The 131,508-nt window shown below is 45.3% G+C and overlaps 1 protein-coding gene across 1 annotated transcript; it reads left to right on the forward strand.

Moving 5' to 3' along the window:
* The first annotated feature begins 35,408 nt into the window (after positions 1-35,408).
* On the forward strand, positions 35,409-119,751 carry APPBP2 (amyloid beta precursor protein binding protein 2). The gene is made up of 13 exons (XM_075336245.1): positions 35,409-35,813; positions 66,422-66,510; positions 67,555-67,706; positions 71,961-72,084; positions 72,433-72,601; positions 78,887-78,976; positions 80,877-80,944; positions 81,039-81,144; positions 81,394-81,518; positions 81,917-82,002; positions 84,345-84,535; positions 84,773-84,938; positions 116,065-119,751. Exons 1-13 carry the CDS (start codon positions 35,676-35,678, stop codon positions 116,319-116,321), a joined length of 1,761 nt encoding a protein of 586 aa, XP_075192360.1. The 5' UTR covers positions 35,409-35,675; the 3' UTR covers positions 116,322-119,751.
* Positions 119,752-131,508: the final 11,757 nt, after the last annotated feature.

Raw genomic sequence — 131,508 nt, forward strand, 5'->3', positions numbered from 1 at the left:
CCTGGAGTCAATTCCCCTGGTGGGCACCATACACCCCAGTTTGATCCTGGGGCTATGTGGGACGGGTCTTGCATTATTATTCCACCCCAGTACGCTTGCCTGGTCTTTCTCTTCACCTTCACTGCCATTACATTTATGTTCTGCTTGTGCGCTGTAGCATCTAGAAATATTTCCGGAACTCTTCAGTAAGATGGTGTTGGAGTCAGCGCCTGTGCATATCGCTTTCTCCAGCACCATCTTATTGAAGATGCTGTCCTCCTGCTTCGGACTTCTCAGAAGCTTGTACCCTGGTTTTGCCAAAAAGAAAGGACGTGAGGGTGCATGTGCCACCCACAGCAAAAGCATCCTAGAAGTCCGAAGCAGGAGGACAGCGTCTTCACTAAGATGGCACTGGAGATAGCAGTATGCGCAGCTGCTGACTCTAACGCCATCTTAGGGATTCTTTTAAAGAAGTCGTAAAGACAGTTCCAGGTAAATCATTGGATTTGAAAACATTTTCATAAAGTAAAATTTTGCTTAGCTGTGTAATCGGTCTAGTAGTGAGAGCAGCTGTTGCCTTGTCAATCAATTGTTGATCAATTGTGTATTGTTCTGACGATTGGAGGCAGCAGGGTGCTATTCTTTACATGTATTTGTGCCGCCCCGGTGACAACCGACGGGCTACTCGGACCCGGATCAACAGTGGCTCGAGGGGTCTCCGGACCCAAGGCGGGGCTGCGCAGCCTCTCGAAATAAAAAGAGGGAGTTTTTGTGTTTTGGGATAGTGTTCGTGACGCCACTCACGGTGTGTGTTAACGTGAGGGACCACCGCTGCCGGTTTGGGGAGCCCGGGAACGCTGGTGCGTGGCAGCTGAAGTTGTTAACCCCTCCGTGGGCAGGGGAGTGGTGTCCCGAGGCCTGGTGATGGATGGCGTGGGGAACCCGTCGGGTGCAAGGGGGGTAACGTGTACTCACACAGTCCAAAGTCACTGACGCTGACACCAGGTAAACCAAACTCTTGAGCACTCTGTGGTCCTTGTACGGGCACGCTGGGTCCGTGTCCTCTTGGTGCTGCTTGTTGACCTGAAGCCTTATCCCTTGGCACTGTATGTCCTACGTGTGGATCCCTTACACTTGAAGCGTTTCGGGTCCCGCTCACCTGCGTGGCTAGCAGGGTGAGCTTGCTCTCAGGTTTCACACTTGGGATTTTCTGGACGGTTGTGGGAAGTCTTATCCCCCTCGTTGCGCTACTACCCCGATTCTGGAGCAGGTGGGGAACGGTTCCTGAAGATTCCATTCCCGTCAGGTGAATTACTGGGCTGCATGAAGCTACTTCCCAGCCTAGGGTCCGCGTACCCCGTCGTGCCCTGGTCCCTGCCCTGTTGTAGCACAAGGCAGCCGGCCTGCTCTCTGTAGCAGCACCGTGCTCCCTGCCACTACCCCCCCCCCCGACCGGGGTACCAGCTCCTTCTGGCCAGGCCAATGTCTGGCACCTGGGACGGGTACAGGAGCCCAGCTCCACAGCGTGACCTGGACTGTCACCGCTATATCTCCTTCCACCTCCACTCTCCACAACTCGCTCTCTGCACTGACACTTCTGCCCTCCTTCTACCAGCCCTCCATCTGGGTGGCCCTATTCCCCTCAGGCTGCCCAATGGGTGTTTGGTGGGTGTGGTTCAGAGTGTTCCTCAGGATTTGTGTACACCTGTTGGTAGCAACACCAAGTGACAGGACCCGTAGCCAAGGAGGAGGGGGTACCATGTAGAAGGGCAGATTGCACGGCACCCTTGTGACGACCTCATAGGCCAGGGCGTCACATATTCATTAGCTTTTTCATTAAACTTACTTATTCTACTTCTAAGTGGTGAGCACCAATTTACTTTTTGGGAATGCTACATTGCTCTTTTTTTGGGCACCATAAGTGCAGAGGCGCCGATATACCTATGAATTGAACCAATTTACTAGTTATAGTAGTGGCCATATATACTATTGGATATTGCATGTTTAAATATATATTGCCAAATCCTTCTTTCCCTCAAAGTCTGCTTTTTGGGGCACAGTTGAGCAGCTGATGTCTACCAATTTCCTTTTGGGAATGTTAATCCTTTGCTTTGCCACCTTCTGTTGTTAAAACTGCTTTTCTGAGGTTGTATAATTAACATAATGGCAACTGGGTTTTTTACATAATATTGACTGTGCACTGTGCATACGGTAGTATTGAAGGCAAGAACATTTTAGTTTTTCCTTATGTGTTATTACCAGTTCTTATAACTGAAAAGCAGGTGGCAGTAGTTCCCCACTATACAAATTCTGTAGCATGAATAGTCTATCCCTTCAAGCTTAGCAAAAAGGAGAAAGATATTGCACATGGACAAGCAAGCACAGCTTATACTGTATAATACAATAGAACCTTTATTACAATTTAAAAATATAAACAATTAAAACCAAGTCTAACAATACATTATTATAATTGTACACTATCTATATATATAATTGCCTTATTCTGTCTGTCTGTCTGTCTGTCTGTCTTGCTCCAAAATTGTGTCCTTACGGTGACACAAAGCTGATTGGCCGCTGGGCTCGCCATGGCCCCGCCACCCGCACGGATTGGCCGCTCGCCTCACCTCGGCTCCGCCCCCCACGGATTGGTCGCTCGCCTCGGCCTGGCCCCGCCCTCCGCATGGATTGGCCACTCGCCCCGGCCCTCCGCACGCATCGCCAGACATAACCTTGCACTGCTGGGATCGTGACGGAGCCAGTGAACGCTGGTAACCATTATACACATCGGGTAACTAAGGTCCCTTAGTTACCCGATGTGTATCATAGTTACCAGTGTACACCGGCTCCGTCAGGATCCCAGCAGCGCCAGACATAACCTTGCGATGCTGGGATCTTGACGGAGCCGGTGAACGCTGGTAACCATTATACACATCGGGTAACTAAGGTCCCTTAGTTACCCGATGTGTATCATAGTTACCAGTGTACACCGGCTCCGTCACGATCCCAGCAGCGCCAGACATAACCTTGCGATGCTGGGATCTTGACGGAGCCGGTGAACGCTGGTAACCATTATACACATCGGGTAACTAAGGTCCCTTAGTTACCCGATGTGTATCATAGTTACCAGCGTACACCGGCTCCCGGTACACATGTGCAGGGAGCCAGCATTATACTCCTCTCCCCCCAGGACTACTCCTCCTATTATAGTCCTCCTATTATACTCCTCTATGACTATAATAGGAGAACTATTATAGCATGGGGGAGGGAGCACGATGGGGTGCGCGGCATGGGGGATGTAGCACGATGGGGGGTGCGCAGCATGAGGGATGGAGCACAATGGGGAGTGCGCAGCATGGAGGATGGAGCACGATGGGGAGTGCACAGCATGGGGGATGGAGCACGATAGGAAGTGCGCAGCATGGGGGATGGAGCACGATGGGGGGTGCGCAGCATCGGGGATGGAGCACGATGGGGAATGCGCAGCATAAGGGATGGAGCACGATGGGGGGTGGGCAGCATGGGGGATGGAGCACGATGGGGGGTGCGCAGCATGGGGGAAGGGGCACGATGGGGGGTGCGCAGCATGGGGGATGGAGCACGATGGGAGGTGCACACCTCCCCCCAACACACACACACAACACACCACACACACACTGGGAACCACAAACACCACCATACACAGACACCCACACACACAGACAACGCCGCACACACACAACACCCAACACACAAACACCGCGGCATACATAAATATACGCACATACCGCACAACACACACATTGCACAAAACAGACCTCCCCCCAAAACACACCACACCCACACAAACCGCGCAACACACACACAACGCTACAGACACACAGCGCTCCACAAACAACGCAACACACATACAACACCGCTCTCACCCCCCGCCACACCCAGACAACACCCAGAACATGTACAGCGCCCTACACAAACACTTGGTAACTACACACAACAACATCTATATATATATAACAAAAATCATACATGAACTACACAATACGTAAATTCTAGAATACCCGATGTGTAGAATCGAGCCACCTTCTAGTATATATATATATATATATGTTACACTGCACAGAATTAACCACCAAAGGGGTACAAGATTATACAGGGGGAGTAAACCAATAACCCCCAGAAACAGGTTATGTATATAAACTGGTGGTCAAGCATAAGTTGGATAGACATATAATATGCTCCGATAAGTAGGGTGACTAAATGCACATGTGAAATAAAATAATACACAATATACCGGTACCTTGCCTTCTGCATTCAAACATGCAACAGAACAGTCACACCCATCCTAAAGAAACCTTCCCTCGATCCAACCTCTACTACCAACTATCGCCCCATATCACTGCTCCCGTTCGCTTCAAAACGTCTTGAACAGCATGTCCATGCTGAACTTTCCTCCCACCTCTCTAACTCTCTCCTTGACAACCTACAGTATGGCTTCTGTCCACATCACTCTACTGAAACTGCCCTGACTAAAACCACAAATGACTTGCTTACTGCCAAAGCTAACAGTCACTTGTCCATACTCCTCCTTCTAAACCTGTCCTCAGCCTTTGACACTGTCGACCACTCCCTCCTATTACATACCTCCCAACCGTCCCGGATTCTGCGGGACTTGCATGATTTATCAGGTCTGTCCCGCACTCCCGCAGCTCACAGCTGATGTCCCGGCTCCTCCCCTCAGTGGAGTGAATAAATTAAATTAAATTATCATCGGCTCTGGATTTTCAGGGGAGCCGGGACTCGAACTCGTGGAACTGTGAGTTCATTGTTTCAAAGGCAGCAGCTTTACCACTGAGCTACTGCCTGTATTGAAAGTAATAGGAAGATTTTGTTATCTTGACCTCTATACTGCAGGTGAGACACCAGAAGCAGATTATTCAGCTGCAAAGATGGATGGAGGGATGAATGGAGGGATAGAGGGAGGGATGGATGGATGATAGAGGGATGAATGGAGGGATAGAGGGAGGCATGAATGGAGGGATAGAGGCAGGGATGGATGGATGATAGAGGGATGAATGGAGGGATGAATGGAAGGATAGAGGGAGGGATGGATGGATGATAGAGGGATGAATGGAGGGATGAATGGAGGGATAGAAGGAGGGATGAATGGAGGGATAGAGGGAGGGATAGAGGGATGATAGAGGGATGAATGGAGGGATAGAGGGAGGGATGAATGGAGGGATAGAAGGAGGGATGAATGGAGGGATGAATGGAGGGATAGAGGGATGAATGGAGGGATGAATGGAGGGATAGAGGGAGGGATGGATGATAGAGGGATGAATGGAGGGATGAATGGAGGGATAGAGGGAGGGATGAATGGAGGGATAGAGGCAGGGATGGATGGATAATAGAGGGATGAATGGAGGGATGAATGCAGGGATAGAGGGAGGGATGGATGGATGATAGAGGGATGAATGGAGGGATAGAGGGATGAATGGAGGGATGAATGGAGGGATAGAGGGATGGATGGATGATAGAGGGATGAATGGAGGGATAGATGGAGGGATGGATGATAGAGGGATGAATGGAGGGATGAATGGAGGGATAGAGGGAGGGATGGATGCATGGATGATAGAGGGATAGAGGGAGGGATGGATGGATGATAGAGGGATGAATAAAGGGATGAATGGAGGGATAGAGGGGGGATGAATGGAGGGATAGAGGGATGAATGGAGGGATAGAGGCAGGGATGGATGGATGATAGAGGGATGAATTGAGGGATGAATGGAGGGATAGAGGGAGGGATGGATGGATGATAGAGGGATGAATGGAGGGATGAATGGAGGGATGAATGAAGGGATAGAGGGATGAAAGGAGGGATAGAGGGATGGATGGATGATAGAGGGATGAATGGAGGGATGGATGGAGGGATAGAGGGAGGGATGAATGGAGGGATGAATGGAGGGATAGAGGGATGAATGGAGGGATGAATGGAGGGATAGAGGGAGGGATGGATGATAGAGGGATGAATGGAGGGATGAATGGAGGGATAGAGGGATGAATGGAGGGATAGAGGCAGGGATGGATGGATGGATAATAGAGGGATGAATGGAGGGATAGAAGGAGGGATGAATGGAGGGATAGAGGGATGAATGGAGGGATAGAGGGAGGGATGGATGGATGATAGAGGGATGAATGGAGGGATGAATGGAGGGATGAATGGAGGGATGAATGGAGGGATAGAGGGAGGGATAGAGGGAGGGATGGATGGATGATAGAGGGATGAATGGAGGGATAGAGGGAGGGATAGAGGGAGGGATGGATGGATAGATGATAGAGGGATGAATGGAGGGATAAATGGAGGGATAGAGGGATGAATGGAGGGATGAATGCAGGGATAGAGGGATGAATGGAGGGATGAATGGAGAGATAGAGGGATGAATGGAGGGATAGAGGGAGGGATGGATGATATAGGGATGAATGGAGGGATGAATGGAGGGATAGAGGGAGGGATGGATGCATGGATGATAGAGGGATGAATGGAGGGATAGAGAGATGGATGGATGATAGAGGGATGAATGGAGGGATGAATGGAGGGATAGAGGGAGGGATAGATGGATGATAGTGGGATGGATGGATGATAGAGGGATGGATGATAGAGGGATATATAGATACACGACAGATAATAGATAGATAGAGATAGAATCATAGATAGATAGAGAGATAGAATCATAGATAGAATCATAGATAGATGGATAGATAGAATCATAGATAGAGAGATAGAATCATAGTTAGATAGAATCATAGATAGATAGAATCATAGATAGATAGAGGGATAGAGATAGATAGATAGATAGATATTGAATCTCAATGTTGGTGAAAGAGTCAGATTCATTTGTTCCCATAAAACTACTATAAAGAAATGAGGAAAAAAATACAAATACAATTTTTTTTCATCTTCACCACCTTGGATTCAAACCAGCAACGTTCAAAACTTGTGTCCAGCAACCTCCTGGCATTCCTAGCCGCTCTAGCTGTTGAGCCACTAGGATTGATGATGTCAGAGGGAGGATTTCACATAAATGAACCTACAATGCAGCCTCTTACACAGCAGATTACACAGGACACAGCTCCATTGTACAGAGCAGCATCTCTATGTCCTGTATTCTAGAGGGAGAGGAAAAGAGGATTTTTTTTCTTCTAATAAAGTTACTAAAAATAATTAAAAAAAATAGAATAATGTAATTTTATTGCACTTTTTTTTATAAAATAATAAACATTACAAATCAGCAAATAACATGGACATATTTGGTGTCCCTGTAATCGTAATGACCTGAACAACACAGCGATCAGATTATTTATGGGGACCGGTAAATGGCGGGAAAAAAAGGCGCAATTTATTATTTTTCTTTATTAAAACCCATAAAAAATGTAATAAAAATGGATTACTGAGGCCGTGTTCACACATAGCGTAAATGCTGCATTTTTTCTGCAGGTGTCCGCGCCACGAGTGCAATAACAATGTTCTCTGATTATTGCGTGTTTGCGGTATTTTTTATACATTGTCCCCCTTATTTGATACATGTTTGTTGCTGATGTGAATCCTGAAGCTTATAAAGAAAAAAACACCAAATCCGCACAGTTCAGCGGCGTCTTTCCACGCACCAGGAGCGGAGATTTCAGGACATCTCATCCACTTTGCTTGGACAATTAGTCCATATTCACATGTAGTGTAAATGCTGAATTTTTTTCTGCTGTTTCTTTGCACATTTATTCTGCTGTGTTTAATTGTCCAAGTAAAGTGGATGTGATTCCATGAAAAGACGCCGCTGAATTCTGCGGTTCTGCGGGGGGGGGGGGGTTCTCTGGAGGTTTCTATGTGGAGCTTAAAAAAATGCAGGAAAAAGCTTCTCTGTACATAAAAACACTTAAAAACGCAGATTCACATGTGAACCAAAAACACATTAAATAATGGAGAAAATGCAGCAAAAATGGAAAAAACAGAGAAGATTGTTATTGTGTAGTTTGGTGCAGACAGAAACAAAAAGAAACAGAATTTATGCAACGTGTGAACACGGATTGATAGGCACAAATAAGCAACATGTCATATAGTGACACATAGAAATATAAAAAAATTCTGACTGCTAAAAATATGAATGAACAGTCCGGGGCATCTGCTGAATGACCCTTACTGCTAAATGGGTGTGGCTAGGGGTGTGGCTAGGGGCGTGGTCAAAATTTGCCGCGGCGCTGCACGCGCCGCATACTTTGTCCCTCTTTCCTTTCTTGAAAAGTTGGGAGGTATGCTATTACAGACCTTCTCTTGTCATGGAGTCAGAGTGTGGCACCCCAGGGTTGCCACAGTAACAACACAAAGGGTTAACTCCCCACACACAACACCAAGACCTCCTGCCCAGAAGGGGGAGACCAAGCTGCTTCCCTGTATATTCTGGTGGGAAGAGGAAATGGTCAGTAGTTTTCAGTTTGTGAGTTCAGTGCAGAGCACTGAGGAGAAAGGATCTCTGCAGGTTGGAAGCTGGCTTTAGCTCACCTCAGGATCCACTGACCAATTCCAGGCCTAGCTGAGGGTCTGAGGGAAGGAGACAGATTACACAGAGAACATTCCTGGGAGGAAGAGCATTGCAGAGCTCATCCCAGTGAAGCACACAGAACGGATGCTGGATCCGAGACTGCAGGTTACATACTGTACAGTTACCACCAGAGAAGTGAGGATTCCACATTCTCGATCTGTACCACAGACACAAGCAACATAGGAGAGTTCAGGAACATACTAGGAAGGACTCGAGTTGCCTGTCAGGTCGGTACCTAGGAGCAGAGCAGAGCCGGCTGCATAGTTCACACAGCAGCAGGGCCACAGACACAAAGTGCAGGCAAGGAAGCCAAAACGGCCCGGCTGGGTGGGAGAAACCCTGAACCCCTCACAGACTCCGTGGACAGTACTCTGCTGAATACCATCATCAGTAAAGGACAAAGAAACTGCAAAACCGTGAGTCTGCCTGTTTATTGTGCTCGTGTCCTGCACTCCCCCCATAGACTAACACACTGCCCCGGGGAAAAGGCTCTACCCGTGGGGAGCCGTCCCATCTCAAGCTGCCTTCCATCACCCCCAGAGGTTCTGCAGCAGCGGAGGTCATCTCTGATCACATTCCACGGGTGGCGTCACGAACATAACCCCCCTTTTTATTGTGGAACCAGGGAGCACGGACCGGGTCATGACACCGTGATCCCCTTTCCAGAAGCAACCCCTTGGCCCGATCTGGGTATCCCCTTAACCCCTGGCGACACAAGAGACCTTGCCCTCTCTTGGATCTCTTCTTATCTTTCCAACTGCACTTTTAGGCTAGGTTCGCACACTGCGTCTTTTTGACGCTGCGTTTTTGTGCGCTTTTGGCCACTAAAAACACACAAAAACGCACCTGCGTCGAAAAAACGCATCCAAAAACGCACGCGTTTTTACCGTGATTTGGTGCGTTTTTGATCTCTGCGTTTTTCTGCGTTTTTCAAATGCATTGCATGGGCGGAAAATGCAGAAAAACGCAGGAAAGAACTGACATGTCCATTTTTTTTTTTAACTCAGAAACGCAGGTAAAAAAACCAGATGTGTGCGGACAGCAAAAATGAAAACTCATAGACTTTGCTGGGGAAGCAAAGTCCTGCAGTTTTGAGGCCAAAAACGCACCCGAAAAACGCGCAAAAACGCACTGTGCGCACATAGCCTTAGTGTCTCCCACTCCCACACAACCTCTTCATCCCGCCCGCTCTCTGTTGGAGTACTCAAAGCTCAGTCCTGGGACGCTTAAGCTGGGTTCACACACAACGACAGCGACAACGACGTCGCTGTTACGTCACCATTTCCAGTGACGTAACAGCGACCTTAGATGATCGCTAGTAAGCTGTCAAACATGTGATTTTAAGCAGCGACGGAGCAGCAATCATAGCGACCTCGACGGTCGTTGTGCGGTGTCACACGCGTCGCTATGCGACGACTCAGACCTTGATAGAGGCGTGGTGTTTACCCCTAGACATGTTTTGCGTTGCCTCTTTTCACGCCCCTCTGTTCCGATTGGTGATCGCTACAGTGCCTTTGTGTTGCCTTTTTTCACGCCCCTCTATTCCGATTGGTGATCACTACAGCGGCGCCTGATTCGGTGACCGTGCCAAACAAAGGAAGACGCAGTAGTGCTTTCATTCATTCTACCTGAGCTTTTTCAACACGCAGTTTGAATCTACTACGTGGAACAAAGAAAGGAACTTAAAGAATGAAATCACTGTAACGCCTTCGGCAAGGTACCGAATCGGAACGCTGTTGTAACCACCAATCGAAGTCGTAGGGGCGTTGCAAAATACACCGCAAAAACATGCCCTTGTCCTGCCTTCAGTCATACGTCACTGCCTTCAGCGTCGTCGCGACCATCGCTGCTGCGGTGTCAAACACAAGGATGCTGAGCTTATCATCATGGCGCAGCGGGATAGCAGCGATCAAAAAATGACCTGGATTATTCAGGAGCGAGCAGCGATTTCACAGAAGGGGTCTGATCGTTGTTATGTGTCACACACAGCAACGTCGCTGTTGAGGTCGTTGCTACGTCACAGAAAATGGCGACTTAGAAGCGATTTCGTTGTCGTCGTCGCTGTGTGTGACACCACCTTTACTCTACTCCATCTATACATTTGGCCTAGGACAACTCCTAAAGTCCCATGGCTTCCAGTAGCAACTATATGCTGATGACACTCAGATCTACCTCTCTGGCCCAGACGTCATATCTCTGCTGTCCAGAATCCCGGAGTGTCTATTGGCCATATCCTCCTTCTTCACCTCTCGCTTCCTAAAGCTCAATGTAGCAAACACTTAAATGATCATCTTTCCTCCATCTCACCTATACTTCCTACCTGATCTATCTATTACAATAAATAACATCATGCTCTCCCCAGTACCCAAAGTTCGGTGCCTTGGAGTGACCTTTGACTCTGCCTTGTCCTTCATACCACACATCCAAACCCTCACCACCTCCTGCCGTCTTCAACTCAAAAATATTTCCAGAATCCGTCTTTCCTCAATTCTCATTCTACAAAAATGCCAGTGCAGCCCTCATAATCTCCCGCCTCGATTACTGCAACATCCTCCTCTGTGGCCCCCCTGCTAACACTCTCGCCCCTCTCCAGTCCATCCTTAACTCTACTGCCCGACTAATCCACCTCTCTCCTCAATACCATCCCACTTCTGCCCACTGCAAATCCCTCCATTGGCTCCCTATCCTCCATCGTATCCAATTCAAACTACTAACTCTGACCTACAAAGCCGTCCATAATCTGTCTCCAACGTATATCTCCAAACTAATCTCCTGCTACACTCCAACACGTAATCTCCATTCCTCCCAACTTCTCCTTCTCTCCTCCTCACTCATTCACTCCTCATGCAACTGCCTCCAAGACTTCTCATGATCATCCTCTGTCTATTGGAATTCACTGCTTTAACATGTCAGATTATCTGCTACACTTTCAATTTTCAAACGTAACTTGAAAACACATCTGTTCAGAAATGCCTATAATCTCCAATGACCTCACTGCCCTACCACCACCGGAGCTGCTGCCTCACCACCGTGCAGGAGCTGCTGCCTCACCAACGTTCCAGAGCTGCTGCCTCACCATCGTGCCGGAGCTGCTGCTTCACCATCATGGTGGAACTGCTGCCTCACCACGGTGCCGGAACTGCCGCCTGATCAACACCCCACCTATTGTCTCCTCCCCAATAGCCTATAGAATGTAAGCCTGGAAGGGCAGGGTCCTTTTCCCTCTGTACCAGTCTGTCTATTGTAACTTGTACAGTTAGGTCCAGAAATATTTGGACAGTGACACAATTTTCGCGAGTTGGGCTCTGCATGCCACCACATTGGATTTGAAATGAAACCTCTACAACAGAATTCAAGTGCAGATTGTAACGTTTAATTTGAAGGTTTGAACAAAAATATCTGATAGAAATTGTAGGAATTGTACACATTTCTTTACAAACACTCCACATTTTAGGAGGTCAAAAGTAATTGGACAAATAAACCAAACCCAAACAAAATATTTTTATTTTCAATATTTTGTTGCGAATCCTTTGGAGGCAATCACTGCCTTAAGTCTGGAACCCATGGACATCACCAAACGCTGGGTTTCCTCCTTCTTAATGCTTTGCCAGGCCTTTACAGCCGCAGCCTTCAGGTCTTGCTTGTTTGTGGGTCTTTCCGTCTTAAGTCTGGATTTGAGCAAGTGAAATGCATGCTCAATTGGGTTAAGATCTGGTGATTGACTTGGCCATTGCAGAATGTTCCACTTTTTTGCACTCATGAACTCCTGGGTAGCTTTGGCTGTATGCTTGGGGTCATTGTCCATCTGTACTATGAAGCGCCGTCCGATCAACTTTGCGGCATTTGGCTGAATCTGGGCTGAAAGTATATCCCGGTACACTTCAGAATTCATCCGGCTACTCTTGTCTGCTGTTATGTCATCAATAAACACAAGTGACCCAGTGCCATTGAAAGCCATGCATGCCCATGCCATCACGTTGCCTCCACCATGTTTTACAGAGGATGTGGTGTGCCCTGGATCATGTGCCGTTCCCTTTCTTCTCCAAACTTTTTTCTTCCCATCATTCTGGTACAGGTTGATCTTGGTCTCATCTGTCCATAGAATACTTTTCCAGAACTGAGCTGGCTTCATGAGGTGTTTTTCAGCAAATTTAACTCTGGCCTGTCTATTTTTGGAATTGATGAATGGTTTGCATCTAGATGTGAACCCTTTGTATTTACTTTCATGGAGTCTTCTCTTTACTGTTGACTTAGAGACAGATACACCTACTTCACTGAGAGTGTTCTGGACTTCAGTTGATGTTGTGAACGGGTTCTTCTTCACCAAAGAAAGTATGCGGCGATCATCCACCACTGTTGTCATCCGTGGACACCCAGGCCTTTTTGAGTTCCCAAGCTCACCAGTCAATTCCTTTTTTCTCAGAATGTACCCGACTGTTGATTTTGCTACTCCAAGCATGTCTGCTATCTCTCTGATGGATTTTTTCTTTTTTTCAGCCTCAGGATGTTCTGCTTCACCTCAATTGAGAGTTCCTTAGACCGCATGTTGTCTGGTCACAGCAACAGCTTCCAAATGCAAAACCACACACCTGTAATCAACCCCAGACCTTTTAACTACTTCTTTGATTACAGGTTAACGAGGGAGATGCCTTCAGAGTTAATTGCAGCCCTTAAAGTCCCTTGTCCAATTACTTTTGGTCCCTTGAAAAAGAGGAGGCTATGCATTACAGAGCTATGATTCCTAAACCCTTTCTCCGATTTGGATGTGAAAACTCTCATATTGCAGCTGGGAGTGTGCACATTCAGCCCATATTATATATATAATTGTATTTCTGAACATGTTTTTGTAAACAGCTAAAATAACAAAACTTGTGTCACTGTCCAAATATTTCTGGACCTAACTGTATATGTATTTTGTATGTAACCCCTTCTCATGTACAGCACCATGGAATCAATGGTGCTCTATAAATAAATATTATTAATAATAATAATAATATAATGTGAACTCACAGAGCAACCAAGCGTCCGCTGAGTAAACCAAGCCTGCAGTACAAGGTGAATCAATGGCCAGCCATGGGCAATTGAATGAGAGCCGCTGATTAGAATGGCAACGGTATACACCAATTGTAGATGCAATTACCGAACAAGGCAGAGAGTAAGGGAACGAGTCCTATGGAGGGGAGAGGAGGAGGGGGGCCATACAATGAGAGACCCACGCGTATCGCCGTTAAGATGGCTTCATCAGGGAAAGTGGGGATAATATGTAACAAAGGTACTTATATACATAAACAATGAAGGCGACATAATAATCATCTGTGTGGAAAAGCACTGGCGCGGTCCGGACCATAGGAGCTGTGATTACAAGCGCACGCGCAAGCACAGAGTGGTAAGGATGGCAAGCCAAAAGGTACAAGCAAAAATGTAAAGGATAATACAAGCGCGCATGCGAAAAAGCAGATACTACCAGCAGTAAGAGAACGGAGTGCGCAAGCGTGAAAACATGAGGCCGAAACAACAGACCATGGTGTGTGGCCTGATAACGCTGCAGTACAAAGAGGAAAAATGAATAATAGATGAGCCAAAATGTATGAAAAGAGAAAGAGAAGACGGGATGCTTAATAAGAGGAACAAAAAGGAGATATAATTATAAAAAAGACAAAAGATAAATGATAAAAGCAGAGGTAGGGAAAGAAGGGAAAACAGGGATTTAATTAGTGAATATATACTAATAAATAAATACCAAGATGAATTACAATAAGATGAAAATGGTAAAACAGGGTAATGAGGGTAAAGAAAAAGAGGGAGAAAAGAGAGCATAATAGGGAGAGAACAAGGAAACAAATGAGAACTCAAGCCAATAAGGAAAGCTATTATGCAAGTAGCCCTATGTGGAGCAAGAATAAAAGTAAATTTAAATATAAACATACAATAAAGAAGGATACTAAAGGTGCAATAGAGCCATATGGGGTAGAAAAAAAGCGGGGACTGGGGCAGAGAAGGAAAGAAGTAGGGGAGGAGGGAAAAAGTGGGCAATAGCTAATAAGAACAGAGTGATTTAATGATGAATTATATGTACTGCCCCCGCTCGCAGCAGCCGAGCTGTTCGGATCCAGACCTTCTGTGGGTGGCTCGAGGGTCTCCGGACCCGGGGGTCTCGTGGTCACTTCGATCAAAAAAGGGGGGTTATAGTGGTGGTGGATGTAGGACGTATATGTAGGGGCTGAGCCTTATTAAGTTCATGACGCCACCCACGGTATGTGGTGAGATTGGACACCACCGCTGCAGTTACGGGGCACCCGGGGGCAGATGTTATGCAGCAAGTTGTTAACCCCTTTGTGAGCAGGGATGGTGGCCCCGAGACCCGTTGGCGTTTTTGGTGCAGGGAGATGGGCGACTGCAGGGTGCTGGTGTACTCACTATTGAAGGAAACACACGAGTCTCTAGTAAACCAAGGTGATGGTGGTCGGTCCCCGCAGCCGGCTGCGTTCTGGTCACCCACCCATCTGATGGTCTCTGTCTTTCTCCTGCACCTTTGTAAGATGGTGGACTGCCTGTGCTTGCAACTTCAGGAGTCCGCTCCCGGCTGGATGTGGCCTAAGGAGCCCTTGCCCCCAGACGCTGGCCCGTAGGATCTCTGAGCCCTGGCAGTGGCCTTCTATCCCCCTCGGTGGGCTGTTGTCTTCTAATAGGGACTTTGGGTGGGACAGGACCTCTAGTCCTGGCCTCAATCGGTAAATTAACTGGTTCCAGTCACTTCTGGTTCCAGCCTCAGGGTCCGAGTACCCCCCTGTGTGCTCCGGTTTCCGAGTCGGTTCCCCGGGTCGGTACCGGCGGGCCACTACCCTGTCCCGGTCCACCTCGGTTCCACCAAGCCGTCTTCCCGACTCCTGCAGACGGAGACCGCCGTCTGCCTCCTAGCCACTGGCACCAGGACTCCCACCCTGGCGCCGTTCAATTTGGGGTATTCGCCTCTGCTGGAGCTGCACCCAGCTCCAGCCCACACTCCTCTCCAACTTGAACTCTAACACTGTACTGTTTACTTTCCCGCCCTCCGGCTGTCTAGACTCCTCGGTGGGCGTCTTCAAACCACCTGGTTCCGCCCCCTGGTGTGTTTACCCAGCCCTGAGAGGGGTGACTAGGGTTTTGAAGGTTGGCTGATGTCACCTGTGAGGGAAAGGTGTAGTGCAGGGGCCTATCTGTGACTACCTGGCCCGGCCAGGGCGTCACATATATACTAATGAATAAGTAATGGAATGATAGAGATAGTTAAACAAAAAATGAGGGTGGAGAAGAAAAAGGAGGGGGTAAGAGAACAGAGAAAAGGGAAAATTACAATGAAAATTGACAAGAAGTAAAACCAATAAGCAAAGAGGTAGAGCAAGAGCCCCTATGATGGGCACGAGTAAAAGTCAGTCTAAACATACAATAAAACAGGGTAATGAAGGTGCAATAGAACTATTTGGAGTAGGGAATGGCCAGGGATGGGGGGAAAGAAGGCGAAAGAAAAGGAGGGGGAAGTGAGGGAAAAAGGGAGGGAAATTATTGGTAAGAACAATAATGAATGTGTAAAAGCAATATTGAAACAAAACAAGTGCCCACATGAAGGTCATGGAAAATGGACATAAGAAACCAGAGTAGTTAGTGAGCAGATGATAGAATAATATACATAATACAATAACAGTAATAAATTACATTTGTACTCCTGTATTGTTATTCATTATTCATTTATTACTCTTTTTTTTACCCTCTACAAAAAACACATGGATAACTTGTAGACGTGTGCATGTGTTTGGTCAGGGAAACTGAAGAAGCACAATTATCACAGTTACAAAAATTGTATAAATACAAAAAGGGCAATGAAATATTACTAGGAGCAAGGAATACAAGGTCCAGGGGGACCAGGTAATGGGGGACATATAGTACAACCAATGCGCTGGACCCAAGAGGTGATAAACAAGATCATGAAAACAAGAGATAGAAGATCCATTCAAAGGTAGAGTGACTTGAACCATCCAACGCAAGGACTAGCAGACAGGTACCACATTCCGCCGTGAAACCAAGCATAGACCTGAGGGGTATTCTATGAAGTCCTGGAAAAAATAAATAAATATATATTACCGTGCGTAGATTAAAAATCCACCTGGTTTCATTTTGTAGTAACCACTTGTGGCACGTGTCACCCCTACCATTGCCAATATACTTCTGCAAGCAGAAGACCTGAATGTGACGTGTAGTTCCTTGATGAGGTGTCAAAAAATGGGCAGCAACCGGGGTGATGGATTTACCTTTCTGGAGATCCGATGCTGCCAAATTGATGGTTGAGAGGTGCTTTTGTATTCTTTTACAAAGCTCCTGTGTAGTTTGTCCTACATACACTTTATTACATGGACAGACCAGGCAATTAATCACATTTTTTGTTTTGCAGTTTATATACAATGTGATGGTATAGTCTTTGGAATCCTGGGGATTGTGGAAACTGTTAGGTGTGGAACGCATAAAGCAACAAATGCTGCAGTCACCACAAAGGAAAGAGCCTCTCATGAAAACCTCCCCGGTAATGGGTTTTGCAAAATTACTTCTGGTAATAAGATCCCTCAAATTGGGGGCCCTATGTGCTGTAAGTTGGAGATGTTGGCCCACTATACCCGATGTTTGTACATCCATGGTCAAAACTGACCAAGATACTTATACCCTTCCCCATTGATCGTTAAAGGTGGTGATGAATCTCACCTTCTGGTCACTCATCTTGGAGGTGGCGGCAGTAAAAGACGATTGCGTTTCAGAAGAGGCCCATTGGTATGCCTTAGAAAGAATAGTCTGTTACGGGGGGACTGGCGGATTAGGAAGAGGTAGTAAATCTCCCAATCGCCAGTTGGGGTCCACCGTGCAGTGATGGTAAACTACTGCTGGCAACCCTAAGGTCAGGTGGATAATGCAGAGCTAGGTGACTCCGAAATAAAGCCTGACCAGAGTTAAAAGTCACTCGGATCAGGATAACTGTGAACCCTGTTAACTCCACAGGGCCCACACACACCAAGACCAGGACTCCTCCTGTTAGCAGCACAGAGGGTCCTGGTAATGACTGTCCGTGCACGTAGGGGGCAGACCTGGACAGTCAGCGCAGCAGATGCAGCCCATTTAACACCACTGGGCTGCTACGGCAGGACTGCAATGGTAGGAGTAGAAGCGGGATGACTAGCCCTACCGTGCCTCACCGTGGATCTTGGCGCGATGGGCACCAAACGTCTAACCCTACCTACCACTTCCAGTAGTAAGGCTATAGCCACAAAGTGGCTCACAAGTTCTGCTGTGGCTACAGAGCTATGCATATATGCATGAATGAAGACTGCGCCCCGTGGTGCGCTCTCCAGGCCCTTTTAACAACTAGGGTCCGCCCCAAACCTAGTGCAAACCACAATGGCGTCTCCAGGGTCCAATAGCGGAGTGCCATATCATCTGTGACGTCACCAGCAACCTATCTGGAACTGCCACGTCACTGATGACATAAGCGCAGCACCGCCTCAAACACCCTACCAGTCATCGTCTGATGACCAATGATGGGGTGCCAGGTCATAGGGGTGGGCCTCCGTGAGACAGTCCGGAGTGGTCACATCATCAGGACACCTGTCGCTGACTGGCCTATCAGGTCCTGCCACCTCCAGGACATGCCCAGTGAATTTCTCACCGGACTTAGCCTCAGATGATGCACTAAGTGCCTGAGCATGCTCAGTAGCCTGAACAGACTTAGCCTCAGAAATAAGAAATCAGGCTGAGCATGCTCAGTAGGCACAACACAGTAGTTGGACACAGCACAAAGTCCAAGCACCTGTGCAAAGAGGCTTCTCGCACTAAGTGTGTGAGCATGCTCAGTAGCTTGAGCTGAGGACTTGGCCTCAGGAATGGAACTAACAGGCTGAGCATGCTCACTTGGCGAAACACTGGACTTAGCCTCAGACTGGGGCAAATCGGCATGCGCATGCGCCCTAACCACCTCTCCACACTTGGACCCGGAGGAAGAAGCAGCCAGCTGGACGGCCCAAAGCACTGCCAAAAACGGCGGACGGTGTCTGGGTGTTGCAAGAACCGCAGCAGGCTGCTTGTGGTGATGGTGGCAATGATTTGTAACACAGTTTTTGTGTAGCCACAAGCACGAAATCTGTTGGTGAGAAGCTTGGCCTATTGGTGAAAGTCATGATCCTCTGTGCAATTACACCTGATTCTCAGGAACCGACCTGTGGGCACCTCATGCTTCATATGCTGTGGATCCCTTCAAGCTAAGCACAGTAGGAAGATTTGTAATTGTGTTCTATGAAACAATAGATAGTGTGACCAACAGATTTTCTGTTTAACTCCCACCTTTAAAATCACTTTAAAGGATGGTTTTACTATCTTACCTAGACTTTTTGTTAGTTTTTCATGATGTAATTACTGTAGGATTATTTTATTTTGCACAGCATTTGAGATAAATCATTTAAAATGGCGTGTCTACCATAGCTGGCTTCTTATTCTCAGTCAAAAGTAAAAGATCTGACAATAAAAATTTTGAGTTGGCTCTTGTTTCTCTGATATCAAAGAGTTTTCCTTTTACATATAATTATTGCATAAAAGTTTCAGTACTTTAAAAGGAATAAAAGATTTGGTACTGTAAGGCCCAGGAGGACGGGTAGGCCCAGGAGGTGGATCCACTGGACTGAGCACCCCACCGAGGGCAGGGTACCCGGTAGCTGGAGCACTACGGGTAGCAGGACAGTCTGTTCAGAGGACCGGAGTAAAGAAGTCCCTGGGACCACAGAGTCTCTGAAGGTAGTCCGGGTGGCGAGGCTCAGGTTCGGAGGCTGGGATGATGTCAGGCAGAATCCGGAACCAGCTGAGCGAGGGGGTCGGTCACCACACGGATCCAGGGATCGGAGACGGTAGGGACTGAAGAGATGGCGGACAGTCACCGTCCGGAGTTCTGGAACCGTCAGGACCGGTTGGCGAGGCAGGAGCAGCTCTACGAGACAGATAAGTCAGTACTGGACAAGGCACAGGGGGACCTGACTCCTAGCTTACTAAACATGAAGAACAGGCCCCGCCTACTTGGAAAAGAAATCCCTTTATACCCTGTACCTGTGTGTTCAATATCCTGTCAGTGGACGCTTGCCCTTTAAGAGAGGGTCAATGACCGCGCGCGCCCTAACGCGCATGCGCAAGGCCCGGGTGCCAGAAGCCAGGGCAGGAAGCGGTGCACAAGAGGCAGGAGTGCCCGGCAGAAGGCTCAGTGTCGCGGAAGGGTGCCGGGAGCGGGGACCAGGACGCCTGGAGGACGCAGGTGAGGGAGAGGGAGCAAGGAGGCTGTGGAGCGGAGGACCGGGGAGCGTGGCACGGGAAGCGCGGCACGGGAGCCGGGGAGTGTGGCACGGGAGCCGGGGAGCGCGGCACGGGAGCCGGGGAGCGCGGCACGGGAGCCGGGAAGCGTGGCACGGGAGCCGGGGAGCGTGACAGGTACCGTGTTAGCCAATAGAAAAAAGGATTGCTCACAGTGGGAGAAATAAAATAATAATCCTGAAGTGATGATATCTTTTAGTGGCGAACAAAAATAAAATAAATGTTATAAAGCAAGCTTTCGAGACTGCTTGGGACCTAAGCAGTCTGTAAAGCTTGCTTTGTAAAATAATTTATTTTTTTCTTAGCCATTAAAAGGTATCATAACTTGAATATTATTATTTTGTTTCTCCCACTGAAAGCAATCTATCTTTTTTCAGTACTTTGAAACATTATATTTTTGCAAATATAAAGTTGTAGAATATTTTGTCATGACAATTTTTTAATATTTATTTAGAGGAAACTTCAACAACAACAATTCAAGTAACTAAAATATTTGTAAACACTATTGCGAATTATAAAGTTACAGAAATTGCACTACAAAATTTGGTCTTCATTCAGTGACAACTCTTTTTTGCTCGTCTCTTGTACTCCCGCATTGATTCATCTCTTACAATTGTCCAGCAGTAATCTGCAGTCATTGATGGATTCCATTTTCCTTGATATCTTTTTTCCATAGCCGCAATTTCTTGGTGAAATCTCTCACCGTCCTCAATGCTTCACAGTTTGGAGGAAAAAAGTGTAGATATGCAGATGGAATTTTTGGATACTGTAAAGGCCACATCTTCTTCTCTGAAACTCATTTCCTAATGGGGGCATCATGCAGAAATAGCAATTGGTATGATAGGATGGCTCTCTCCAGATCATTGGGACTACAAACACTGGGTAAGATGTCATGCACATCCATCGCATCATGTGGTGAGCCCAACTCTTGTCCTGATCTATTCTGCAGCCAAAATACAGGTTGTAGGCTTTCCTTATCATAGTAGTCAAGTTTCACCTTTTATTTACGCAAAAGTGACTTCTCTGCATATGTAGCAAAAACTATAGACTTTGTTCATGCAAGAACAACACATCTGAAAAAAAAACATATAGAAATGTCAATATGATAAGAAACTAAGGTACTAAATCCTAAAATGTATACCTTACACAGAGAGCATTTATAAAAGTAGGTGATGCAACTGTAATTAGTATTACTCATTGGAGCTGAGTTGGTGTTTATTGATTGGTCACCCTAAGATGATAGAATACTGAAGGCTCAATAGACTAAATAGATGATGCAATAGACTAGCTAGTAACAATGAAATAATAATGAAAAAAATAAATCAGTTTTTCTATAAGCCTGTATGAAAGGTATCATAAGTAATTTTAACCTTCTCTGGATCTTGAAAATTACAGCCAATCAGCAAATGTAAGCATCATATTCGTATTCGGCACCACAAAATTAGTTGAGTTAAACTGTATTCATCTCAGAACCAGTTTGGCTGTAGAACAGTGTTAATGCTGCAAAACGTAAGGGGGGACACACTAGTTGTGAAACCACATCTGACAGGTACCACACCCCCTAAGGCCTGTGACACACATCCGTGCCGCCGGCACGTGTTTGTCATTTTTTACACGTACCGGCGGCACGGAGACACGTTAAGCAATGCTACCCTATTGTAGCAGGCACACACACGTAAAACCACACGGAACGTGTGTGCGTTTGTACGTGTGTGCGTTTTTCAAAGCGCTGACATGTCAGTGTTTTCTCCCGCAGCACGGGTGTCACACGGCTCGCACCTGTACCACACGGGTGTAGTGTGGATGCGGTCCCGTGTGACACGCACCGGAGAAAACACTCGTGTCAGTGAAAAAAAAACAAAACATTTACTCACCTTCTCCTGCCCTCCTGTCTCTGCCGCTGCTGCCTCTTGCTGCTGACCGCCGCTCATTATTCTCATTGAATATTCACTTCACTGCCTGGCAGCAGCAGCAGCGGGGAGACGGGAGGGCTGGAGCCGAAGATCAGCACCACAGACAGCAGCGCGGACAGCAGGAAGGACCAGGTGAGTATGTTAATTACCGGTTCTACGTGTGCTATCGCGGATAGCACACGTAGAACACAGGTGTCCCGCACGTACCAGAGACACGTACTTACCTGCACGCAACATGCAGGGGAAATACGTGTCTCTCGGCACGTGCGTGATTTTCACGTGAATGTGGCAGAGGCCTAACAAAGTGTATAAAAAGTATGAGTTCTCTCCAACCTTTCCTCCCTCCTCACAGTGCCCCTATATTACCAGACTGTTGTGTGAGATTCTTACCTAGTCTGCATTTTATATGGTTTGATATTTAAAATGTTTTGATATTCCTATTTTTTTTAATTGGCATCCCTTTGTAATTCTGATACAATTATTGTGTTATCGTATCCCCCATTATTCTCAGGTTAATGGTTATATTATGTATATGGCCAAAACTCTGTGTTATTCACAGCGTATAATATTATTCACAGCATATAATTGCTTTTGATTGTGTATATTATGTACAGTATATGGCCAATAATGCTATTATTCATACCCATGGTGATATCAAATACTTATACATTTCAATAGCCTATTATGTACAGTATATAGTCAATAGTACTATTATCCACCCCATGTTATTACCCATCTCTTATAACTCCCAAGTCTAAAGTCTGTGTTTTATACTGTTTATAAAAATGAAAGACACAATTTTGTAAAATTTAAAGAGTTTATTAAAACACAGATCAAACATACTAAATTTTAATGTGAAATACTAAGCTCTCTTTCAGAGGATCTACCTGGTTTCCCCTAAAATATGACACTGTCTTATAATTTAGCTTATTTTTGGGGTAGGGCTTATTCTCGGGAAAACACTGTTGGGGAAAGTTTACCCCCAAAAAATGCAGATCCTCTTTCCAGGAAAATCATACCTACCAGACCCCAGGTGTCTGCGTCACTCCCAGGTCCTCCTGTGATCTTCACTGCCTCCTCTTTTGGCCATCTTCATCCTCCTTCTGAAGCCTATGTGCATGACGCGCTTGCCGGTCCCGCGCAGGCGCACTGCAATACTTTGATCTGCCCTGCTTAGGGCAGATCAAAGTGCGCCTGCGCAGGATCTCAATGCCGGTGAATATGTATGATGTAGGACGCGTCATGCACCCCAGCTTCAGAAGAAAAAAGACAATGATGGCCGAAAGATGAGGCGCTGGCACCGGAGAACGGAGACGCCCATATGACCCAACTCCACCGCAGCGACCGTTTAGGTAAGTATTATAAAGTGATTTTTATGTTCTATACAGCGGCCTGGGATCTTATATACAGCATGTTAAAATGTTGTATATAAGAGCCCACTGGTGGTGGCCGCAGCTTATAGGCCCCAAAACTGGTGACAGGTTCCCTTTAAGCACTTAAAAACCCCATACAATCAGGGGAAAGTTACATACTGGTGTCCAGGTGCATAGCCATCAGACAGGAAGAGGAAGTGATGTAAACTCAATGCATCACTGTTATCATGGGAGCTGAGAATGTCCAGAACATTATCAATACACAGGTACAGGCCATTACCATGGGAGCAAAAGACACTGCAAAAAGTGATTGTGTGCACAGACACCCAGCAAAGCCAGTCAGTGTGTGGCGCCCCTGAGGCTTCAGTCGCCACAGAGTATTGCACCTAACTTTAGGTGCGTTATTCGCCTCGGGGAAGGAGGGTTAATCACCGGTGTTCCTCATTCAAACCTTACATAAAGCTTAGGAACCTTCTCACTGGGGAGCTGGACTAGGGTAGGCAGGGGGTTGGCCAACACAAAGCTTGGGACTGTCCTGGTCACTAGGACAACCACCTGGGGGGCAGGTTCCACTTGGGGTAGAAATAGGTGCAAACTCACACAATGACTAGTCAGTCTACCCGGGACATCATTTGTGGGACTTGACATCATCACCACCAGTGGCGTAACTAGAGTTCAATGGGCCCAGGTGCAAACAAAATTTTGACCTGGCCCCCCCCATCTCCTCTCACCTCCCCCCAGCTCGGATTACAGGATAATTATGCTGACACTTAGATCTTTCCCTCAGCACCCTGCCTTCCCATGGTCTTCTATACATATTTTTCTCAGCACCCAGTTTTCCCATGCTCTGATATCCCTCTTTCCTTTAGCACCCAGCTTTCACATGTTTTGCTATACATCTTTCCTTTAGCACCCAGCTTTCCCATGTTTTGCTATACATCTTTCCCAAAGCACCCAGCTTTCCGATATTCTGCTATGCATCTTTACCTCAGCACCCAACTTGCCCTTGATATCAGAGCATGGGAAAGCTAGGTACTGAAGGAAAGATGTATAGCAGAGCATGGGAGAGCTGCATGCTGAGGTAAAGATGTGTTAGAGAACATGAGAAAGCTGGGTGTTGAGGGAAAGATGTTTAGTAGAGCATGGGAAAGTGGGGTTCAGGCACAAATGTATAGCAAAGCATGCATAAGCTGGGTCCCGAGGGAAAGAGCCTTATTCCCTCAGCATCCAGTTTTCCCATCCCATGCTTGTATCTTTGTCCCCCATCCTCATTTATGTTCCCGTCCTTGTATATGGCCCCATTCACCTTTTTTTCTGTACATATTTGTGCTAAAAATAACATTATAGATTTATTCATTTTGCATATAAAAATGGTAGTTGTTTTTTTAATGGTACACGAGTTTTGCCATTTTTAAGCGTTTTTTTGGTGCTTTTAGTATTATTTACGCTTTTTAATGTATGAATTTTATCACTAAAATGTCGCATGTACACAGTCACTTCTTCACACAAATGCAGACATACACACTATATTTGTTATATATTTATGTTATATACTGTATATGTCTGCATTTTTAAACACACTATACACAAAGAAATAAGAAAGTTGGATGTCTGGCAGCAAACCATGAAGATGAGGAGGCTGGGCCACCATCACAGGACAGCAATGAGGCATCATCAGCTACAAGGGAGTGGGGGAGGAGGCAGGTGCATGCAGCTGTGGGAGGTAAATAGGAGGATAGGTGAAGGAGAGAAGAGGGGAGTGGGGAAGGGGCAAGAATGCGTCTGTGAAGGGCAAATAGGAGGAAAGGTGAAGGAGAGAAGTGGGGAGTGGGGAGGGGGCAAGAGAGTGCATCTGTGAGGGGAAAATAGAAGGATAGGTGAAGGAGAGAAGAGGGGAGTGGGGAGGGGGCAAGAGAGTGCATCTGTGAGGGGCAAATAGGAGGATAGGTGAAGGAGAGAAGAGCAGAGTGGGGGATGGACAAGAATGAGTCTATGAAGTGCAAATAGGAGGATAGGTGAAGGAGAAAAGAAGGGAGTGGGGAGGGGGCAAGAGATTGGATCTGTGAGGGACAAATATGAGGATAGGTGAAGGAGAGAAGAGGGGAGTGGGGAGGGGGCAAGAGTGCATCTGTAACGGGCAAATAGGAGGATAGGTGAAGGAGAGAAGAGGGGAGTGGGGAGGGGGCAGGATGGTGCATCTGTGAGGGGCAAATAGGAAGATAGGTGAAGGAGAGAAGAGGGGAGGGGGCAAAAAAGTGTATCTGTGAGGGGCAAATAGGAGGATAGGTGAAGGAGGGAAGAGGGGAGTGGGGAGGGGGCAAGAAAGGGCATCTGTGAGGGCAAATTGGAGGATAGAAGAGGGTAGTGAAGCTAGAGACATCATTCAGGGAGCTTCAGTACTCACTTCAGGTCACATTGTGTTCCTCTGGAGCCTCTGCTCCGGCTAGTGCTAGTGCCGACTACAGAGCGATGACATGCAGGAGGGAGGGATACAATCTCCTCAGAAGTGTCATCTATTTCTGCAGCACTCACCGCACAAGCCTGAAACACCGTGCCGGTGGGCGGGGCTTACTGCTGTGGCAGGGGCTGGCTGTGCTGAGGAGGCAATGATCAGCTTTGTCCCCTCTTCTGATGGATGGGAGGGGCGGAACTTACATGGAACATACAGTGTCTGTGCTGTATAGTGGAGGAGAGGCTGTCAGGGGCCCGGCGGGGTATCCACTGAATTCCAGGTGGGCAGGAGAGCAGTGAAATCGCTCTCTTTAATAGCAGCAGACAATCGCCCAGCAGATACACAAAGCTGGGGGCCGGGTGATCACTGTGCTGCTATTACTGCTCTCCCCGCCCATAATCCCGCCCACCTCTCAGCACCGGATTCACTGGGAAGAGGTGGGTGGGACTATTGTATGGAGAGAGATGTGCATATGCATTTTTTAAGTAGCCGGGACATGTGTTACCCCAGAGCGGCTGCAGTGACAATGTTCCGCCACAGTTTGCAGCACAGGGTCCAGACTAGGCTCAGTGCTGCAATACATTTCAGCTGGATGTGGTACTCGTTTTCACATCCATCTGAACCAAGCGCTGAGGTCCAGGACGGGCCCTTCTAACCCCCGGGCCATGTCGCAGCGGCGACACCTACGACCACGATCATTACGCCCCTGGTCACCACTTTCTTCTCTTCTCTGGACGGGGCCTGAGGCTTGGAGCAGAGAGCTCAGCGAGGTTCTTGACGGCAGGAAGGGCAACTCTGAAAAAGGACTTTCTTTTTCTTTCAAACACCAGTGACTTCTAACTTATCCGGGGTCGATGAAGCCCCATCACAGTGGGTGACCAGTACTATCCGGGCGAGCGGCACAGCACAAAGAGTGAGTAAAAACACCTGGAACCGCAGCCACTGACTCAGACTCTTATTATTGGCACCGCCGCCCCGCGCCTCGGCGCCAAACGTCATCACTACTCTTCTCATCATCCTCCCTGGGGCCCACTCCATCCTGTAGGGAGCGATACCATCACTGTCTGCTACTACCATCCGCCCCGGAGGACAGCGACAGCAGCTAAATCCCTGACCGCATACCACAGGTGGCGTCACGACATTCATCCTACTACTACCCCCACCATCTTCCCTCCTTATTGGTGTACACCTTGGGGCACGAATCCGGGCAGGCCACCGCAACATCCCAGATCATCACACCAGTCCGGTGACGAGTAACTCAGGTACGAGATTCCCTGTGCCTGACAACCCCTGCCCCCTGGGTGCTACAAGTGCACAGCCATAATCATAGATTTTGTACAACATAGGATGTAATATGGCAGAGCACAACATAGAAAAGCCCAAGATATATAAGGGCAATACAAATAAGAGGATTGAGTGGTTATAATACCTACTGTGGATGTTGGAAGAGGTATATAGCAATATTATATGAGTTTAGCTTATCACCTATACTGACAACATAAAAAGTGGTTTAAATAACATCCTCCATTTACAGTATGCAGTAGCTTATCACCTATATCAGTGATGGCAAACCTATGGCACGCGTAACACCAGGGGCACGCAGAGCCCATTCTGCTGGCACGCGTGCTGTCACCTGATCCTGCCGCTTTGATCTGCTGGTGTGGTGGCGCCGGCAGATCAAAGCTGTGTTGGAGCGGAGGAGACATTTCTCCTCGCTCTGACACTCCTCCTCCCCCAGGCTGCAGGTGTGTTGCCTAGGAGATGGAGGAGCGTCAGTGAACGGCGCCGGCGTAATGAGGTCTTCTGGCCGCGTGGGAACTGAGGACCCAGCGGCACACAGCGGGGGAGTGTGTCCAGGAAGGCGAGCTGTATGTTGTGGTTTTTTTTTTATATATAACTCGTGTGCGGCTGTGCCAAGGTGGGGATGGGGGAGGCAGTGCCAGCGCCAGCATGGGGTGGGAGAGAACACACATGCCAGCATGGGGGGGGAGGAACACACATGCCACCATGGGGGGGGCACATGCCAGCATGGGGTGGGGGAGAAACACACATGCCAGCATGATGGGGAAACATGCATGCCAGCATGGGGGGGAAGAACACACATGCCAGCATGGGGGGGAGGGATGCATGCCAGCATGGGGGGGAAATATACATGCCAGGATGGGGAACAATGCATGCCAGGATGGGGAAAATATACATGCCAGGATGGGGAAAACATACATGCCAAGATGGAGGAAACATGCATGGCAGGATGGAGAAAACATACAAGCCAAGATGGAGGAAACATGCATGCCAGGATGGGGAAAACATACATGCCAAGATGGAGGAAACATGCATGCCAAGATGGAGGAAACATACATGCCAGGATGGGGAAACATGCATGCCAATATGGAGGAAACATGCATGCCAGGATGGAGGAAACATGCATGCTAAGATGGAGGAAACATGCATGCCAGGATGGGGAAACATGCATGCCAAGATGGAGGAAACATGCATGCCAGGATGGAGGAAACATGCATGCCAGGATGGGGAAACATGCATGCCAAGATGGAGGAAACATGCATGCCAGGATGGAGGAAACATGCATGCTAAGATGGAGGAAACATGCATGCTAAGATGGAGGAAACATGCATGCCAGGATGGGGAAACATGCATGCCAAGATGGAGGAAACATGCATGCCAGGATGGAGGAACCATGCATGCCAAGTTCGAGGAAACATGCATGCCAAGATGGAGGAAACATGCATGGCAGGATGGGGAAACATGCATCGCAGGATGGGGATAACATGGATGGCAGAATGGGGAAAACATGCATGGCAGGATGGAGGAAACATGCATGGCAGGATGGGGAAAACATGCATGCCAGGATGGGGAAACATGCATGCCAGGATGGGCAAAAGATACATGCCAAGATGGAGGAAACATGCATGCCAGGATGGGGAAACATACATGCCAGGATGGAGGAAACATGCATGCCAAGATGGAGGAAACATGCATGCCAGGATGGAGGAAACATGCATGGCAGGATGGAGGAAACATGCATGGCAGGATGGGGAAAACATGCATGCCAGGATGGGGAAACATGCATGCCAGGATGGGCAAAACATACATGCCAAGATGGAGGAAACATGCATGCCAAGATGGAGGAAACATGCATGCCAGGATGGAGGAAACATACATGCCAGGATGGAGGAAACATACATGCCAGGATGGAGGAAACATGCCACGATAGGGTACCTTTACCAGGAAGGGGAGCATGCCAGGAACGTGGACATTTACCAGGATGGGGGTACATGCTAGGAAGGGTGACATTTACCTGGATGGGGATACATTTACATGGATGGGGGTAAATTAACCAGGATTGGGAACATTTACCAGGATGGAGGACATTTACCAGGAATGGGGTACATGCCGGGATGGGGGAACATTTACAAGGATGGGCAATATGTCAGGATGGGGTACATTTACCAGCATGGGGGAATATGCCAGAATGGGGTACATTTACCAGGATGGAGGACATTTACCAGGATGAGGTATATTTACCAGGATGGGGCCATGATGGGGACAAATATACCAGAATGTAGGAAATATATATTAGGATGGGGGACATGTTTACCAGGAAGTGGCCCAGGAAGGGGGACATAACTACACAATGAAAGGGGAGGGGAGCAATTCATACGTCTTTATGGGATTTCAAGATGTTCAGACTTTGAAATGTAGATGTGGATTACAGGGTGACATCTGATTGCATTCCATGCTAAAATCTCTGTATAATATGCTGTAATTTTCTCCAGAAAGATCAATCCAACTGCTGTGTCTGGAAAGGGCAGGGGCTCAGCTTCAATGTGTGGTAAACATGCATGAGGGTGATGCCCCCTGCTGAAGAGAAGACTGCAAAGGCAAGGTTACAATCAATTATTTACATTATAGGATTTGTTGGCACTTCGGAAAAAAAAATTGGGTTTAGGGATACAGTTTGGGCACTCAGCCTGTGAAAGGTTCGCCATGACTGACCTATATTGACAACATAAAAAGTAGCTAAAATAACCTAACACTATCTACAGCAGTGATGTAGCATTTTTTATATAAAAAAACAACCTGTTTCGTGACGTGTTTGGCGGCATGGTTTTTAGAATAATTTTCTACAGGAGTTTTTCAAATCCTAAAGAAAAGCACAAGTGAAAATTGCCCTCCAAAAACTCCCTTTGTGAAGCCAGCCTGCTGCTATTTGAAAGATGCTACAACTCCAAATTCTTCACCAAACTCACCCATATAAGTAAAGATACTACTAGTGTCAAAGGGTGACTGAATATATAAGTGTATCAAGTTTACTAAAGGGAGCATACGACACGTAACGCTGTGCGCATTTGACATTTTTCTCCTTTCACCTCCTGCTTGCTGTACAGTTGCACTGATATTTCTGATATTTGGCACCAAAAAGGTGCATATCTGGAATAAACTCCTCATAGTTACACCTACATCTTCCAACTGTTCTAGATTCAGTGGGACAGTCCCAAATTGTATTTGCATCCTCAGGACACAGAAAGAGTTGAATACAGAAGTGGAGCAATGAACTATCAGATCTCTACTCGACCATTTGGTCTATGAAGAGACTTCCCGAGGTCATGTGAATGGCAGCGGAGACAGGGTGCAGGGCACACAGGCAAAATGTGTGTTTTGTTTGGGCTTTATGCCATGTGTGGGCATTAAGCTATATGTAAGGGCTGTTGAGGGCATTATACTGTGTATCTTGGCTATGGAGGGTATCATTCAATGTGGGAGCATCATAGTGTGTGTGGAACATTATCCTGTGCATACGGGGGAAGCATCATACTGTGTGTTTGAGCTGTGTGGGGCATCATACTTTGTGTGTGTGGGGCTGTGGAGGACATCATTCTGTGTATTGGGGAGCATGTGTGGCACTATTGCAGCATTATAATGTGTTTGGGGGGTTGTAATGACATCACACTGTGATGGGGGAACTGCGGAAGGCATAATATTGTACATGGGAGGCTGTGGAGAGCATGATACTGTGTGAGGAAATCTGTGGGGGTATCATACTATGTGGGGAGGGCATTAGACTGTGTGTGAACTGTGGAGGACATCATATTGTGTGTGGAGTAATGTACTGTGATGGTATTGTACTTTAAGGTGGCCCAGTGGGGGCATTATGCCATGTCCAGGGACTGTGGTGGCATCATACTGTATGAGAAGGAGTCTACTGTGGTGACATCATTTATTCGAGGTACTGTGAGGGTATCATACGGTGTGTGTTGGTGGGACGTCGTGGGTCAGCATATTCTGTGGGAAGGAATCTTTCCTCTGTGAGGGCTTTATAGTGTGTGTGGAAAGCTGTGGGAGCATCTTGCTGTTTGCGGGGGAACGTAATGGGGGGGGGCTTCATAATGAATGAAAACACCATACTGTATGTGGGGGCAATAAAATTGGTATGAAGCTGTGAAAACATCATTCTGTTTGGGGGGGAATGTATTATGAAGGAATAATAATATGCACATTATACTGTGAGGTGGGGTCAACATACGGAGTGTGGTGGGCACTGTGGGGGCCATGAATGAGTATCAGTCATACTATGTGTGAACTCCATTGGGCTGCTTCACAACGAGAATATTTCTGTGCAGGCACATATAAAGGACTTGGCGAGGTTAGGTAACTGGCTTAGCATGTAATAAAAATTGCCACGGATGCAATGCAGGATGGGCCAGATTCATCAAAGCTAGTGATGTGCGAAGCCGAACTGTAAAGTACTGGGTCTGTACTGGATACCTAGGGTCCATGCACAGACTCCGAATAAGGACTTCACAGGGAAATCTGTGAACTGTTTGCATTCGGCCACCTGGATAATGATAGAATTTTATAATAAAAAAAAAAAATAAAAAAAGGAATAAAGCAGGACCGTAATACTTACCGACCTTCCCCGCGGCTGTAACACTACTTCCACATCTCATATATATTCACTGCTTCCCCTGCACACCTTCAGTCCCTCCATCTTTGATAGGTTGCAGGCAGACGCCCCAACCCTGTGCGACAGCATCTGTGATTTGTAGGAATCACACGCTGTCTGCATCCCTAAAAATTAATGAATAAATTAAAAAATTGCAAGTTGTGATACCAAGCACAGATAAAGCATACAGCTACAAGCTGCATCCTCAAGTTGTGTGTTTATCTTGGCTCTGTATCAAAATAAGAGGGACCCTATGCGGCTTGATTTAAAATTTATATAATTTAAAAAAACGGTTTGTGATCCCCCCAAGTTTGATACGCAGCTATGATAAAGTTGACAGCTGGGGGCTTGTAATCTCAGGCTGGGGAGGACCATGGTTATTGCCCCCCCAAGCCTAAAAATAGCAGCCTGCAGCCACCCAAAATTGTTGCATCCATTAGATGCAACAATCCTGGCACTTTACCCAGCTCATCCTGATTGCCCTGGTGCAGTGGCAATTGGGGTAACATAAGGGGTTCATAACAGCTCACAGCTGCCCCTAAGCTCTAGATTAGTAATGGGTAGGATCTATGAGATCCCCCAGTACTAATACTGTAAGTGAAAAGAAATAAATACAAACACTGAAAAAAATGTTTATTTGACATAAAATACAAAAAAACCCCATTCTTTCTCCAATTTATTAACCCACCAAACACCCCGGCCTGACGTAATACACACGAGGTCCCATGACTATCCCAGCTCTGCTACATCCTGAAGTTGCACGGGTCTAGCACATTACAGAACATGACCGCCCGCTGCGGCTTCAGGCAAACACTGACTGAGCCGCAGCTGTGATGTCACCAAGTTTACCTGTGGTCACAGCTGGAGGTTCCCACGGAACCCCACCTGTGACCACAGGTAAACTCACCCCAGGTGAACTAGTTGGACTCAGTGACCTCACCTCAGGTGAACTGAGTTCAATCAGACCTGCATCTCCTGGTATAAAAACGCATTTTTTTTTTTGCCAAGAAATACAGATTTGGTGCTGAAATTTATACACCAAATTACTACTCTGATACTGCATCCTCTGACAGATTTATTTTGCCAGGAGACGTAGATTTGGTGTTGAAATGTTTGCACCAGATTTCTGCACCAAATTTCCATCTTCTGGCAGAAAACTGCTTTGTTTTCTTTTTTTTTTGCCAAGAGATGCAGATTTGGTGCTGTAATTTATATACCAAATTCCTACACCAAATCTGCATCTCATGGCCAAAAAAATGGCATCAATAACGCATCAAGACCACATCTTGTGTTGATGCATTTTTTTGCCAGAAGATACAGATTTGGTGCAGGAATTTGGTGTATAAATTTCAGCACTAAATCTGCCTCTCTTAGTAAAAAAATACACTTTTCTGTCAGGAGATGCAGGTCTGATTGAACTCAGTTCACCTGAGGTGAGTTTACCTGCGGTCACAGGTGGGGTACTGTGGGAACCTCCAGCTGTAACCGCAGATAAATTCAGTGATGTCACCGCTTACAGTGGTGGCTCACTCAGTGTCTGCCTGAAGCCGCACCGGGCGGTCATGTTCTGTAATGTATTCGCGTGCTGCAACTTCAGGCCCCACCTGACAGCTATGTCTTGGCTGCGTATCAAAATTGTGTGGGGACTGCACGCCAGCTTTTTTATTTAAATAATTAAAAAAAGGCTGCATAGGGTCCCTGTTATTTTGATACACAGCCAAGCACACAGCTGGGGGCTGCAGCCTGTAGCTATCTGCTTTATCTGTGCTGGGTATCATAATATGGGTGACCCTAAGCCAATTTTTGCATTTATTTATTTTTACACCACTATAGGGTATAGCTTGTGTGATTCCAACCAATCACAGATGTCAGGACTGCCAGTGGGCGGGGGAAGCAGTGAATATGTATGAGGGTTAATGAGTGGACCAAGAAGCAGTGTTCCAGCTGTCGGGAGAGTTGGTAAGTATAACTGTCCTGCTCTAATCCCCCTAGCCTTTTCTACCACTATTTTACAACCAATGTTTGGATCCCCATAGACCTATATGGGGTTCGGTTCGGGTTTGAGTCCGGTGGTGAACCGGATTGTTTTTGTAAGTCCAGCGACACCTACTGAACTCGAACATCTGCGGGGTCGCCCATCACTAATCAATGCCAGTATTCTGAATTAAAACTCATCGAAAAATCACATCATTTTGGTGCAACTAGAGACTGCGCTAAAATTTGATGACTTTTGTTGTTCTCATGCACTTTTCGTTTCGCCCTTTCCTGACAAAATGGGCGAAGCTTGAACAGGGCGTGCTAACATTTTCTTCACAGGTTTCTCCATTTAACCCCTTCACGACCCGATCTATCCGTCATGGATGGTGTGACGTTAAGCCCCACACCCTGCCGCGGGCAGGTTGCGGCGATCGGCGCACATATCAGTTGTTTTCAACAGCTAACATGTGTGCCTGCATGTTACAAGTGGAATCGCTTCCACTCGCAACATTTAACCCCTTACATCTCGTTGCCAAAGTCTGGCAGTGAGATGTATATGCGCGCGGCCATGATTTTCACTTACCGCTGCCCCCACCGGAAGTCACGTGCGTGATCACGTGATTTTCGGTGGTTGCCATGGTAGCACAGGGTCATGTAATGATGCCTGTAGCTATCATGAGTCACTTTCGTTTTCACTCAGCCCGGAGCCGAATGAATTAGGAAGTGATCATATCTGCTATTTACAGCTGTATAGCTGTGATCAGCAGATAGGGCAGAGCGATCGGATTGCTGATCGCTATAGCCCCCTAGGGGGACTAGTAAAATAAAATAAAAAAGTAAAAAAAAGTTTTAAAAAATAAAAAAAACCCTAAAAGTTCAAATCACCCCCCTTTCACCCCATTGAAAATTAAAGGGTTAAAAAAATAAATATACACATATTTGGTATCACCGCGTTCAGAAATGCCCGATCTATCAAAATATAAAATCAATGAATCTGATTGGTAAACGATGTAGTGGCAAAAAAATTCCAAACGCCAAAATTACGTTTTTTGTTCGCCGCAAGTTTTACGCAAAATGCAATAACAGGCGATCAAAACGTAGAATCTGCGCAAAAATGGTACCATTAGAAACGAAAGCTCGAGACGCAAAAAATAAGCCATCACTGAGCCATAGATCCCAAAAAATGAGAACGCTACGGGTTTCGGAAAATGGCGCAAAACGTGCGCCACTTTTATTGGACAAACTTGTGAATTTTTTTAACCCCTTAGATACAAGTAAACCTATACATGTTTGGTGTCTACAAACTGGCATCGACCTCAGGCATCATACCCACACATCAGTTTTACCATATAGTGAACACGGTGAATCCCAAAAACTATTGTGCGATCACACTTGTTTTGCAGTTTTTCCACACTTGGAATTTTTTTGCTGTTTTCCAGTACACTATATGGTAAAACTTATGGTTCCATTTAAAAGTACAACTTGTCCCGCAAAAAAACAAGCCCTCATATGGCAAGATTGACAGAAAAATAAAAAAAGTTACAGCTCTCGGAAGAAGGGGAGCAAAAAACAACGCAAAAACGGAAACTGCCCGGGGGCTGAAGGGGTTAAGGTATAAATGACGGTTTCCCGATATGAGGACCCGGAAAATTCCCGCACAGATGGAGCCGCACACCGAGTACACAGACCCCACACCGGGTACAGCCGCAGGCAGCTGTTTACTGTTCCTCAGCACAGGCAGCGGCGTCACAGCACGTGACCGGCTGTCACCAAACTCATCTTAGACCCTCCTCTCACGCTACTGGCCGGTGCGTGATGACGTCACGGCCGTGACTGCTCACGTTCTGCGATGAGGGCGATATAGAAAGCTAAATGTTCGGCTATAACAATAAATAAGAGCGGCGCTGCTGTATGACAGTGCCGGGGAGGAGCGGCCGGGAACCGGGGAGGTATAGTGTCCACAACGGGGCGGCAGCTGGCGGAAATTACATCCAGAGTTTACAAGGAAGGGCTGAGCTCCCGGGCCCGTTGCTCTAACCGGGGAGAAGGGGCAGCGGTGAGCTCTGCCCGGGGGCACCGGGAAACATGGCGGCGGTGGAGCTTGAGTGGATCCCGGAGACGCTGTACAACACGGCTATTTCCGCAGTGGTGGATAACTACAGCCGAGCCCGGAGGGACATCCGCAGCCTGCCCGAGAACATCCAGTTCGACGTGTACTACAAGGTGACTGCAGTGTATGTGTGTGAGCTATGGAAATGCAGTGTGTGTGCTCTATGAAAGTGCAGTGTGTGTCTATACTGCAGTGTGTGGTGTGAGATCTATGGAAGTACAGTGTCTGTACTGTAGTGTGAGATCTATGGACGTACAGTGTGTGCAGTGTGAGATCTATGGACGTACAGTGTGTGCAGTGTGAGATCTATGGACGTACAGCGTGTGCAGCGTGAGATCGATGGACGTACAGCGTGTGCAGCGTGAGATCGATGGACGTACAGCGTGTGCAGCGTGAGATCGATGGACGTACAGCGTGTGCAGCGTGAGATCGATGGACGTACAGCGTGTGCAGCGTGAGATCGATGGACGTACAGCGTGTGCAGCGTGAGATCGATGGACGTACAGCGTGTGCAGCGTGAGATCGATGGACGTACAGCGTGTGCAGCGTGAGATCGATGGACGTACAGCGTGTGCAGCGTGAGATCGATGGACGTACAGCGTGTGCAGCGTGAGATCGATGGACGTACAGCGTGTGCAGCGTGAGATCGATGGACGTACAGCGTGTGCAGCGTGAGATCGATGGACGTACAGCGTGTGCAGCGTGAGATCGATGGACGTACAGCGTGTGCAGCGTGAGATCGATGGACGTACAGCGTGTGCAGCGTGAGATCGATGGACGTACAGCGTGTGCAGCGTGAGATCGATGGACGTACAGCGTGTGCAGCGTGAGATCGATGGACGTACAGCGTGTGCAGCGTGAGATCGATGGACGTACAGCGTGTGCAGCGTGAGATCGATGGACGTACAGCGTGTGCAGCGTGAGATCGATGGACGTACAGCGTGTGCAGCGTGAGATCGATGGACGTACAGCGTGTGCAGCGTGAGATCGATGGACGTACAGCGTGTGCAGCGTGAGATCGATGGACGTACAGCGTGTGCAGCGTGAGATCGATGGACGTACAGCGTGTGCAGCGTGAGATCGATGGACGTACAGCGTGTGCAGCGTGAGATCGATGGACGTACAGCGTGTGCAGCGTGAGATCGATGGACGTACAGCGTGTGCAGCGTGAGATCGATGGACGTACAGCGTGAGATCGATGGACGTACAGCGTGAGATCGATGGACGTACAGCGTGTGCAGCGTGAGATCGATGGACGCGCAGCGTGTGCAGCGTGAGATCGATGGACGCGCAGCGTGAGATCGATGGACGCGCAGCGTGAGATCGATGGACGCGCAGCGTGAGATCGATGGACGCGCAGCGTGAGATCGATGGACGCGCAGCGTGAGATCGATGGACGCGCAGCGTGAGATCGATGGACGTACAGCGTGAGATCGATGGACGTACAGCGTGTGCAGCGTGAGATCGATGGACGCGCAGCGTGTGCAGCGTGAGATCGATGGACGCGCAGCGTGTGCAGCGTGAGATCGATGGACGCGCAGCGTGTGCAGCGTGAGATCGATGGACGCGCAGCGTGTGCAGCGTGAGATCGATGGACGCGCAGCGTGTGCAGCGTGAGATCGATGGACGCGCAGCGTGAGATCGATGGACGCGCAGCGTGAGATCGATGGACGCGCAGCGTGAGATCGATGGACGCGCAGCGTGAGATCGATGGACGCGCAGCGTGAGATCGATGGACGCGCAGCGTGAGATCGATGGACGCGCAGCGTGAGATCGATGGACGCGCAGCGTGAGATCGATGGACGCGCAGCGTGAGATCGATGGACGCGCAGCGTGAGATCGATGGACGCGCAGCGTGAGATCGATGGACGCGCAGCGTGAGATCGATGGACGCGCAGCGTGAGATCGATGGACGCGCAGCGTGAGATCGATGGACGCGCAGCGTGAGATCGATGGACGCGCAGCGTGAGATCGATGGACGCGCAGCGTGAGATCGATGGACGCGCAGCGTGAGATCGATGGACGCGCAGCGTGAGATCGATGGACGCGCAGCGTGAGATCGATGGACGCGCAGCGTGAGATCGATGGACGCGCAGCGTGAGATCGATGGACGCGCAGCGTGAGATCGATGGACGCGCAGCGTGAGATCGATGGACGCGCAGCGTGAGATCGATGGACGCGCAGCGTGAGATCGATGGACGCGCAGCGTGAGATCGATGGACGCGCAGCGTGAGATCGATGGACGCGCAGCGTGAGATCGATGGACGCGCAGCGTGAGATCGATGGACGCGCAGCGTGAGATCGATGGACGCGCAGCGTGAGATCGATGGACGCGCAGCGTGAGATCGATGGACGCGCAGCGTGAGATCGATGGACGCGCAGCGTGAGATCGATGGACGCGCAGCGTGAGATCGATGGACGCGCAGCGTGAGATCGATGGACGCGCAGCGTGAGATCGATGGACGCGCAGCGTGAGATCGATGGACGCGCAGCGTGAGATCGATGGACGCGCAGCGTGAGATCGATGGACGCGCAGCGTGAGATCGATGGACGCGCAGCGTGAGATCGATGGACGCGCAGCGTGAGATCGATGGACGCGCAGCGTGAGATCGATGGACGCGCAGCGTGAGATCGATGGACGCGCAGCGTGAGATCGATGGACGCGCAGCGTGAGATCGATGGACGCGCAGCGTGAGATCGATGGACGCGCAGCGTGAGATCGATGGACGCGCAGCGTGAGATCGATGGACGCGCAGCGTGAGATCGATGGACGCGCAGCGTGAGATCGATGGACGCGCAGCGTGAGATCGATGGACGCGCAGCGTGAGATCGATGGACGCGCAGCGTGAGATCGATGGACGCGCAGCGTGAGATCGATGGACGCGCAGCGTGAGATCGATGGACGCGCAGCGTGAGATCGATGGACGCGCAGCGTGAGATCGATGGACGCGCAGCGTGAGATCGATGGACGCGCAGCGTGAGATCGATGGACGCGCAGCGTGAGATCGATGGACGCGCAGCGTGAGATCGATGGACGCGCAGCGTGAGATCGATGGACGCGCAGCGTGAGATCGATGGACGCGCAGCGTGAGATCGATGGACGCGCAGCGTGAGATCGATGGACGCGCAGCGTGAGATCGATGGACGCGCAGCGTGAGATCGATGGACGCGCAGCGTGAGATCGATGGACGCGCAGCGTGAGATCGATGGACGCGCAGCGTGAGATCGATGGACGCGCAGCGTGTGATCGATGGACGCGCAGCGTGTGATCGATGGACGCGCAGCGTGAGATCGATGGACGCGCAGCGTGTGATCGATGGACGCGCAGCGTGTGATCGATGGACGCGCAGCGTGTGATCGATGGACGCGCAGCGTGTGCAGCGTGAGATCGATGGACGCGCAGCGTGTGCAGGGTGAGATCGATGGACGCGCAGCGTGTGCAGGGTGAGATCGATGGACGCGCAGCGTGTGCAGCGTGAGATCGATGGACGCGCAGCGTGTGCAGCGTGAGATCGATGGACGCGCAGCGTGAGATCGATGGACGCGCAGCGTGTGCAGGGTGAGATCGATGGACGCGCAGCGTGTGCAGGGTGAGATCGATGGACGCGCAGCGTGTGCAGGGTGAGATCGATGGACGCGCAGCGTGTGCAGGGTGAGATCGATGGACGCGCAGCGTGTGCAGGGTGAGATCGATGGACGCGCAGCGTGTGCAGCGTGAGATCGATGGACGCGCAGCGTGAGATCGATGGACGCGCAGCGTGTGTGTATGCATGCGCGCGATCTCTGGAAGTGCAGCGTGTATGGCAGTACAGTGTGTGTGTGTGTGTGTGTGTGTGTGTGCGCGCGGTGTATGGAAGTACGCGTGTGATCTCTGGAAGTGTGTGTGTGTGCGCACGCGCGATCTCGTGAAGTGCAGTGTGTGTGTGTGTGTGTGTGTGTGTGTGTGTGTGCGCGCGATCTATGGAAGTACAGCGTGTATGGAAGTACAGTGTGTGTGATCTATGGAAGTACAGTGTGTGTGTGTGTGTGTGTGTGTGTGTGTGTGTGCGCGATCTATGGAAGTACAGCACGTGTGTGCGTGATCTATGGAAGTACGCGTGTGATCTATGGAAGTACGCGTGTGATCTCTGGAAGTGTGTGTGTGTGTGCGCACGCGCGATCTCGTGAAGTGCAGTGTGTGTGTGTGCGCGATCTATGGAAGTACAGCGTGTATGGAAGTACAGTGTGTGTGTGATCTATGGAAGTACAGCGTGTATGGAAGTACAGTGTGTGTGATCTATGGAAGTACAGTGTGTGTGTGTGTGCGCGATCTTTGGAAGTACAGCACGTGTGTGCGTGATCTATGGAAGTGCGCGTGTGATCTATGGAAGTGCGCGTGTGATCTATGGAAGTGCGCGTGTGATCTATGGAAGTGCGCGTGTGATCTATGGAAGTGCGCGTGTGATCTATGGAAGTGCGCGTGTGATCTATGGAAGTGCGCGTGTGATCTATGGAAGTGCGCGTGTGATCTATGGAAGTGCAGTGTGTGATCTATGGAAGTGCAGTGTGTGATCTATGGAAGTGCAGTGTGTGTGTGTGGAAGTACAGTGTGTGATCTATGGAAGTGCAGTGTGTGTGTGTGTGATCTATGGAAGTGCAGCGTGTATGGAAGTATAGCGCGTGTGTGCGCGATCTATGGAAGTACAGCGCGTGTGTGTGTGTGTGCGCGATCTATGGAAGTACAGCGTGTAGTGCAGTGTGAGAGATCTATTGGAAGTGCTGTGTGTGTGTGTGTGTGTGTATATATACAGTGCAGTGGCGATTTTATGGATATATACACTGTATGTATGTATGTATGTATGTATGTATGTATGTGTGTGTGTGTGTGTGTGTGTGTATATATACGAGGGGCTGTAAGTCTTTGGCTTTACCCAGAAAGAAATGAGATAGGATGATGAAACTTTACATTTATTCCACATACTCTCCACTGATGTCAACACACTTCTTATATCGGTATTCCAAGTTTTGTATGCCTAGCAAAAAGAAGGATTTCGGTTGTGCCTCAAACCAGGCATCCATAGCAGCCATGGCATCAGAAATGTGTGAAATTTGCTACCCTTGAGGTGTCTCTTCAGGTTTGGAAACAGATGATAGTTGGAAGGAGTTAGATCTGGTGAATAAGGCGGGTGGTCAACCAGCTGGAAGACCAGCTCTGCCAGTTTTGCCGTGGTTGCGTGTGCTGTGTAAGTGGAGGCATTGTCTTGCAGGAACAAGATTTCTTTGGACAGCTTAACGGCACTTTTTGGCCTTCAGAGCTGCCTTCAATTGGTCCAAAGTTCAATGTAATACCTTGCATTGATGGTGGAACCCTTTTAAAGGAAGTCCACTAGCAGCATGCCCTCCTTATCCTGGAACACAGACACAATCACCTCAGTGGCTAATTTTTATACCCTAACCCTTAACTTCTTTGTATGAGGAGAACCACTGTGCCTGTACTCCCTTTTTTTTTTAATTCTTTATTATTTAGAAACCATCATTACAACAAAATACAGGTCCATGGACCTAACGGCCCGTCTGCAATTATCACAGTATGCTCGAAATAGAAAGTACATTGAGACCAATCATAGGCAAAACTAGGTAAGGTATAAAAAATGTACGCCCCATCCCGAACATATACATATGCAAGGTTCCTGTAAGGTTTTCCTTTATTTATCTAAATGAAAAAGCACATTGCGCCTTAAGGTATTAAGAAACGCATGTTTGAAGAAAAAGAAAAGAAAACAAGATGGAAAAAGGAAGAGAATATAAAAGAAGCATAAGAGGATGACCAGGGAAAATAGAGGGGGGGGGGGAAGAGTAGGCGGACATTCAGACTCGCTGTTTATCAGCACACTTACAGAATTGCGGATTCGTTGGTTCCCGTGCCGTGTCCCACCAGCTCTCTATAATCCCCTGTTTGTTGGAAGTCCATTCACCCCCGCCAGGTGGCCCAGCATTTCACACAGGAGTCATGCAGTGAGGAGGTCAGATCCGCCATATGCATTAGGTCATTGACCTTAATGATCCACTGTGCCACCGTGGGGGGGGGGATTGAGATCTCCATCTCTCCAGAATACATAATCTCGCTGCCATTATGAGGAACTTTCTCATGGATGTTTTGCTTGGTTTTTAGTGTGGTCTCGCAGTGATGCAGTAGGAAGATGGCTGGACCCATTTCCTCAGTGGTTACTGTAACCAGCCAGATGATATCAGACACCCCTTTCCAAAATGGTTGGATCGCCTCGCATTCCCAAAACACGTGGAGGAGAGTCACATCTCCATCAAGTAGGATCCACCCCTGTAAAAATGGCATGAATTCTAGATGGCACCCTGTACCATCTGGACAGCAATTTGTAACTGGCCTCCTGGAATCTCGAGCTAATGGATGAATTGTGTGCAAGAAGACATACGTTCCCACTGGTCAGAGGAGAGACTTAGGGTACCTTCACACTTAGCGATGCAGCAGCGATCCGACCAGCGATCTGACCTGGTCAGGATCGCTGCTGCATCGCTACATGGTCGCTGGTGAGCTGTCAAACAGGCAGATCTCACCAGCGACCAGTGAACAGCCTCCAGCCAGCAGCGACGTGCAAGCGACGCTGCGCTTGCACGGAGCCGCCGTCTGGAAGCTGCGGAGACTGGTAACTAAGGTAAACATCGGGTATGGTTACCCGATGTTTACATTAGTTACCAGCGCACACCGCTTAGCTGTGTGTGCAGGGAGCAGGGAGCCGCGCACACTGAGCGCTGGCTCCTTGCTCTCCTAGCTACAGTACACATCGGGTTAATTAACCCGATGTGTACAGCAGCTACATGTGCAGAGAGCCGGAGCCGGCAGCACAGGCAGCGTGAGAGCTGCGGAGGCTGGTAACTAAGGTAAATATCGGGTAACCACCTTGGTTACCCGATGTTTATCTTGGATACAGCTTACCTCAGCTGTCAGACGCCGGCTCCTGCTCCCTGCTTGCTTCATTTGTCGCTCTCTCGCCGTCACACACAGCGATCTGTGTGTCACAGCGGGAGAGCGGCTTTGAAGAAAACGAACCAGGGCTGTGTGTAACGAGCAGCGATCTCGCAGCAGGGGCCAGATCGCTGCTCATTGTCACACACAGCGAGATCGCTAATGAGGTCACTGCTGCGTCACAAAAAGCGTGACTCAGCAGCGATCTCGGCAGCGAGCTCGCTGTGTGTGAAGCACCCCTTACGCTGTGCCTCCACTCTTTTGACCTTGTTTTCAGGGTCATACAAATAAATCCAGGTCTCATCCATAGTGACCAGTCGATCCAGGAAGTTCTTATCAGTCCAGAAACGCTGACAAATGGACTAGGAAGTTTTTACTTGAATGCTTCTCTGATCTGTTGTCAAACATTTGGGGACCCACTTTGCAGATAGCTTCCTCATGTCCAAATGTTCATGGATAATGACAGAAACACATTCACCGTAAATGCCCATGTCGTCAGCTATTGCTTTACCTGAAATTCATTGATTCTCCAGTATGAGGTTGTGCACAGCATCGACGATCTCTGGAACAAAAAACATTCTCGGTCGTCGAGGACATTCCTCATCATTGGTGCTGAAGTGGCCCGCTTTATATTTGGCAACCCAGTACTTAACTGTGGAATATGAAGGACATTGATCCCCCAATGTCTGCGACATATAACCATGAGTATCCTTCAAGGACTTTCCTTTCAGAAACAAGAATTTTATCACTCCTCTGATCTCAGTTGCTGTGAATATTGCATTAGACTACGCCATTTTGTTTTCCCGCATGCATATAACACTGTTGCCATAAGCATGGAAACAAAAAATAATAAATCAAAAAGCCAAAGACATATAGTGTGTGTGTGTGTGTGTGTGTGTGTGTGTGTCAAGATCTACTTATTTACTCTCATGGTCAAAAGTTTTGAGTTTGACCCAAAGTTTGGTTTCAGAAAGTGTGCTGCTTCATTATTATCAGTGAGATGTTTCTATGGTTACTGAAGTACAATTATAATTTAGAAGGTTTTTTACACTTTTATTGACAAATACATAAAGTTGATGCAAAGACTCAATATTTACAGCGTTGACCCTTTTTTTTTTTTTTTAATTTTTCAAGACTTGTACAATTTGTCCTGTCAGTGGGGCATCAGCTTCTGGGCCAAATCCTGACCGATATCCACACATTTTACGACTAAAGGCTACTTTACACACTGCGATATCGGTCCCGATATCGCTAGTGTGGGTACCCGCCCCCATCTGTTGCGCGACACGGGCAAATCACTGCCCGTGCCGCACAACATCGCCCAGACCCGTCACACATACTTACCTGCCCGGCGACGTCGCTGTGACCGGCGAACCGCCTCCTTTCTAAGGGGGCGGTCCGTGCGGCGTCACAGCGACGTCACTGAGCGGCCGCCCAATAGCAGCGGAGGGGCGGAGATGAGCGGGACGTAACTTCCCACCCACCTCCTTCCTTCCTCATAGCGGCCAGGAGGCAGCTAAGGAGAGCTTCCTCGTTCCTGCGGTGTCACACGGAGCGATGTGTGCTGCCGCAGGAGCGACGAACTACATCGTTACTGCTGCAGTAACGATAATCGAGAATGGACCCCCATGTCACCGATGAGCGATTTTGCACGTTTTTGCAACGATGCAAAATCGCTCATCGGGGTCACACGCAGCAACATCGCTAATGCGGCCGGATGTGCGTCACAAATTCCGTGACCCCAACGACTCCGCATTAGCGGTGTCGTAGCGTGTAAAGCCCCCTTAAGAATAGTTCTATGTCCTAAATGTGTTTTGATTTTTGCTTTAAAATGCAACATTTTTAATGTACCTGGAACCTTTTTAAACTGTACTAAAAATTGATGATTTATAACCAAACGGCTGGATCCCTTAATTTACTTTGTCAGCAACCCATTCTTCTCTAAACAGTGCTTGGAGTTTAAAACAAATTTCAGTGGTTGTTTGCTCACCCGCCTTTTAAGAATAGACCATAGGTTCTCAATGGGATTCAGGTCTGTGAAGATTCCTAGTCATTGACCTAAAATTTCGATGTTTTGTTCACTGAGCCACATCAATTACTTTTCCTTTGTGACATTTTGCTCCATCATCCTGGAAAAAGCATTGATCATCATCATGTTGCTCTTGGAGGATATCTAGATTCCATTCTTTATTCATGGCTGTGTTCTTACCGCTGATGATTGCGGTCACCTTTCCGAACAATCACTGTTTCATGTCCCAAACAGTCTGAAGAGGGCTTAAAATCACTTTGCCCTAGTCCTCTGTAGTCCAATCCATGTAGTTCCTAGCAAATGTCAGACTGCAGGAACTACAAGGAGATTGGACTACAGAGAGCTGGAAGAATGATTACCTGGAGAAGAAAAGGTGAGCTCTACCATGAGTCTTGTCATGCCAACATTAAAGCATCCTGAGACCATTCAGGTGGGGGGATGGAGTGGGCTCACTCACAATTTTGCCAAAGAACATTGCCATGAATAAAGAACGGGATCTAAATATCCTCCAACAGCAACTTCTTCCAACGGTCAAGGAGAAATTTGGTGAGAATATTTTTTTTTTTTTTTTTTTTTTTTTTAGCATATTGGAGACTGTCACACAAGGCAAAAGTGATAACCAAGAGGCTCCGTGAACAACACGTGACCAGATATCACATTCATCTAAGGGCATTAACACAAAGGGTGCATTCAGACCTCCATCCAAATCAGTTCAAGATCTGACCACAGTGCATGGGTCTCCCGATCAGTGTGACCGCGTCATGTATTTCTATGTGGATGTTACGCTTGCATCAGGAGACCCGCAGCCCCTCAGTGCACTGCGGTCAGATTTGTATGGACGTCTGAATGTGACCAAATTGTGATAAGCTATCACTGATTAGGCAAAAATCGTCTGTCGTCAGTTCGGATTTGGCCCAGAAGGTGATATTGAGCATGCCAGGGTGCGTGTCTTGAAAAATAAGACCATACAGTACATATTGAGTCTTTGCTTAAACATTAAAGGGAACCTATCAGGTCCCATATGCGTTCTAATCTCTAAGCAGGGTCATGTGTGGCCTAGTAGCCCCTTCCTACCCATCCCCGTGTTGTAATATTGCGTAATACGAATGTATAAAAAGACGTTTTATTACTTGCATGTTCCCTATGTAAATAGGGCAGGGTCTAGTCCATTGGGCGTTTCTCCCACCTTCCCCCTTGGGTGTTTGCATATTTTCTGTGGTTTACCACGGATTTACAAGAGCTATGTTACCGTCGGCTCCTGGTGATCCCGCACGTCTGTACTTGCCGGCTTCACAAGCGCACTGCACATGATCAGAGGACTCCTGCGGTTGCAACCATGCGACGAGTGCACCTAAAGCCGACATGTAAACACCTGGATATGAAGGCTGCTGGAATGGCAAGCGCGCAGGCTCTCCAGGAGCCGATGGTGACATACCTCTTGTAAATCCATGGTATCACACCCACAGGGGCGTGATACCATGGAAAGCTCCATGACATCCTGCGCGTGCGCGCTTGTTTTTCGCGCGGGTGTTGTGTGTGGTGTTTTTTTTTTTTTTTTTTTTTTTTTTTTTATAAAATCATATTACACAATATTACAACAAAGGGATGGGTAGGAAGGGGTTTCTAGGCCACACATCACCCTGCTTGTAGGTCAGGACGCATATGGGACCTGACAGGTTCCCTTTAAGTATCTGTCAATAAAAGTGTAAAAACTAATGAAATATTTAGAATTGTACTTCAGCAACCATAAACATTCGAGTTTAGGCTAAGGACACATGGTGAGTAAAATGGAGCTAGTGGAATTCCATAAAAAAAATCTCATTCCACTTGGACCCATGTTACTCTATGGGGTCGCTCACATGAGCGATTTTTATTTATTTATTTATTTTTTTCTCTCAGCCCTAATCGAACTGAGAAAACAGTTGCAGCATGCTGCGGGTGGAATCATTCGTTTTCACTTGCACCCATTCAAGTCTATGGGTGGGAGTGAAATATCGCACTGCACTCGCATGACATCGGAGTGCAGTGTGATAATCGCATCAGCTGATAATGGAGGAGATGGGGGGAGTAATCCCTCCCTCTCCTCCGCAGCTGTGCTCCGATCGCATTACAGTATAATGACGCTCTACTCCGATGCTAAATACCTGTGTCCTTGACCTAAAAGCTACACTGAAGCAGCAAACTTTGTGACACAAATTTTGGTTTTCAATCTCAAAAGTTTTGGTCACTACTCTACTGTGTGTGTGTATATAGTGACGTTTAATATAAGGATGTATACACTTTAGTTTTCGGATGGGCACAGCATGTATATGGTGCAGGGTGTGTAGTGTCATCTGTGTATGTGCGCACAGTGTGTGATCTGTGGATGTATACATAGTGCACTACGTGCTTGAGTACTCTCAGCTTGCCAGTTTTTCCAGGACAATGCTCTGTTTTTTTGACTCTCCATGTCTAGAATGGTTGGCATGTTATATCACCCTCTCGTCTATGGCTCAGCAATCTGTGAGCTGTCTGCGACTTGTATACGTCTCCTAGTTTTTCCACAATGCTAACTTTTCATGGTCTCAGGGTCTTCACTATCGATGGCCATTAGATTGTGGTGGGTATTCTGTGCACAAGACATGATTTGTGCTCTCCAGTGGCATCTCCCACCATACCTAGTAATGATTTTTCAGCCGTTGGGAGGTGATAACAGCTGTATAGGTAGCACACCATTGATGTGTAGACCTTCTCGTGCGTGTGGTTTTGTGCTGAATTTTTCTCTTCTGTAGTCCAATAATGTGGCATCATCCAGCTCTGTCTATATAGCTCACAGACTGGTCACCTGTCAGTACTGCTGGAACATTGCTACTGTCATGGTCAAACATACTCTATTCTGTGTGATTAAAGAGGTTGTCCACTACTCAAACATTAATGGCCACTGCTGATACCGAGACCAGCTGATCGGTGGAGGTGCTGGGCCCGGCTGATCAAATATTGCTGACCTAGCCTAAGGAGAGGTCGGCAATGCTAAATAGATAACCTTTAAAGCCAGTGAGAGGGAAAGTATTTCCAACCTAGCACACATTGCGACAAAAAAACTTTTTCAAAGGTTAAAGTGCGTGCGTGTGTGTGTGGTAAAAAAAAAAAAAAAATATATATAATTAATTATAAAAAATTATATATATAAAAAATGAAATATATAATATATATATATATATATTAATAATTTTTTATATATATATATATATATATATATATATATATATATATATATATATATATATATATATATATATATATATGTACAGTTAGGTCCAGAAATATTTGGACAGTGACACAATTTTCGCGAGTTGGGCTCTGCATGCCACCACATTGGATTTGAAATGAAACCTCTACAACAGATTTCAAGTGCAGATTGTAACGTTTAATTTGAAGGTTTGAACAAAAATATCTGATAGAAATTGTAGGAATTGTACACATTTCTTTACAAACACTCCACATTTTAGGAGGTCAAAAGTAATTGGACAAATAAACCAAACCCAGACAAAATATTTTTATTTTCAATATTTTGTTGCGAATCCTTTGGAGGTAATCACTGCCTTAAGTCTGGAACCCATGGACATCACCAAACGCTGGGTTTCCTCCTTCTTAATGCTTTGCCAGGCCTTTACAGCCGCAGCCTTCAGGTCTTGCTTGTTTGTGGGTCTTTCCGTCTTAAGTCTGGATTTGAGCAAGTGAAATGCATGCTCAATTGGGTTAAGATCTGGTGATTGACTTGGCCATTGCAGAATGTTCCACTTTTTTGCACTCATGAACTCCTGGGTAGCTTTGGCTGTATGCTTGGGGTCATTGTCCATCTGTACTATGAAGCACCGTCCGATCAACTTTGCGGCATTTGGCTGAATCTGGGCTGAAAGTATATCCCGGTACACTTCAGAATTCATCCGGCTACTCTTGTCTGCTGTTATGTCATCAATAAGCACAAGTGACCCAGTGCCATTGAAAGCCATGCATGCCCATGCCATCACGTTGCCTCCACCATGTTTTACAGAGGATGTGGTGTGCCTTGGGTCATGTGCCGTTCCCTTTCTTCTCCAAACTTTTTTTCTTCCCATCATTCTGGTACAGGTTGATCTTTGTCTCATCTGTCCATAGAATACTTTTCCAGAACTGAGCTGGCTTCATGAGGTGTTTTTCAGCAAATTTAACTCTGGCCTGTCTATTTTTGGAATTGATGAATGGTTTGCATCTAGATGTGAACCCTTTGTATTTACTTTCATGGAGTCTTCTCTTTACTGTGGACTTAGAGACAGATACACCTACTTCACTGAGAGTGTTCTGGACTTCAGTTGATGTTGTGAACGGGTTCTTCTTCACCAAAGAAAGTATGCGGCGATCATCCACCACTGTTGTCATCCGTGGACGCCCAGGCCTTTTTGAGTTCCCAAGCTCACCAGTCAATTCCTTTTTTTTCTCAGAATGTACCCGACTGTTGATTTTGCTACTCCAAGCATGTCTGCTATCTCTCTGATGGATTTTTTTCTTTTTTTTTTTTTCAGCCTCAGGATGTTCTGCTTCACCTCAATTGAGAGTTCCTTAGACCGCATGTTGTCTGGTCACAGCAACAGTTTCCAAATGCAAAACCACACACCTGTAATCAACCCCAGACCTTTTAACTACTTCATCGATTACAGGTTAACGAGGGAGACGCCTTCAGAGTAAATTGCAGCCCTTAGGCTGTGTGCGCACTTACCGGATTTTGCCGCGGATTTTCCGCGGATTTGCTGCATGTTTCGCTGCAGAAAATGTTCATAACATCTCTGCAGTGAATCACCAGCAAATCCTATGGAGAAAAAAAATCCTGTGCGCACTGGGCGGAATTTGACAGCTGCATGTTTTGCTGCGGGAATCCCGCAGCAAAAACAAGTGCATGTCACTTCTTTTCCGAACATCGCTGCGGGATTTCACTCCATTGACTCCAATGTTAATCATGAAATCCCGCAGGGAATAACGCAGGCAGCAAATTCTGTGCAGTTCACTGCGTTTTGCTGCGTTATTCCCTGCAGTATTTCGCGGTTTACCTCCGGTAATGTACATCGCTTGTCTGCGGTTTTGCAGGGAAGTGATGTCATTACAGGAAGAGGAAGCCGTGCAGAGAGTAAACACGCACATCACAGACATAGAACACATAGACACAGACACATAGAACACACATAGAAAGAAAACGGAAATATAGAAAACAAAGAACGTGGGCTCCGCTGCATATTTACCTTCCAGCCGAGGTAAGCACACAGCGGCGGCCCGGTATTCTCAGGCTGGGGAGGGAGAGGGGAAGGGTTAATGTCCCCCGCCTCACTCCCCCTCCGGCAGCCGAGAATATCAGCCGCAGCTGCCCCGGCACTGTCGCATGCATTATGCGGCACTACCGGAGTGTCCTCGGCTCTTCTTGCCACCGTGTAGCAGTGGCAGCAAGGTAATACAAGGGGTTAATGGTGGTGGGGGACCACCGCCATTAACTCCAGGCTTGATCATGGCAGCGTCTATGTAACAGCTGACATGATCAACCCGTAAGTAAAGTGAAAAAAACACACACACCGAAAAATCCTTTATTTTAAATAAAACAAACAAGCCTCGTTCACCATTTTATTAACCCCCCCGAAACAAAGCTCCGGCGTAATCCACAGGTCCGACGTCCTGCGCTGCTTCCATCCAGCCGCGACTGTCACAGACACAGCGCTGAATGAATGCAGCAGACAGCAGAGGTAATTACCGGTCATTTCCCACGGCCGGTAATGTGAACTCACTGCCGACCGTGGGAAATGCAGCGATCTGTCATCTATCTATCTATCCCTCTATCTGTCTGTCTATCTATCTATTCTTCTGTCTATCTACTATCTCAGGATTAAATAATTTTTTTTTTTTCAATGTGCTTTATTGCATTGAATGCAATAAAGCACATCCCAACCTGCACACGGCAAAACCGCGGCAAACCGCATGCGGTTTTCGGGTGCGGTTTCCCGCGGTTTTTTACCGCGGGTGCGGTAATCTTTGAAAGCATGCAGAATTTTCTTAAGAAAATTCCATTTCCCAGTGCGCACATAGCCTTAGTCCCTTGTCCAATTACTTTTGGTCCCTTGAAAAAGAGGAGGCTATGCATTACAGAGCTATGATTCCTAAACCCTTTCTCCGATTTGGATGTGAAAACTCTCATATTGCAGCTGGGAGTGTGCACTTTCAGCCCATATTATATATATATATAATTGTATTTCTGAACATGTTTTTGTAAACCGCTAAAATAACAAAACTTGTGTCACTGTCCAAATATTTCTGGACCTAACTGTATGTATGTATATGTGTGTATATATATATATGTAATATATATATATATATTATATATTATACTTTTTTGCGTTTGCGTGGCCACTGTATAAAAAAAATGCTTTCTCAGAGTTTAGGAGAAAGGTGTAAAAGCACTTTCCTGCCCAGCAGATGCCAGTAGGATGCAGCTTTTAATGCTTTGGGCCTGCAGTATGTTGGGGTGCATATGCTGAACAGACTTGCTTATGTCCCCTTTGGAGGGAAATGCTGTGGCATTTGCCGTCAAAATCCGAATACAGCACCTGCCATGCTGATGATGAGTGAACAGATCTCATACACACAGGGCAGAATAGTTCAGCAGCTGGAATCTGTGAAGGAAAATCCACGCCAATATTGGCATAAGCCAAAAACCAAACCACCCCAATATAAATGTGAACAGAGGACTAGTTCTCTTCTGCCAAGTTGTATGAACAGTCTCTGATTGCTCATCAGTTCTAGTAGTTAGTGATACATGGCTTAATGTCATACTATGATGTAATGGCCCGTACTGCTGATCAGAGGTCTGTGACCACTCCTGTAGGAATTGTAATGGTGGAAATATTGCTTGTCATCCAGATTTTGCTGTAATCATGCCGATGTGTACACACTTGATCATACACTTGCCATGAGTAACCAAGATTTCCAAGTCTTTCATCATGATAAATTGTAGCATTAGGCAAGTTTAGTTTCTAAATGGAATCTGTCAGCACAATTTTGCTATGTATGATTCCAATGGTGTAATTTACTGGGCTATATATTGTTTTTTTTTCAATAAAATCAGTGTTTTATCAACATGTGATTATTACTTGAGGACTAGTTGTCTGGTGCCATGTAGTTGTCCTGCTTTGTGTAACCCCACCTCCGTCACTTATCTGGCAACAGTCTGCCAATCAGTGATGTGGTCGGAGTATACAGAGCTCAGCATTCAGAGAACTGATAGAGCTGCAGCAGAGAAAATCATTGATTTTATCAAAACTGCAGTCTAGTAAGTGGTGCATCACTGGAATCTGGGTCTCTGCACCTACATCATGCTGCTCATGGATTAGATAGAAAATATCTGGTGACTTGCTCCCTTTTTAAGAACGTTAAGTCTTCAAAGATGTTGTCTCTGCTTTTCATGTGTATCTTGTGTTATCCTTTCCTATCATTTTGACTAAGCGTTTTTAGTTTTTATTTTTGACTCTTCTCTAAAATTCTATCAATGGCATATGAGCTGAGCTGTATTTGTCTACAAAGGCCACCACCCAGTGAACCGAGCCATGCCGGATGTTCACTGTGACCACCCCTCATAGGTGGGATACCAGCTGTTTGACCCTCACTGATGTGATATTGATGACATCCACTGGCAAAGTCTTCAATATCATGAGGCTTGTTTCCTCTCATACACCAAAGACACACTGATAGACAATTGGATTGTGAGTCCCCATGGGGACAGTGATGCTGATAATATAAAGAGCTGCACAAATACAAGTCCATACAACCCCTGCTGCTGATTTGTGAACTGTTTGTATAGCTGTTCACACAGTGCAATGTTCCCATGCTGTATCCGGAGAGCTATAGTGTTGCTGTTGTGGGGTTTTTTTTTTATGCTGATTGAGCTGGATGGCGACTTGTTTTTGCAGGACAATGTGTAGTTGTCACCATTTTTTATGTATATATGGGTTTTTGATCGTGTTTTATTGTTAGCTGAGTGATGAACAGACTGTTTACATTGCTATTTTTTATTTTTTTTTCTTTGTGTGTGTGTGTCCCTCAAAATAAGACAGTCTTAGATTAATTTTTGCTCCCAGAGATGCGCTAGGTCTTATTTTCTTGGGATGTCTTATTTTTCCATGAAGAAAAATTCATATTTATTGTTCAATAGAAAAAAATGAGCCTTTATTATATACTGTACAGTAGTTGTTGTCACCAAACAGCATAAACAAACTGTGAATTCTATCAAGAATTTCTTGCTACTACCATTATTTCCATGTACAACATGCCCTGGTGTTCTGTTCGGCGGACATGCGTCCAAACAAAATTCAGCAAAACCTCTACTAGGTCTTATTTTCAGAGTATATAGGTATTGCTATAGGAACAAAATAAATTGTTAGTATAAGAAGCTTATGTGTGAGGTAATATGATATCTGTGGGGAGACGGATGCAGACAGACAGACCGGGCGATAGAGACAGACAGAGACTGGGAGAGACAGAAAGACAGTTCCTATCCCGGCCTTTGTTAGTGTATTGTAAGTTAGTGCTGTACTTGTGCTAATCTAATTTATCCCTCCTTGGTCAACTTTCCCTGAATTGCTTCCAGAGGAGAATGTGCCAAGCATCAGGTCACTGGGTCTTGTATAAGATCCAATGGTGCGATGCAGCTTGCCGATCACAGTAATGCCAGAAGCCAACATAACTACTTCATTACGGAGTATGACAGGCAATCCCTGCATGTTGATTTGCGGCTTTTAGAAACTGTATGTGGGGTGGGGACTCGAGCATGGTGCTTGAGCACCCGGATGCTGGAGGAGCGCACCCGGATGCTGGAGGAGCGCACCCGGATGCTGGAGGAGCGCACCCCGATGCTCAATCGAGCAGTGGCAAGTGTACTCATTCATTACTAGTTGTCAGGTCATAAAAAATATCTGAACTTTGATAACTTTATTATAAAGTTTGTGTAACCTGTATTTCTATATAATTGCATCACTATGGTTTTCTTCTCTGAATAATCAGTTGTAGAGCTGGTTGGATGCTCAATGTACCTTTTTGTACACTGTGTGTGTGTGTGTGTGTGTGTGTGTGTGTGTGTGTGTGTGTGTGGTGGTTTTTTTTTTTTTTTTTTTTTCTTTCTCCTCCCCTTGATGTCATGGGTGCCACCCGAGCTGTGATTAAGACATTATATGGCCTTGTCTGGAAGTTCCCATGCTGCAGCAATTTGTGAATGTCCTGCATGAACCTTGATTACAACATTTCTTTGTCAGCATGTATGACCTAAAGCTGTTTCTTTTCGAGAGACTTTTCCATACAGTTCTCCGTTTTGTCATGGGCTAATAGTTACCGTAGTAGGTGCTAGAGAGCAGTAATACAATGTGCCAGTCAGGGTCACATGTAGATGGTGACGAGGGGACAGACTTCTCAATGCTATGCAGGACTAGCTGTGGCACTAGGGCCTAGGCAAAAGAGAACATTGATTCCATCTGTATCTGAAGAATTTCTGCACACCTAGGCACATTTTTCGTACCAATAAAATTTAAAGTTTTGATTTGGGGAAAATGCATAGCCTCACAGAAACCCTCCTATCCCCCTATTTTAGCTCTTGGTACCAGCTGGGCCTTATTCTACAGTACGTTTGTAGAAACTTTGTTCCTATGTTTAGGATTTATGACCTCTTAACAACATACATACAGTGCCTTGCGAAAGTATTCGGCTCCCTTGAATTTTTCAACCTTTTCCCACATTTCAGGCTTCAAACATAAAGATAAAAAATTTAATGTTATGGTGAAGAATCAACAACAAGTGGGACACAATTGTGAAGTTGACCGAAATGTATTGCTTATTTTTAAAAAAAAAAAAGAAAAAAAATCTGAAAATTGGCGCATGCAATATTAATCGTCCCCTTTACTTTCAGTGAGGCAAACTTAGGGTATGTGCGCACGTTGCTTTTTACCTGCTTTTTACCTGCTTTTTTGCTGCTTTTTCTTCTGCGCTGTTTAATGCCAAAATGGATGTGTTCTTCTATTCAAGCAAAGTCTATGGGAATTTGGGTTTCTTGTTCACACTATTGTTGTTCAAAATGCTGCCTTTTTGTGGCAGAACTTTGGTCAAAAACTCAGCTTTGCAGTGCAAAACCCAAATGGCAAAAACAATTGACATGTTGCTTCTTTGAAAAGCTGAGTTTTTGACCAAAGTTCTGCCACAAAAAGGCAGCATTTTGAACAACATAGTGTGAACAAGAAACCCAAATTCCCATAGACTTTGCTTGAATAGAAGAACACAACCATTTTGGCATTAAACAGCGCAGAAGAAAAAGCAGCAAAAAAGCAACGTGCGCACATACCCTTACTCCAGAAGTTCATTGAGGATCTCTGAATGATCCAATGTTGTCCTAAATGACTGATAATGATAAATATAATCCACCTGTGTGTAATCTAGTCTCTGTATAAATGCACCTGCTCTGTGATAGTCTGTGTTCTGTTTAAAGCACAGAGAGCATCATGAAGACCAGGGAACACAACAGGCAGGTCCGTGATAATGTTGTGGAGAAGTTTAAAGCCGGTTTTGGCTACAAAAAGATTTCCACAACTTTAAATATCCCGAGGAGCACTGTGCAGGCGATTTATATTGAAATGGCAAGAGTATCATACCACTACAAATCTACCAAGCCTGGCCGTCCATCCAAACTTTCATGCCAAACAAGAACACTGATCAGAGATAATAATAATAATAATAATCTTTATTTCTATAGCGCCAACATATTCCGCAGCGCTTTACAATTCAGGAGGATCATATACAAACAAGTAACAGTTACAGAAAAAACAATATTTAGAGGGGAAAAAAAAAGGAAAAGAAAAACAACCGTGCTCGTGAGAGCTTACAATCTACAATGAGAAATGGGGGGGTAGAGGGTTCCAGAGGGTTGGTGCAGCTCGGAAGAAGTCTTGGATCCGGGAGTGGGAGGTTCGAATTAGTGTGGATGTTAGTCGAAAGTTGTTTGCAGAGCGTAGAGAACAGGTGGGGTGTAGACAGAGAGGAGGGTGGAGATGTAGAGATGCAGCCAAGAGGCCCATAATCACTCTGGATGAACTGCAGAGATCTTCAGCTGAGGTGGGAGAGTCTGTCCATAGGACAACAATCAGTCGTACACTGCACAAATCTGGCCTTTATGGAAGAGTGGCAAGAAGAAAGCCATTTCTCAAAGTTATCCATAAAAGTGTCGTTTAAAGTTTGCCACAAGCCACCTGGGAGACACACCAAACATGTGGAAGAAGGTGCTCTGGTCTGATGAAACCAAAATCGAACTTTTTGGGCACAATGCCAAACGATATGTCTGGCGTAAAAGCAACACAGCTAATCGCCCTAAAGACACCATCCCCACTGTCAAACATGGTGGTGTCAACATCATGGTTTAGGCCTGTTATTTTTCAGCAGGGACAGGGAAGATGGTTAAAATTGATGGGAAGATGGATGGAGCCAAATACAGGACCATTCTTGAAGGAAACCTGTTGGTGTCTGCAAAAGACCTGAGACTGGGACGGAGATTTGTCTTCCAACAAGACAATGATCCTAAACATAAAGCAAAATCTACAATGGAATGGTTCACAAATAAATGTATCCAGGTGTTAGAATGGCCAAGTCAAAGTCCAGACCTGAATCCAATCGAGAATCTGTGGAAAGAGCTGAAAACTGCTGTTCACAAATGCTCTCCATCCAACCTCACTCAGCTCGAGCTGTTTGTAAAGGAAGAATGGGCCAGAATTTCAGTCTCTCGATTTGCAAAACTGATAGAGACATACCCCAAGCGACTTGCAGCTGTAATCGCAGCAAAAGGTGGCGCTACAAAGTATTAACTTAAAAGGGATGAATAATATTGCACGCCCCCAATTTTCAATTATCATGTTTTATAAAAGTTTAAAATAAGCAATAAATTTCATTCAACTTCACAATTGTGTCCCACATGTTGATTCTTCACCATAACGTTACATTTTTATATTTATGTTTGAAGCCTGAAATGTGGGAAAAGGTTGCAAAATTCCAGGGGGGCGAATACTTTCACAAGACACTGTAAATGTACATCATGCGTGAGTGCTAGTTTCCTCAGTGACATGCATATTTTGTAAAGTGGGGACAGGACTGTGCCAACATGATTGCCATGGATCTCACCGATTGCTATGATTGCTCAGTTGCAAGATCACTGACTAATTTATAGCTAGTGCGGAGAGTCCTACTGATAGGAGAGAACTCAAACTCTGAACTTACTCCTCTCAGTGAGATCTGAGATGACACATGCTTTCACTTTTTTTTTTTTTTTTTTATAGATCCTAAATTTAAAAAAAAAAAAAAAAAAATTGTTAGGGTTAGTGATGAGCCAGTGTAATCGTTACTATTTGCTACTTGCACAGATAGGAGAGAGGCTTGCATTTCACACGCTATTCGCAACAAATACGCAAATATTACAAAGTACTTTTTACGAGTATAGCAATTCCGAGTATTCCAGTACTCACTGATCTCTACTTGGGGTGTGTGTGTGTGTGTGTGTGTGTGTGTGTGTGTGTGTACCTACCTATTCAGTGGTTGGAATAATTATTGAACAAGTCACCAATTTTCTAAGTAAATTGTATTTCTAAAGGTGCTATTAACATGAGTTTCTCACCAGATGACTGCAACAACACATCCAATCCACCCAGGCAATGAAATCAAACCATAGATGTCCGTAAATGTAGTAATTTGTAATAATGAGAAATGATGCTGGGAAAATTATTGAACACACTTACTGAAATGTATTTAAAACTTTGTACAAAAGCCTTTGTTCTTGATGACCTCTTCAACACCTGTCCTGTATAAAGAAACTAGTGACTTGCATTGCTCGGGGTTTTTTTTTTTTTTTTTGTTTTTTTTTTGCACCTATTCTTACACACACTCTTCAAGTCCTGAAAGTTCTATGGACTCGCTATATTGGTTACTTCCATAAATTTTCTATTGGATTCAGGTCAGGTGATTGGCTGGTCTATTCTAGCATCTTTAATAGGTTTCTGAGAAAGAAAAATAAAGTTTCCTTGGCTGTGTGTTTGGGATCAGTGTCTTACTGAAATGTTCACACTCATTTCATCGTCATCATCCTGGTAGATGGCAACACATTTTTTTATTAAGAATGCCTAGATACATTCGTCCCTTAATTCTTACTTCAAATTTGAAGTTTGCCAGTGCCATATGCTGAAAACAGCCCCCACACCATGATGTTCCCACCTCCAAACTTCACTGCTGGTATGGTGTTTTTGGAGTGATATGCAATGCCTTTTGGCAATCAAGCATGGTGTGTATTGACATCCAAAGAGATAAAAAAAAAAAAAAATTAAAAAAAAATTAAAAAAATTCTCATCTGACCAGACTGTATTGTCCAGTATTTCACAGGATTGTGTAAAAGTTGAGCAAACTTTAAAAGTGCTTGCACATGCTTCTTGTTCAGAAATGGAGTCTTGGCTGGTGAGCGTACATACATGTCATGAAGGATGAGTGCATTACTTATTGTGTTCTTTGAAATAATTGTACCTACTGATTTCAGGTCTTTCTGTAGCTCTCCACAGGTGGTCCTTTTCTCTTTGACAATTCTTCTGATAAATCTTTTCACTCTGTCTGAAGTCTTGCATTGAGCACCTGGTCGTGGCCGGTTTATGGTGAAATGATGTGCTTTCCACTTCTGGATTATAGATGTCCCTTCTGAGTCCAGACCTATGGAAGACACATTAATTTCGGCTGTCAATCACTCTGTCGATTTCTGATCAGCCTTCGGACCCGACTTCTCAGTCGGCAATTAAGCGAGCCAAGAAGCCTCCTAAGTCCTTTGCCCAGGATCCGATTTTTCATCAAATCATATCTAAACGGTGGGATCACCCTGATAGGAGGTTTAATAAAAAATCCTCCTTCATTCACTTATCCCTTTCCATCGGAACTGGTTAAGCTCTGGTCAGTACCCCCCGTTGTGGATCCGCCAGTATCCAGGCTGGCTAAACACACGGTTATGTCTGTCTCAGACACCGCGTCTCTCAAGGACTCGTCCGACCGAGCAGTTGTTGCTGCGGTCAAATCTATTTTCCAGGCTTCGGGCTCCTCTCTGCGCCCCCTGTTTGCCTTGACATGGGTGGCGAGAGCTAGGAGTGTGTGGAGTAGGAACTTGCGCAAGTTGCTTCGCTCTTGCAATATTCCTTCAGAGGCTCTTGAGATCCTTGATTTGATCTCCCTAGCCTCTAATTATTTTCTTCACGGCTCCCTAGATGCAGCTAGTTTGTCAGCCCTAATGGCAGCCAACGCTGTTTTTGCCCGCAGAGTCCTGTGGCTAAAGATATGGAACGCGGACAGTGCCTCCAAGAAGTCCCTGTCCACACTCCCCTTTCAGGGTCTACCTCTGTTTGGAGAATCCCTGGACAAGCTTATATCTGAGACAACGGGTGGTAAAAGTACCATTCTACCACAAAAGCGGCCTGTATCCAAAAATTTTAAAAAGTCTTCTTGGCGCAGGCAGTCCTTTCGGCCCGCCCCCCAAAAACCATAACAGGGGTCGTCGCAACGCTCAGATCGGGGATCCAGTCACTCAAGGGACTCTTCCTGGTGTTCCCACTCCAGGCAATCTAAACCCAAGGGACCTCGCCCCGCGAAAGCCCCTTCAGCATGACGCCGGGTACCCCTCAGAGCCAACTCCTGTTGGAGGGCGGCTTCTGCTTTTTCGGGATATCTGGTTAGACCATACTCAAGATGCTTGGGTTCGAGAAATCGTCACCTTAGGTTACAAGATCGATTTCCATTCCCTACCGGCCAACAGGTTTCTCCGTTCTCGGCTTCCAAAGTCCACAACGCAAAGACAGGCCTTATGTCAGGCCATAACCTCTGTGCAAAAGGCAAACATTATCATTCCAGTGCCCCTGGAACAGCGAGGCAAAGGTTTCTATTCAAACGTCTGTCGTCCCCAAAAAAGATGGCTCTGTCTGTCCTATCCTGGACCTCAAAAGGCTAAACGGGTCCGTACGGATTCGGACCTTCCGAATGGAATCATTGCGAGTTGTACTAGCTGCTATGGAACCGGGAGAATTCCTAGCTTCCATGGACATTCAAGATGCTTATTTACACATTCCCATATGTGTATCGCATCAACGGTTCCTTCGTTTTGCCGCAGGACACCATCATTTCCAATTCAGGGCCCTTCCCTTTGGACTGGCTACTGCGCCTCGGGTCTTCACAAAGGTCATGGCAGCCGTCATGTCCATTTTACAGAGGCGTCCTGGTCGTTTCCTATTTGGACGACCTACTTATCAAAGGGAGCTCTCTTCAAGTTTGCTCAGAAAGCGTGCAAATTTGCCCCGACACGCTCTCAAGGCTACGGTGACTTCTCAACTTCAACAAGTCATCCCTCATTCCTCATCAGCGCATCACCTTTTTAGGTATGCTGATAGGCCCGGGGTTTTTCTTCCAGAAGACAAGAGGTCTTCCCTGATCCGGGCCGCCCAATCCCTCCGCTCCCGCCGTTACACATCCCTCCAGAGTGGGATGAGAGTGTTGGACAAGATGGTAGCAGTCATGGAAGCCGTGTCGTTTGCCCAATTCCATTTGCGCCCTCTGCAATTGGATCTTCTGTTCTCTTCGGTCTAGAGACGCTGGATTCTTGTCCCGTCAGTCCGCTTACCTCAGCTCCCTCGTCTGGTGGACTCAGGTCTCATCCCTATCTCAGGGGAAGTCCTTCCGCCCTGTCCACTGGCACGTAGTCACGACAGATGCCAGCCTGTTAGGCTGGGGGCGGTGTTTCTCCACCACACTGCTCACGGACGCTGGTCTCACCCTGAGCGATCCCTTCATATCAACGTTCTGGAGATCAGGGCCATATTTCTGGCCCTTCAGACCTTTCAACCTTTTGCTTCTGGGCCTCCCGGTTCGGATCCAGTCAGACAATGCCACGGCTGTGGCTTACGTCAACAGTCAGGGAGGAACTCGCAGCAAGGCAGCGATGAAAGAAGTCTCCAGGATTCTTCTTTGGGCAGAGATGCACATTCCCATTATTTCAGCTGTCCATATTCCGGGGATAAACAACTGGGCCGCAGACTTTCTCAGCAGGCAAGGTCTAGCGGCAGGGGAATGGTCCCTCGACGATGAGGTGTTCCATCAGATCACTCTTCGTTGGGGGCTCCCAGATGTGGACCTCATGGCGTCTCGGCTAAACGCCAAAGTACATCCCTTCGTATCCCGGTCGAGAGACCCCCCCTAGCGCTCGGCTCTGACGTTCTAGTCCTCCCGTGGTCGCAGTTTCGCCTCCCATACGTTTTTCCTTCCGTTCCCTCTCATTCCGAGAGTAATCAAGAAAATCAAAGCGGAGGGAATCCCGGTGATCCTCGTGGCCCCGGACTGGCTCAGAAGAGCCTGGTTTCCAGAGCTCCTCCACCTTCTCGGTGACACTCCCTGGCGTCTTCCCGACCGCCCGGATCTTCTGTCGCAAGGTCCAATATTCCACCAGAATACAGCACAGCTGCATTTGATGGCTTGGCGCTTGAATCCTTGATTCTAGCCAAGTCGCGTCTTTCTTCCAGGGTAGTTCATACCATGCTTAATGCTCGCAAGCCTTCCTCCGCCAGCATTTCACTGGACCTGGAAGATCTATCTGTCCTGGTGTGACCGTCATAATCTGTCGCCCCTTACCTTTTCAATCCCTGATGTGCTTGCCTTTTTGCAAGACTGTATGGACTCTGTCTTGCTCTCAATACCCTTAAAGGACAAGTTTCTGCCTTTGTCAATTTTTTTTCCAGAAGCAGCTGGCTTCTCGCCCTTAGGTCCGTACCTTTCTTCAAGGGTTGGCGCATTTGGTCCCCCCCTTATCGTCACCCCTTAGATCCCTGGGATCTGAATTTTGGTTCTCGGAGCTCTTCAGCTTCCTCCTTTCGAACCATTGAGAGAAATCTCTCTCCAACGGCTGTCTTGGAAAGTTGCCTTTTTAGTCGCTATTACCTCTATCAGGCGAGTGTCCGAACTGGCAGCTCTGTCCTGTCGCTCGCCTTACCTGATATTCCATCATAAGGTGGTCCTTCGGCCTTCCCCCGCCTTCCTTTCGAAGGTCGTATCCTCTTTCCACCTGAACGAGGACATTGTGTTGCCGTCATTCTGCCCGGCCCCGGTCCACTCCTTTTTGAGAAAGCCCTTCACAATCTCGATCTTGTCAGGGCTCTGCGGATCTACATCTCCAGAACAGCGCCGTTGCGCGAGTCCGATGCCCTTTTCGTCCTCTCAGGACGACACAAAAAGGGCGACCGGGCTTCTAAATCCACGATTTCTCGATGGATCAGGACTGCCATCTGTGAAACATACAAAGCACGAGTTTCTGTTCCCCCTCAATCTGTGCGGGCCCACTCTACGCGAGCAGTGGGTGCCTCCTGGGCTATTCGCCATCAGGCTTCGGCGGCCCAACTTTGCAAGGCCGCTACCTGGTCCAGTGTGCACACGTTTACAAAATTCTACAGAGTGCATATGCATGCATCCGCGGATGCTGCTCTTGGAAGACAAGTCCTTCAGGCAGCAGTGGCCCATTTATAAGTGGCCACTGCTCGGTTCTTGACAGTGTTTTGCTAGGAGTTCACTGCAGTTGCAGTCGTTAGTCAGCTCTTAGTCTGATGTTATACACTGTTAATAGTTCAGCTCCCACCCAGGGACTGCTTTGGGACGTCCCACGGTCTGTGTCCCACAATGAAAAGGCAAGAAAGGAAAGGACATTTTTGTGTACTCACCGTAAAATGTCTTTCTTGGAGCCTTTCATTGGGGGACACAGCTCCCGCCCTTGTGGTTTTGGTTGTCCTTCTACTGGTTTTACAACAAACTGGGCTAGTTTCCTGCCTAGCTAGGGTATATGCTGTGGAAGGAGGCGCTAACACTTTTTTCAAACCTAGTGTCAAGCCTCTCCTGGAGACAACATATAACCCACGGTCTGTGTCCCCCAATGAAAGGCTCCAAGAAAGACATTTTACGGTGAATACACAATGTTCTTTTTCAGCTGCAAAAGCAACGCATCACCTGAAAGGTTTCTGGGCTCAGAAATCATGTTTTCCATAGCAAAAGCAGATTAGAAAAACGCCACAAACTGACATGCTCATTCTTTGTGAGGATCCCTTTTTGAGCCCTTCTTGAATGTGGTTTTGAGTAGTTTGAGGGGTGCATTTATTTTTAGAATGGTGTCCCTTTTGGACCACATAAGCCTCTTTTAACCCCTTCAGCCCCGGGGCACTTTCCGTTTTTGAGTTTTTGTTTTTTGCTCCCCTTCTTCCGAGAGCCGTAACTTTTTTATTTTTCCGTCAATCTTGCCATATGAGGGCTTGTTTTTTGCGGGACAAGTTGTACTTTTAAATGAAATCATAAGTTTTACCATATGGTGTACTGGAAAGCAGCAAAAAAATTCCAAGTGTGGAAAAATTGCAAAAAAAGTGTGATGGCACAATAGTTTTTGGGATGTTTTATTCACGGTGTTCACTATATGGTAAACCTGATGTGTGGGTATGATACCTGAGGTCGGTGCGAGTTTGTAGACACCAAACATGTATAGGTTTACTTGTATCTAAGGGGTTAAAAAAAATTCACAAGTTTGTCCAATAAAAGTGGCGCACGTTTTGCGCCATTTTCCAAAACACGTAGCGTTCTTATTTTTTGGGATCTATGGCTCAGTGACGGCTTATTTTTTGCATCTCGAGCTGATGTTTCTAATGGTAGCATTTTTGCGCAGATGCTACGTTTTGATCGCCTGTTATTGCATTTTGCGTAAAACTTGCGGCGACCAAAAAACGTAATTTTGGCGTTTGGAATTTTTTTGCCACTACGCCGTTTACCAATCAGATTAATTGATTTTATATTTTGATAGATCGGGCATTTCTGAACGCGGCGATACCAAATATGTGTATATTTATTTATTTTTTAACCCTTTAATTTTCAATGGGGGGAAAGGGGGATGATTTGAACTTTTAGGTTTTTTGTTTTTTTTTTAATTTTTTAAAACTTTTTTTTTACTTTTTTTATTTTATTTTACTAGTCCCCCTAGGGGGCTATAGCAATCAGCATTCCGATTGCTGATCGCTATCTGCTGATCACAGCTATACCGCTGTAATCAGCAGATTCAGTCACTTTCTTTCTTCCTCTGCTCCGTGCCGAGGAAGAATGAAAGTGAAACTTCGTAGCACCAGGCGTCATCACATGACCCTGTGCTACGATGGCAACCACCGAACGTCACGTGACGTCCGGAGGGGGCGGCGGTAAGTAAAAAAGATGGCCGCGCGCATGTAGATCTCGCTGCCAGACTTTGGCAGCGAGATCTAAGGGGTTAATGTTCCGGGTGGAATGCGATTCCACTCGGAACATGTAGGCACACATGTCAGCTGTTGAAAACAGCTGATATGTGTACCGATCCACGCCGCCTGCCCGCGGCAGGGGGCGGGGCTTACCGGGACACGATCCATGACGGAAAGATCCGTCCATGGTCGTGAAGGGGTTAAAGTCACTGCATATGTGATGTGGTCCCAAAAAAAAAAAGAAAAATAGGTTTTAAAAATGTTGTTGGTAAAATGAGAAATTGCTGATCATTTAACCCTTACAACTCCCTAATAAAATTAAAATAAAAATGGTGCTGATGTAAAGTAGACGTGGGCCTTATTTTGTGACACAACTGTTTTTTGGTTTAACCTGTTCTCGACACAGGACGTGTACAGATGCATTCTTTGCCGTCTGTCCCCTTTTTTTTTTAAATGTGGGTTTGTGCCCACATTAAACCTTGACATGTTTGGTGTCGGTTTTACTGTATAGTGAACATGGTAAATAAAATTTAGGGCAGAATGAAGGGTGTTCTCCCGCAAGAAAGCAAGTCCCTCATATGGTTGTATTGATGGGAAAAATAAATGTGACTTAGAAGAAGGGAAGGAAAAGTGGAAAATTGCTTTGGGGTGAAAGGGTTAAGGGTATAAAAATTCAGTTTGAAAATTGTGAAACTTTTTTTTTTTTTTTTTTTTTTTTAAATTTTAATCAAGCTTTTTCTATATTTTCATTTAAATACAAATCATGTCGACCAAAATATACCTCTAACATAAAGTACAATATCGTGAAAAAACAATCTCCGAATCCCTGGGATCCATTGAAGCGTTTGAGTTATTACCACAAATTTTCACCTGGGCAGGAAGGTAAAAACAGGCTTTGAGACAACGGGGCTAACCCCCAACTGCCAGAAGAAATCATTAACTGCATAAATGAATGTCAGAAGGGGGATTCTCTTTTGGTTTATTCTGAAAAATCTGGTCAGTTTAGACGGATGGAAAACATGTTGTCCTGGCTCCTTTCCAGGTCATACACAGGAATGGCTTCTCCTTGGTCTCGCTCCCAGCTGAGTTCAGCCCTTTATGGACAGGTTCAGCGTGGCTGCACAGGAAATATTGCTGAGCAAATCTTGGTTTCTTTTTCATAGCCTTTTATTTCTAGCAGTGCCTAACATGTTATTAACGTTGTAGCAGCAATCTAATAAGCTTGTAAAGGTTGTCATTCTGTTATCAGGAATATTTATGGCTAGCTCTTTCTATCTCCTTAGTTTTGCCAGTAATTGACAATATTTAGGAGGATTTAATGGGGGGGGAAATGGGTGTTGCACTACTGAACACTTTCTGATGCTTTTTCTTAGACCGATTTGGAAAGAAATTGTTTTCATCTTGCTACACATTAACCCTTTGCATGTGAAGGATACATCAGCATTATCTGACATGCATCTGATGATAAAATATTTGGAAATCAAATAAAAAAAAAAAATCCCCAAAACATTCCAAACAGCTGAAGATACCGTATCCATTACGAGAACTTGTTCTAGATGCGCAGAAAGCCGGCTGAGCTCGCAGTTCTGAGCGTTGGAATATCCAGCTACTTGTGCCTGTCCTCAGCCCTTTCTTGAGATTTGAGGCTTATGAATACTAAGAAGCCTTCTCCAATACATATTGTGATCTTATTCCCATGAACTTTGCTTCCTTGAGATAAGGAATGAATCCTTCTTGCATGCACTGGATTTCTAAAAGGACAGATGTTGTATAGATTCTTCTGCCTAGAAACTAATTAATATATATATTATATTTATATTATATATTTTTTTATTTTTCCCTTCAGCAAAAAATGGCCCATTTTCATCCAAATGCCATCCATGTATCATCCACGTGTCTGTTACTTTTTACATCCATAGGACATGCGTGTGCCATCTGTTTTTATATATTATCATTTATCGATATTTAGAAGGATAAATGCAATTTCAATACTTGAAATGTATTCATACACTTATATGGATCATCCATATTGTGTGTGTGTGTGTGTGTGTGTGTATGTTTTTTGTTTTTTTTTTCCTCCATATCCATAGTCTTGACTAGTCAGATCTCAGTCCAGAAAAACCCAGAAGACACTTGCATGTTGCAATTTATCTTATCTGAAGGGTCCTGCTCCATAACTGTTCCACTTTCTATCCAATGTCCCAGGCGGCACTAATACCCTTGTCCGAAGAGTCTTTAGAGCTCTATAGTTGCATTCAGATTGTAGTACCCTTGGTTTCATTATTTGAATACTTCAACGTGGCATACTATACTGAAATACTGTTTAAATTTCTTAAATCTTATTCTTCCTAAATCTGCATTTTTGTTTTATTTTAGCTGTATCAGCAAGGAAGACTTTGCCAGCTTGGCAGTGAGTTCTGTGAATTGGAAGTTTTTGCAAAAGTATTACGTGCCCTAGATAAAAGGTAGGTAGTCCAGCAGTTCTTTGTGCTCCTCTCCTTTCACAATTAGGACTGTATGTATATTCCTGCCCCATTGGTTATGAAGTGGTCTTCCAACTTTCTCATTGTGGTTACTTGTAAGTTCTGGCAAACTTGAGCCATTCATGTATTAAAGAGAAACAACCAGCAGGATTTTGCTATATGAAGTAAAGGCAGTGCTATAAGGCAGTAAGATGCTGAATCCAGGCATACCTGCAATCTCCAGCGCCGTTTTATTGAAGACACTGTGGTGAAGACCATGAGCGGCAGAGGCGCGTGCGCAGATATAACAAACCCCCCCCCCCCCCCCAAAAAAAACTGTGCATGCACCGATGCCTCTCCTAGTATTCACCGCAGTATCTTCATTAAAATGGCGCTGGAGATCGCAATATGCGCATGTGTGGACTCTGGCGCCTTTTTAATGAAGACAGAATTACTGTGTCAATGCACATTCAATATTCAAATAAAAGGTGGCACATCATGGAGGACGCTGGAGGAGGACTTTACAGCAAGGACCCGACCCACAAAGGCCCACCCCCATTGCACCCATCAATCAAAGTGCCGTGCATTTCTGCAACTTTGGTTAAAGATAATGCTACAACCAAACATCGGATCTTTCTACAACAGGTAGATTCAGCATCCAGGTGCCAGTATGGCACTGCCTTTACCTCATCTAGCAAAATACTGGTGGTTGGTCCTCTTTAAAGTGACTGCCATTCACCTGAACTGCAGCCAGTTACTATCACTGCAGGGAAAATGCCTGTCCTGCTATGTGTTACCCTGGCAAAACGGTCTGCTTATTGGGGATTCTGGCAGTAACACCCGCAGTAATCGCCGGTGTGATGACAGGTTGCTCATTGTATGACACAATTACTATAAATATAAATTCTTCAGATTTGTTCATTAGGGATTGACCATTTTAAGACCATTTTTATAATTTTGTGTATAGGTTTTTGCTGAAAATTATTTTATATATATTTATTTATTATATTTTTCTCTAAACTTGTCTATTCCATTGTTTCTCTACAGACATTTACTGCATCACTGTTTTCAGGCGTTAATGGACCATGGCGTTAAAGTAGCCTCTGTGTTGGCGTATTCTTTTAGCCGACGTTGCTCCTATATAGCAGAGTCTGATGCTCATGTTAAAGAAAAGGCCATTCAGATCGGCTTTGTTCTTGGTAAGCAGTCTTGCATTGTTTTCTACGTTAATCACATATTTATTGGGGTTTTCTTCCCTTTTCTTCAGGAGTGCAGTCTTCCTCGCCTCTAAGCTTGCTGGTGTGCGCTGCACTCCTGATCATTCAGTGGTTTGGACCAGCAGTATGGTTGAGACTCTGGCCCAATCTGTGCACTCTGAAGCTACAGTCAGCTTTTCTTCTTCATGATCAGAGGAGCGCAGATGTAATGAAGCCAGTCAGATCCATCGTCCTGCCAGCTTTAGAGCAGCATTTACTAGCTCTGTAATTCTATGCTCTTGTTTCCTTGGAAACTAGCCCCTGCTGATAGACTGAAGTGGTGGCTGGTAACCTAGGTAATGAGTAGTAAAGAGTAAAACTAAAATCCCCTGCCTTCTTGAGAATAGAGGACTTTTAATATAAAGCAGATGGCAAAGTAGATTGTTTGTTTTTACAGTTACTTTTACAATTTTACCCATTTAAGTAGGTGACCAAACCCCTTTTAACTATTATGCTATAATGTAGACATTGCTGAAATGGATTAATTTGTTGTTTTTGCACTTGGGTTGCACCTCAGTTTATTGTTGGCATTCTGAAGCTCCCAACCTCACGGGTGATGGATAGAATCTTGTTTTAACTTAAGACTTAAAGGTGTTGTCCGGTCTAAAATGATATCTGCAGTCACTCTATGATTTCAGACTTTCGAATCTGCATGCACTGTCCGGATTCTCTGGTGTCCGGGATGGAAATGGCATCACATTGCTGTAAGTATTTAACATGCATAGTCCCAGCCAGAATCCGACTAGATGGGCCCAGCCTCACTCCATACACTTGACTCAAACGAGGCCGCTCCCATTTAGTTGCATTCTGAGCAGGACTATGCAGATCGCATTCTTGTGACCGCCGTTCCCAACTGTAACACCAAAGAATCCTCACTGCACAGAGCACGTGGTGTGAGGATTCAGAAGTCTGAAAACCGTGACTGCAGGCTTGTCATTTTAGACCGAACAACAACCCCTCTTAAATGATCCCTTTGCATAGTCTTCTTGTTGTAGCCTATATTGCCAGGCAGTTAATTTTTTATAGCTTGCCAATATATAACATTAATGTATGAAAAGTGGCCTGTTATGCTCGAACACTTGTAGTGCAGTAGATAGACATGGTGTGACACCTGCTTAGTTATTACCTGTCTTCCTCATTCAGAGACAAAGCGGCCTTTTAGACTCCATTATTGCAAAATGAAACCCCCCAAAAAATGCCACAAAGGCACATGTAAATTCGTATTTACAGCAATGTTACCAGGAAAATAATTAGTTTTGGTTTATGTGCTGAACTAGTCTTATGTACAGTTAGGTCCAGAAATATTTGGACAGTGACACAATTTTCGCGAGTTGGGCTCTGCATGCCGCCACATTGGATTTGAAATGAAACCTCTACAACAGAATTCAAGTGCTGATTGTAACGTTTAATTTGAAGGTTTGAACAAAAATATCTGATAGCAATTGTAGGGATTGTACACATTTCTTTACAAACACTCCACATTTTAGGAGGTAAAAGTAATTGGACAAATAAACCAAACTCAAACAAAATATTTTTATTTTCAATATTTTGTTGCGAATCCTTTGGAGGCAATCACTGCCTTAAGTCTGGAACCCATGGACATCACCAAACGCTGGGTTTCCTCCTTCTTAATGCTCTGCCAGGCCTTTACAGCCGCAGCCTTCAGGTCTTGCTTGTTTGTGGGTCTTTCCGTCTTAAGTCTGGATTTGAGCAAGTGAAATGCATGCTCAATTGGGTTAAGATCTGGTGATTGACTTGGCCATTGCAGAATGTTCCACTTTTTTGCACTCATGAACTCCTGGGTAGCTTTGGCTGTATGCTTGGGGTCATTGTCCATCTGTACTATGAAGCGCCGTCCGATCAACTTTGCGGCATTTGGCTGAATCTGGGCTGAAAGTATATCCCGGTACACTTCAGAATTCATCCGGCTACTCTTGTCTGCTGTTATGTCATCAATAAACACAAGCGACCCAGTGCCATTGAAAGCCATGCATGCCCATGCCATCACGTTGCTACCACCATGTTTTACAGAGGATGTGGTGTGCCTTGGATCATGTGCCGTTCCCTTTCTTCTCCAAACTTTTTTCTTCCCATCATTCTGGTACAGGTTGATCTTTGTCTCATCTGTCCATAGAGTACTTTTCCAGAACTGAGCTGGCTTCATGAGGTGTTTTTCAGCAAATTTAACTCTGGCCTGTCTATTTTTGGAATTGATGAATGGTTTTCATCTAGATGTGAACCCTTTGTATTTACTTTCATGGAGTCTTCTCTTTACTGTGGACTTAGAGACAGATACACCTACTTCACTGAGAGTGTTCTGGACTTCAGTTGATGTTGTGAACGGGTTCTTCTTCACCAAAGAAAGTATGCGGCGATCATCCACCACTGTTGTCATCCGTGGACGCCCAGGCCTTTTTGAGTTCCCAAGCTCACCAGTCAATTCCTTTTTTCTCAGAATGTACCCGACTGTTGATTTTGCTACTCCAAGCATGTCTGCTATCTCTCTGATGGATTTTTTCTTTTTTTTCCAGCCTCAGGATGTTCTGCTTCACCTCAATTGAGAGTTCCTTAGACCGCATGTTGTCTGGTCACAGCAACAGCTTCCAAATGCAAAACCACACACCTGTAATCAACCCCAGACCTTTTAACTACTTCATTGATTACAGGTTAACGAGGGAGACGCCTTCAGAGTTAATTGCAGCCCTTAGAGTCCCTTGTCCAATTACTTTTGGTCCCTTGAAAAAGAGGAGGCTATGCATTACAGAGCTATGATTCCTAAACCCTTTCTCCGATTTGGATGTGAAAACTCTCATATTGCAGCTGGGAGTGTGCACTTTCAACCCATATTATATATATATATAATTGTATTTCTGAACATGTTTTTGTAAACAGCTAAAATAACAAAACTTGTGTCACTGTCCAAATATTTCTGGACCTAACTGTATGTGAACCCCCTGAGTAAGCTGAGATACGTGTGGGACCATCACTGTACCTGGTGTTGATTTTTTTTTTTTTTTTTTTTTTTTTTTTAATTTTTCGTGTGTGTGTGTGTGTGTGTGTGTATATATGTATGTGTGTGTGTGTGTGTGTGTGTATATATATACATACATACATACATACATACATACATACATACATACATACATACATACATACTCCCCCCAAATATTGTTACCAGTCTTTTCTCTATACAGTCCTTATTATTTTTATGGTGGTGAACATTGAGGGTTTTTTTGTCTCTGGGAACGTGCGCACGGCGTCTTTTTCAGGTGGATTCCACCAGTAGAAGTGCTGTAAGAGCGCCCCATAAAATGAACATAATGCACAGCAATGTCAAAATAACATTGCAGTCTACATGTTCTGTCTTGTCTTTTCTTTTACCACTTAAGGTTTCGGAAACCCTTAAGGCTATGTGCCCACGTTGCGTCCTGTCCCTGCAGAAATTTCTGCAGCGATTTGAACAGCACACATACGCTTCAAATCGCTGCAGAAACAGTCTGTAATGAAAAGCCGATTTCATGCGCTCTGGATGCAGCCCCTCCCATAGACAGAGCGGGGGCTGCATCCAAAGCGCATCAAAGTGACATGTTGCTTTTTAGAATGCAGAGCTTCGGCAGCAGCCGAAGCGCTGCGTTCTAATACGCCACGTGGGCATGGATTAGGCACCATCTTCATAGATTGTGCTGGGGATGCATGCAGTTACGCTGTAGTGCAGAACGCAGCGTAACTGCATGAAAATACGCTACGTGGGCACATAGCCTAATAGTTTAAAATTAGCGCCAAGCTCATTGTTTGAGTGGCTTCTGCCAGGAGGCCACCATCTCTCCATACTTTGTGGTGGATCTGCTGCAAGAACAATGCCTAGATTATCGTGAAACCGCTTTTGTCTGGGAAAACTGCTGCTGCACCAGTGTCAAAAGATGCCTGTATGCATATAACCTTCAATACAGTTTTTATAGGGACTAGGAATATTTAAGGGTTTTTTTTGTGCAGTGTCTGCAATGATCCTTATTGTGCGCCCCTACCCTCCACTCCTTCTCATAGGGCATACAGATTTTACAGTGCAAAATGTTAAGTTGTACAAAAACTTCCAATATCTATTTTTATAGTTTCTAAAGATTTTATCTATTGCTTTTCCACATTTTTGGTCTGGAAATGAAATGTATAACACTATTGCATGTTTGTATTCCTTTGCAGGAGGGTTTCTTTCTGACGCTGGCTGGTATAGCGATGCTGAAAAGGTGTTTCTGTCCTGCCTACAGCTCTGTACTCTCCATAATGAAATGCTCCATTGGTTTCGGGCGGTGGAGTGCTGTGTCAGGTATATTACATTGATCTTTTCATCTACAGTGACCAAAGTTACTAAGTCAGAGTATTACAAATTCTGTGAAAGAAAAAAGTAATCTGAGCTTCCAATTCCGACCTTTCATTAGCGCATCTTCCAGACTCCTTAATAAATAATTCCTGAAAGCGCTGCATGCTAGGCAGTGTCGTAATAAGCTTAGGTGACTGCCAGGGAACAGGCATGCTTCACCAGCCTCTCTTCATATTACAGTCCTAATGGTAACAGTTTGTATGTAGAAGACCTCCATAGTGCACCGATTTTCATTGTAGCATTTTACAATGCTGGTGTATATTACATTCCTATATGTTTTTATTTGCTTGCTAGGTTGCTGCATGTTAGAAACGGGAACTGCAAATACCACCTGGGAGAAGAAACCTTCAAACTTGCTCAAAGTTACATGGAGAAGCTAGCCAAGCATGGGCAGCATGCAAACAAAGCTGCTTTGTATGGAGAGCTGTGTGCCCTGCTCTTTGCCAAGAGCCATTATGACGAGGTAGAGCCTTCATCTTGAATGCAATCTAAACTAACTCCATTTGGTGGATTTATAGCTCTGGTTCAATGTACCAGTTTACTTGACGGTCTAATCTGCTGGGATACCTTAATCCATAGTGCTCTAGGGTGCATTCAGAGTGATGTGCCAGAGTTCAGTACAACATATGCTGGAGGCTTAAGTTTTTTCACATTAGTCCAGCAAGGGTCTAATGGCAGGTTACAATTCCTTGTGCCAACAAGACACAATGTCATTTTGGGTCAGTCCTGCATATATAAAGCAAAACTGCCCAGTGATATCTGTAGTGCGGTAATATGTAAAGTGCTCGTTGCTCCGTAAAGCTTCTACCTTCTCATTAGTTCATTCAAACAAATTGTAATAAGTATCTATCAGTCAATCCAAGAAGCACTTTTTTTCCAGCAGGAAGTATTAACACATTAGTATCCAAGCGTCGTAACTAGTGTTGCGCGAGTAGTTAACTATTTATACTTGCTATGCTGTTAGCGAGTACTGTCCACTACTCGCATATTCATTAGGAGTAGCAGGCGCAATGTAAGTCAAAGGGAAATACTCACTAAGTAGCGAGTAACACGAAAGCCATGCTACTCGCACAAAAAGTACGGCTTTCAGGTTATTAGCTACTTAGCGAGTATTTCCCATTGACTTACATTGCGCCCGCTACTCCTAAAGAATATGCGAGTAGTGGAGAGTACTCACGAACAGCATAGCGAGTATGAATAGTCATCTTACTCAGTAGCTCAACACTAGTAATAACCTTTTATTTCTTCATAAACTGGTGTTTGGTCTTGTATTATGACATGACCTACCGGTATATCAAATTATCTTGTAGGAACTAGTCTTAGCTTTTGATATAGCTGTTGGAGCTCAGCCATAATACCCAACCAGACCCCCATGACAACTGATCGAAATTGCCACAGATTTCATCTTTTATACATCTGTCTAAAGCATTATGGCTCTTTTGAAATATAGCAAGAAAAATAAAAATGATTTGGTGATTTACAGTGCCTTGCAAAAGTATTCGACCCCCCCCCCCCCCTGAATTTTTCAACCTTTTCCCACATTTCAGGCTTCAAATATAAAGATAAAAATTTTAATGTTATGGTGAACGAAATTTATTGCTTATTTTAAACTTTTATAAAAAAATTGAAAATTGTGGCATGCAATTTTATTTGTCCCTTTTAATTTAATACATTGGAACGCCGCCTTTTTGCTGTGATTACAGCTGCAAGTCGCTTGGGGTATATCTCTATCAGTTTTTTGCTCATCGAGAGACTGAAATTCTTGCCCATTCTTCCTTTGCAAACAGCTCGAGCTGAGTGAGGTTGGATGGAGAGCGTTTGTTAACAGCAGTTTTCAGCTCTTTCCAGATTCTCGATTGGATTCGGGTCTGGACTTTGACTTGGCCATTCTAACACCTGGATACGTTTTATTTGTGAACCATTCCATTGTAGATTTTGCTTTGTTTGGGATCATTGTCTTGTTGGAAGACTAATCTCCATCCCAGTCTCAGGTCTTTTGCAGACTCCAACAGGTTTTCTTCCAAAATGGTCCTGTATCTGGCTCCATCCATCATCCCATCAATTTTTACCATCTTTCCTGTCCGTGCTGAAGTAAAGCAGGCCCACACCATGATGCTGCCACCACCATGTTTGACAGTGGGGATGGTGTTTTCAGGGTCATGAGCTGTGTTGCTTTTACGCCAAACATATCTTTTGGCATTGTGCTCAAAAAGTTCGTTTTTTTTTTTTTTTTTGTTTCATCTGACCAGAGCACCTTCTTTCACATGTTTGGTGTGTCTCCCAGGTGGCTTGTGGCAAACTTTAAATGACACTTTTATGGATAACTTTGATAAATGGCTTTCTTCTTTCCACTCTTCCATAAAGGCCAGATTTGTGCAGTGTACAACTACCTCTGCTGTGATCTCTGCAGTTCATCCAGAATGATCATGGGCCTCTTGGCTGCATCTCTGATTAGTCTTGTCCTTGTTTGACATAAAATGTTTGAGGGACGGCCGGGTCTTGGTAGATTTGCAGTGGTATGATACTCCTTCCATTTCAATATTATCGCTTGCACAGTGCTCCTTGGGATGTTTAAAGTTTTGGAAATCTTTTTGCAACCAAATCCGGCTTTAAACTTCTCCACAACAGTATCCTGGACCTGCCTGTTGTGTTCCTTGGTCTTCATAATGCTCTCTGTCCTTTAGGCCCCCTTCACACGTCCGTGAAAAACACGCACGTGTGTTACGGGCCTTTTTTCGGGTCCGTGTCCCGTTTTTGTGTCCGTTTTTATGGTCCGTGTGGCACCTGTGTGAATTGCGTATGCTACCCGTGTTTGTGTGTAGAACGTCCGTGTATGTGTACGTGGAATGTCCGTGTGGAATGTCCGTGTGTGTGATGCACAATGTCGTTTATAAATGTCGGCTGACAGCAGACAGAGTTGCGCGATGAGAATGAACTCGGGTGAACTTCACCCGACTTCATCCTCATACCGCGGCTCTGTCTGTGTCGAGTACTGATTAGTGGTCACCTGTGAAGGATTCACCGGTGACCGCTAATCCCACGAGTGACTGAAGTTTCCCCCCCTCTCTCATACTCACCGTTCCTCGATCCCCGGCGCCGCGCTGCACGCATTCACACTGCTGCGGCGGCTTTTACTATTTTGAAAAAGCCGGCTGCTCATTAAACAATCTCCTATTCCCTGCTTTCCCCGCCCACCGGCGCCTATGATTGGTTGCAGTGAGACACGCCCCCACACTGAGTGACAGGTGCCTCACTGCACCCAATCACAGCAGCCGGTGGGCGTGTCTATACTGTGCAGTAAAATAAATAAATAATTAAAAAAAAAAAAACGGCGTGCGGTCCCCCCCCAATTTTAATGCCAGCCAGATAAAGCCATACGGCTGAAAGCTGGTATTCTCAGGATGGGGAGCTCCACGTTATGGGGAGCCCCCCACCCTAACAATATCAGTTAGCAGCCGCCCAGAATTGCCGCATACATTATATGCGACAGTTCTGGGGCTGTACCCGGCTCTTCCCGATTTGCCCTGGTGCTTTGGCAAATCTGGGTAATAAGGAGTTAATGGCAGCCCATAGCTGCCACTAAATCCTAGATTAATCATGTCAGGCGTCTCCCCGAGATTCCTTTCATGATTAATCTGTAAATTACAGTAAATAAACACACACACACACACCAGAAAAAAATCCTTTATTAAGCTGGGTTTACACACTGCAACATCGCAAAGGACATCGCTGTAACGTCACCGGTTTGGTGACGCAATAGCGACCTCCCTAAGTTTCTGCTAAGTCTCTGGTGAGCGTTCAAACAGGCAAACCTGGCCAACAACTCAACAGCGATCCGGACCTGCAGAGCGACCTAGCTGGTTGTTTGGGGACGTTGATAAGCAGCCTTTTGAAAGGGAAGTTGCTAACAAAGTCGCTGCAAAGTCTTCACACACTGAAACTTCATGCTGCACAGCGGGAAACAAAGGACCTAGGAATGGTCCTGAACGATTTGTAACGATTACAACTTCACAGCAGGGGCCGGGTCGCTCATAGGTTTCACACACTGCAACATCGCAAACCACATCGCTATTGCGTCACAAAACCGGTGACGTTACAGCGATGTCGTTTGAGATGTTGCAGTGTGTAAACCCAGCTTAAGAAATAAAAAACACACACATATACCCTGGTTCAACAATTTAATCAGCCCGAAAAAGCCCTCCATGTCCGGTGTCATCCAGGATGGTCCAGCGTCGCATCCAGCTCTGCTGCATGGAGGTGACAGGAGCTGTAGAAGACACCGCCGCTCCGGTCACCTCCACGCAGCAACTGAGGTGAGAAGCGCGATCAGCTGAGCTGTCACTGAGGTTACCCGCTGTCACTGGATCCAAAAAATATAAGACAGTGTCTTATTTTTGGAAAAACACGGTAACATGAATCACTTTCTCTCAGTGCCGGCATACTTCCGGCATTGAGAGTAAAGCAAGCGTATCTGCAGTTCTCAGCACTGTAGCAGAGAGCTACAGATCTGGCAGAGCGATCAGATTGCTGGTCCATATACTCACCTAGGGGGACTAGTAAAATAAAAAAAAAAAAGTGAAAAAAAAAAAAATTTAAACGCCACTCCCCTTCCCCCCCCCCCCCCCCCAAAAAAAGTAAAAGTTCAAATCACCCCTTTGAAAAATTAAAGGGTTAGAAAAAAAAATAGACATATTTGGTATTGCCGCTTTCAGAAATGGACGATCTATCAAAATGCAAAATTAATCTGATTGGTAAACTGTGTAGCGGCAAAAAAATTCCAAATGCCAAAATTACGTTTTTTGGTCTCCGCAAGTTTTGCGCAAAATTCAATAACAGGCGATCAAAACATAGTATCTGCGCAAAAATGGTAACCTTAGAATCATCAGCTCAAGACACAAAAAATAAGCCATCATTGAGCCATAAAATGAGAATGCTATGGGTTTTGGAAAATGGTGCAAAACGTACACCACTTTTATTGCACAAGCTTGTGAATTTTTTTTTAACTCCTTAGATACAAGTAAACCTATACATGTTTGGTGTCTACAAACTCGCACCGACCTCAGGCATCACAAAAACACATCAGGTTTACCATATAGTGAACACTGTGAATAAAATAACCCAAAAACTATTGTGCGATCACACTTTTTTTTGCAGTTTTTCCACACTTGGATTTTTTTTGCTATTTTCCAGTACACCATATGGTAAAACGTATGGTTTCATTTAAAATACAACTCGTCCCGCAAAAAACAAGCCCTCATATGGCAAGATTGACAGAAAAATAAAACAGTTACAGCTCTCGGAAGAAGGGGAGCAAAAAACAAAACTGAAAACGCTCTGGGGCTGAAGGGGTTAAAGGGTTATCCCTTTTATAAATAGGATAGCAGATAACTTGCTGGCACTGCAACAGCAGAGGTGCTAATCCTACCTAATCTATTCATTCATTGTCTAATGGTGGTGTCACACATAGCGACGCAGCAGCGATCTGACCTTATCAGGATCGCTGCTGCGTCGTTACATGGTCGCTGGTGAGCTGTCAGGCAGATCTCACCAGCGACCAGTGACCAGCCCCCAGCCAGCAGCGACGCATGGAAGCGTAACTAAGGTAAATATCGGGTAATCAAGGAAAGCACTTCTCTTGGTTATCCGATATTTACCTTAGTTACTAGCGTCCGCCGCTCTCACGCTGCCAGTGCCTGCTCCCTGTTCCCTTCACTCCTAGCCAGAGTACACATCGGGTTAATTACCTGATGTGTACTCCAGCTACGTATGCAGGGAGCCGGCACTGGCAGCGTGAGAGCGGCGGACGCTAGTAACTAAGGTAAATATCGGGTAACCAAGGAAAGGGCTTCTTGGTTACCTGATGTTTACCTTGGTTACAGCTTACCGTAGGCTGCCAGATGACAGCTCCCTGCTCGCTTCAGTTCGTCGCTCTCTCGCTGTCACACACACAGCGATGTGTGCTTCACAGCGGGAGAGCAACGTCCAAAAAATGAAGCAGGACATTCAGCAACGAGCAGCGACCTCACAGCAGGGGCCAAGTCGATCCTGGATGTCGCATACAGCTACGTCACAGAAAATGGTGACTTAGCAGCGACGTTGTCGTTATGTGTGACACCACCTTAAGGGCCTGCCAGAAATGGCTAGGCACTGTGCTCTGCAGAGCCAGAGACAATGTATGGAGTGTAGGCAGAGCAATGCACACCTCGGCTCCATTCAGATCATTGCTATGGAGCTCCTTTTTTTTTTTTTTTTTTTTTTAGGATCTCTCCATCCATTCACTGTGTAGCAGACAGAGCTCTAAATTTTGCACTGACTGTGCCTGGTATTGCAGCTCACTGCTCATCGGGGGCTTTCAAATTACAGATCTGCAATACCAGGCATAGCAACTACTTAAGCGCCATCTACTAAATTGTTTTATATTTAACATAGGCCCATAGGGGTATTTAAACAAACAAACAAAAATTACTCTAATGGAAGAAGCTAGGAGATCAGCTGACGAAAGGGACCATTTTTAGTGCAAAGGAAATGAAAATGCAGCGGTCAACCCCGTTAATGTACAGAGCAGTAATAGTGCCTGGTAACCGAACAAAATCACCCAATTACTGATGTGTGCTGGAAACTGATCTGATATTAATGGCACCGTTGGCCCCAGAAACCAGTATGTATACGTGAGCCTGCGTTTTATAGAGATCTGTTTTGTTTTTATTATGACATGAATGAAACATTCCCTGTTTTGTATTATTACTAGGCTTATAAATGGTGTATAGAAGCCATGAAAGAAATTACCAGTGGCCTTCCTGTGAAGGTGATAGTAGACGTTTTGAGGCAGGCATCGAAGGTATGTGTGAGCTTTACATACTACAATGGACATGTAACGTGCACCTGTAATGTTCTAAGGCATGGCCGAACACTGTTTAAGAGATGATATACCGTGTCTTGTATAACACCTTACCTTTTCCATCAAAGCAATTCTGAGAGAAGGGGAAACCCAAAAAAATCATTGTTTGTAGCATACTGATATGTAAAGTGTTATATTGTGGGTTCTGCTCTGAAAGCATATACATTTCTATATACAGACCAAACCTATTCAGACTCTTAGAAAACAGCAAGTGCAGTAATGTATTCATTTAGTACATTAAATGACTCCCATCTGAAAACTGTAATGTAGTTGTTCTTGTATACAAAATACGGCACTGATGGTATGGTGAGGTGCCCGGATAGGATCCAACTCCGTAGTACAAACAAAACAAAGAATCCGGCACTCAAATTTTGCACAAGTAAGTCAATAATTTTAATGTGGCAAAAAATGGTGTACAACAATGCAGTGTTTCGGTTTGAGGAAAGTTTCTTTGAAACCGAAACGTCACGGTGTTGTGCACCATTTATTGCTACCTGAAAATTGACTCACTCATGCAAAATTTGAGTGCCAGATTCTTTTTTTGTTTGTAGATGTTTTTATTTATACTCTTTTTTTTTTTTTTTTTTTTTTTTTTTTTTTTTTTTTTTTTTAGCGCATTTTTTATAATTCTGATTTTTAATTCAGGGTTGCACGACCTGTGACTCCGCAGCTACCTGAAGCCCAGAATACTTTTCTGTGTGGCCCTCAACCATCTAGTCACAGTCAGGCTTTGCAGTGTCTGATAGGTGCTCACATGTGTTTTGCATGTCCGGGAGAAGAGGAGTGGTGGGTAGCTACAAAGGGAATGGTACCAATGTTGGTGTGTGGTCATCTCTGGGACCTCCATATTTCGGCAAAATTGAGCCAATTTCTCCCTGTTCTAAAATAGGGTGGCAGGTCAAATGCCCGGCCAAGGCTCCATTCATTCTTCTGCGAGTCTGCTGGAAAAAGCAGAGTACAACACTCTGCAGCCCAATGAAAAATGAATGGCGCAGCGGTTAAGCAGGTGCCCTGCCAGTCGGTATGGGCCTAGCAGTCAGCTCCCACAATTAACAAGTTATCACCTATCCTGTAGATAAGTGCTAACTTGTGTTCACTAGGCAACCCCTCCATCTCCGCGAGCATAAATTGATATGCTGTGACTTGGGAAGCCACGCTGCATGTCAATTTACACTGCAGAAAAAAGCACAGTGGGCAGGAGATTTCTAGAAATCCCATCCACTGTGCTTGTACTGTACAACGCAGCATTTTGGACACCATGATAACACATTGCCTCCAAAAAGCTGGTAACACTGATTGTGGGCACACAGCCTTAGGATCTATGCTACAAAAGGATTACAAGCCAATCTAGTTTTTGTGTTTGCCCATAGGAATGTATGTAGTGTGGCCCCACAAAAAGGAAGAAAGGCAAAGTACACCATATAGTGTTTTTTTTAATTTTATTAGCTGTTCTGGACACCCTAGATTTTGTAGGGCAGTATGTTGTCTTGTTGTGGGGCATAATTCAACTATCAGACATTAACGTTGACCAAACCCAACCTGAACAGATAGAAAATGTTTGAGATGTCTGACTATTTGAATCTGGCGGCATGGGAAGAAAATAACATCCAATAACAGATTACACTTGTCAGATTTTGTTTGCTTTGGTACAAGAGAACTTTGAGTCCAAAATGTGTTTAATATTAGTTATTCTTTTTCAAGACACATGATTGAATGACTTCTCCGTTATAACGGTGGGCACCAGTCCCATGGATAACGGACTTCTAAATTCTATTTCTTTTTAAAACTTTTGAAAAATGACATGACCGTTTTATTTAATGGATCTTAATGCTCATTTTAGGCTTGTGTAGTGAAGCGAGAGTTCAAGAAAGCTGAACAGTTAATAAAGCATGCAGTATACCTTGCCAGGTAAGTTGTGTTCTGAAGCCTTTACTGTTTGGAAAGGATTTTTTTTTTTTTTCCCCATATTTAATATTATTTTTGTATTTTTCTTATCGTTTAGGGAAAATTTTGGGCCCAAGCATCCCAAATATTCTGATACTTTACTAGATTATGGATTTTACCTTCTGAATGTTGACAACATATGCCAGTCTGTTGCAATATATCAGGTACATGGTTAATTTTCCTACTCACTGCTGACCATTTAGAGTCAGAACCGTTTCAAATTGTATATTCTATAGTCCAAGCATCTAAAGAAGAAAAAGGTGACATTTTATTCGCAGTATGCCATCCCAAAAGTTTGAAAAATGTGTTACTCAAAAAGCACAATCATCTTACTTTAGCGTGCCATATATAACTCATAGCTCTACTAAAATATTTTTTTTGATCCTAAAAAAAATTCCTCTGACTGATTTTAGACTGCCCTTGACATCAGACAGTCAGTATTTGGAGGAAAAAATATCCACGTGGCAACAGCTCATGAAGACTTGGCCTACTCCTCTTATGTTCATCAGTACAGTTCAGGGAAATTTGATAATGCTTTGTGAGTATTCCCCATCATTTTTCGTAGTTGTCATGAATAAAGCTTCCTTTTATGTAATTGTATAATGCACTACTCATGAGAAAAATCTAGTTTTTTTTTTTTTTTTTTTTTGATTGCACTGCTATAGGCTAGGTAGAAGTATTGTCTTTTTTTTTTCCCTTTCCTTTCCTTGGGGTTTGGGGCACTGGAATACTGTTTAAGTGATGGAATTTCTTAGCAATCATGTCTCTTAACACCAGAAGTCCGAGGAATTTCGAGCTCCATAGGGTTCCAATGGTAGAAATGTTAAATGACCCCTCTCTGGGACTTCTAGTGTTAATTAGTAAAATGCATCTGGGTTTATTACCCATTCTTCTTAATGTACGTTTTGATCTGACACAATTTACGTTTTGTTAAAGATTTCATGCTGAACGTGCCATAGATATCATCACTCATATACTCCCAGAAGACCATCTTTTATTAGCTTCTTCAAAAAGAGTTAAAGGTATGCACAATGTCCAGATTTGTAACTTTGTTTTCTTCTCTTACTCTATTTGCTGGAAAAATGGTATGTTAATAATCCTAATAACATTTAAGGCCTCTTCATGCAATAAAACTAGCTTTTTTGGCAAAAGGGCTCTATGTACAGGTAGGGCTTCAGTTAGGCCACATGCACACAGTTGAGTATTTGGTGAGGTTTTTTTTATCTCCAGTATTTAAGTCCATGTGCATACATTCAGTATTTGGTGAGTTTCTTACCTCAGTATATGTAAGGCCATGTGCATACATTCAGTATTTGGTGAGTTTCTTACCTCAGTATATGTAAGGCCATGTGCATACATTCAGTATTTGGTGAGTTTCTTACCTCAGTATATGTAAGGCCATGTGCATACATTCAATATTTGGTGAGTTTCTTACCTCAGTATATGTAAGGCCATGTGCATACATTCAGTATTTGGTGAGTTTATTACCTCAGTATATGTAAGGCCATGTGCATACATTTAGTATTTTGTGAGTTTATTACCTCAGTATATGTAAGGCCATGTGCATACATTTAGTATTTGGTGAGTTTATTACCTCAGTATATGTAAGGCCATGTGCATACATTTAGTATTTGGTGAGTTTCTTACCTCAGTATATGGAAGGCCATGTGCATACATTTAGTATTTGGTGAGTTTCTTACCTCAGTATATGGAAGGCCATGTGCATACATTCAATATTTGGTGAGTTTCTTACCTCAGTATATGTAAGGCCATGTGCATACATTCAGTATTTGGTGAGTTTATTACCTCAGTATATGTAAGGCCATGTGCATACATTCAGTATTTGGTGAGTTTATTACCTCAGTATATGTAAGGCCATGTGCATACATTCAGTATTTGGTGAGTTTATTACCTCAGTATATGTAAGGCCATGTGCATACATTCAGTATTTGGTGAGTTTCTTACCTCAGTATATGTAAGGCCATGTGCATACATTCAGTATTTGGTGAGTTTCTTACCTCAGTATATGCAAGGCCATGTGCTTACATTCAGTATTTGGTGAGTTGTTTTTTTTACCTCAGTATATGTAGGGCCACGTGCACATGTACAGTATTTGGTAAGTTTTTACCTCAGTATTTGTAAGGCCACGTGCACACGCTGAATATTTGAGTTTTTCTTATTTCCGTATTTGTAAGGTCTTGTGCATGTTGAGTATTTGAGTTTTTACCTCCATTATTTGTAAGCTAAAAGCAGGAGTGGGTAAAAAAAAAATAAAGAAATGGAGCATGTGTATTTTTTCTTTTATACTTTTCTACTGATTTGTTCCATTCCTGGTTTTAGCTTAAAAATACTAAGGTAAATTACTGACCAAGTAATGAATGTCTGCATATGGCTGAAGATGAAGACCATGGTATTATGCAGTTTGCTACAGTTTTTGGCGTGGCTTCAATGTTTCCTTGAATAATTGTCGCAAGGTTGCAGAAGGAAACATTCAATTGTCACATTTTTGCAGCTATTTTAGGGGCAATTATATATTATGAAGCCTTTATCTAGAACAGAGGCAAAATGAATAGCAGCATGCTTTAAGTAAATGTAAAACGTTCTGTCACACTGTATGAAGGGAGGTGCTCAAGCTACAAGCAGTGTAGCTTCAGAGTGCAGTTAGCAGGCCAGACGGGAGTAGAGTAGTCAGTAAACCAGGTCAGCAACAGGAGGTCTCATCACAATAGCACAGGGATAATCAAATTGTGGTCAGGTGATAGCCAAGGGTAGGAAGGCGGGAAGTCACGTATGCAACAGAGGGGAGTGATGGATCCAAAGTTAGGAACGAGGATACAGGTCAGATGCCGGGAAGTCAAAGTACAAATAAGGGAGGACGACAGCTCGGGACCGGAATAAGACAGACAGGGATGGGTACACAGTGGACAGGAGCGGGTAGTCATTGACCGGTACAGACGGATGAACGGAGGAGAGTACGGGTCAGAACAATCAACTCACCAGAGCCAATAACACACGCTGCAGAGCATAAACTATCACTGGCACTGATCCGGAGGTGCAATACCAGGATATAGTGTCTGAGAAACTGGAGTGAGGCAGGGAGGAGTTAACCCCTGACATGACCAGGCTGGAGCTAGGTGAAATAATCAAACCACAGCAGCTGACGCAGACCTGGATCATGATACGTTCACTGAAAGCTGTGGTTAGGCGCCTCAACAATCTGAGTTTTAGCCGTTTACACTAGACTGTGTGTGTATATAGATATAGATAGATATTAGTATTTTCACACATTTTATTTTTTGCTATGGCTTGGTTAATATTTCTGTTTTAATATATGTAACATTCTCTCCTGTTCTGCACCCTAAAGCACTAATCTTAGAAGAGATAGCTATAGATTGTCATAACAAGGAGACTGAACAAAAACTTCTTCAAGAAGCTCATGATCTTCACCTTTCTTCACTACAACTTGCTAAAAAGGCCTTCGGTGAGTTCAATGTACAGACCGCAAAACACTACGGAAATCTTGGCAGGCTGTATCAGTCCATGAGAAAGTTTAAGGTGAGCATAAGCTTTCAGACTCCTTTATTTTGTCCCTTCTGACAATTCCCATAGGGTAATGTTTTTTTTTCTCTCATTTTAAAGATTTATTCTGTAATGTAAAGTGTGTATATGCTACTCCAATCCCACCATCGCCTGTTGTGATTGGTGGATTCTGGGTTATATATTAGTTGTATTTACATAAAATGATGCTTCTAGTCTCTTACATAATTGTCCACTTTGTAACTTGCCACTTAGGAGGCTGAGGAAATGCACATCAAGGCAATTCAAATTAAGGAGCAACTACTTGGCCAAGAAGACTATGAAGTAGCGCTATCGGTAGGACATCTGGCCTCTCTGTATAATTATGACATGAACCTGTATGAAAATGCCGAGAAGCTCTACCTTCGGTCTATAGCAATTGGTATGTACAGCTTCCATTCTAATGCCTTTTAGGCCTCGTTCAAACATGTTTTTCACATTCATGGTTTTCACAAATAAAACATATCCATTATAATCTATTTAACTATTCAAATGTTTGGTTCTTTTTTTTTTTTTTTTTTTTTTTTTTTTCCTTACCGTTTTTTTAAACGGTAACTCCACCAATGTTAAAGGAGGGCTCCTCCAATGATAAAGGGGAACTCGTGATATTAATGTCGTCTTTGACTATAAATAATGAGTATCCAATACTAAATGACACCTTAGCAATTCTTGTTCCTATGAGACAAAACTATATAATAAAGATTTTCTTTATCGTTCCTATGGGAGTCCCAGACACTGGGTGTATAGCTTCTGCCTCCGGAGGACACACAAAGTACTACACTAAAAAGTGTAGCTCCTCCCTCTGAGCCTATACACCCCCTGGAGAACCAGATCTAGCCAGTTCATTGCTTTGTGTTCATGAGGCATACATTCACACATGCATTCTCAGGACTGGCCCAGGAAAGTGACTCAGATGTTAGTGATTTGATTGCGTCCATTAATTCAGTACTGGACCTCAATCCGCCAGTATCAGAGGAGCAACCCTCTCTGGCAGAAAAGCACCAGTTTACCTTGCCTAAGAGGACAAGGAGTGTGTTCTTTAACCACTCCAGTTTTCAGGCCACTGTGACCCAAGCCTAGGGCCTGTCCTGACAAACGCTTCCCAAAGCGTGGTTCTGATGACCGTTTTCCCTTTCCACCTGAGGTGGTCAAGGAGTGGGCTCATTCACCAAAGGTAGACCCTCCAGTGTCTAGACTCTCAGCCCGGACCGTTGTATCAGTGGCTGATGGCACCTCTCTTAAGGATTCCACTGACCGCCAGGTTGACCTTCTGGCCAAATCTGTATATGAGGCGGCAGGGGCCTCGTTCTCCCCATCTTTTGCAGCAGTGTGGGCTCTCAAAGCCATCTCTGCTTCTCTAGAGGAGATGCATTCCCTCACCAGGGAATCTATGCCCGAAATGGTTGCCTTAACTTCCCAAGCTTCAGCTTTTTCATCCTATGCCATGTCTGCCATGCTGGAGGCTTCTCACCGTACTGCGGTGGCTTCGGCTAATTCCCTCGCTATCCGCAGGATCTTGTGGCTTCGAGAGTGGAAGGCAGATGCTTCTTCAAAGAAGTACCTTGCTGGGCTCCCTTTTTCTTGGTCCAGGCTATTTGGTGAACAACTGGATGAAATTATTAAGGAAGCTACTGGCGGGAAGAGTACTTCCATGCCACAAACCAAAACCAGGAAACCTGTCCAGGGTAGGAACCAGTCGAGGTTTCGTTCCTTTCGTTCCTCCAACTGGTCGTCCTCTAAGCCCTCGGCCTCGTCCACTAACTCAGCCAAGGACCAGAAATCCAACTGGCGCCCAAAAGCGCGTCCACAGAAGACCGCAGGAGCTGCTGCCACTAAGGCAGCCTCCTCTTGACTATCTGTCCGCGCCAGCAACGTCCTTAGTCGGTGGCAGGCTCTCCCACTTTGGCGACGTGTGGTTTCAATACGTCTCCGATCAGTGGGTCCGGGATATCATCTCCCACGGCTACCGGATAGAATTCTCTTCCAGCCCGCCAAACAGATTTTTTCTGTCAACTCCCCCCTGCTCCAAGGCCGCCGCCTTCTCTCAGGCCGTGGCATCCTTGCAGGCCAACGGAGTAATTGTACCGGTTCCCGCCCGGGAACGGTTCAGAGGTTTCTACTCAAATCTCTTCCTAGTCCCCAAAAAGGACGGTTCCTTCCGGCCCATCCTGGATCTCAAGATTCTCAACAAGCATGTTCAGGTGCGGCATTTTCGCATGGAGTCTCTGCGATCAGTCATTGCCTCAATGACCCAAGGGGATTTCCTGGCATCCATCGACATCAGAGATGCCTATCTGCATGTGCCAATTGCAGTTTCACACCAGCGTTGGCTACGTTTTGCAATCGGAGAGGATCATTTCCAATTCGTGGCTCTCCCCTTCGGGTTAGCCACGGCCCCTTGGGTGTTCACCAAGGTCATGGCAGCAGTGGTTGCGGTTCTGCACCTCCAGGGGTTGGCAGTGATTCCTTACCTGGACGACCTTCTAGTCAAGGCTTCATCCAGCGCAGACTGTCAGCGGAGTGTCTCGCTCACTCTCGCCACTCTAGCCCAATTCGGGTGGCTTGTCAATCTGCCCAAATCCACTCTGACTCCGACCCAAAGGCTCACGTACCTAGGGATGCAGTTCGAGACTCTGCCGGCACTTGTGAAGCTGCCCTTAGTCAAACAGCAGTCCCTCCAACTGGCGGTGCGCTCTCTGCTGAGGCCCCGCCGTCATTCCATCAGGCACCTAATGCAGGTGCTGGGTCAGATGGTGGCATCGATGGAGGCTGTTCCCTTTGCCCAGTTCCATCTGCGTCCTCTGCAGCTGGACATTCTCCGCTGTTGGGACAAGCGGACTTCCTCCTTGCACAGGCTAGTGGCTCTGTCGCCACAGACCAGGAGCTCTCTTCAGTGGTGGCTTCGGCCCCTCTCTCTGTCTCAGGGGTGCTCCTTCCTGGCCCCGTCCTGGGTGATCCTCACCACGGATGCCAGTCTATCCGGCTGGGGAGCGGTATGTCTCCACCACCGAGCGCAGGGCACTTGGACTCCGTCTGAGTCAGCCCTCTCGATCAATGTGCTGGAAACCAGAGCTGTGCTTCTAGCTCTCCTAGCCTTTCACCACCTGTTGGCGGGCAAGTACATCCGAGTACAGTCAGACAACGCGACAGCGGTTGCCTACATCAATCACCAAGGCGGGACACGCAGCCGCCTGGCAATGTTGGAGGTTCAACGCATCCTTCAATGGACGGAGGACTCAAAGTCCACCATATCCGCAGTCCACATCCCAGGTGTGGAAAACTGGGAAGCAGATTATCTGAGCCGTCAAACCGTGGACAGTGGCGAGTGGTCCCTGCATCCGGCAGTGTTTCAGTCAATCTGCCGCAAGTGGGGCACTCCGGAAGTGGACCTAATGGCATCCCGTCACAACAACAAGGTTCCGGTTTACGTGGCTCGCTCCCACAATCCTCAGGCCTTTGCAGCGGACGCTCTGGTTCAAGACTGGTCCCAGTTTCGTCTGTCCTACGTGTTTCCCCCTCTAGCTCTCTTGCCCAGAGTTCTGCGCAAGATCAGAATGGAGGGCCGTCGGGTCATCCTCATTGCTCCGGACTGGCCCAGGCGAGCTTGGTACCCAGACCTGCTCAATCTGTCCGTAGAGGTGCAGTGGCATCTTCCGGACCGTCCAGACCTTCTCTCACAAGGTCCGTTTTTCCGCCAGAATTCTGCGGCTCTCAGATTGACGGCGTGGCTCTTGAGTCCTGGATCTTGACGGCTTCTGGTATTCCTCCTGAAGTCATCTCCACTATGACTCGGGCCCGGAAGTCTTCCTCGGCCAAAATCTATCACAGGACTTGGAGAATTTTCCTGTCCTGGTGTCGCTCTTCCGGCCATGCTCCTTGGACTTTTTCCTTGCCGACCCTTCTGTCCTTTCTACAGTCCGGTCTGCAGCTAGGACTATCCCTCAATTCCCTCAAGGGACAAGTCTCGGCTCTGTCAGTACTGTTCCAGCGGCGTATCGCCCGGCTTGCTCAAGTGCGCACCTTCATGCAGGGCGCGTCTCAAATCATTCCGCCTTACCAGCGGCCCTTGGATCCCTGGGACCTCAATTTGGTCCTCACGGCCTTGCAGAAACCCCCCTTTGAGCCTCTTAGGGAGGTTTCTTTGTTTCGTCTTTCACAGAAAGTGGTCTTTCTAGTGGCCATAACTTCCCTCAGGAGAGTCTCTGATTTTGGCTGCGCTCTCTTCGGAGTCACCTTTTTTGGTTTTTCATCAAGACAAGGTGGTTCTCCGTCCGACTCCGGACTTTCTCCCAAAGGTGGTTTCTCCTTTCCACCTTAACCAGGACATTTCCCTGCCTTCATTTTGTCCGGCTCCTGTTCATCGCTTTGAAAAAGCGTTGCATACTCTGGATCTGGTGCGGGCGCTCCGGATCTAGGTGTCTCGCACCGCTGCTCTTAGGCGGTGCACCTCTCTTTTTGTGCTAACCACAGGTCGGCGTAAGGGCCTCTCTGCTTCTAAGCCGACCTTAGCTCGTTGGATTAGGTCGACCGTTTCCGATGCCTACCAGTGTTCTCAGGTGCTTCCCCCGCCGGGGATCAAGGCACACTCGACCAGAGCTGTCGGTGCCTCTTGGGCTTTCAGGCACCAGGTTACGGCTCAGCAAGTCTGTCAGGCTGCCACTTGGACTAGCCTGCATACCTTTTCAAAGCACTACCAAGTGCATGCTCATGCTTCGGCAGATGCAAGCTTGGGCAGACGCATCCTTCAGGCGGCTGTCGCCCATTTGTGAAGTTAGGCTCTGCCTACTTCTCAGTTTTTCTGTTTATTCCCACCCATGGACTGCTTTGAGACGTCCCAATGTCTGGGTCTCCCATAGGAACGATAAAGAAAAAGAGAATTTTGTTTACTTACCGTAAATTCTTTTTATAGTTCCATATTGGGAGACCCAGCACCCTCCCTGTTGCCTGTTGGCAGTTTCTTGTTCCGCGTGTTATCACCGGCTGTTGTCGTGGACAGAGTCTCCGGTTGTTCCGGTTCTTGCTCTGTCTTTACTTGTGGGTGGCTATTCTCCTTCAGCTTTTGCACTAAACTGGCTAGATCTGGTTCTCCAGGGGGTGTATATGCTCAGAGGGAGGAGCTACACTTTTTTAGTGTAGTACTTTGTGTGTCCTCCGGAGGCAGAAGCTATACACCCAATGTCTGGGTCTCCCAATACGGAACTATAAGAAAAAGAATTTACGGTAAGTAAACAAAATTCTCTTTTTTTCATTATACACACCAAAACGTTTACAGCTTATAATACTACTAGTTACAAAAACACAGTAGCACCAAATACCATGATAGCACGCAATAAAACCCACAAATGTCTAATATTTCCCACCCACGTTAACTAAAACACACACAATAGCAGCCTGCCTAACACAAAGTATCTCTAGATGAAGATCAAGGTGTTAATAGTGGTAGCAACAAGCGTTAAGGATTAGGGGGTTTATGCAGAGGTTCCAGTGTGCAGGGGGTTAATTAAGGGGGTGATTACATCCCTTGCCCTATCACCACGCTGCCTCTTGCACCCTGAGTTGGCAGCGCTCAAGCCTCTTGAATCTACCATCGGCCCAGGAGCCACACCAAAAAGTGTCCCCTCTCCCTCTCTTGGTTCTCAACCCCTAGCTCTCTCTCTCTCTGCCCACAATTAAGTGTTCCCTCCCTTTATGCAAGCAACCCTTCTTGGTCCCTCAGACCACCATTATGCAGCCTTCCTCTCTTCCCCTGGGCTTTTTGGGGCTGATTTAAATTGGTGATGAGGGAATTTGTTTGTGTTTTTTATTTCTAATAAATTATTTTTTCGGGTGTGTGTGTTTACTGTAATTTACAGATCATGGAAGGTATCTCGGGAAGACGCTTGACATGATTAATCTAGGACTTATTGGCAGCTATGGGCTGCCAATAACTCCTTATTACCCCGATTTGCCAACGCACCAGGGCAAATCGGGAAGAGCCGGGTACAGTCCCAGAACTGTCGCATATAATGTATGCTGCAATTCTGGGCGGCTGCTGACTGATATTGTTAGGCTGGGGGGCTCCCCATAACGTGGGGCTCCCCATCCTGAGAATACCAGCCGTATGGCTTTATCTGGCTGGTATTAAAATTGTGTGTGGGGGGGGGGGACCGCACGCCGGTTTTTTAAATTATTTAATTATTTATTTCACTGCACAGTATAGACCCGCCCACCGGCTGCTGTGATTGGGTGCAGTGAGACACCTGTCACTCAGCGTGGGGGCGTGTCTCACTGCAACCAATCATAGGCGCCTGTGGGCAGGGAAAATAGGGAATACGAAATTGTTTAATGAGCGGCCGGCTTTTTCAAAATGGTAAAAGCCGCTGTAGCAGTGTGAATGCCGTGCAGCGCCGCACCGGAGATCGGTGAGTATGAGAGAGGAGGGGAAAATGACCGACAGACTGTGAGAGAGGGACAGAGATAGTGACAGACCGACAGAGAGAATAGAGACCGAGAGGGAGAGACCGACTGACAGAGAATAGTGATTGACAGATATTGTGACACATCACTCGTTTCCAGTGTTTTAAGTCCCCTTTACACACTGAAACTTTCTAGCGATCATGCTGCACAGCGGGAAATAAAGGAAAAAAGAATGGTCCTGAACGATTTGTAGCGATCAGCAACTTCACAGCAGGGGCCAGGTCGCTGATGTGTTTCACACACTGCAATGTCGCTGGGGAGGTCGCTATTACGTCACAAAACCGGTGACGTTACAGCGATGTCGTTTTGCGATGTTGCAGTGTGTAAAGCCACCTTACTTCCAAATTGTCAGTTTTTCTGATTTTTCTCTTCATATGTATATTTTTGAGTAAAATGTAAATGGTTCTTTTTTTGTTCTATAAACTACTGACATGTCTCCGAATTTCCAAGCAAAAAAATGTGTAAATATTGTCTGAAAATGATAAATGGTCAAAATAAAAAAAAAAAAAAATGCATTGCTTTCAAACCTCAGATAATGCAAAGAAAACAGGTTCATAATCCTTTAGAAACAAAATTATTAACAATGTTTTAACTGGGAAGAGTTCATAAATCAATCTTTTGTGGAATAACCATTATTTTTAATCACCGCTTTCATGTATCTCTGCTTTTGGGTGACCTTATGCCACTCGTGGCCAGTTGAATGAGGTGCACTCTGGTTGGAATTCAAGTGACACTGGAATCGACATGTAGAGAAGCTGCCACTGGGCAGTGGTCTCTTAATTTTTGCCAGAGCTGTATATGGGGCACCATTAGAGGGGACATATCATTATACATGAGGGAATACCAGAGGGGCCATATATTTTATTTGTGGACCATTTACATTTACATTATTCAGCGGCTATCAACTTCCCCCTCCCCCAATTCCCATCACACCAGGGCAATCGGGAAGGTGCAGATTCTGGGGAGGCTATATAGACCCATTGACGCAAAGCTGGCTGCCAATCATCGTAATGTCAATAGCCAATATGGCTACGGCATTATCGTATATGGCAGACATTCACCGCATGTTGATTGTCTAACAGCTTCAATACAAGGCGGGGCGGGGACTCTATCATATGGCGCTCGAGCATCTGCAATACTTTTATCGAGTACAAAGCATATCTGAGCACCCCAATGCATGATCGAATATCGAACAGTAGCGAGCACGCTTAATCATCACTACTCCAGACCTTAACCATATTGAGCATCTGTGGGGCATCCTCAGATGGAACGTAGATGAATGCAAGATCTCCACCAGCTCTGTGATGTTGTTATGGAGGAGGATGCCAGTGGCAACCTGTAAAGCTCTAGTGAACGCAATGCAATGCTTGAAAATAATGGTGGCCTTACAAAACGTTCACACTTTTATGCAGAATTTGAACATTTTTCACTTGGGGTGTACTCACTTTTGTTGCCAGTAGTTTTTACCATTAATGGCGGTGTGTTATGTAGAGGACACACCAAAATGACTCTTCTACAAGCTGTACACTGACTACTTTACAATGTATCAAAGTGACATCTTCAGTATTGTCCCATGAAAAGATATAAAATATTTATAGAAATGTGAGGGATATTCTCACTTTGTGATATTCTGTATATATAAATGTGCATGAATTGGCACACATTCCAATATATCTCTATATACACCTACATTTTGGAGCACTTTTCCTTGTAATCCCCCTATTGTTAAGAACGCAACAATGCAATTTGAGGGAAGCCTTGTGCTGGGATATATTTGCCTACTCAACCCCATACATAACTTGTAGCAGTTCAGGATGGAATGAAGTTTAATACTGCACTAAGTTCTATATCACCGATTGTGGCCAACACCTTTTCCGTTCCCCTCACCATAATTATCCCAATGTCTCCTTCCTCACAGTCTTTATCTTTCCAGATCTTTCTTGGTAACACAATTAAGGTCTTTGTTGTGTTTTTTTTTTTCTCTGCTGTCATGTCGTTGCCAATCTTAAGGTATCCGCCTATCTCAAAGTCATCTCTTTCCAAGTTTGACTCTGGAATGGCTTCACCCTTAAGGCCCCGTCACACTAAGCAACATCGCTAGCAACATCGCTGCTAACGAACAGCTTTTGTGACGTAGCAGCGATGTTGCTAGTGATGTCGCTGTGTGTGACATCCAGCAACAATCTGGCCCCTGCTGTGAGGTCGTTGGTTGTTGCTGAATGTCCTGGGCCATTTTTTAGTTGTTGCTGTCCTGCTGTGAAGCACACATCGCTGTGTGTGACAGCGAGACAGAAACAACTAAATGTGCAGGCAGCAGGAGCCGGCTTCTGCGGACGCTGGTAACCACAGTAAACATCGGGTAACCAAGAAGCCCTGTCCTTGGTTACCCCATATTTACCTTTACCAGCCTCCGCCGCTCTCACTGTCAGTGCCGGCTCCTGCTCTGTGCACATGTAGCTGCAGGACACATCGGGTTAATTAACCCGATATGTGCTGTAGCTAGGAGAGCAGGGAGCCAGCACTAAGGATTGTGCGCTGCTCCCTGCAATGTGCACATTTAGCTGCAGTACACATCGGGTAATTAACCCGATGTGTGCGGTAACTAGGAGAGCAAGGAGCCAGCGCTAAGCGGTGTGCGCTGCTCCCTGCTCTATGCAGCTGCACACTGTACTCTAAACCCTATATATGTACCCTGTGCAGCTGCACCCGGTGTGCGCTGCTCCCTGCTCTGTGCACATTTAGCTGCAGCACACATCGGGTAATTAACCCAATGTGTGCTGTAACTAGGAGAGCAGGGAGCCAGCGCTCAGTGTGCGCTGCTCCCTGCTCTCTGCATGTGTAGCTGCGTGCGCTTGGTAACCAAGGTAAATATCGGGTTGGTTACCCGATATTTACCTTAGTTACCAAGCGCAGCATCTTCCACGTGGCGCTGGGGGCTGGTCACTGGTTGCTGGTGAGCTCACCAGCAACTCGTGTAGCAACGCTCCAGCGATCCCTGCCAGGTCAGGTTGCTGGTGGGATCGCTGGAGCGTCGCAGTGTGACATCTCACCAGCAACCTCCTAGCAACTTACCAGCGATCCCTATCGTTGTTGGGATCGCTGGTAAGTTGTTTAGTGTGACTGGACCTTTAGTCAATAGGTCAGCCAGCACCATTATCCTGGGAACACACGTTATCTTGTCAGTCTTACGATTCCTCTCCTGCAGCTTGCTTTTGCAGGGTTTTGAGTACATCTGTCGTGATCGGACTGCCGCATCTCACAACCTGTAGTTTGGTATTACTATTGAGTTTCTTTGAGCACCTCCTTCTTTTTGGGGAAGATGGAATGGTAGTCTTATAGCAGAGGTATGACTTTTCATCAGCCACTTCTCTTGTATTCTTGATTGATGTATAGATTGTTATTGAGGTTCTTCCATGGATAAATACATAGGTCTTTACTAGGAAGGTCAGAATTTCTTGAGTAGGGAATGATGTTGCCATACCCAAGTTGACTGCGGGAAGAAATACAGTTTAACTCTAACCGACATTCAATACATTCCTTTACGAACTTTACCAATGCAAGGATTGAATGGCCAATACCTTTTGAAAATGAGGGGGCCTGTCCCTAGGTGACCTTTTTTCTTTTTCCCATTCACGCAAAACAAGTCTGTATCCCTCTCATATCCTACACACCTAAGCCAATGGTAAAATAAACAATAATCACAAGGTTGCAGGACTTTTGGTTGCTTCTGTACCTTCTTCAGCGGTTAGATTCATACAGTTCTGCTTGATTCTCTTGTATCTGGTCAGTAAGTCTTTTTACCCTCCAGTAAACTAAGTACATAACGATAACTAGAATCAGAAGAACTATCAACAGATTGATAATGAGGTTGAAAAATGAGGTGGCTTTCAGGGCTGTAGTCAAACAAATGTTCCCACCAGGACACCTTATTGAGTCTTTAGGCCACGTCTCACTAAGCGACATCGCTGCTGAGTCACGGTTTTTGTGACGCAACAGCGATCTTGCTAGCAATGTCGCTGTGTGTGATATCCAGCAACGACCTGGCCCCTGCTGTGAGGTTGCCGGTCGTTGCTGAATGTCCTGGACCATTTTTCCCTTTCGCCCATGACAGCACCACCTGAGAGGTTCCGTCCACATCGGGACAGGAAATCCATTGATAAAAAGGCGGTACCTCTCCTCCGCATCAGTTTTTTTGGTTTCCTGTCCTGATGGGACAACCCACGGAATCTCCCAGGTCTGACCCGGTGTGGAAGTTTGGTTTCTTACCAAAAGCCAGCATTCGTGCCTGGATGCACCTCCCCAGGGCTTCAGCTGTCTGCGGTGGTGGTGCGCGGGCCTGGAGCGGGAGCTCTGCGTCGCCCCAGGCGATGTGATCCTCACACGGAGCCCGTGAGACGGGCGCCCTGCTGAGGGAACGCCGGGGTGAAGAGGAAGTGATGCGGCACCCGGAAGTTCATCACCTGTGCATGTGGAAGGTGTTCCAAGATGGCGGCGCCCAGTGAACGGATTTTGGGCGGGAAATTTGAACCAGGGAGGTATGAGGAGTCACCTTCGCTGCATTCTGGTGAGTATGACTTCTCCCCTATTCAGGATGGAAGACAACTCTCCTCCAGAGCAGGATGTGCTGAAACAGCATACAGATTCCCAGGGTAGCAAGGGGAGTGCTCCGGCAGGGCTAGTCCCTCCAGTCCGGCAAGTCGACATTCCAGGGGATCTGAGAAATCCAAATCTGGAAGTCATAAACTGCCTCCGAAACCGGTACCAGATCCGCCATCTTGGGGGGTGAGTGTCTCCTGCAGCATTTCATTGTTTAAAAGTCCCCCGTATGTTCCCTTCTTTCTTCAGGCGGTACGTCTAAGAGGAATCATAGGAATTGTGGGGTTTGCATGGACAGTCTATCCTCAGATTACCAAGGGGGCCTTGTCCCACCTGTATCAAAGAGCTTTTCTGTTTTATTTAGATCATAATGTTGAAATTGCATACAAAATTAAAAAACATGACCAAATCCTGACATGTTTCGGACATTAGAACAGGGTCCTTATTCTTAGGTAACATGGACAAATATGTATGCTGAATTTATAAGAGGAAACATGAACGTGTCTCAGTGAATCAGTGTCCAAGTGAAAACATCTGTTGTAGACTGTTCATTTAAGACAAGACAGGGAGCAAAAAAAAAAAAAAAAAGAGGCTGCTGAGTGTTTTGGTGCACCTGTAACCCTGGCTATATTGGGAGGCTTGGACTGTTGTATCACTTGTGAGTCTCAGTTCTGGTCCAGATTGTGCTATGTGGATCAGGTGGTTACTGTCCTCTGATGACTGAGGAAGGGTGGTGCCTGGCCAAAAAATCCCAAAGCAAATCAAAGCACTGTTAAAAAAACAAAAAAAAAAAAAAACACACCATGTTACCACAAGAAGCTTAATATACCATTTTGACACTCTAGGTGTGATCAAAGATACATAGTTTTATAATATCATTCCAGATGTTGTCATGTGTAAACAAGCGAATCTCTCAGCACCAGAAAGACTGCTTCTATTGTTCTCTGTTGTCAGCCATTATACACAACTGTTATTGGTATAGAGAGGCTGCAACTATTATCCCTTGTTGTCAATCTTACAAGTCATAGAATTACTGTTATAATGTGGGAGAACTACTGCTTTTATTCTCTGTTGTCAGCTATTACTAACCAAGAATAGGCTGTTATAATATGGGGGAACCACATCCACTATTCTCTATTGTCATCCTTAACAGGCTAGGTAAGAAACTATTGTAATATGGAAACGAACGTCTATTTTTCTCTGTTCTCAGCCATACAAGCTGGGAAAAAAAAAACAAAACAAAAAAAACGGGGTAATCTTAGTAGAAGGAAACTGCATCTCTTACTCTTTTGGTTTTGGCTTATGTATGGAAGCACCAAGCCTCAAGGCTGAGTTGAGAGCTATTAGTCGTGCTGAAGTCAGGGAAATGCATAAATAATCCACTAGGAATGATGGGGGAAACTTCAGATAAATCAGGCGGCTCTGAACGGGGTTCCACAAAATTTTCACCTGCCTCTTCCTCAGCCTTGGACTCCTCATCTTCCTCAGACGTGGTCGGCAGACTATGCTTCCCATCCTCTGAGGTGACACCCCTAATGGAAGCTGTCCACTCCACTATGGGGCTGGTGGATGATAAAGATCCTGAATCCACACAAGACCTCATGTTGGAGGCCTGGATTGCAGGTTCATGGTACCTGGAAGGCTGCAGCAGGAGCTCTTCGCCCGGCAGTGGCACGTACATGTGTAACAAGGTCCATAATGGTCTGGGTCCAACAATTAGAAGACTAACTTAAAGGTACCGTGTCTAGTAAGGACGTTATTTCCTCAATTCCACGTATACAGGGGGCGTCAGACTTCTAGCGGATGCATCCATCGACTCACTCAAATTATCTGCAAAGGTAGCAGCTCTTTCCAATTCAGCCAGAAGGGCCCTCTAGTTGAAATGCTGGAAGGGAGACGTACAGTCCAGGAACAGACTATGCAGGATACCTTGTGAAGGAGACTTTTTGTTTGGATCACAACTGGATGACCTTCTGTCCAAAGCGGCAAACAATAAACAAGGATTTCCAGCTGTAGGAACTCCATTCCCTCGTAGCCGTCCGTTTCGGAGGAAGCAATTTTCCATAAGGAGCCTCCCAGAGACCAGAACTCCTGGAAGGATAGACGGAAGGGGTCCTCAGGATTATGTTTGATCCATTATCCTCTACCAAGCCACAAGACCCTCAATGACTCCACCATCCCAGTGGGGGGGAGGCTCCCCTCTTCCTTGACACTGTTTCCTCCAGCCCCTGGATTCTACAGATCATTGCAAAAGGGCTGACATTACAATTGAAGTCGCCCCCTCGGGGGTATTTTATTGTAACATCTATATGACAGGGAGAGAAAAGAATAGTGATCTCCATCCTTGAGCACTTAGGGTGGATCATAAATCAGGATAAATCTAGAACACAAACCTCAACAGTGTCGGTCTTTCTCGGGGCTGATCCTGGATTCAGTCGCTCAGAAGTCTTTTCTCCTGGAGGAGCAGATACTAAAGTCACAATCCCTGGTCACCTTGGCAATTGAAAAACCAGTCATGACCATCAGACAGGCTATATCTCTTGTGGGGACCCTCACATCCTGCATCCCCATGGTTCCTTGGGCTCAGATAGATATGAGATCTTTTCAGATGGAGGTCCTGGTCTGACAGCAACAGTCAGGAGGCTTCTTGGATATGAGAATCCGCTTGGATCCAAAGGTGTTGCTTTCTCTGTCCTGGTGGCAGGACTTAACTCTATTGTCCGCAGGGGTGTCCGGGTGTCCCAACATCACGGATATCATCCCAACAGATGCAGGTCACTTAGACTGGGCAACTTACCTGAGAACTCACCTGTTACAAGGACTATGGGATGATCATGTGAGGACTCAGTCCTCAAGCTTCAGTGAACTAACTGCAATAAAATCAGCCGGTGATAATCCCATGACAATAGATGCAATGCCGATCCCCTGTTCACAGGGTCTTATATACCCCTGGTTCTTCTTCCGGCGGTGCTCAGGAAGATTCAGGAAGACAAGGCCCTCATTATCCTCATAGCTCACTTCTGGCCAAAAAGAGCTTGGTTCTGTTGGCTCCAAAGACTGGCAATATCAGACCCTTGGATACTGCCAGATTGGACAGACTTACTAGTCCAGGGACCCATGTGCCAACCCAAGGCTCCTACCCTCCACTTGACAGCGTGGCATTTGAAAGGCGGCTGCTCCTAGCACAGGGATTCTCCTGAGAATTTAGTAAAACTCTCCTTTAAAAGTAGGAAGCCAGTCGCCACTGGTATTTAGGGAAGGGTCTGGTGAAAAATCCAGCAAGTTTCCTGGGCAGAGATCGAGGGTCCCCCTCTCTTACCGGCCATCCTGGAAATCCTTCAGTAAGTGTTGGATTGAACTTATCCACTAGCACCTTGAAGGTACAAGTTTTGGCCCTAGGAGCCCTCTATAAACATAACCTCAGAGAATAGATGGATTAGCAGGTTCATTAAATCCTGTGCTAGAACGACTCCTGTCCCTTCTCCTCGCATGCCTCCCTGGGATTAAATCTTGTCCTTGATGCCCTTATAGACTCCCCATTGAGCCCCTTTCAGATGTTCCCTCCAAGACCCTGAAGGTGGTACGACTCATTGCTTGACGTCCGCTAGACGGGTGGGTGACCTACAGGCGCTCTCCATTGTCCATCCATATACCCAAATTTTGGTCGATAAGGTGGTATTGCGTACAGATCCCTCATAGCCTAAAGTGGTCAAGCCCTTCACAGGTCCCAGGAATTCATACTGCCTTCCATTGTGACCCTCCTTCCAATGACAAAGTGGACAGGCTCCATAGCTTGGATGTATGACTTGCCCTTATAACCTACTTAGATAGGACCAGGGAATTGCGAGAATCTCAGGCCTTGTTTTTGTTACGTTCTAGGGAAAATCCGGGGGCTGTAAAGTATCTACAAGCACCTTGGCTAGGTGGGCCCGGGATGCTATGTCGCTGACCTACTCAGCTAAGGGGGTGCCAGTTCCCCTGCAGATTAGGGCCTTTCCACTGGGTCACTTTCTACTACTTGGGCTGAGCGGGCAGAGGTGTCTATTGATCATATATGCAGGGCCGTCACTTGGTCCTCTTCCTCTACCTTTTTCTGTCACTATAGCCCTGACTTGTCCTCCACGGCCAACCCTTCTTGGTAGACGGGTATTACAGGCGGTGGTCCCTCCCTAAGGTGATTGGTCTCTAGAATCTCTCAGGTGGTGCTGTCATGGGCGAAAGGGAAAAATCTTAATTACTTACCGGTAATGGGATTTTCAGAAGCCCATGACAGCACCCTTAGTTTTCCCCCCTATTCACTGGTTATGGGCACCCTTCGGGGAGTGTTAGTTAATGGTGTATTCCTTTGGTGGTGGTGTGATTTAACATTTTTGTTTGCGTTTTGTTGGTCCTCTCTGGCTCTGTAAACCTACTGATGTGGAGGAGAGGTACCGCCTTTTTATCAGTGGGTTTCCTGTCCTGATGTGGGCGGAACCTATCTCTCAGGTGGTGCTGTCATGGGCTTCTGAAAATCCCATTACCGGTAAGTAATTAAGATTTTTTTTGTTGTTGCTCTCCCGCTGTGAAGCACACATCGCTCTGTTTGACAGCGAGAGAGAAACGATCTGAATGTGCAGGGAGCCTGCTTCTGCGGATGCTGGTAACCAAGGTACACATCGGGTAACCAAGCAAAGGCTTTTCTGGGTTACCCGATATTTACCTTGGTTACCAGCGTCTGCAGCTTCTTGAAGCCGGCTCTCTGCTCCCTGCACACGTAGCCAAGGTACACATCGGGTAACTATAAGCAAAGCACTTTGCTTAGTAACCGGATGTGTACCATGGTTACCAAACACCGCGTCGTTACACGGGTCGCTGGTGGCTGATCTCTGATCGCTGTGGAGATCTGGCTGTTTGACAGCTCACCAACGACCATGTAGGGACGCTCCAGCGATCCTTGCCAGGTCAGATCGCTGGTGGGATCGCTGGAGCGTCGCTAAGTGTGAAGGTACCGTTTGTCTAAAACATTTGTAATCCTTGTGATCTTGGTCTTGTCCTGCTCATGCTGGATAGTGGTTTGATTCTCAGCCTCTTGAAGATTTCTCTCGTTTTCACTGAAATGTAACATGCTTGAGCGTGCAACCAAAACCAAGAGGAATCTTCTGTAGTCTCACCGGAGTAGAGAATTGACAACCTTCCTGATACAGCTGTGTTATTGGGGTTCTTCCCTGTTGTTCTGCAACGTCTAGACCTAAAACAGTACTAAGGGTACAATATGCTCCTGGGAGCAGTTTTCCTCATTCGGTGCAATTAGTTATATATTGTATGTCCTATTTTTCCCTTAGTAACAACACCAAGACCCTTGACCAAAGGCTTTTGGGCAGGAAAAGGTATTGGTTTAGCCTACATCCCACAGTACCCCTCGAAGTTACAACATTGGTTTCTAAGCACCTGATCTTAACTATTGTGGGAGATTAAGGCATCCCCTCTCCTCCAACATCTCTGTATCAAACAGATAAGCTTTTCACGTAGAGTTGAACATTGAGAGATAGTGGCAGCCATGTGTGAATCCCAGTGGTCTACTCTGAAGTAATGTATTGAAATTCACCAGGTGTATAGAAGGAATTTTGTTCCAGTGATGATCTTCCATGGGGATGACAATTGAGCTATGGGATCTGCCAGTTGATGGGTACAAAACGTTGCAAGAGTCCAGGTGCTGGTTGATTGGACACCTTCGGCTTTGTACAGGACTCTTACCACTATCACACATGCTTGACCTGTACAACTGTTCAAATCCCATATTTTTCAGGGTTATGACAGTTCCGTTCCCATTAAGGACCATGTCTCTTCGTGTGTCCGTATTTCAAATCGTATCGAATGCCCCCTGTCTTTTTCAATGGCAGAGCCGTGGGAAGAAAAGCCAACTTAGTTTTAGCACTGTGTACACGTTCATCTTGCTATTTTACTTGTACCGGCACATGCTCCCTTACTTTAACAGACTTTTTTGTGTAGTAGATCTTGTCTATGCTGCTCAATAATCTTGGCCACAAAAGTGAGAGATTTGTTGTCTCATTGTGCTCCACTTGATTGCTTTGTCAAGGTATGGAAAGTTTTCCAGAAACATGCGGATAATGCCTTGCGGATTTCCAATACGTTGATCCATTGTGACTTTCTTGTGCAAAGCTGCAAACCAGCTACATGAGTAAGGAAAGGTGTTCTTCCTTATGAAACTTCCCATTCCTGGGTTCCGTTTTACCCGTTGCCTGAGACCTTTTTTTTAAAATGTGTAGGCAACCACAAATTGAATAACTAAATATGATATTCTGGGGCCACAGAATATTTATTGCAAGGAGCCTAAAAGATATTGCATGAAGCAAACAGATCTACGTTTGGGGGATTGTATTTCAGGATTTCCTTGCAGATCTGTAAAAGGAAATCTTATCCTATCCATGCTGTTATGGTTAGGAGGTTAGGATAAAATTCTTCAGGACTCTCTGGACTATTTGGTGTATTTAAAGTGGTGTGATCAGTTTTCCTTCTTCCATATCCCCAATTGTCGTCCTGACCCTGAAAGCAGCTGCTACTGCTACTGTACTTCCGTCAGTGTTTGAGTGAGCTGTAGTGACCCACCTTTCCCCTGGTGTCTATAGCCTCAGATCTCTTTTTTTTTTCCATGGCTGAAGTGGACTCTGTTTCTGTCTCTTCCTGTGACGTTCCCAAAACGCAAACCTGTTTTGTGGGCAAAGGCTATTCATTCCAGGCTGTGAAAGATTACAGATGACCTGTTGCAAATTCACAGTGGTTTGTGTCTTTGCAGCTAGATCTTCTCTAAGTCTAGTATCCAGTGCATCCGTGGATGTGGCTCTTTCTAAATTAATCTGTGTTCAGTCAGAGGAACCCTTTGTCCATGTTGGAATAATAGGTCTCTTTCTCAGAGTGATTCCAACACACCGATTTCCCTGCCCCTCTTGGCTGTGTACACTGTGCCCTTTCTTAGCTGTATTTCAAGTGTGTGTATTTGTTTGATGTTCTCCACACAACAATGGCAGTGGAAGCTATCCGTCGTGGAAACTTTCTCTGCCTTTCTTGTGTTGGCAAGTGTTTCTACGTGTTCTGGCCTGCAAATGCTTTCTTCATTGTATACACCAATTTTGACAGCATTTGTGTTATGTAAAATGCCTATACTGATATAATTTGTCATTTGCACATGCCTGGTTGAGCAAAGTGGACTAGAGCATCTCTGTTGATTTTTATGTGGGGCAGGAAGTATGGGGTTAAACGTGTGCTCTTTTTACAAAGGTGTTTTAGTATGGAAAGTTCATACTCGTTTCGGCGGCCATCTCACTTGCTCTAGTCTGTTCCTCCATCCGTCTTGTGCTGTTTGGGCAATGGTCCTTCTCTCCAGAACGCATTTTCCCTTACCCACCGGATCGTAGATCAACCCAAACATCGTTTGACTTCGAACAACATTATGCGGCGACTTTCCGCATCATTCTCCGTGCACTTTTCAGGGAGTGTGCAAAGGAATCAGAAAATAATTAAAAAACCTGAATAAGCAAAAGAATGGGTTCTCTATTATAGACTGTCCCATGTCTAGCTCGGGTTGAAAAACTGCGTCACTTGTCTGAACTATGAAGGCACTGAATACACAGAATAACGTAACACTGACCCATGTATCAAGGTTATCTGTGCACTGCCCTCCTGCCTGATAAGTTCACAAAGGATGACAGATATTCACCAACCAAAACATAAAAAAATTCTCAGTAGTGGGGCTGGACTCCCCAATGTTAAGGGGGAACTCCGCCAATGAAAATAGGGAACAACGATAGTACTGTAGTTGTCAAGTTTGACAATAACTAATAACCAATACTAAATTACACCTCAAAGTTTCCTGTTCATATGCTATATATGTACTATAGTACTGTACATGTAAGAACGATGACTGAGACAAAACCGTATAATAAAGAATATTACGGTATACATACACCAAAAAGTCTACAGTTTATTATACCACTAGTTACAAATACAGTAACAAGAAATACTGTAATAGCATGCAATAAAAGCCATAACTACCTATTTCCCACCGCCTTAACTAAATCACAATAACAGCTCATGGAACACTATCTATCTCTTAATGTAGATAAATCAAGCGTTTAATATTGGTGTAACAACCATGGTCAAGTATTAAAGGGGGTAATTCAGGGGTTCCAGTGATTACATGGCTGTGAAGGTCTGGACCCCTGTAGGTGGTTTGTTGCTGCCAGAACAAAGGATCTCTTGGATCCTTTGATTTTTGCAGCCTGTAGTTCTCTCCTGACATGGTAATTAACTGTCAGCAGATGGGCTGTTATTAGCAAACTGTCAGTTGCCATTCTGCTTTGAAACACCCAGACATTCCTGTCCAGAGCATATCTACAGTGCCTTGCGAAAGTATTCGTTCCCTTTTGAATTTTTCAACTTTTTCCCACATTTCAGGCTTCAAACATAAAAAATAATGTTATGGTGGAGAATAAACAACCAGTGGGACACCATTTTGAAGTTGAACGAAATTTATTGCTTATTTTAAACTTTTATAAAAATAATAAACTGAAATTGGGGCGTGCAATATTATTCGTCCCCTTTCAGTTAATACTTTGTAACTCCACCTTTTTGCTGCGATTACAGCTGCAAGTCGCTTGGGGTATGTCTATCAGTTTTGCACATACAGAGACTGAAATTCTTGCCTATTCTTCCTTTGCAAACCGCTCGAGCTGAGTGAGGTTGGATGGAGAGCATTTGTGAACAGCAGTTTTCAGCTCTTTCCACAGATTCTCAATTGGATTCAGGTCTGATCTTTGACGTGGCCATTTTAACACCTGGATACGTTTTATTTGTGAATCATTCCATTTGTAGATTTTTCTTTGTTTTGGATCATTGTCTTGTTGAAAGACAAATCTCTGTCCCAGTCTTGGGTCTTCTGCAGACTCCAACAGGTTTCCTTCAAGAATGGTCCTGTATTTGGCTCCATCCATCTTCCCATCAATTTTAACCATCTTCCCTGTCCCTGCTGAAGAAAAGCAGGCCCAAACCATGATGCTGCCACCACCATGTTTGACAGTGGGTAGTTATGAGAAGGAAGAAATGCAGGGCACTACTCCGAATGGTCGGAGGAGGTTCACAGTAAACGTTTCACCATTTTAAATTACTGCTGGTCGTGCATATAGATGATATGCTGCCAGGAACCACACAGCTACGTGGTGCTCATGTACAAAGTCCACAAAAATCCAAGCATCCAAAGGTAAGAAAAACATGGGCACTCACCGCTTGCTGCTGTGTAGAAAAAATGCTTTTATTCAAGCTTCAGAATTACATGCTGTGCTGAGGGGGAGTGAGAGGGGGCGGACAGCACGTTAGACCTTGCCGTCCGCTCCCTCTCACTCCCCCTCAGCACAGCATGTAACTCTGAATCTTGAATAAAAGTATTTTTTCTACACAGCAGCAAGCGGTGAGTGCCCATGTTTTTCTTACCTTTTTGGATGTTTGACAGTGGGGATGGTGTGTTCAGGGTGAAGAGCTGTGTTGCTTTTATGCCAAACATATCGTTTGGCATTGTGCCCAAATAGGTACATTTTAATTTCATCTGACCACAGCATCTTATTCCAAATATTTGGTGTGTCTCCCAGGTGTCTTGTGGCAAACTTTAAATGACACTTTTTATGGATATCTTTGAGTTATTATTATTGTTGTTGTTGTTGTTATTTATTATAGCGCCATTTATTCCATGGTGCTTTACAATTGAAAGAGGGTATACGTACAATAATCATTAACAATACAAAATAGACTGGTATAGGAGGACAGAGGACCCTGCCCGTGAGGGCTCACAGTCTACAGAGAATGGGTGATGGTACAATAGGTGAGGACAGAGCTGGTTGCGCAGTGCTGTGTAGGACTAAGGGTTATTGTAGGTTGTCTGCTTGTTGGAAGAGGTGGGTCTTCTTGACACTCTTCCATAAAGGTCAGATTTGTGCAGTGTATGACTGATTGTTGTCCTATGGACAGACTCTCCCACCTCAGCTGTAGATCTCTGCAGTTCATCCAGAGTGATACTGGGCCTCTTGGCTGCATCTCTGATCAGTCTTCTCCTTGTTTTGAGATGAAATTTTTGAGGGACGGCTGGGTGTTGGTAGATTTGCAGTGGTATGATCCTTTTCCATTTCAATATGATCGCTTGCACAGTGCTTCTTGAGATGTTTAAAATTGTGGAAATCTTTTTCTATCCGAATCCGGCTTTAAACTTCTCCACAACAGTATCCTGGACCTGCCTGTTGTGTTCCTTGGTCTTCATGATGCTCTCTGTGCTTTAAACAGAACACTGAGACTATCACAGAGCAGGTGCATTTATACGGCGACTAGATTACACACAGGTGGCTTATATTTATCATCCTCAGACATTTAGGACAACAGTGGATCATTCAGAGATCCTCAATGTACTTCTGGAGTGAGTTTGCTGCACTGAAAGTAAAAGGGGCTGAATAATATTGCACGCCCCAATTTTCAGTTTATTCTTTTTTACAAAAGTTTAAAATAAGCAATACATTTCGTTCATCACAATTGTGTCCCACTTGTTGTTGATTATTCACCATAACGTTTAAAATTTTTATCTTTGTTTGAAGCCTGAAATGTGGGAAAAGGTTGAAAATGTAAGGGGGCCGAATAATTTTGAAAGGTACTGTATTCAGTGGGGGAATAATACTTGTGGGGGAACATATACCATATATTCCGGCGTATAAGACTACTTTTTAACCTCTGAAAATCTCGAAAGTCTGGGTCGTCTGATATGCAGGGTGTCATCTTATACCATAGTGCTGCATGAGTCCATTGTTTAGTAATGCCCTCCTACTGGTCCCCTTCTTACACACAACCATTATTCTCACCTCTCCTCAGTTTCTGTGGTGCCTTCAGCTTCTTCTGGCAGAATGCAGGCCCATAGACCTTTTTTCAGATAGCGTCCTGTACACGAGGCTGCTCCCGTCATGGCTTTACTGCAGTTGAATGCTTTACGGTGCTGTAAAGCATTCAACTGCAGTAAAGCGCTGACAGCAGCTGCGGCCCCGTGTACAGGACGCGATCATGGAGGGGTCTATGGGCCTGCGGTCCGCAAGAAGCACTCCTCCATGATCGCATCCCATACATGGGGTTGCTGCTGTAAGCGCTTTACTACAGTTGAATGCTTTACGGCACTGCAAAGCATTAAACTGCAGTAAAGCCATGACTGCAGACAGCAGCCCTGTGCATCGGACGCTATTACGGAGGGGTCTATGTACCTTGAGGTCTACAAGAAGCAGCTGAGGTCACCGCAGAAACGAAGGAGAGGTGAGAATAATGTTTATTGTGTGTAAACAACGGCATAATAGGGGACATGAAGGGACCGGTAGGAGGGCATTACTAAACAATGGGTTTATTACTACAAGGGTGGGTTCGTTACTAAACAATGGAATCATTATTGCAGGGGATATTGCTAAACAATAGGCACATTACTTGGGTTGGCTTATACGATCTATACCAAACTATATTTTAACTGGAAAAGTTGGGGGTCGTCTTATACGCCGGAAAATACGGTACTTGTATCTGACATTATACATGTTGGGACACTAGAGGGGGGTGCATAGACCTAGATAGATGGGCACACATACCAATATAAACTGTTCAAAAATTATAAACAACGCTTTTTTTGTTTTTTGATCACATTTTTCATGAGCTGGACTCTTGAGATCTAAGAATATCTATGCACACAAAAGACTGATTTCTCTGGTCTGTGGTTGGGAGGCTGTTTGAATGTACTGCAAAATTCTCAAATTCCTTTTGGAGATGCCTTTATTGTAGATAAATGAACGTTCAATTCACAGGTAACCGTTCTGGTGGATATTCTTGTAATCAGCATATTTCCTCAAAACGTGCGATATCAGTGGCATTGTGCTGTGTGATAAAACGGCACATTATAGAGTGGCCTTTTATTGTGACCAGCCTAAGGCTACTTTCACACTTGCGTTGGACGGCTTCCGTTGTTATCCGCAGCCTTGAGGAATTACGGTAACCGTTGCAGGAAACCGTTCTATTCCTCATAGACTTCTATTAGCTACGGATAGCAACGGATGGTCTTGCGTTGCATTCGCTGCACAACGCAACTTCGTTATTTTGACGCTGCATCGGGCGGAAGGAACGCTGCATGTAGCGCTTTTTGTCATTAAAATAGCGCACCTTGACAGATTCCATTGGAATCCGCCACGATGTCTGATTGTCTGTCTATGATGGCGGATTCCGCCGCTATGCGCTAAGTGGCGGAATCCGCTGACGGATTTCGTCACGTTCTACTGCGCATGTTCAACATGTCCAGCAGAACAATCAAAATCGTTTAAAATCACTCCTGGTCTCTCTCCCCCCTCTCTCATACTCAATGATCATGGGCGCGACGCTGCACAGTTGTCACAAAGCTCCGGCGGCTTTTCCTCTTTTGAAAAACCCGGCCGCTCATTATTCCACCTAGTATTCACTGCGTCCCCCGCCCACCGGCGCCTATGATTGGTTGCAGTCAGACCCGCCCCCATGCTGAGTGACAGCTGTCTCACTGCAACCAATCACAGCCGCCGATGGGCGGGTCAATATCGTGCAGTACAATAAATAAATAATAATAAAAAAAAACGGCGTGCGGTCCCCCCCCCCCCAATTTTGATACCAGCCAAGATAAAGCCACACGGCTGAAGGCAGGTATTCTCAGGATGGGGATCCCCACGTTATGGGAAGCCCCCCAGCCTAAAAATATCAGCCAGCAGCCGCCCGGAATTGCCACATCCATTAGATGCGACAGTTTCGGAACTCTACCCGCTTCATCCCGAATTGCCCTGATGCGGTAGCAATCGAGGTAATAAGGAGTTAATGGCAGCAGCCCATAGCTGCCACTAAGACCTAGGTTAATCATGGCAGGCATCTGAGACACATTCCATGATTAACCTATAAGTGAAAGTAAATAAACACATACACGTGAAAAAATCCTTTTTCTTTGTCGCTCTATTGGGAGACCCAGACAATTGGGTGTATAGGCTATGCCTCCGGAGGCCGCACAAAGTATTACACTCAAAAGTGTTAAGCCCCTCCCCTTCTGCCTATACACCCCCCGTGCTCCCACGGGCTCCTCAGTTTTTTGCTTTGTGCAAAGGAGGTCAGACACGCACGCACAGCTCCATAGATGGGTCAGCAGCAGCTGCTGACCATGTCGGATGGAAGAAAAGTGGGCCCATGTAGGGCCCCCAGCATGCTCCCTTCTCACCCCACTCTTGTCGGCGGTGTTGTTAAGGTTGAGGTATCCATTGCGGGTACGGAGGCTGGAGCCCACATGCTGTTTTCCTTCCCCATCCCCCTCAGGGCTCTGGGTGAAGTGGGATCTTACCGGTCTCCAGGCACTGAGACCGTGCTCCATCCACAGCTCCTAAGACTCTGCTGGATAGGAGCCGGGTATCGTTCAGGGACATGGCCCTGCTACTTGAAGGTACTCTGTGTCCCTGTGGGGACCGCGCACAGCAACACTCCAGCATTGCTGGGTGTGCTAGTGCACCGGGGACCGCGGCGCTGACCGGGTTAATGTGCCATTACACACTCAGCGTCGCTGAGTGTGTTTATGTAGGGGGACTACCGTACTACCGCCGCCGCCATGTTTTTAACACTGAGGCGCGGCTGGGACTTGTAGTGCGCCGGGGACTTCCGCGCGGCCGCGCTTTTATGGCAGCCGCGCTCATTACTTGAGTCCCCGGCTTGTACGGCCTAGTGTTTCCTCCTCCCGCCCACAGCCCTGACAGGCAGGGGAAGGGCGGGACGCTTTACAGACGAGCTGCAGTGAGGGCTGGAGCATGCTTTGCATACTCCACTCCCCTCACTGCACTGTGAGGCACCAGTTCCCGCACTTTCTAAGGGTCACGCCCACGGCTTCCTCCTCTCTCAGGACGCCGGCAGCCGTGCCATTACACACACAGCATCGCTGAGTGTGTTTATGTAGGGAGACTACCGCGCTGACCGCCGCCGCCATGTTTTGACACTGAGGCGCGGCTGGGACTTGTAGTGCGCCGGGGACTTCCGCGCGGCCGCGCTTTTACGGCGGCCGCGTTTATTACTCGAGTCCCCGGCTTTTGCGGCCTAGTCTTTCTTCCTCCCGCCCACAGCCCTGACAAGCAGGGGAAGGGCGGGACGCTGCACAGGATGAGCAGCACTGAGGGCTGGAGCATGCTTTGCATACTCCACCCCCCTCACTGTCCTCTCCTCAGAAGCCGGCAGCCATTCCTGTCAGCTCCTTGAATGCTGCAGAGGGGGACAAATTCTGACAGACCCAGGCAGGGACCCTGGTGGCCTCACAACCGCTTTATGCGGGGGGTATGCAGCATCTGTGGTGCTAGCCACATTTGTGCAGGAGTGTAATTTTAAATCATATGTTTATGAGATATGCTTTACACTGTATGGTGCACAGTTGATTCTGTATATATATTGTGTTGCTCAGGGAAGTCAACAGCATGGCGCCCATAAAAGGCAGGAGCGCCAAACCACAGGCTTACTATGCTGCCTGCGCCGCATGTACGACCCCTCTGCCGGCAGGATCCACTGAGCAATCCAGACCGGTATCTCAGCACAGGGGCACTGTTGAATCATTGCTCCCTGGCCCACCTCAGTTGGACCAGAGGTCTCCCCGGGGTGTCTCATAGATCCCAGAGTGAGGTCTCTGATACAGACCCCAGCCCCTGACCGTCTAAGCGAGCTCGCTGGGAAATTCCCTCGACATCTTCATATTGGTCAGGGTCTCAGCGGGGGGAATCCCTGGATGATGAAGCGGAGACAGCTGATCAGGATTCTGATCCTGAGGCCGCTCTCAATCTTGATACGCCTGACGGGGACGCCATAGTGAACGATCTTATAGCGTCTATCAATCAAAGATGCCACTCACAGGCAGATGGAGCTCTGGTTGAAATCCATCTATGAAGCTATCAGCGCTTCTTTTACACCAGCATTTGCAGCCGTATGGGTGCTACAAGCTATCTCAGCAGGTCAAGCGCAAATTGACGCAGCCACACAGACGTCGGCATTTGCGTCTTACGCTATTAATGCTGTCCTGGACTCTGCGAGCCGTATGGCGGTTGCTTCCGCCAATTCGGTGGTACTCTGCAGGGCCTTGTGGCTACGGAACTGGAAGGCAGATTCTGCTTCCAAAAAAGCGTTTAACCAGTTTGCCAATTTCTGGCGACCGACTGTTTGGCGAACGTTTGGATGAAATCATCAAACAATACAAGGGAAAGGATACATCTTTACCCCAGCCCAAACCGAACATACCCCAACAGAGGATGGGGCAGTCGAGGTTTCGGTTCTTTCGGGGCGCGGGCAGGTCCCAATTCTCCTCGTCCAAAAGGCCTCTGAATAGATCAAGGGCTCTCCGATTCATGGCGGTCTAAGTCAAAAAGACCACCGGAGGTGCCGCTACCAAAGCGGCTTCTTGATGGCTTTCGGTCTCCTCAATCCGCATCCTCGGTTGGTGGTAGGCTTTCCCGCCTTTGCGACTCCTGGCTGCCAAGGGTAAAAGACCGTTGGGCGAGAGACATTCTGTCTCACGGTTACAAGTTAGAGTTCGCCTCTCGTCCCCCGACTCGATTCTTCAGGTTATCCCCGCCTCCCGAGCGAGCCGAGGCTCTTCTGCAGGCGCTGGGCACCCTGAGGGCAGAAGAAGTGGTGGTCCCTGTTCCTCTTCAGCAACAGGGTCACGGGTTTTTCTCCAACCTGTTTGTGGTTACAAAGAAGGACGGGTCTTTCCGTCCTGTCCTGGACCCATAACTGCTCAACAAACACGTATAGACCAGACGGTTCCGGATGGAAACCCTCCGCTCCGTCATCGACTCAATGTCCCCAGAAGATTTCCTTGCATCGATCGATATCAAAGATGCTTTTCTCCACGTACCGGTGGCTCCAGAGCACCAACGCTTCTTGCGCTTCACCATAGGAGACGAACACCTGCAGTTCGTGGCACTGCAGTTCGGCCTGGCTACAGCCCCACGGGTTTTCACCAAGGTCAGGGCTACAGTAGTTGCGGTCCTCCACTCTCAGGGTCACTCGGTGATCCCTTACTTGGACGATCTGCTGATCAAGGCACCCTCTCAAGAGGCATGCCAACACAGCCCCGACGCTTCTCTGGGGGCTCTCCAGAGTTTCGGGTGGATCATCAATTTTCCAAAGTCAAATCTGACACCAGCCCAATCGCTGACATATCTTGGCATGGAATTTCATACCCTATCGGCGATAGTGAAGCTTCCGCTGATCAACAAGCGTTCACTACAGAAAGGGGTGCAATCTCTCCTTCAAGGTCAAGCACACCCCTTGAAGGGCCTCATGCACTTCCTGGGGAAGATGGTGGCAGCAATGGAGGCAGTTCCTTTCGCGCAGTTTCACCTGCGTCCTCTTCATTGGGACATCCTACGCAAATAGGACAGGAAACCGACGTCCCTCGACAGGAACGTCTCCCTCTCTCAGGCAACCAAAGCTTCCCTTAGGGGGTGGCTTTCTTCCCACTTCATTATCGCATGGGAAATCCTTCCTACCCCCATCCTGGGAGGTGGTCACGACGGACGCGAGTCTGTCAGGGTGGGGAGCAGTCTTTCTCCACCACAGGGCTCAGGGTACGTGGACTCAGCAAGAGTCCTCGCTTCAGATCAATGTTCTGAAGATCAGGGCAGTGTATCTTGCCCTAAAAAGTGTTCCAGCAGTGGCTGGAAGGCAAGCAGATCCGAATTCAGTCGGACAACTCCACAGTGGTGGCTTACATCAACCACCAAGGCGGAACACGCAGTCGGCAAGCCTTCCAGGAAGTCCGGCGGATTTTGATGTGGGTGGAAGCCACGGCCTCCACCATCTCCGCAGTTCACATCCCGGGCGTCGAAAACTGGGAAGCAGACTTTCTCAGTCGCCAGGGCATGGACGCAGGGGAATGGTCTCTTCACCCGGGCGTGTTTCAGGAGCTCTGTTGCCGCTGAGGGAGGCCGGACGTCGACCTAATGGCGTCCCGGCACAACAACAAGGTCACGGCATTCATGGCACGCTCTCACGATCACAGAGCTATGGCGGCAGACGCCTTAGTTCGGAATTGGTCGCAGTTTCAACTCCCTTATGTGTTTCCTCCGCTGGCACTGTTGCCCAGAGTGTTACGCACGATCAGGGCCGACTGCCGCCGCGCCATCCTCGTCACTCCAGACTTGCCGAGGAGGTCGTGGTACCCGGATCTGTGGCATCTCACGGTAGGCCAAACGTGGGCACTACCAGTCCGTCCAGACTTGCTGTCTCAAGGGCCGTTTTTCCATTTGAATTCTGCGGCCCTCAACCTGACACTGTGGCCATTGAGTCCTAGATCTAGCGTCTTCAGGATTATCTCAAGAGGTCATTGCCACTATGAGACAGGTTAGGAAACCAACGTCCGCCAAGATCTACCACAGGACGTGGAAAAATTTCCTGTCGTGGTGCTCTGCTCGGGGTTTTTCTCCCTGGCCTTTTGCCTTGCCCATTTTTCTGTCCTTCCTTCAATCTGGACTGGAAAAGGGTTTGTCGCTCGGCTCCCTTAAGGGACAAGTCTCAGCGCTCTCTGTGTTTTTTCCAGTAGCGCCTAGCCAGACTTCCACAGGTATGCACGTTCCTGCAGGGGGTTGTCACATCGTTCATCCTTACAAGCGGCCGTTAGAACCCTGGGATCTGAACGGGGTGCTGATGGTTCTTCAGAAACCACCATTCGATCCAATAAGGGATATTTCTTTCTCACGCCTTTCGCAGAAAGTGATTTTCCTAGTAGCAGTCACTTCACTTCGGAGAGTGTCTGAGCTAGCAATGTTGTGGTGCAAAGCCCCTTTCCTGGTGTTCACCAGGACAAGGTGGTTCTGCGTCCGGTTCTGGAATTTCTCCCAAGGGTGGTACCCCCCTTTCATCTCAATCAGGATATCTCCTTACCCTCTTTTTGTCATCATCCAGTTCACCAATGTGAAAAGGATTTGCACTGGTTAGATCTGGTGAGAGCACTCAGGCTCTACATTTCTCGTACGGCGCCCCTGCGCCGCTCGGATGCACTCTTTGTCCTTGTCGCTGGCCAGCGTAAAGGGTCACAGGCTTCCAAATCAACCCTGGCCCGGTGGATCAAGGAACCAATTCTCGAAGCTTACCGGGCTGCCGGTTCCCTCAGGGCTCTAGGCCCATTCTACCAGAGCCGGGGGCGCGTCCTGGGCTTTGAGGCACCAGGCTACGGGTCAGCAGGTGTGTCAGGCGGCTACCTGGTCGAGCCTGCACACTTTCACGAAACACTATCAGGTGCATGCCTATGCTTCGGCGGATGCCAGCCTAGGTAGACGAGTCCTTCAGGCGGCGGTTGCCCACCTGTAGGAAGAGGCCGTTTTACGGCTCTCTTACGAGGTATTATTTTACCCACCCAGGGATTGCTTTTGGACATCCCAATTGTCTGGGTCTCCCAATAGAGCGACAAAGAAGAAGGGAATTTTGTTTACTTACCGTAAATTCCTTTTCTTCTAGCTCTAATTGGGAGACCCAGCACCCGCCCCTGTTTTTTTGTGTACACATGTTGTTCATGTTGTTTGGTTTCAGTTCTCCGATATTCCTTCGGATTGAATCTACTTTACACCAGTTTATAATCTTTTCCTCCTTCTTGCTTTTGCACCAAAACTGAGGAGCCCGTGGGAGCACTGGGGGTGTATAGGCAGAAGGGGAGGGGCTTAACACTTTTAAGTGTAATACTTTGTGCGGCCTCCGGAGGCATAGCCTATACACCCAATTGTCTGGGTCTCCCAATTAGAGCTAGAAGAAAAGGAATTTACGGTAAGTAAACAAAATTCCCTTCATTTGGAGTAAAAGACAAAAAAAACCCCACCCTCTTTCACCACTTTATTAAAATCCCCATATACCCCTCCAGGTCCGGCTTAATCCAGAGGTCCCGCGACGCATCCAGCTCTGCTACATGAAGCTCACAGGATCGGCAGTAGAACACAACCGCTCCTGTGAGCTCCACTCAGCAACTGAAGGGACTGTCAGCGGGAACGTCACTGAGGTAATGCCTGTGTGTGTGTGTGTGCAGTGATGATGAGTGCGGTCGTGCGTGCGTGCGATGATGTAGGCGGTAGTGCTGGGGTTTGTGCGGTGATGATATGGGCTGTAGTGCCGGGGTGTGTGCGCTGAAGATGAGGGCTGTAGTGTTGGGATGTGTGTGGTGATGATGTGGGCTGTAGTGTCGGGATGTGTGCGGTGATGATGTGGGCTGTAGTGTCGGGATGTGTGCGGTGATGATGAGGGCTGTAGTGTCGGGATGTGTGCAGTGAAGATGAGGGCTCTAGGCTAAAGAAAACTTAACGCAATGCGTTATTTCACTGGAATCCGTTGCCTTTATGATCACACTTTTTGCAAGACATCTGTCACATGCGTTACACAACGCATTGTGATGGATGCCGTTCAACGCAAGTGTGAAAGTAGCCTAAGGCACACCTGTGCACTAATCATACTGGCTAATCAGCATCTTGATATGCCGCAACTGTGAGGTGGTTAGATCTCAGCAAAGAAGTGCCCATTAATACAGATTTGGACACATTTGTGAACAATATTTGAGAGAGAGAGAGAGAGAGAGAGAGAGAGAGGCCTTTTGTGTACATAGAGGAAGTCTTAGATCTTTGAGTTCAGCTCATGAAAAATGGGAGCAAAAAACAAGTGTTGCGTTTTTTATATTTTTGTTCAGTGTATATGTATATAAAAGTACATTTTTGGGGCACTTCCCTCAACACTTACACACCGTATAAATAAATAAATCATTTAGTCATGTTGAATTTTGGGCCCGGTTACAGATCAAAATTACCCCTAGAAGTCTATGGGTCCAAGTCTATGTACAAACAGTGCACAGATCATCCGTGTGCTGTCTGGCCTTTCACACCATTTGACTAGAGAAGCTTTGCAGTTTTTGGTTTGGTGTTTTTTTCCTGTTTTGAGAAAATCATTGATGGTAAAAATCGACTGATGGAAATCAGATCTAAAAAAATGTTTTGTTTGGTTTCTTGTGAGAAAAATGCCAGATTGTCTGTCTAAATGAGGCCTTACTCTGCTTTTAACACATGGTCTACATAAACATGTATGGCTTGTTGTCTGACGGGCAGAATAGTGCCATTTGCAGGGATTTTTTTGTATTTCAGTGAAAATGATTGATACCTCGATGAGATGCCGACAGGCCTCATAGATCTGAGCAGTCTTTGGTTGTCCATCATATGACTTTTAGCAGTGCTTTGTTTTGTTTAAATACAGAATCGTCGAATGAACAGCACCCTGTACTGACAAATACACTACGGCGGGGTAATTTTTAACCTGATCAGCCTATGGCTTCACTTGAATGTTATTTGCAATCAATTTCTGAATTGTGACCTTTTTTTCTTTCATGGTTTTTATTTCAGGTAAGAAATTGTTTGGCGAGGGTTACAGTGGACTAGAATATGACTACAGGGGTCTAATTAAACTGTATAACTCTGTGGGTAATTTCGAGAAAGTGTTTGAATACCATAATATATTGGCAAACTGGAACCGATTGCGAGATCGTCAATTTTCAGTCACCGATGCCCTTGAGGATGTAAATGCCAGCCCCTTATCTACAGAAGAAGTTGTACAATCCTTTCTCATGTCACAGACCACCACGGAAGGACCGACTTGTTAATTAAAGAAAAATATAGAACTCTTCAGCTCTGCCAGCTGGTTTTCTCCACGTACCGGGAAAAAAAAATCATACTGTGAAAGTATAAACAGATAAGAATCTGGTTTTGTCCTATGGAAATCTGGCCAAGATAAGAGTCGCACATCTGCTCATGGCTTGCTCACATCTATATCCACAGGACCCAAAACTAGTGTTTCCATTTTTTTCTTTTTGCAGCTCCGACAAGAAGATGCAAATAAAGACTGTAAGATGTTTTCCCTGTTTCATTGGGGCACGGTGTTACATGGATCTAATATACAAATAGTGCACTCCACCAATTAATTCACGGGAACTCCGTTTTTCAAAAAAATGGCTCACTCAAGTCAATGTTTTTCTATGTCTTGTAAATGCCAGATGTTGAAGGTAAAATAGTGTTCATTGACAAACCTGTAAGGTAATCGTCCGATATCCCTTTGGCTGCTTCCTCTGCTCATTACGCATGATCTGTAATCGATTACTGCTTTTATGTAATCCGATTTTATTGGCTTGGCATGCTGTCGGTTCTGCTCATTAACTTTCTCTACCCAGACAACACACATAATGATGGTACCATTCTCCATACAGCAATAAATCTCACTCTATCTTCTGGTCTGAAAGAAATATATTATAATTAATTCATTTTTTTTTCTGTACTTTTTTTCTTGCAACGCCTTAGTTCTATATTTTTTCATCACTAATTGTACAGTTTAAGATAACTTTTTATACACTGCTATTATGAAGTGCTATAAGGAATAATCAAATTGTCTGTGCCAAGGAGCCGTGAAAGCTATATTGTCTTTAGCCACTTTTTGTTGTTGTTTAATGTTACATGTTATTGAATGAAGATCATTAATTGTTTTAGTATGGTTTGTTATGTACTTTGTATGCGAGCTGTTGATTTAGTCCACATTCATCATGCGTTAGGTATATGCCAAAAAACACCGTTTAGGCCAGCAAGCACAAGCAATGCAAACTGGACTGGAAATTCTTTTATCAGATTATCAGGTATCTCATTAATTGCCGTCAGCATGAAACCATTGGGCATGACCGTTCGAGGGGATCCATACAATGCATTAACATGATAGAGATTAACTTTGGCATTCATATAAGGCACAGCCTAAATTAAAAGAAACCTATTAAAATATAATTTAAGAATGGAAAAATAAGTGAAAAACGCACTTTTGTCTTAAAGTATATAAGCATATCCTTGAAAGTAAACTCAAGATTATTGTATTGTCTGTAAAATTCCCCACCAATGGGCTTACTGACCTTTGAAATGGATTGCACAGTTTTCGACAAAACTTCAGGGGTCACCCAATGTACATTTTTGCATTGTATAAGTATTGACGTGTACCACTGAAGAAAATTAATCTTAGTTTTTGGCAACTACCATAGCTAACATCCCATTGCACTTTTATTTCAGTTAATTTTTCTCCAAAAAATAGGAGCTATCCTCTCGTATGTGTGTAACGTGATTCACAAATGTCCATCTCATTCCCAGCATAATGAAAATGAACAACACTGTCTAATGGACATGAGTTTAGGGATTCAGGACTATGAATTGTTACTGCCCAATGGTCTGTATTTGCTGCTTAAGTTTTGGCGTGCTGGGTAAAAGCTTTGTGCCTTTTTCCACTTTTCACTGGTATAACCAGTAAGTGCCTCTTTCTGCTCCTCACAGCTATGATGCTAGCAGACAGAGTAATAGAGTTATAGATGGGACTAAGCAGATGCATATACCCACTATTAAAGTAAATTAAATAATAATCCTGGCTGATATATAAATACTAATATATATAATATGAAACTTCTTATTTTACACACAGTTAAAACCAGAAGTATACATCCACTATCTAAAAAGACACACATGCATGTTTTTCTCACTATCTGACATGAAATCAAAATAAACGTTTCCCATATTAGGTCAATTACAATTACCAAAATTATTTGTATTTGCCAAATGCCAGAATGAGTGAGAATGTTTTAAGGCATTTTTATTACTTTCTGCAAAGTCAAAAGTTTACTTACATTTCATTAGTATTTGTTACCATTGCCCTTACACTATATGATTTGGTTCAAACATTTTGGATATTCTTCCATAAACTTCTCACAATAGTTTGTAAGAATTTGCGCCCATTCCTCCTGACAGAACTGGTGTAACTGAGCCATGTTTGTAGGTCATCTTGCTCGCACCTGCCTTTTCAGCTTTGCCCATAAATTTTCAATACGATTTGAGATCGGTGCTTTGTGATGACCACTCCAAAATATTGACTTTTTTTTTTTTCCTCCTTAAGCCACATGGTAACCAGTTTGGCAGTATGCTTCGGGTCATTGTCCATTTGGAAGACTCATTTCCGCCCAAGCTTTAAGTTCCTGGCTGATGTCTTGAGATGTTGCTTTAGTATTACCACATAATCTTCTTTCCTCATGATGCCATCCATTTTGTGAAGTGCACCTGTCCCTTCTGCAGCAAAACAACGCCACAACCTGTTGCTGCCACCCCCTTGTTTTGCAGTTAGGCTAGTGTTCTTAGGTTTCAAAATGTCTCCCTTTTTTCTCCAAACGTAGCATTTAGTCACTATGACCAAACAGTTACATTTTTTTATTGTCAGACTACAGGATGTCTCCAAAAATGAAGGTCTTTGTTCCTTTGCGGATTTGCAAACATGAATCTGGCTTTTTATGTTTCTTTTGGAGTAATCTCTTCTTCCTGGCAGAGTGGTCATATGACGACACAATCTTACAAGCTTCCTCCAGCATCGTCACAAGGTCGTTTGCTTTTGTTTTTGGGTTGATATGCACATGTCTGACAAAAGCACATTCATTTCTGGTACACAAAACTGGTCTCCTTCCTGAACAGTGTGATGGCTGGACATTCCCATCTCGTTTGTACTTGCGTATAATTGTTTGTACAGATGATCGAGGCACCTTCAGGTATTTGGAAATTACAACCAAGGATGAACCAGATTTGTGCAAGTCCACAATTCTCTTCCTGAGATCTTGACTGATTTCTTTTTGACTTTCCCATGATGCTACAAAAAGAAGCAGTGTGTTTCAGATGTGCATTAAAATACACCCACAAGTGTGCCTCTCAGATGTTGCCAATCAGAAGCTTCCAAAGACATGACCTCATCATTTTGGCTGTCCCATATTGTTTAAAGACGTAGTACTCTTAGTGTATGCAAACATTTGGCTTTGCAGAAAGTAATAAAAATGCCTTAAAACATTAGTTCTCTCATTATTCTGGCATTTGGCAAATATAAATAATTTTGGTTCCTAACGACCTAAAACCGGAAAGGTTTATTCTGATTTCATGTCAGCGAGAAAAACATGCATGTCTTTTTTAGATAGTGTATGTAAACTAATATATAATATTATACGTATAAATACTTAAAGGGAACCTGTCAGCAGAAATGTCCCCTAAAACCTAACAGATTCCCCCTCTGCAGCTCCTGGGCTGCATTCTATAAAGGTCCCTGTTATGATTGTGCCCACTTTCTGACCGAAAAAAAGTGTTTATAAAGTTGTACCTTTTTGGCTTCTGATTCTGTAAATCCGTCACGGGGGCGGGCAGCCTGATGGCCGTTATTCTGCCCCCTGGTCCTGTATGCCGCCCCCATCGCTGATTTCAATACTTCTGGACGCCGCCCACTGCTCCAGCCATCCCCGCGCATGCCCAGTGCCCATCTCTCGGGGATGAGCACTGTGCCCAGCGTCACCGCTGGTGACGTGCACGCAGGGTTAAGATTATGGGCGGTGCTGTGATGTTTATTCCTAAGCAACCGCCCATAATCGCGGGACCGCGCTTTCCCCCTCGGCCTGCTTCTTTCTGCGCAAGCGCGCTGCTGCTGACCTCACTTCGCCTCCTTCCCATCTTGCCCCGAGGCAGGAAATAGATGGGAAGAGCGCGGAGCAGTGACTACACCGAAAGCGCGGTCCCGCGATTATGGGCGGTTGCTTAGGAATTAACATCACAGCACCGCCCATAATCTTAACCCTGCGTGCACGTGACGCTGGGCACAGTGCTCATCCCCGAGAGATGGGCACTGGGCATGCGCGGGGATGGCTGGAGCAGTGGGCGGCGTCCAGAAGTATTGAAATCAGCGATGGGGGCGGCATACAGGACCAGGGGGCAGAATAACGGCCATCAGGCAGCCCGCCCCCGTGACGGATTTACAGAATCAGAAGCCAAAAAGGTACAACTTTATAAACACTTTTTTTCGGTCAGAAAGTGGGCACAATCATAACAGGGACCTTTCTAGAATGCAGCCCAGGAGCTGCAGAGGGGGAATCTGTTAGGTTTTAGGGGACATTTCTGCTGACAGGTTCCCTTTAAACAGTAAATTAAATTATATTATGTAAACCTTGCCAGGCTTTGATGAAAATCATTACCGAATGGAGTAAAACCTGAAAGGAATGCAAATCTTTGTGCTTTTCAGGCAACAATGACCTCAGTTTCCTTCAGGAAGTCTCTTAAAATACAGCACTTAGGTTGCATGTACATTAGTGTTTTCTGTTGCTACTATATTGTAGCTATAGAGTAAATGGGGAAAAAAAAATATCCCATATTTTCGCTTTTGTTTTGTTTAGTCGTGCATGCTGCATTTTACATTAAAAACACAGAAGAGGATTTCATGATTACTGTCCATGTGTTGGCATTTACTTAATTTGTGTAACTGTCTAAATTGTGATAAACGGTAAAACCTTACCTGTGCATATGAAATCCGTAACTAGTATAAATATATATTATCTATCCTGTATATTGGCCTGTTTTTGCAAGCATTAGAATTTATAATACCAAATTGTTTCTAACCATACTTACACTTGGTCAAAATAAATGCACCGCTGTCTTTAAAGTATACACTTTACACAAATAAGATACAGTTTACAAAGCCTAAATTTGAGTGTTGTGCACTGTTCTTCAAATCCAGCTGAAAATGACATTCCAGAGGAATAAGAGCCTGGTTGGTCAGTCAATTAGCCAATCTGCTTTCTTGAGTTTTGTTCACGGTCCTCTCCAGTTGGATGCCATGCACACTAGACCTCTCTCCCACCTTCTTGATTATTCTTCCAAATTATGTTTCTTGGAACTCTTAGCACTCGATAGTGTAACCCTTTGAGCTCATCTTATTATAGTGCTTTTTTTATATATATTTTTTTTGTGTGATCAGTGTACTCTAAGCCTTTAAATCTGTAATGGATCTACAGTACACTTCTTCTTTTGGTCTCCTAATAGCGGCATTCTTTTATGCAAAAGTAGCATTAAATTTTATTAAATCTTATTTTGTTGTAAATACAAGGTACTTGTAACTTGACCAAGTACACACTAAAATATTTATATATAATCCTATCTTCTGTCAACTGTGTAATATGACATGCATTTAATTTTCATAGCTGTTTTTCTAAATTTAACCTGCACTTTTTCTGCTTAAAGGGATATTCCCATCTCCAAGATCCTATCCCAATATGTAGTAGGTGTAATTATAATATTAGCAAATACCCCCAATTAGAAATGTAATATAGTTCTGATATAGCCCTGTCTCTAAACTCATTTGCAGGTTACTGCAGCTTAGGTATCCATGGTTATGAGAAGACTTAACCATGGATACCTAAGCTGCAATGCTCTGCACATGAGGTAAGGAACATGGCTATAGCAGGAGAACTATACTAAATTTCTAATTTGGAGGTATTTGCTAATATTATTATTACACCTAATACATATTGGGATAAAATCTTAGAGATGGGAATACCCCTTTTAAGCCATTCATAGCTTATTACAATTATAAAAGGCTACAGTGTTATTGTGTTGTCTTTTGTAGCTTTTAAAGTGGTCCACAAACAAGTTTGACAGACATTTCTTCGCATCGGTGTTGGAATCATAAAATTACACTAATTTTTCATATCTATTGTGTACCTGTTCTCCTATGAAAGTGGATTAGTAATAAATTGATCACTATACCCAATGTATTTCCACAACTTGCTTGTTTTTATTTAATAGTTTTTATTTTATCCTTATAAATGGTACTTTATGAAATAGACCATAGTAATAGATTGTAGGCGTTTCAGCAGTGCAAATTCCAATATAAATATGTAGTAAGTAATTTATAATTTCACAAGTGGAAAGTAACGTTTACTGTCACACAATGTGTCTTCAAAGTCCAGTGATAAATGTAATTGTATGGTAGCAAAGTTTACTGGATTAATATTGAAAATATTCTAAAGGGAAGCTCCCAGAAGCCTTTTCAGTTGTTTGTTCTTATCAATTTGGGGTTACAAACTATGCGTGAGCTGTGCTACTTTACTATGGTCCTATGACAGCACCGCCTGCTCTATTAGGCCTCTCGGAGATCGATATTGTCATTTTTGGGGTTTTCTTTTAACCTATTTTGGGAAAATACTTAAGTACCAGCAAAAGGGTAGTAGGAGGGTCAATTTTTCACTATGTAATAAAGCCTCTCTAACATTTGTCGTCTTTTTAAAGGGAATCTGTCAGCAGGGTTTTTTTTTTTTTGTTTTTTTATGTTAACTGTCTTAATCGATCCTTGTTCTGTCTTAAATAGCACTGTCAACCCTTTCATAAGATCACGGCTTCCCTGCATATTTAAGAAAATGCCTTCTTATAACTGTTCTTCTCCATATGCTAATTGATGCCCAGCTGTCCTATTGGCATTTTCAATTCCTCCTCTGCCCCTGCAATTGCAGTCTCTGCAACCTTGACATTGCTGATGTCCTCCACACAGCATGCTGTACCTGCGCACCTCTTTTTCCCGATTGTGAAAGCGCGAGTGTTGAACAGACTGAGTGGAAGACTTGAGGGACATCAGGTAAATAAATTTAAGGCTGGAGAGATGATGATTGTGGGGATAGAAGAAATGCCCCAGCCGATTTAACCTATGGGGAGGAAGAATTTACAAAATGCACTTTTTCTTAAAGGGGTTGTCCAATCTAAAGCTACAATGGAACGACGGTCACATGACCACAATTATGGAATATGAATACTCCCCTCCAGAATCAGACAAGACTGTTTCCGGTGCTCAATGCAAGTGTAGTGTACAAGGTTGGAAACATTCTAGTCAAATTCTGGCGAGGACCATGCATATTGCATACTTGAGGTCACTCATACTTGACTGAGGGAGGCTACACGCCAGAATCGCATCAGGTGTTTTCTTTGGAGTATACTCAATAATATATTAGGCTGTATTTTTAATGAAGATGGAATAAAATTTGGATGTTTTTATACAAGCAATTGGGACAAGCAGGTTACTCTACATTTTGCACTAATACAGCTGATGGTCTGCAACTTTATATGGCACTCCCTCATCCTGAGACCAGTTTCTTTCAATATCCGTAGGCAACCGGATTATAAACGTGGTAAACCTTGATTTTGTTAATGTTCCTTTTATATTGCGTTCCCGGCGCTGACACCAGAGAATCCCCGCAGTGCACTCAAAGTGAGGATTAAGTGTTGCTGAAGACTTGTCAGTTTAGACCTGGCAACCCCTTTAAGTATGTGTGGGAGCTGTGATCTTATGAAGCGGGTGCAGGAGTGCCATTAATTTTGACTGCAAGGGGGTGGGTACAGTTTCTATATAGAATATCTGGTGACTGCTTCCTTTTAAGGTTTGGACTATTTAGTAGACTTCAATTTCATGACCCCTATAGAGCTCTCTTGCCTTGAAAAAGAAAAAAAAAAGGGTTTTCTGACATTGGAGCAAGGATTTTTATTTTCTAGGGCAATGTTCTCCCTCCTGTTAAGAAAACGACATCTGGTGGCTGTACGGACATTGTAGTAGCTGTAGCTCCGCAACATGTAGACAACCCAAGGTTAGAGCCCACTGGTTTGGTGGAAACCCATAAATTCTATCAGTGTGTGCATTTCTAAATAGTTGTTTCCATACTGGTCTCTATTGAGAAATAGTTCAGAGTAATTTCCATTGATTGTTGCTTCTCCTTAGTAGTCTGATCAATAGTATTAATCGCAATTCGAACCCGTCAGGGAGACCATACGGGGAGTGAAAGTTATTTGATGCTATATTGCTGCTGATAACCGCCATATAGAAGAAGAAAAGACCCTTTTCCCCATAGAATAATGTATTTAAGTGCCTCTTGTATTTTCATGTTTGAGATACTGAAACCTTTTGCCAATGCATATGGTAAGTTTTTCTTAAATTTTTGACTACATTCCATTTTCTCATCTATTGACCTTTGAAATGCTATTTTCTATTGCATCTGAACCGTCACATGTGTTTGGTAAGCACTTGTTTATCTTGCTTTTTTATTTATTTGGTAAGCACTTGATCTTCATAAATTTTTTTTTTTAATTTTTTTTAGTTGATGGTAGCATTTAACACTTTTTTTTTTTTATAATTCTGCACAATCATTTTTTCGTAGCAGCTTATTTAGATATTCTGCAGTCATTTACGTTTGGTTAGGACTTGCAATATAATTCAACATTTGCTTTTTATGAGTGATTTTAAAATATATGTTCTGGTGTATCTGAATGTAGAATAGCAATTATCCAAGAAATGGGCATGTCAAAGAATCACCAAATAGACATTACATTGCTTTCTTACCTTAGGGTATTGTAATACTTTGAAGGACTTTTGTGGCTCCTCTTTAACTTAGTCTAAAAATATACTTTAAAGGGCGCTCCCAAGAATTCCATATACAGGCTACAAAATTAAAAATACTACTGCTTTTTTTTAAATTGTTTAAAATAAAATCAACATTTCCTAACAATCCACACTGCAGCACTGTGGAGTGTAAAGTATCTTATGTAATATACTAGAAGTAACAGCCCCAAAAGTCAATAGAGAATGTAGTCTGGTGGTGTCGTTCACTGGCAGTGGCCGACCCTTCTGGCCTGACTGAGTTTCACAGGGATTTGTGAAGCCTTTAGAACACATCAATCGGAGTTGTAAGACCCACAGCCAGACTGGGACTTGCATCCGTCATTTGTGAAATGGGTTCTTAATGTTCTTGACTAGAACTGGTGTTGAAGGGATTGTCTGGTCTCCAGATAAGTCTGCAGTCACTTATGTTTCACTTTTGAATCTTACAGCATGTGCATAGCAGGTGAGTATGCGATTCACATACTTCTGAGCACATTCTAACTAGACATGCTCAGCCTTATCTAATGTACCTGAATTGAATGAGATTGAGCATGTCTAGTTGGAATGTGATCGGAAGTGTGCAAATTGCATACTTGCGATCATGTGATCATGTCTGCTCTTGCCAGTTGTAACGTAGAATCCTGACATTGTGCAGTGATAGAATGAGGTCTTTGAAAATGCATTGCTTTTCACATATGTACAGGTAATAAAATGTATACTTGTACTATTTTTAAAGAGAATGCATCCTCTTTTTGTTTTTCGTAATAATGTAAACCCAGCAAGTTAAACTTTTTTTTTTTTTTTTTATTATACCTGATTGTGGGGAGGCCAGCTCTACTAAGCTGCATTACCAATATAGTAAATTATCCTCTAGTCCATTTTCTCATTGCAAAAATCACCAGCGATTCCAAGAATGGCTTTTTGCAGATGCCGGTTTTGAATGGAGTGGCGGTATGCCTGACTTCCCTAATATTTGTCTACAGGACTTCCAGAAATGGCCAAGCGATGGTGCTCAGTTTTCTATGGCATCTCCATAGATGATACATGGAGTTGGAGATAAAGCTTGCGCACCGCCACATCATAGGACCGTAAATTATTGTGAAAGGTGAATCATATATTAGTCGTGGCTGAAGGTTTTGAGTGACAAATTTTGGTTTGCTGCTTGTGCGTTACAATCTTTTCAGTCGGATCTTTCTTTGGTTACTGAACAATCATTTCATAAGTTTTTACACTTTTAATGACAAATACACTAAGGTCTGCGTGACACGGAACGATCTATCGAGCGATCGTACCCGCCCCCGTCGTTTGTGAGTCATGGGCAATTAGTTGCCCGTGGTGCACAAAGTCGTTAAACCCCTGTCACATGCACTTACCTCCCGGACAACGTCGCTGTGGGCGGCGAACATCCACTTCCTGAAGGGGGAGGAACGTTCGGCGTCACACAGAGGCCGGCCAATAGACCAATAGAAGTGGAGGGGCGGAGATGAGCGGGACGTAACATCCCGCCCACCTCCTTCCTTCCGCATTGCCGTCGGGACGCAAGCAAGCTGTGTTCGTTGTTCTAGGGGTGTCACACGGAGCGACGTGTGCTGCCTCGGGAACGATGAACAACTGGCAAGCAGAAGGAGGAACAATTTTTTTTTTAAAATGAGCGACGTGTCAACGAGCAATGATAAGGTGAGTATTTTTGCTCGTTAACAGTCGCTCGTAGCTGTCGTATGCTACGATATATCAAACGATGCCGGATGTGCGTCAGTAACGACGTGACCCCGATGACATATCGCCAGATATATCGTAGCGTGTGACACCGACATTAGTTTATACAAAGATTCAAAATTTACAGAGTTGACCCTTATTTTTCAAGACTTTTTCTGGATATCCGCTTTTGGGCGAAATCCTGATTGGTGCCAACCCGTTCTTATCTAATCAGTTCTCGGCGTTTATCACAATTTCTATTTGTTTTTTTTTTTGTCCACTCTCTCTTTGAGGATTGACCAGAGGCTCTTGGGATGAATGAGATTTGGGGAGTTTTACTGACCATGGACCCAAAATGCTAATTTTTTTTTCCACCGAGCAACTTGGTTACCACTTTTTCCTTGTGATATAGCCTCCTCAAATAAGTGGTCTTGGGATGCTTTTACTGTTTGCATGAGACAACTTATGGTAGTGTTTTGTTTTTTTTTTTTAAATTTTAATGGACACTCACTCTTTTTAGATGTGTCACAAACTGTCTGAAGGAGCTTCATCAGGGAGAATAACTTTACCCCTGTCCCGTGCAGTCTAATCCCTGCAATTCTTGGAAACAAACAAAATTAGCAGAGCAAAAGGACATATATAGTCGCAAGAACATAGATCAAGTATCAGTGCCTCACTCTGTCATGGACCATTAATGTACAGCAACCTAAGTTTATTCTACAAATCCTGTTCAACAGCACCGTTAGAGTAAAAGATGGAAACTTTATTAAATTACAAACCTCTAAAAAGCGGAAGGCCAGCAGGTGCCACCACACTGCAAAGCTGATAACAGTACGTATGTATTACAAACATAAAAGTATAGCCAAAAGGGGCAGATCCTAAAGATGGCTGGACCACCATGAAGTATAGCAATTTACAGTGTTAATATACAGCTAGACATCGCCAGGTATGTATGGTGTGTCTAGGACAAAGTACAAATCAATTAGTAATCGTAACACAATGATAAAAAAATAAGATGACTTTACCTCCTGCAGAGTGTGGTACCAAACCTCTGGTCTCCCACTTTTTAATATGTACATAATGCTTTGCGTCATAGAATGGTTAACATTTTTTAATGGTGGTGTTGTACAGTATTTGTAGGGTGTTCCCTGAGCTTCCCGCAGGTCAGTCTGTAAGATCGACAGGAATTGGACTGGAGAAGAGATGAGTTCTACAATGACTCTTATGTCATGCCAATAGTAAATCGTCCTGAAACCAATCATGTTTTTTGGGGGATTTTAATCCATTGGAGTGGGCTCACCCACAATTTTGTGATTAAACTCTGAGCACTGATTAGGCTGTCATCAGTGTTGACCCAGAAGCTGATATCCTGCATGCGGGGGCAAATTACGGCCGTCTTGATAAGAAGGGTTAGTACTGTAAATATCGAGACATTGAGGGTCAGCACTCTGAAATTGAGACTTTTGCATAAATGTGATTTGTATTTGTCAAAAAAAGGATAAAAACTTCTGAAATGCTGATAATTGTACTTCAGTAGCCATAAAGACATCTGACTATAGATCTTAAAACACTGAAGCAGCAAACGGTGGGAAAAACAAAATTCTCAAACTTTTGGGTATAACCAGCTGTTGCATCCCTATGTTTACGAGACTATTGGGAAGTAGCAAAATAACAATAAGCTCAGCTGCTCACACATTCACTAATATATACTGTATATGTGTATATATATTATATGAAAAGAGTTGGTCATCTTCTGATGACCCATTCCCTATAAGTATACTTGGCTGACTGACTTGCTGTAGCTCTCATTTTTTTTATCTGTTTTACTACTGCATATACATTTTTTTTTTTTTTTCCTTTTTGGAGGGGTCTTGCATAGACCCCCTCAAACAGTTTGTATTTTAGGTATAATTATTTTTTCACCTGCTAGTGCCATTTCAATTTTTAGTTATACATTTATTTTTAAGATTTGTATATCAACTGTTTACATGGAAGCTGTACAGATACCACGCGTTTCAGTTTTGCTCTAAATCTGTACTACTTCTTACAATCTCGCGACTGTATGTGTGCTTCTAAATTTCTGCAATGATATGTGCAAATACTAACCTAATGAGATGCATTTTTGGATGTAATTGTAGATATGTTTCCATCAACTTCAGTTTTGAAAGCAATGTATACAGAGAGCTCTTCGTGTTTTGAAATAGTTGTTACATTTTGCACTGATGTTCTAATGGTTTAGCTTTGTTGAATTGGTATTCAACTAATACTGTGCCAGTCTTCTAGTAATGTAGTCTGTGTACCGTGCATAATGATTTTTACAGGGTGTGCTTTTGATGGTCATATGTTGTACTGAATCCGTTTCTGTATCTCATGCAGGCGGCCTGTGAGGGTTTTTTATTTTTATTTTTTTTAAATCAGACTTTATATTTAGACTGGCACTTGTTCTGATAGAGGGTAAAGAGTCGACCAGGTTATCGAATGCCCAGAAAAATATCACATGTAAAGGCAAACTAAACATTGTGTGCCAGATTTCACCAGTTCAACCTTTTTTTTTTTTTTTTTTATAGAAGGTCCCTGCATCTGAGATTGATGACGCTGCTACCCAATTTATTGCATGAGTGGCCTTAGTGAGTTTGTAATAAACTGAATTTTTAATGTACATTTCAAGAAAACAAAAATATATACATGACTATGTAGAGGGGGAAAAAAATCTGTGCACAAGTTTATTGATAAAAAAACAAAAAAAAATTGCTTGTATTCTTGACTTGTGAGTGGTACAGTCATTTATAAATCAATTTGTCATTTGAGATTTTCTATATGATGACAAATGGTAAGTTGAGAGTATGGTGGGTATGTCTGTGCAATTGTGTGCGGAGGATATGTAGAATCTGCACAAATCACTAATATTTTTCATATTCTTTATAAACCAGAACAGTTTTTTTTTCATGTCCTCAGTAATTTAATATATTTGTTAAAATGTTGGAGAAAAAGAAAAACCCTTTAAAAAAAAATATCTATCTGCTAGTTGCCCCCCTAGTTTACCCAAATATGACATATCTTGATGTTCTATTTGTGCGAAGAATAACTTTCATATCATTCTAGGCATTTATCCATGCCAGGTTACTTGTGTTCATCCAGCCATAATGAAAATGTTTGTATTTGGCATTGTGATAACATGTACTTGCATTGCTAAAACTAAAAAAAGATAATAAAAAAGATATTAAATAAACAAATATGTTTCTTCTACTACATCCTTGTATGCATTTTTATTTTTTTCTTTAAGTAAAAGATGAATCTTGATCTTCGCACATTTGTTGTAGGTCATATCTAGAGATGAGCGAACCTTTAAGGTTCGACTGTACCTGCCGAACCGAGCTTCCAAAGTTCGGTTTTTGACCACGACTTGATCCAAACCTCAATGGAAGTAAGTAACTGGGCATTTCATGGCTCCACCCACATGCTGCCAGCCATAACACTTCCAGGGGCAGGTTGGTTGGGGTTTTCAATTTTTTTTTTTTTTTTTTTTTTGTATGTGTGTGCATAATACATCTGATCACACTGCACTGATTTTACCCCCAGCGTAAGCTGTTCAAACAATGCATTTTGCTCGCACAGGGCTGAGCATCATTCATACTCAAGCACAGTGCTGCTCACTTGTTCTGTTTGCACTCGTAACTCACTCAAATTTCGAACCCGAACTTAGTAGAGTTTTTTTTAAGTCAGTTTTTGTACCCGAACTCCAAACATCCAACCTCAGGTTCGCTCATCTCTAATCATATCTGTATGAAATACACCCTAAGATGCGTACATTGCACCACAGACTGTGTGACTAATACATTCATTAAGTCAACACTTAGCAAAGAATTTATTAAAAGCTACGTCGTTATTGGAGACACTAACATGGGTGCAGCTGTATGTTACATGTGTACAACTCTTCATTCTTCCATTTTGGCTCCCAAACGAAAAATAATTCTACAATTTACAGCTCTCCTTTCCATCAGACTCCTAGGGGATAGTCATGTCATGTGAAGTAGAACAGTGGAATTAAAATCAAAGCTGGCTTTGGGTAAAAACACCAGCAACCTCAATATGTCTCCCAAGTCCCTGACTGGAGTATCATTTCTGGTGATGGCACACACTATTTAAGAAAGGGGTGAGGAAACTCTGGCCCGCAGCAGATTTCAAGGGATTGCAGTGCTGGGGTGGCAGCTGTGTCTTGCTGACTGCTGGCCCTTTAAACCCTGTATGTAGCGTTCAATGCTGATTGCTGCAATTCTTACATGTAAGGATTACATCCACGCACTGGCCAGTGCCAGTGTGAGGATGTACTTGGTGGGTGGGTTAGGCACGACATTCTTTCCTGTCCCACAGAGGAGCAGGGGCTGCCTCAGTGTTCCCCAGGTGTGTCTTTGTGCCCTCCAGTGCGCTCTGTGCCTACAGTCTCCCTCAGGGCTGTCTGCACCCCATCCGGCATTCCCAGGGCTGTTTCTGCCCCCCCAGCAATGTATATACCCTAGCAATGTTTGTGCCCCACAGTTGTCTATGGACCCCCAGTGATGTCTGTGCCGCCCAGGGATTTCTATGCCCTGCTGCTTCCCTAGTGATGTATATTCTTTCCAGCACCCCCAGTGGTGTGTGTGTGTGTGTGTGTGTGTGTGTGTGTGTGTGTGTGTGTGTGTGTGTGTGTGTGTGTATATACTCCCAAACAATGTTTGTGTCCCCACCAATAATGTCTATGCCCCCAGTGGTGTATGTACCCCCAGTGACGTCTGCCCTGCAGCTTTCCTAGTGATGTATATGCCTCCCAGCCCTCCCCAGTGATGCATTTGCCCTCAGCGTCTCCTTTGATGTACATGCCCGCCAAT

Source organism: Anomaloglossus baeobatrachus, chromosome 2 (genome assembly GCF_048569485.1).
Source record: "Anomaloglossus baeobatrachus isolate aAnoBae1 chromosome 2, aAnoBae1.hap1, whole genome shotgun sequence".
NCBI lineage: Eukaryota > Metazoa > Chordata > Amphibia > Anura > Aromobatidae > Anomaloglossus > Anomaloglossus baeobatrachus.

Coding starts and splice junctions, on each gene's coding strand:
- APPBP2 (XM_075336245.1), top strand. CDS start 35,676: ATGGCGGCGGTGGAGCTTGAGTGGATCCCGGAGACGCTGTACAACACG. Junction 72,085..72,432: donor GCGGTGGAGTGCTGTGTCAG/GTATATTACATT, acceptor TTTGCTTGCTAG/GTTGCTGCATGTTAGAAACG. Junction 84,536..84,772: donor AGTCCATGAGAAAGTTTAAG/GTGAGCATAAGC, acceptor CTTGCCACTTAG/GAGGCTGAGGAAATGCACAT.